Source organism: Diceros bicornis, chromosome 15, assembly GCF_020826845.1.
Source record: "Diceros bicornis minor isolate mBicDic1 chromosome 15, mDicBic1.mat.cur, whole genome shotgun sequence".
Taxonomy (NCBI): domain Eukaryota; kingdom Metazoa; phylum Chordata; class Mammalia; order Perissodactyla; family Rhinocerotidae; genus Diceros; species Diceros bicornis.
This window is the reverse complement of record NC_080754.1, coordinates 61711563-61855741: the sequence shown is the minus strand read 5'-3', so window position 1 is coordinate 61855741 and position 144179 is coordinate 61711563. Positions and strand designations below refer to the sequence as shown.

Genomic DNA, 144179 nt, shown 5'->3' with positions numbered 1-144179 from the left:
TTCGTTTGTCTTGTAGAAGCTCTTTAATCTGATAAAGTCCCACTTGTTTATTTTTTCTTTAGTTTCCCCAGTCTGGGTAGGCATGTCATCCGAAAAGATTCCTTTATGACCAGTGTCAAATAGTGTGTTGCCTATATTTTCTTCTATGAGTTTTATAGTTTCAAGTCTCACCTTCAGGTCTTTGATCCATTTTTGTTAATTTTTGTGAATGGGGACAGCAGATGGTCCACTTTCAATCTTTTGCAAGTGGCTGTCCAGTTTTCCCAACACCATTTATTGAAGAGACTTTCTCCATTGTATGTTCTGAGCTGCTTTGTTGAAAATTAGCAGTCCGTATACGTGTGGTTTTATTTTTGGGCTTTCAATTCTGTTCCATTGATCTGTGTGTCTGTTTTTGTACAGTACCATGTTGTTGTGATTACTATTGCTTTGTAGTATGTTTTGAAGTCCGGGATTGTGATGCCTCCTGCTTTGTTCTTTTTTCTTAGGATTGCTTTAGCTATTCGGGTGTTTTGTTGCCCCATATGAATTTTAATATTCTTTTTCTATTTCCATGAAGAATGTCATTGGGATTCTGATTGGGATTGCATTGAATCTGTAGATTGCTTTAGGTAATATAGACATTTTAATTATGTTTATTCTTCCAATCCACGTGCATGGGATATCTTTCCATTTCTTTGTGTCATCATGGATTTCTTTCAATAATGTCTTGTAGGTCTCATTGTATATGTCTTTCACCTCCTTGGTAAGATTTATTCCTGGGTATTTTATTCTTTTTGATGCAATTGTAAATGGTATTATCTTTTTGAGCTCTCTTTCTGTTAGTTTGTTATTAGCATACAGAAATGCAACTGATTTTTGTAGATTCATTTTGTACCCTGCAACTTTGCTGTAGTTGTTGATTATTTCTAATAGTTTTCCAACAGCTTCTTTATGGTATTCTTTAGGGTTTTCTATATATAAAATCATGTCATCTGCAAATAGTGAGAGTTTCACTTCTTCGTTACCTATTTGGATTCCTTTTATTCCTTTTTCTTGCCTAATTGCTCTGGCCAAAACCTCCAGTACTATGTTGAACAGGAGTGGTGAGAGTGGGCAGACCTGCCTCGCTCCTGTTCTCAGAGGAATGGATTTCAGTCTTTCCCCGTTGAGTATGATGTTGACTGTGGGTTTGTCATAAATAGCCTTTATTATGTTGAGGTACTTTCCTTCTATTCCCATTTTGTTGAGAGTTTTTATCACAAATGGATGTTGTATCTTGACAAATGCCTTCTCTGCATCTATTGAGATGACCATGTGGTTTTTATTCTTGGTTTTGTTGACATGATGTATGACGTTGATTGATTTGCGGATGTTGAACCATCCCTGCGTCCCTGGTATAAATCCCCCTTGAACATGGTTTATGGTCTTTTTAATGTATTGCTGTATTCGGTTTGCCAATATTTTGTTGAGGATTTTTGCATCTATGTTCATCAGCAGTATCGGCCTGTAACTTTCCTTCTTTGTATTGTCTTTATCTGGCTTTGGTATCAGTGTGATGTTGGCCTCGTAGAATGATTTAGGAAGTGTTCCATCTTCCTCTATTTTTTGGAATAGTTTGAGAAGGATGGGTATTAAATCTTCTTTGAATGTTTGGTAAAATTCACCAGAGAAGCCATCTGGTCCTGGACTTTTATTTTTTGGGAGGTTTTTGATTACTATTTCAATCTCTTTACTTGTGATTGGTCTATTCAGATTCTCCATTTCTTCTTGGTTCAGTTTTGGGAGGTTGTATGAGTCTAAGAATTTATCCATTTCTTCTAGATTGTCCAATTTGTTGGCATATAATTTCTCATAGTATTCTCTTATTTTCCTCTGTATTTCCGTGGTATCCATTGTAATTTCTCCTGTTTCATTTCTAATTTTATTTACTTGAGCCTTTTGTCTTTTTTTCTTAGTAAGCCTGGCTAAGGGTTTGTTGATTTTGTTGATCTTCTCAAAGAACCAACTCTTTGTTTCATTAATCCTGTCTACTGTTTTTTTTGGTCTTAATTTCATTTATCTCTGCTCTGATTTTTATTATTTCTCTCCTTCTGCTGACTTTGGGCTTTGTTTGTTCTTCTTTTTCTAGTTCTGTTAGGTGTAATTTAAGGTTGCTTATTTGGGCTTTTTCTTGTTAGTTAAGGTGGGCTTGTATCACTATGAGTTTCCCTCTCAGGACCGCTTTTGCTGCATCCCATATGGTTTGGTATGGCATATTTTCATTTTCATTTGTTTCCAGATAGTTTTTGATTTCTCCTTTAATTTCATCAATGATCCATTGGTTGTTCAGCAGCATGTTGTTTAATCTCCACATTTTTGTCACTTTCCCAGTTTTTTTTGTGGTTCATTTCCAGTTTCATAGCATTATGGTCTGAAAAGATGCTTGTTATGATTTCAATCTTCTTAAATTTATTGAGGCTTGCTTTGTTTCCCAACATATGGTCTATCCTTGAGAATGTTCCATGCATGCTTGAGAAGAATGTATAGTCAGCTGTTTTTGGATGCAGTGCTCTGTATATGTCTACTAGGTCCATCTCTTCCAGTTTTTCATTTAAGTCCACTGTTTCTTTATTGACTTTTTGTCTGGATGATCTATCCATTGATGTAAGTGGGGTATTAAGATCCCCTACTATTATTGTGTTGTTGTTAATGTCTCCTTTTAGGTTTGTTAATAGTTGCTTTATGTACATTGGTGCTCCTATGTTGGGTGCATGTATATTTATAAGTGATATGTCTTCTTGGTGGAATGTCCCTTTTATCCTTATATATTCCCCTTCTTTGTCTCTCTTAACTTGTTTTATCTTGAAGTCTACTTTGTCTGATATGAGTATGGCAACACCTGCTTTCTTTTGTTTGCCATTAGCTTGGAGTATTGTCTTCCATCCTTTCACTCTGAGCCTGTGCTTGTCTTGAGAGCTGAGATGTGTTTCCTGGAGGCAGCATATTGTTGGGTCTTGCTTTTTAATCCATCCTGCCACTCTGTATCTTTTGATTGGAGAGTTCAATCCATTTACATTTAGGGTAATTATTGATATATGAGGGGTTAATGTTGCTGTTTTGTCACTTATTTTCCGGTTCTTTTGCATTTCCTTTGTTTCTTGTCCCATTTGTTTCGGACTGCCAATTCAGTTTGGTTGTTCTGTCTTATGACTCTTCTAGTTTTCTCTTTGTTTATCATATGTGATTTTTGTTTTGATTATTTGTTTAGTTAGTACCTTGAGGTTTGTGTAAAAAATCTTGTGTATGAGATAGTCCATTATCTGATGGCCTCTTATTTCCTTATACTAAGTCAATTCAATCACTTTCCTCTTCCCCTTCGAAGTCGTTCTTGTTATACCTTATTCTATCTTGTGTTGTGTGTGTGTGTGTGTGTGTTTACAGTGATGAGGTTAAATTTATTTTTGGTGAATTCCTTCCTTTGATCTTTGATTTTGGTATTTAAGTGGTTGCTAACCTATTCCGGTAAAGATCTATTTTTCTGAGTTTGTCTACCTATTTTTCTCCTTGCTCCAAGCTTTGTATTCCCTTTCTTTTCTTTTTTTTCAGGCCTGAGGGCCTTCTTGTCTATTTCTTGTAGTGGGGGTCTCGTGGCCATGAACTCCCTTAGCTTTTGTTTATGTAACTTTCCCAAGTTACTATTTCTCCATAATATTTGAAGGATATTTTTGCTGGATAGAGGATTCTTGGCTGAAAGTTTTTGTCTTTCAGTATTTTGAATATATCTTTCCAGTCTCTCCTAGCCTGTAAAGTTTCTGTTGAGAAATCCACGGAGAGCCTGATGGGAGTTCCTTTGTACGTTATTTTTTGTTTTAGTCTAGCTGCCTTTAATATTGTTTCTTTGTCATTGACTTTGGCCAGCCTTACCAGTACACGTCGTGGAGTGGGACTTTGCCTGTTGACGTATTTAGGTGACCTATTGGCTTCACTTACTGGTATTTCCTGCTCCTTCCCCAGATTTGGGAAGTTCTCAGCTATTATTTCCTTGAATAGGCTCTCTGTTCCTCTCTCCTTCTCTTCTCCCTCAGGAACGCCTATAATTCTTATGTTACATTTCCTAATAGAGTCAGATATTTCTCAGAGACTTTCTTCATTTCTTTTTAGTCTTAGTTCTCTCTCCTCTTCCATCCTGAGCATATCTGTATTCCCATCCTCTATAATGCTAATTCTTTCCTCCATGTTGTCAGCTCTGTTCTTTAAAGATTCCAGATTCTCCTTTATCTCCTCCATTGTGTTCTTCATCTCCATCAGTACTGATTGGTTTTTCTTTATGATTTCAATCTCTTTTATGAAGAAACTCCTAATCTCATTGAATTGTTTGTCTGTGTTGTCTCGTATTTCGTTGAGTGTTTTTATGATAGCTATTTTGAAATCTCTGTTGTTTAGGTTATGGATTTCTGTGTCTTCAGGGTTGGTTTCTGGGTGCTTGTCATTTTCCTTCTGGTCTGGTGATTTCATGTACCTTTGCATTGTGGTTCCTGTATTGGCTTTGTTTTTCCTCATCCTGGAAATATCTGGTTGCAATTTCCACCCACCGCCACCGTGTCGGGGTAAAGAGCTGTGTAATCTGAGCCCCCTGCGCTCTGACTCGGCTGTTTGCTGCAATCCACCGGTCGCTTGGTCTGGTCTGCTCGGCTGAGCTGCAGGATCCGGTTTGCTGCGGGGGGGGAGGCTCTCTTTTTTGCCCACTGGGTCCCTGGTGTGGGACGCTTCTCATTCACCCCTCATTATCTGCTCTCTGGGGTGCTCAGATGTTGATGGTACCCCGTAGCAGTTCTGAGTCCTCTGTGTGGGAGTTTCCCACTGGCTGAGAAAGCTCAAAGAGCTGCAGTTTCCCCGCAGAGGGCGGCCCCTCCCCCCTCTCTGGGAGCCACACGGACTGGGATCGCTGATCTGATGGGGAGGGAGAGGAGTTCTCCTTACCTCTCCCCACTTCTTCCAGGGGCCCAGCATGTTCCACTCTCAGATGTGCAGCAGTCTGGATCTTTCCGATCTTGCTTTTCACTGTCTAGGATTTCGTTGGTGGTCTGTGACTGTTCCTTTTGTTGTATCTTATCCTGGGAAGAGTTTATGGGAAGGCTCACTCTGCCATGATGCTGACGTCACTCTAATTCATGGATTTTTTTGTTCTGATAATAGAAGTAATACATGGTCCTTGATAGAAAACTTTGAAAATAGAGGGTAATAGCTGTAGAAACCTTGGACAATGCGGAGTTTTATGGTAGACCAGGTGAGAGATGATAAAGACCCTGTTGTGGGCTGAATCTTGACTCCCTAAAATTCCTATGATGAGATCCTAAGCCCCTGTACCTCAAAATGTGACTGTATCTGGACCTAAGGTTTTAAACAGGTAATCAAGTTAAAATGAGGTCATTAGGGCAGGCCCTAATCCAGTATGACGGGTGTCCTTATAGGAAGAAGAGAATAGCACACAGATACACAGAAGGAAGACCTTGTGGAGACATAGTGAGAGGGCAGCTGCCTACAGCCAAGAAGGCTTCAGAAGAAAGCAACCCTGCCAACACCTTGATCTTGGCCTCCCAGCCTCCAGAACTGGGAGAAATGACTTTCTGTCGTTGAAGCCCCTAGTCTGTGGTACTTTGTAATGGCAGCCCTAGCAAACAATGTAGAAGCCAACCTTGGACAGCGGCAGGGATATGGAGAAGAAGAGACAGATGGAAAATATTCTTAGGAGGTAAATCAGCACGCCTTGGTGACCAACTCCACGTGGACACTAGGGGTGTGGAGTAGTCTAGGATCATGTTAGTTTCTCAGCTTGGCTGGCTTGATGGATGGGGTGTCTCCACAACTAATCAGCCGAGATGGAGAGTCGAAGGGGAAGAGTCAGTGTTTGGACGTGTTGAGTTGGAGATGTGTGAGGGATGCTCAGTGGAGAGTCCAGCGGCCAGTGGCAGTACTGTCCAGATCGAGCCAGAGGGCTGCAGGAGAGCACAACAGCACGTTGGCGTGAGTGGAGGTCATTCTGCAAGGAGACGAGGTAGCCTGGGCGCAGAGCCACTGGGGGAGGACAGACCCTGTTCAGGCCGACATCCCTTCGCATCCACGAGGAAGGGCCCGTTGTTCGTTGTGCTGATTGTCTGCATCGCAGCTGCTGACATTTATTAGGTTGATTCCAAAATATTGTCTGTCTCCTCTAATTTCTCTTTCAACCCATTGTTTAAAAAATTCCCAAGAGAGGCACAGACAGACTACTCCTCAAATGCTAAATTGGTCAAATCAGGGGGAAGGCTGTCTCCTGAACCTACCCCCGTGATGATCTGGTACATATGGTGCTTAGTGGGCTGACTTCCAGGCTCTACCACGAGTGCAGGTAAGTGTGGAGCTGGGTGGGCAAGCAGTGGGCCGTTTGGCTTTTAGCCATAAATTATTCTTACCTCTTTGTACCCTGCTGGCCTCCATACTATAAAAATCTTTCAGTTTGAAAAATGCATACCAACATGTGTTGGAAATGTGTGCCAATGCAAATCTCTCTTCTATGAATAATGATATTATTGTATTAATGGTGCTATCTAGCATATATTACAGGATTACTGTGCATCGGACACTACACTGTATGGTTTCTCTTAAAATAAATAGCTTTCCACTAAGATGTGTGGTTCTTAAACTGTGGAGGATACAACATTTTACAATAGTTTTATGTTTAAAAGTGCAGGCTCTGCATTCAGGTTGCCTGGGTTAGAGTTCTAATTTCCTCAGTTATTAAACTAGAGGCATCCTGGGCAAGCTACTTAACCTTTCTATGTGTCAGTTTCTCCATCTGCGATAGATCTTCCTCCCAAGTTTATTGTGAAGGTCAAGTTTAATACATGCGGAAAGCACTTAGAACAGGGCCTGAATGTAGGAAAAACTCAGTAAACATTAGCTGTAAGCAATCTCCATATATGAGTATTCCAAGATTTTTTATGCCTCAAATTTTTGTTGGGAAATAAAAAATAATATCTCTATAATTAAAAGCCAACATCTTTGGGCCTCAGTTGTTCATTTAAACCCAAAGTTTTCATATTTGTCTAATATTCTACAAAACATCTGCACCAACTCTTTTGTGCTTTTCCACGTGCATCGCTCAGTCACCACTCTGCATGAACACCAGACCAACTACCTGCACGTTTCTGTTGGAGAAATGGTTTCCTTCTCTGAAAAAAGAACATGCCTGTGTCATCTCCTTAGTATGACATGTTTGGGGTTCCAGCAAATTTCTTTATGGCATTTTAATCACAGAGGTTTTCACTGGAAGCCTTCATCAGGATTCTCATCATCTTACTTGTTAGTGTAACAAACAGTAACAAATGCCAAGGTGCTGAATTAAGGCAGCAGTATTCTGACTTTAAAAGAGGAATGTGGAGATATTGTCACATGTTAGCATTACTTATTGAAACATAAACTGTCTGGGATTTCAAATGTCTTACTTATCATAAGCATAGGGAACCAGGCAACCCAAAGAGAGTAAGTCTGTCTTTCTACTGAGCACAACAAGCATAGGCCTTCCATAGATCCCTCCTGACTCTTCTGAAATAACTGGATGGTCATAATTTACTATTGTTCAAATTGGAGAAATTTATTACATAATGTCATTTATTTTATGGTTAGTGGTAACTATGTGTGAACCCAAACACATATGAAACTTCCTAATTCTCATTATCTTTCAATTTTGTACTGTTAGTTGGCAAGTTGGTAGGAAAAACTGCCTTTTTGTTTCTAGTAAGCAATATCACGGCCATGTGCTTGAGAATAAACTCCCCTTTCTGAAACTAGTGTACTCTAAGCATCGGGACACAATCGATGACCGTCCCGACTTTGCTCAGGCCCAGAATTGAATGTGACCGTGTCAGTTCTGGGGAAACTCCCTCCTTCAGTTATCCGTTGCTGTGTGACAAACTACCCCCAGACTCAGTGACTTAAAACAATATCAGTGCATTATTTCTCATGCTTCTGAGGGCTTACCAGGTAGTTCTTCTGCTTAACTTGGTGCTGGATGAGATGCTGAGATGGCTAGAAGGTCCACAATTGATGTTCCGCTGGGGCTGTCTGGCCAGGTCTCAGTTCTCTCTTGAGACATTTCCACATGGCCCTCTTGGCTTCCTCACAGCATGGCGGCTTGGTTCAAGAAGAAGCATTCCAAGAGGCAAAAGCAGAAGCTGCAGATCCCTTAAAGCTCAGCCCCACAGGTTGCACTATGTCACTTGCCCTGCATTCTGCTGGTCAACGAGAGTCACAGGCCAGCCCAGGTTCAGTATGAGAGGGGACTACACAAGGGCATGAACCCTGGGAGGCATGGTTCATGGGGAGCCATCTTTGGAGACTAGCTTCCACACTCCCACAGGAGGGCTATCCTGGCAGGCTTCCCCATCGCTCTGTCTTCTGTTCAACTCTTTCTCGTCTACATGTGGGAGCAAAAAGAGGGGAAGCTTTCTCCTCAGAGACTGTGTGCCAGGGAACGACTTTCTTTTCTTCCTCTCCCCTGGGGTCCAGCTCACAGTCACCTCACAGACACAGCTGTCCTTCACAGGAGTGCTGTAAGAGAATTCCCCCCAACCCCCCACCAGCCATCCCAGCTGCAGACAATTAGTTATAATCTCAAATGACTCAGGTGGTTTGTCCCAGATGTAACGACAAAATGGTGCTCCTGTCATTCCCTATCCTATCCTGTGGGACATGCCTCTGGTCTAGGCTGCATCCCTCAGAGCCATGTTTCTTAAACTGGTACATGGACCGGTCACCTGTACCAGGACTGCCGAGGAGCTTGTCAAAAAGTGGAGGTTCCTGGGACCCCCTCCAGACCGACTGAATCCGAGCCTCTGCGGGCGGGTCCTGAGATCCTCTCCTTTCCAAGCTCCCCTGCTGATTCTGCTGCCCACTAACGTTTGAGCGCTAATGTTCCAGGCAGACCTTTCTCTGGCTCCTGTACCCTCGGGCCAGGCCTCTAGATCCTTGGAGAGTTGAGATCTTTCTGGTCTGGGCCATGAGTTCACCCACTTTGACCTTCAGGTTCAAAATGGTGCCCAGGAACCACCTGACCATTTGGTCTGTGCTGCTGCCCAGGGCTCCTGCAGCAGCTCCCCCGCTAGATGCACTCCCCCCGGCCGACTCAACGTCTTTACTGGCTTTCCCCTGTGTCCTCCCCCAGCCGGCCAGCCGACCTCAGCTCCACACCTGCAGTGTCTGCTGCTGGGTGTGCTGGCCGCTCAGGGGGTTGGCGTCGCGCAGTGTGTGTAGTCAGCTCTGTCTTCACCGCCTCATCGCGTCGGGGCTAGAAGAGCATGAGAAATCGGCTAGTCCCCAGTTGTCCACCTTACAGATCAGAAGCTGATGTTATGAGAGGTGAAGGGTCTGCCCTGAGGGCACACAGCAAGCTAGTGGCCGAGCTGGGACCTATCCTGCATTTCTAGGCCCTTCCTCCCAGCTCCCTTACTCCGTCACCTCCTATTCCAGCCAACTGCACAAGCCCCCACCTCCTGACGGTTCTGCCCACCCCTGCATCCCCGGCCTGCCCTCCTGGTCTTGTTAAGTTCAAGGGCCACTGAATTCCCTTCTCAAGAATTCAGAATCCAAAGCGATACTTACCTTGTTCTAGGGTTTTTCTATTATCATTCTTTAAATATTATTGTCCCATTAATATAGTTTTTAAGATCTTACAGTGTTCACACACACCTCTGGGGGAGTGGTCGTGACTTTTAGGATAGTCATAAGTAGCCCTTGTTTTGCTAATTTTCTATCTGAAAAGTAAGAATAGAAAAAAAATGTAAACTCTTTCTTATGGAAAACTTCAAACCTACAAAAGTTGAGAGACTCGTATAATGAAGCCTCATATGCCCGCACCCAGTCTCAGCAATTATCAACTCGTGGCCGGTCCACACCCACCCCCATTCCCCCCACCTCAGATTTTTTTGAAGCGAATTCAAGACGTGAGATCAGGGTTAGGGTTCTGAGGATGCGAGGTGAATAAAATACTCAGGTTCATCACTCTTCTGGGCTATTCCTCGTTTATTATTCTCCTGAGGAATCCTTGGTTCACCCTCCAGCAGGGAACCGATTCCCCAATTCTCAGAGGTCTCTCTGCCCCATTGGTGCTGGAAGAGGCTGGCCTGCCTTGGAGAGCCAGTCCAGGGCGTCTTTTCCCCACTCCGCATTCAGTGACGTCACGTGGGTAACTTGAAATTAGTCAGGTTGGGAGCATCTCCACCAGGGAGGTTGTCAGGACCTTTCCCGTGGAGAGCCTGTTCTTAAACATTTCCCTGGAGCCGGCGAGCAGGGAGTGCACTTGAGCACTTGAAGGGCTTTTCCCATTCCTCGTGGACCTGGCCCTGGCCAGAGGTGAGCAGGGATGGTGGGGCGGCTGTGCCCTCATGGGTGACATGGGAATGGCCCTTGTGAACTGGGCGGGGGCGGTGGGGGGAGACGGGGGCTTGCCTCCATTTCTGTGTCACAGTCTGGGGAAAAGTCAATAGCATTGGTCCTTTCTGTGTGTAAGCTTTCGATATGTTGTTCCTCATAGATTTTTGCATCAATTTTGATTTTTAGAAAGATATTGCATTAAAATATTATTTATCAGGGGCCGGCCCGGTTGTGTAGCGGTTAAGTTCATGCGCTCCCCTTCGACAGCCTGGGGTTCATCGGTTTGGATCCTGGGCGGGGACCTACTCACCGCTCATCAGGCCATGCTGAGGCGGCATCCCACCAAGAGCAACTGGACAGATGTAGAACTATGACACACAATTTTCTACTGGGGCTTGGGCGAGAAAAAAGGGAAAAAAAGGAGGAAGATTGGCAATAGATGTTAGCTCAGGGCCACTATTCCTAAAAAAAATAAATTTATTGATTGTGATAAATGTGTGTTTGGTGCCCCCTTAAATTTTGTGCCCAAACAAAGTGCTCGCTGGCCTCACCCTCATCCTGGCCCTGCTGGCTTCTCCATACCCTATCTTCTTCTAAGACCAAGCGGCAAAAAGCAGGTCTAATTTATTTTCTTTTACTTTGCAAGACAAGTTTAGGGATAAGAATACGTCTTCTGACCGTGCTCTGTTGACCAGTTTAAGATGGTCATTTAAAGAACACTGGCAGTGACGGCATGACCAGGAACACATGATGTCTTGAAGGTGCAGGCTGTGTGAGGTCGGCCTCTGTCCCCACCAAAAACCCTTATATCTCACTAACGTTCTTCCTTACGTCAGCCACCTCTAGACCTGAAAATGTTGCAAATAAAATTAAAAAGTAGAACAACTGAAATCTCATTACTATTTAAAATTTGAATATTAATTAAGCCTGCCTGCCTTCCTTCCTTCCTTCCCTTTTCTTGTTAACACGGGTTTCTGTTGAGGGAAATTCCTGAACACAGGCTGAAATTTGCTTTGGGCACCCTCCGTCGGGCTTAAATGACACAGACACTGTTTGGAAAAATGATCACTGTGCTGGCACCTAGCAGGTGGGCACTCAATAAGCATTTGTTGACAGAGGAATGACACTTGAGTCCCACACCGGCGCCGTGGCAGGGAGGCGCCCCAGCGCCTTGCCGGGAGCCTCTGTGGGCTGCATGCGTGCTCTTCAGCCTCCCCGTGCAGAGCATGACTCGGCCAGTGATTTCACTCAGCCAGCCTGGTGTTTACACCACTGTCTGGATGCTGTTTGGAGCTGTCCTGAGCTGCCGCTCCACTGGGGGAGAATGACGTCCAGTCAGCTTATGGCCATTGTGGCCAAAACAGCTGGCGTGTGTGGCTTCCGAAGAACCCCTCACCTGCTAGTCAATCGGAGAGGAGAAGGAAAATCCTGGTGCCCTCCCTGCTCTACCTTGGAGAAGCATTTTGGCTTCCACGTGGGCGCAGTACAATAGCAGTGGGTCCTGGCTGGGCTCTGAGAGTCAGCTTGGAAGGGCGGAGCCCCGCCTAGAGCTCCCTAGGAGAAGCCCCGCAAAAGACATCGTCAGGCGCAGGTTAGTGCCACAAGGAGGCAGCTTTGCTCACTCTGAATGGACTTTTACTTGGCCCCATCCAATGCTGTCATGGGCCCTCTTCAGGAATTGCGAGAGAAGATGGGAATGATGGAGTGCACACCATTGCTTTCTTAAGCAATCATCAGAGTATGCATAATCACGTAAATAATGGTTTTCTAGCCAACGGAAAAAACTCTGAGTGGCAACAAGAACAACAACCACAATTACAATAGACACTGTGCTGACACTTTGCACACATTGTCTCATGTAACCCCCAGCGAGATGGGTCCGATTATTAGATCTTAGGGATGAAGAGACCAGAGCACCAAGAGTTCGAGGAGCCTGTCCAAGGTCATGCGGCCAGGGAGTGGCGGCTGATCACGAGGGACACCCAATGGGCAACGCAGAGCTAAGACTTGGCAGGGAAGAGAAGACTAGGAGGGCAGAAAGGAGGACGGGAGAGGAGACTGGTATGTGGCTGCGCTTGAGCACGGCCCGGGGGAGTGGAGGGTGTGAGGGGAAGACGAAGTGTCTCTCGCCCTTCTCCTGTCCTTCTCGTGGGCGTGCGTCTGCAGTGGAAGCCAGCTTGGGCACGGCTCTCCCTCACGCTCCCCAGGGAGATTTACATCTCGGGGAGTAAACTGAGATGGGGGACAACGCTCCATCTGAGTGACTGTGGGTCTGTGTGCATCTAAAACGCCAAGGGCATCGTCTGACGCTCTCACACCCCGAGAACCATGGATTCCACGGTCAGGAGTGAATTCAAGTTGTGTATTAAATGGGGCGCGGTGGTGTCTGGTTTTATTTTTTGCCTCCACTGGTGATGGGTGTAGCGAGAGAGTTGTTGGGTTTACCTCCTGACCCTGACTGTCTCCGATCAAGCAAAAGGCTGTGAAGAACCAGGACTGCAGAGGGAGGGACGTGACTGAACCTGCCAGAGGCAAGCAGACAAACCAAACAGTCACAGTCACAACAAGATACTCGCCCTGACTGGTCAGCTGGGTCGATATAACGTTATCAAATCATCTTCAAAGTTTTCTTTGCTGATTCTTCACCTGCTTGACTCTGCTTTTGAAGATTTGAATTGGGTGATACCTAATGATCGCTATCCTAAAAGCTTTTCCTTTCTTTTCTGTTGTTTTACCCTGACACTGGCAGTGACGGCAGGACCAGGGACACACGATGTCTTGAAGGTGCCAGCTGCGTGAGGTCGGCCTCTGTCCTCGCCGAAATCCCTCATATCCCACTACCGTCCTTCCTTACATCAGCCACCTTAGACCTGAAAATGTTGCAAACAAAAATAAAAAGTAGAACAACTGAAATTTTAAAAAAAGCTAAAAGTGCAATGACCGCAAATGCCCGCTGCTGACCTCGGGGCATTTCACTCCAGCAAGAGGAGGAAGTAGCTGGAGAGTCTCCCCATTGTCGCCGGGACACACTGGAACCTCACTATCGCGTTGACGGGACGTGTTCTGAGAGCATCAGCCACCTCCGTACCTGGGGGTGGGGAAAGGGGGCAGGCGGGGTGTCACAACCCACGGAGCTGCCCAGGGGGAAGAGCGTAGGGAGGACAGCCCTCAGGGGCTCTCCCTCCCCCAGACGAAGCCTCATTTCTTGCAGTGTCTGGCTTCCACGACTTCCCTTAACCGGCCTCAGCTTCCTGGGTCTCTACCTCTTCATGCTTCTGTTTTCTCATCTGTAAAATGGGGTGATAATAGTGCCAACAAAATGAAGTCATGCGTGTAAAATGCTTAGAACACTACTTGGCCCCCCATAAACACAAGGGTCCCACTTGTCAATGCCAGGATCATTTCTATTCCCGAGAGAGCTACTCTACCATTTCGACTACGGCTGTTCCATTTTCCCCCTGCCTGCCTCCAGGTGAGTTGGCTTTTCTTTCTCTTTCTTTCCTTCTCTCTCTCTTTCTCTTTTCCCCCACAGATGAGTGTTGCCATCTGCTCTTGCTATTCTGAAGCCTCCTGGCGGTACGAGTTCGGCATTCTCTAAGGAGTTATCCACATTACTTACAAGCTTCTGGGCCACCATAGCCCTTCTTGATCCCAGTGTGGGGGCCACGGCGAGCCTTTGTCCTGAGCCCCATCGCCTCCCTCTGGCTGGTGGTCTGCATACAGGGCCCACTGTCAGGGATGCCTGTGCTCCATCCCGGAGTTTGGAGGCAGCCAGCACTTAGAGCTTCTTGCAGAATCACTCACATCCATGAAAAACCCTCGGGCAAAAGACGCCCACTGTTGAGAAAATCCGGGTCCATCAGCCTCAGCGCACTGAGTGTCTGCGTGGAAACTCTGAAAGGCAGCCACAGGAGAGAAGGCCCCTAAGACGCTGCTTTCCCCTGGCCCTGCTGCCCTTGTCTGTCGGCTGCCTGCTCCCTCACCTTCTGCGAGTTCCTCTCTGAAACCCTAGTGACAAACGCGTACCCATCAGAGGATGTGTCGAAGCATTAGGTTAGGTAGTGTGGATCTGTTTTGAAAAGCCCACCTCTTCCCCTCGAGCCAGCGTATCACCCCGATCAGAGAAAACAGCATGCATACACTCTTCAACTTTTGACCCCTGCCAGGACCAGCAGTCCCCTCCGTGTGGAGGCTTCAGAGGAGGCAAGTGCTGTGCCTGCCCTGGCCCGTCTCTGAGTCCAGGGATTCCCAGCAGTGGCCTCGTGGTCCAGATGCACCAGCAGGAGGAGAATGATCACGGAGATGCAGTGTCGGTCTCCCCTAATAGACGTGCCCACACAAAGGTTGCCATTTGTATAATGGGGATCGAGAATTCACTGCTACGTTAGAATTACCTGAGTGTCTGTGTAGACAATTGTGACTACCAGCCATTAAACTGAAAAGCTCATCTTTCAGGCAAATATTGGACTTTCATTGAATTTCCGCAAAACGATTCCACCAGTGGACTGACTTCTGTGACTTTGGTTGTGAGCTTTGTATGAGCGTTTCCATATGCAGAGAGTGTTGCAGAATGAAAGAAAATCAAAGCCACAAGTGTCGACCAAAACAGAGCTCTGAGAAACAGACTGCGGAAACCGGGATGAACGTCATTCCTGTGTCTCTGGTGTTTCTTCAGGTCACACCACCTGGAGGGGGAAAGAGGCTGAATCCTTTGCTGCATCTATCTGGGTACCTACTGCATTTTCTATACTGGCTCCTGAGGGCACAAGACTCAGCCCTTTACTTCCAGGTTGCCCCTAGGACTGTCACATGTGCGATCTGAGCAAATGCCCTGGCCTCCGTGTCCCCCACTCCGCCGTCTCCCTGAAGCAGGGAACGAGGAAACACCGGGAGGGCCTGGTGCCCAGTGAGGGCTCCAGCAGCGTGCACTGGACACGTGACCCCAGTCAGCCGGCCTGGTCTCCAAACGTCTCCCGAGGATTTGAGTGAAGATAACTTGTCAGTTCAGGCTGAAAAATCTGTTGTGGAGGGAGCATTCTCATAGTTACTTCCCCTGCTCCCGCACGGAAAGAAAATCCAGTATGGAGGCCCCTGTCTCTCCAGTCTGCTGGGATAGTTTACTACCACCAGGCTGAGTCCTGGCTTCGTATTACAGGAGGAGAGGATGCACAGAGGAGCGCGGGAGAAAGGCCAGCAAGAGAGGTGAACGCTTCTCCCTGAAGTCCACCAACATGAGTTGGAGTCCCAAAAAGAAATATTGGACTCCCTGTGGGTCTGTTTGTGGCTTTGAACCATGCTTCTCGAAAGTGGCCCCAGCTGTGGCCTGAGTAGGTCACATTCAAGTCCCCTCTCCTCCTAGGACTCAGATGTGCACAAATCTAAAACCGAGGCAGCCCGCTATACTCAGAACAGCCCACCCTCTTAGGTAACCCCGGCCCCCGAGTAGACCTGCCACCTGAAGGGCTGTCTCTTCCCCAGGATGAGTACCGTGCAGGCAGCTGCCCACCTGCCTGCCCACCTGCCTGCCCGCCTGGGTCTCTGTCCCCCAGTGAGCAAGCCTGGGGGTTAAGCGGTCCAGGAGTAATCGTCCAAGAAGGGTTTCCTCCAGCAGCTCCTCCTGTCCCCCCCCGGCTGGGTCCTGCAGCAAGGAGGAGGGGACACATCCCGGGAAGGGCAGGGTCACAAGAACTGTGTCCTGTCTCTAAGACGAATGTGATCAATCGAAGCTCAAGCCCTAGTCAATTATTCAGATCAACTTCAATTAGTGAACTACTCCAACACCAGACGGCCAACAGAGGTGTGTTTCTTTCATTTTATCGCAATTAGGCTGAATATTTCTGGCGCTTGGATTCATAGGCACACACATCGATAAAGGAACTGGTATACATGACTGACTAGGAGGGAAACTGTGGTGTTTGAAAGATGTTTCCAAGTCAATGAATGTCCTACTTTCCAGAAACAGTTAAGGACGTGAAACAACGCTAATCAGTGGTGATAGGGAAAAAGCAAGATTTAAATTACATAACATCATATAAGCTCTGCATGTGTTCCTGTCATCTTTGTCACTTTCTTTCTCTTGCTCTCTCCCTCACTCTCTAGCTACATAACTATCTAAATATAAAAACCTATAGAAAACACACCACAATATTCACACTGGTTATTTTGTGTTGTTGGAATTGTGGGTGACTTTTGTTTCCTTATTAAAATCTTTTGCAATTTCAAATGTTTGTTAAATTGTATTTAGTTAGCCTTCACTATGTAACAAACTACTCCAACACTTAGTTGCTTAAAACAAGAAAGAAGAAGTACTATTTCTCATGAGTCTGTGGGTCAGTGGGGCTGTTCATTGGGTCCAGGCCAGCTTGTTGGGTCTCTGTGGTCAGCTGACACTAAGCATTAATTTTAATATATTTCATCCTAAAGGATTAAGTGCAATGCAATGGTGGGCATTTTAAAAATCACCTTTGTGGGGCGAGCCCGGTGGCTTAGTGGTTAAGTTCACATGCTCTGCTTCGGTGGCCCAAGGTTCACAGGTTCGGATCCCAGGCATGGACCTATGTACCACTCATCAAGCCATGCTGTGGCAGGCGTCCCACATATAAAGTAGCGGAAGATGGGCACGGAGGTTAGCCCAGGGCCAATCTTCCTCAGCAAAAAGAGGAGGATTGGCAACAGATGATAGCTCAGGCAGGGATAATCATCCTTATAAAGAAAAAAAAGTGACCATTGTGTTTGGATCATCTAAAAGTGATTCATGATATATTCTTATTACATTCTTACAAAACATTTGGTAGTGGCCTGGATTTATTCTTATTTTTTAACGATACTAGTCACATTGGAATCCCGCAAAAGATGTTTCAATGAGCTAATATTTAAAAATATTTAAGACTGTCACTGTGATATGAGAAAATGTCAAACATGGCAATATTCTCATTTGATGACAAGGTAAGCTAAGAAGGGTATATATAATTGTTTTTAACAGTTTTATTTATTTATTTATTTATTTATTTTGTGAGGAAGATCAGCCCTAAGCTAACATCCATGCTAATCCTCCTCTTTTTACTGGGGAAGAGCGGCTCTGAGCTAACATCTATTGCCAATCGTCCTCCTTTTTTTTCCTTCCCCAAAGCCCCAGTGGATAGTCGTATGCCATAGTTACACATCCTTCTAGTTGCTGTATGTGGGACACGGCCTCAGCATGGCTGGAGAAGCGGTGCGTAGGTGCGCGCCTGGGATCCCAGCCCGGACCGCCAGTAGCAGAGCGCGCGCACTTAACCACTAAGCCACGAGGCCGGCCCTAAGAAATATATTTTAAATAGATTATAGATAATGTGTCTTCCTTTAAACCAGGAAAGTAAAATCATAATGAATTCTGACTTTGATATACTGAAAATATTGAAACTTAATGTGTTTTAATACATCTCCTCTTTTTCAATATTTTTACAACTGCTTTCACATTATATGAAAAGTTAGCCATTAACAATTAATCAGTGTATATACAATTGCACACTTTTTCCCTTTCTCCCAGGGATTCTATAGTCTCCTCCAGGCATGTCCTGTGTCCCCAGCTCCTTCCACGGGAAGGCCTGGATATCTCGTACATTCCTTTCACGAGTGCGCCTGTGTGTCCCTATCTCTGAACCTCTGCAGGGACTCCTCCCACAAACGCCCCTGAGTCTGTACCACACACAGTGGGCTGTGATTTCCCCATCAGCCCCTTGAAGGCTGATCCTGCTGTAAAATAAGCCTTGTGAAAACCTGCCCTGAGAAAGTAGAGAATAAACCATGTGGGAACAGTCCAGAACATGAAGGCTCTGTGCTCACAATTTAAGGAAAACGTCTGGTGAAGTCACCCCAAAGCCCCCTCCTGAGCCAGAGGGGTGGGCAGGGGGCGTTTTCCCCCCACGGAAGCACTCCCCCATCCCATCGGGTCCTGAGGACACAAAGCTCTTGTCTCACTGAGGCTGGGCACATGGGTCCATGGGTAGAACACCCAGCGCTTCACCCCAGTCTCAGAGGCCCTGGGTCAGGAAAAGGCGAGTTTGGGCGCCCTCTGCCCCAGATCAGGGAGCAGCACAGTCTACTGTTGAGCACTGACTCTAAAGCTGAATCACAGCAATTCATAGTCAGATTTGTCAGTCCCTTAATTTTTGAAGTTCAAACGGGCATAGTATGAACTATGTATTCCAGGCCTTGATGAGAGTGCACTATGGTTACAGGAAGTAGGAGGTCAATCTACAAGAGTCAGTTAACATCCTTTGTGCTGGCAATGAATGAGTGGAAATTAAAATAAAAGAAAATATCATTTACAAAATGGTACAAAATCAAAATAAATAAAATCCTTAGGTAAAAATCTACTAAGGACAAAGCTGTATCCAGAAAACCATCAAAGACTGTGGCAAGCTAGCAAAGAAAACCTACCTAATTGGAGATATATTTCACTTTCATGATCAGTAGACTCATTGTTAAGATATCTGCTCTTCCCAACTTGACCTATAGAGTCCACACAATCTCAGTCAATAGCCCAATAAGATATTTTGTAGATATCTACAAAATGTTTCTAACCTTAGAATATTCTACACAACAGTGAAGAACAAAGTTGAATAAGTCATACTTCTCCATTCTCAGATTTATAAAGGTACAGAGATTGTGATCTTGGGATAAGAATATGCAAACAGATAAAGGGAAAAGGATACAGAGTCCATGGACTCAGAAACATATAGTCAACTGATGTTTGTCAAAGATCAAAGGCAAGTTGGGGCCAGCCCCGTGGCTTAGCGGTGAGGCGCTCGTGCTCTGATACTGGCAGACCGGGATTCAGATCCCGGGTGCGCACCGATGCACCGCTTCTCCGGCCATGCTGTGGCCGCGTCCCACATACAGCAACTAGAAGGATGTGCAACTATGACATACAACTATCTACTGGGGCTTTGGGGAGAAAAAGGGAGGAAAAGAAAAGGAGGAGGATTGGCAATAGATCTTAGCTCAGGGCTGATCTTCCTCACAAAAAAATAAAAAATAAAGATCAAAGGCAAGTTGAGGGAGAAAGGATAGTCTTTTAAACAAATGGTGATGGCACAACCGGGTGACCATAAGGAAAAAAGTTAACAAAGACGCAAACATTCCACATGACTCAAAAATTCACCGAGAATGGTTCATAGATGTAAGTATAAACTGCAAAACTATCAAAATTCTAGAAAAAGAAAAGGAAAAATCTACATGACTTTGGGTTTCATGATGAGCTTTTACATACAACACTGAAAGAATGAGTCTTCAAAGAAAAAGCAAGATAAGGTGGACTTGCCTAGAGTTAAAATTTTCCACTCTTGATTATCACCATTAAGAGAAGGAAAGGACCAACCCAAGACTACGAGAAATATTTGCATGACGCATATCTAAGAAAGGACTTGTATTAAAATGTACCAAGCATCATAAATTCAACAATAAGAAAACAAACAACCCAATTAAAAAATGGGTAAAGATCCGAACAGACACTCACCAGTGAAGGTATACACATGAAATAAGCATGCAAGAAGACGCTCAACATCATTTATCATTAGAGAGAAGCAAATGCAAACAAAAATGAGAGACCATTCCAGACAGATAGACAATATCAATTCACAGCCAGGGGGCAGAACAGCATAGACTCTCTTTCATTGCTGTGGCCTATGCCTAGTGGTACAGCCACTTTGGAAGACACTTGGGCACTTTCTTACAAAGTTAAACATAATCTTAACACATGATCCATCAATCACATTCCTCGGTATTGACACAACTGTTTTGAAATATAATGTCAACAAAAAAGCCAGCACACCTATATATTGCACCTTATTTATAATGGCTAGAAACCTAAATGAACAAAGATAATCTTCAATAAATAAAAGGATACCCAAATGTGGTACATGCAATGTAATGCTTCCCAGTGGTAAAAGTGAAAGAGCTATCAAGATATACAAAGCCATGGTGGCCGGCCCGGTGGCGTACCGGTTAAGTTCTCGGGCTCCACTTCGGCGGCCCAGGGTTCGCAGGTTCGGATCATACTGCTCGTCAAGCCACGCTGTGGCAGCGTCCCATATAAAGCAGAGGAAGATGGACACGGATGTTAGCCCAGGGCCAGTCTTCCTCAGTGGAAAGAGGAGGATTGGCAACGGATGTTAGCTCAGGGCTAATCTCCCTCACACACACACAAAAAGATATAAGCCATGGATGAATCTCAAATTCATATTTCTAATGGAAAGAAGCCAGTCTATAAAGGCTGGGTAGAGTATGATCTCATTTCTATGGCATGCTGCAAAGACAAAGCTATCAATCTGGTACACAGTTTACCAGAGTTGTCCAGGGATGGTATGGGTGGAAAGGGATGAACAGGTGAAGAATTCTGTGTGATGCTTTACTGGTGGATGCTTGCCTCTCTGCATTTGACAAAATCCCCAGATTTTTACAGTATAAAGAGTAAATCTTGACTTATACAAATTACGAAAAGTATTTAGGTCTGTGGATCCTTGGATGGAATGCAAATGTGACTAAAGAATCTAACTGTATTGCAAAAGTACGAAGCAAACTCACTGCAAGTGGTAGGGGAAATGGTGTTGACCTAAGTAACTTCGGAAATGAAGGGGATCTGTAAGACTGAAGGAAAAGGAACTGAGTAAGCAGAGGACTCAACTTGATAAAGTTCTTTCTCAAGGGATACTGGTTAACAACTGTGAGACCCCTGTGTATGGAGACTGGGATTGAGGAAATGATTAAATAGTTGTCAGATGGCAGGAGACAGTTTTGTCACTATCGGAGTGGGAGGTTTCAGGTAAGTCAGGGGGGAAGACTAGAATGCTCCAGGTGGTAATGCATTAGAGGTGGAAGCAGTGCTTTGAGCTGATGTTTAGCTGAATATAATAATGAAACTTTCCAATGGAAATATTTATAGTAGGCAGTTGTATACACAGGGTAAGGTCACTATACCAACACACATTTCAGCATACTGTGACTGGGAGGGCCAGGAAGCAAGGGCACCCCAGCAGCAACCAGCACACTTAGCTTGCAGATCCACATTTTGTTTTTTTCTGTGAGGAAGATCAGCCCTGAGCTAACATCTGTGCCAATCCTCCTCTTTTTGCTGAGGAAGACTGGCCCTGAGCTAACATCTATTGCCAATCCTCCTCCTTTTTTTCCTTTTTCTCCCCAAAGCCCCAGTAGATATTCGTATGCCATAGTTGCACATCCTTCCAGTTGCTGTATGTGGGACGCGGCCTCAGCATGGCTACAGAAGTGGTGCATCGGTGCGCGCCCATTGGTGCGTGCCTGGGAGCCCAACCCGGGCCGCCAGTAGCGGACCGCCCCCACTTAACTGCTAAGCCACGGGGACCGGCCCCGCAGACCCATGTTTTTAATGTCATTCTCTCATAAAAGGAACCAGTGCTCCTTGGAGTAAAAGGCTGATTCTAGATCTGAGGCTGAAAATCTACAAGAGAATCCTGGAGAATCCTGTAGTGCTGAAAAGCGAGGAAGTGTTAATTCCACAACTAAAACACACCTGCAGGCTAGGTCTCACACTTTCATGTCATAAGAAAAATTAAGCATTACAAAGTGAACAATACATGTATCTAGTTGCAGCCATTTCCCCTTTCACCCAGGGATGCCATTTTGCCAGTCCCCATCAGTCTTGATTGGAAAGTTCCAATATTTTGCATATTTATTTCGCAATTGTATGTTTCTCCTCTCTCTCAACTTGTATCGGCATTCTCCCCCAGAAACAATCCCGAATACGTCACAAATAACACAGCATGCTATGATTTTGAGGCTTCCAATACCTCAGTGAAAAGATTCTTTTGTAAAATAAGTCTTCTTAAAATATGACCTGAAAAAGTAGAGCATAAACCATGTGGGAATGGCCCAGAAAATAAAGGTTCTGTGCTGAGCATTTAAGAAAAACGTTCTGGAGACCCCGCACACAGCCCCCTCCTCAGCCATCAGGGTGCAGACAGGGGCCTTGTCCTTCTGTGCAGGAGGCACCAATATGGCTACAGCGGCGCCTCCTCCATCTTCCTGAGGAAAAGAAGTTCATTCTCCACTGAGGACTCACCTCCCCTGTCCTCTGGTGAAATGCGCATGCGCCTCACTCTGCTCAGAGGGGCCAGGTTCTAGTTCCTGGTCATTGGAGGCAGCGCGGGATGTTCAGAACCCACAGTTTGGGGGTGGCCGGGCGCCCCCTTCTGGCAATGGTGCTAAATCACTCAAAACCTCAGTGCCCCAGCCTTTCTGCTGGTGGCACTGGTGATGTTCTGCTGCAGTCATGTCTCTGTGCCCAGGACATGCCTCCCTCCTTGGAGCCATGGCCTGCAAGAGAAGGGAGTCATCAGGCTTTGGAGTCCTTGGGAAAATGCCACCTCCGTGCCGTGGCACAATGAACGTACTGATTTCAAGTCCCTAGAAAAGAGCCACCCGTTTCCACCATAGGATTCTCCCTTGGATCTTCTATCTGTTAGAACCACAGGACTGCAGCTCGGCTTGTGATCAGAGTCTCCTTGATAAACTACCAGGTGGACTTGATCACAGTCACAGACAAGTGAAACCCAAGATGAAAGTGGAATATCTCTTGGCTCATCCTCATTTGGGAATTGTGGTCCCGAAGTCCTTCTGAGAAATCAGTAGCTCTCTGAAGCAGTGGACTACAGCTGGCATGCCTTGGAGCTTGTCAGGGAGGGAATCCCACTGTGCTTCTCTCTCATTTAGGAAGTCATCTCAAAAGCTAGTGAAATAAGGAAGAACATTGGGCTATGACTCTCTCTTTTGGATTATGTTTTTACGTACAAGAAAGTAATCTGCACTCATACCAGCTGTAAGTATCTGAAAACAAAATAATGGTAATATATTTACAATATGATACATCTTTAATATCAACAAATTACTTACAGAGAACATGATCTTTGATTCTTAAATAAATAAACTATGTACAGGTGTCAAATTATAATGCTGTACACCTGAAACCCCTAGTAGGAAAAATAAACAAACTTATGAATCACATTTTTTATTTATCCTTTCATGTCGTCAAGGGCTATTTGCTGTTTTTGCAGATTGTGAAATATAATTTTTCATGGAAAACTTGCTTCGGAATATTTTTTTGTTACAGACTTCTTTAAGTTGACATTAACTGCTGTGACAGATATACATGAAAATATCAGTTGTTTGAACATTAAACAAATGTATGTTTCCTTCATATAACACCTCAACACAGGCTTTCAAAGAGCAAGTGACTCTGCTTGTTGGTTTTTCTCCAATCAGAGATTCAGGGACCCAGCCACCTTCAATTTGTGGCTTTGCTGTCATCAACACTTGGCTTCAACTCTGGGTGTGTCCCGGGGTTTATTCCCCTCCGTTGTCAAGGGGAATGTATGGCACATCCTGGGGCGTGTTTTCGTGGTCTGAACCTATACATGCAAATAGCCCTTCCTCCCCCATTTCCTTGCTGAGCACTTCTTCAAAGGGCCACACAGCAAAGAGCAAAGAGGCAGGGAAAGGAAATCTTATTGTGGTGCCACAGGAAAGGAGAGGATTTGGTGAATAAGACCTCTTTTGGCTTTTAAATATGTGCACAAATGCTATTTTTAGAACAAACAACCAATTTTCTTGATTGCACACATTTCTTCACTGAAAAGTGGGACTCAAAGTCTGATTGCACAAATTAATCCCAGGGGACAAACGTACGGAAAAGGACAAGGATGTCACTCATTAAGGTTCACAGCATCATAGGCTCTTTGAAAAGTTGATTCACATTGATTGTCAAAGGGCCCTTGTTTTCTGGGATATAAGGAAGAACACGATTAACAGTTGGGGTAGCAGGTGCGGGTTGATGAGCATCCATCACTCAGTCACGACCAGATTTCTCAGGCATCCAGGACGGTCAGTGTCGCCATCACTCAGCAGGCAGAGGGGTGGCGGGGAACCCGCTCCATGTGCTTTGAGCACTTCATACCGCCCTGCAGGTAATATGTCGTCCCTGACTGGTACACACAGGTGACGTTCTCTACTTTCAAATAGATTAATCTTTGCAAAATGTACAAGTGGCTGACAAATATTCCTGAGAAGAAAAGGTTAATCAGGTTATTTCCAGGCATAAAACCACCAGGTGAAAGAGAAAATGTCTGAACTGATCCTTTGATGTAAGAGGAATTCTTCTGACAGTCCCCAGTGCCTGATGAAGCAACACGTATCTGATCGGGGCTAATGAGAAGTTAGCCAAAAGTCCTGTTGTGCAGATATTTGAAATGTGAATATATGGATTTTTCTGACCTTACCTTTAATTTAAATGTGGAATCTAAGAAGCAAAACACATAGAAACAGAATAGAATGGTGGTTGCCAGGACTGGGAGGTGGGGATAATGGGGAGATGTTGGACAAAGGGGACAAACTTTCCCTTAGAAGATGAATAAATTCTGGGATCTAATGTACGGAATGATCACGAAAGTTAACAATAGTGTGTGATATGCTTGAAAGTTGCTAAGAGAGTAGATCTGAAATGTTCTCACCAAAAAGAATGGTTATTATGTGAGGTGATGGAAGTGTTCACTAATCTTCGATGGTAATCACTTCACAGTATATGTGTCTATCAAACTGTCACCTCCTAATCCTTAAACTTACACAATGTTATATGTCAATTATAACATGATAAAGCTGGGGGAGAAAAGAACTTCAAGATGGCACCAGAAGAGCATGAAACCAAGCACAGGGCTGTTCTCAGCAAGGGCCCTTGTGTGACAGCACAGTCACATGCCTATGAAGCCAGCTGTGGTTCTCCCTGCAAAAACCCATCTAAACCCTGAGCTCTTGTCACCGTCTCCACTGCTGACGCCCTGGCCTGAGCTCCACCGGATGACCATTGTTGTCTCCTAACAGGCCCCTGCTTCTGCCTTTGTGCCTTCAGTTGACTCCCACACAACAGCCAGGGTCAGTCAGATGACATCCCTCCCACTCTTACAACCCTTCACTGGCCCTTCATTTCAGGAGAGTAAAACCAATGTCCTTGCAGTGGCTGACAAGTCTGTTCACATCCCCCAGGAGTCTCCCCCTCGCTCACTTGGCTTCAGCAGCACTGAGTCTCAAACAGGCCACAAACAAGCCAGGCACGTTCTTCCTGTGGCATTTTACCTGGCTCTGCCCCCGCCTGGAGTCTCGCTGGAAATGTGTGCCCACATTGGATGCTCTCTCTCCTGTCTATCTTTTAGGTCATTTTCAGTCATATGTATTTATTAGGCCCCAGACACTATTATAGGCACAGATGGTGGGATCCAGCATCTCTGTGATCAATATGAGGTAGAATATCATTTCATAAGTGTATTGACTATTTTGTAGATATTTTGCTGGATAAATAAATAAATAAATAGAGAATAATAGGGAAAGAAAAAATTTCTTATACTCCCAAACAATTGATAGAAATAGTTAGATATCAAGGATATGGAGCTTAATTGGCCCTTCCTTAACTTTGGGACTAGGGTTAGGGGTAGGGTCACAGATAGGCTTAGCCATTATTCAGAATTACTATGAGGGTGCAGACATGGGTGGGTGGCCAATCCCTGAGGGCCACGCATCTGGGGAGGGCGGTCCTGCACTTGGTAGAAGCTGCCTGGAAGTCAGGGCTCAGAGGCCCAGAGGCCACGCTCTTCACTTATGCTCAGAGATCGTCTTTCCATGGAGGCGACGAAGTTGAGAAGGAAGAACACGTGCAGCCCAGTGGTCAGGAGGGGATTCAAGGCTATAAAATACCTGCCCACTGGACCGACGTTTGAGGAGCAGCACTGGAGGGCAGTGAGAGGTAGTGGAATTCTGTTGGAACAGCTGGAAGTTTCATTTATGATACCATAACTCTACAAATTTTGAAAAAGAACACATCTCAGAATTAATGGTGGTGGTAGCTAGAAACTTATTTAGTTAAGAAAATGGTCTGTTCAGCTGAAATACTTCAAAATCAAAGCCATTTCTTGGAGCAGAGTTAGTTTTGTTCAATTCCCAGCCCCTGTCCATTTGTGCACTCATCCATTCACTATGTAACTGAGCCTTCCCCAGATTAGCCACAGTGGCTCCTGGCCATCTGACCTTCAGATCCCATGCAGTGGGCAGATTAGCATGTGATCTCTGTGCACCCCTCCGGTTCTTTCTACTTCATTTTCTAGATTCACATAGAGACACAGATAACTTTTAGAAACTAAGTGTAGCTGTATTTATGTCATAAAAAGCACACTGGGCCATCCTGAGATGTACTGCCTGGCCTCACTGCCTTATGGATTTCAGGGTGCACACGGAGCCGATGGAGGGAGATTGAGGGTGGCAGGTCCTGCCTGCCCTTGGTCCATTTGCCAATGGCCTTCCCCTCGCCTTGTCCTCTCCACACGCACAGTTCCATCTTGTTACATGTTTCCCACTCTTAGAGCTGACGCCTTTCCAGAGATTGAACTAGAAAACTACAAGTTCCAAATATTTGGTCCCAAGAAACCTCAGCAAGAGAAGCAGAAAATGTTTCCTCTTCCTCCAGAGTGTAGAAAGGCAGCCACTCTCCTGGGCACACAGTGGTCCTGGCAAGTGGTATTTTAAAGACAGCGACGTTTCTGTGGCTGCTGCTCTGCCTGGGAGTGGACCTCCAACCTGAAGTCTCAGGGGTCTGCTGGGCCATCTCTGCTCCTGGCCCAGCGTCAAGACACTGAAATGAACCTGCCCTCTGAGGAGGGGGTCTTGGGGGTCTCCTTCAGTAGCCAGGGAGGGGAGCTGGCCCCTCTCCCTTCTCCCACATACAATAATCTGATGACTGTACAATCTCTTAATTCAAGGAGGAACCTGACAGTCAGTACAGCATTTAAATTGGCATAGGAAGTAGAAGAACCAAACCACAACTCCCAGGCTGTAAATCAAATAGGAATTTAATGTAACAATATTCAAATCTAGTGTTAACTATTTACAATGAAATATCGCCGCTACAAAGAGAGAAAGCGGCCTTGGGGAAGAGGTGGCAGGGAGATGGGGCCAGTGCTCCCCGAGTACCCTGGCTGTGTCCCCACTGCAGGGGGTGAGGTCGTACTAGCACTGGGCACTCCTTCAGTGCTCGGCTTGATGGTGGCTGTGTCCTCTTGGCCTTGAGAGTTCTCTGGCCAACTAGGAGCGGGGCTCCAGCAGGCACGACAGCATGTAGCTACAGGACAGGGTGACACCTGTGACCTACCAGAGTCCACAGTCCAGGTGTCCCTCCCAGCATCCGCCCAGCAGCTGGAGCCCAGGTGCCCCGGCCGTCACCACGCAACAGGGTCGGGGCTGAGGAGGGAGCCATGGACACGGGCTGCCTGGACTGGCCAGCAGGGAGAGGCCACCTCCACCCTCCCCATCTCTGGTCCGGCCTCACCTCTCATTCTCACTGAGCCGCTCCATGTTGGAGAACCAGGCCCCAAATCGCTCCTCGGGCTCTAGGTTGTAATCCTCGGCTGCCTCCTGGAGCTGCACGATCTCCATCATTACTTTGTGCTCCTGGGACCAGAGGGAAGGACGGATGCACACAGAGCCTGCTGGCGGATGCTGCAGGGCCCTGAGGCAGTGAGGAGTGGGGCAGTGGACTGGTCCTGGCGCTTTGCTCACGTGGGAACCTCTTTCCCTCCAACTCCATCCAGGCCTTACCTGTACTCAGAGATGGGGATAAACAGCCCCTCCTCCAGGAAGTTTCCCCTGATGCCATCCCTCCTACCGCCACCCACCAGCTGCGTGGCTCTCCCACTTCTCCGTTATCCAACTCTCTCGATACACGATACACGGAGGATGCAGGGGATGGAGCTGAGGAGTGATCTGCCCAGGGGCACCTCTGATTTCCACTCCTCCTCCCTCCCCCACAGGGACTGCCACAGCTGCTCACCTTTTTCTTTTTCTGGTGGTTGACCTCATTCCCCTGGAAGGCAGACAGCCAAAGTCCATCAGAGAGAGCCCCCTAGCCATGACTAGCCCCCTATGCCCACCCCTTCTCATGCTGCACTACTGCCAGGTCCCAGGAGGGGGCCGGGCATGCACAGACAACAGGACTTGGACCTAGGCCAGGCTCTGGGCTCCAGGGAAGGGAGGACATGGGGGCTGAGGTTCAGGGACCCTGTAGCCCAAGCCTCGCTGATGACAGACAGGGAGGCTGAGGCCTCAGGCAGGGAGGGGCCGCTCCATCCTTGATGTGTTACTTGTTTTGGAGGGGCCCAACTTCTCTCACGTCCCTCAAACAAGTCCTCCTGCAGCTCTGCAGTCAGGCAGCTCTGCTGCGTCATCAGCCTGGGGAACTGGGGTGCGGGTGTCATGGGCAGACTTTGTTCCCTCATCCCTAAGATGTGCATGATGTCCCAGCTCACAGGGGTGGCGGTGAGGCTCTCATGAGAGGAAGTTACCGTGTTCTGACCACTCAGGGCTCAGTAGTGGGGCTCTCTCTTCCCGAGCCCCAATCCTGGTCACCCCCGCCCTGCCCCAGGCTCACCCACCTCCAGATAATCCTCCATCGCAGCGTCCAGCATCACCAGCTCAGTTAGGATGGCACCAAGGAAGGGGACGACAGCCTGTGCCATTGGGGTTGGATGGGATGAGCCCCTGGACTCAGGTGTCCCCAAGGTCCCTCCCCTGAAACCTCTCATCCTCAACCTCCTGGCCCACGCCAAGGTTCCCACGTGGAGCATCCTCAACCCTTAATAGCCTCCCCTCATTCCCCACCCCTCACACTTCAAGAACATCCGACTCCTCCTCATCACCTCCCAGGGCCTGCTTTTGGCCAATCACAGGGTATTTGATCCTTGTGATCCCTCTACACTCCTAAGTCCATCCTGCACCAGCTCTCCAGGCCCTCCTCCTGGTCACTTCTAAGGGAGGATTCCAGGCACTGTGACAAAGGAGGCAGGGCTGCAGGAGGAAGGCCCCTCCTCTCTGGATTGGAGGCCTCCAGCTGGGAGGGCAGAGCCCCTCTCCTCTGACCCTGGAGCCCTTCCCCCACAGGCACACTCACCTTCTTCTGCAGCCTCTTCTGGCCTCTCTGGAGGTTCGTCAGCAGGGTGGCAAACTTGGAGGGCCGCTTCTGCCAGGATGGAGGACAGGGTCAACCAGGCCATACTCCCCTCACCCCCTTTCTCCTCAGCACCACTGGCCTCAGACCCTGGACATCTGAACCAAGTCAGCTGGTACCAATGCTACTCCATCCTCCATTAAGTTCTGATTCTAGAACAATCCCAGCTCCAACAGTCACTCAGTGTGTGACCTTGGGGCTGCGGCCTGTCCTCCTTGAGGCTGTTTCCTCATCTGGAAAGTGTGAGAACTCACCTACCTCACGGGTTCTCCTGAGGACTCGTGATCGTGTGACCATCATCACGGTTCTCGCCCTCACCCCTCCAGGTGGAGCAGGGCAGAAAGCACCACACATCCCTTTCCTCCCTTTTCCCTCATCCGTGCTCTGTGAGGCCTGCACCACATGATCCTCATCCCTCCATTTCCCAGGTGTGGACAGAGGCCCAAAGAGGGATAGTGAGTTGCTCAGGGGCCCACAGAACAGAGACCACTTGCCCAGCACAGCCAGAGATGCTGTTCCCGCTGCACTCCCCTAACCCCCAGCCCCACCGCTGACCAGAGTCCTGTCCTCTGGGCTCTCAAGTGGTGCCCTGACCCCCATCTGGGCCGAGCCACGGATGGGGAAGGACAGGGTGTCTCGGGAACCTGGTTGAGTGGCTCCTGCTGCCCCAGCCCACGGGAGTCTCTGCCCTGCAGACTGGAACTGAGGCCAAGCCAAAGCCTTCAGGTCCCCAAGGAACCCCTCAGGATGGTGCCCTGCTCTGCAGTATTTCTTCTTCCACACAGTAATGGGAACCCCCGAGGTGCCACCACTGATTGATGGTGTAGAGTGTAACAGGATGCTTTTCTTCCTCTTTTACGTGAAGCATATGAGGTCTATTCATGAAGGATCCAAGAAGAATCCATCAGTTCCCCAGACACCTCTCATAAGCCACCTGGGCACGATTTAGTTCTGACTAGGCACCAGGTGAGATTCCTGACTGTGACAGACAAGCAGTGAGAACTCTAGGGGCCCAGTGCGGAGTCACAGAGGCACACACATCCGTCTCTGCCCCAGCCATTTGGACCCAAGGCTGGGCAGCCTTTGCACACCTGGCCCAAGGGAAACCCCCTGCAGTGCCCTTCCCTGTGGCTGGCAGGGTGCCCTCCACTTGGAGGCGTGGTGAAGACAGAGGAGCAGCAGGGGCCTGGCTTCCTGAGGACAGACTGCACTGGCTTAGGGAAGAAAGGTACCCCACCCACCCCGTCCACCCCACAGCCTGGAAGAAGCTAAGTGCCAGCAGCGTGGACCAGCACGGAAAGCAGCACCTGCTAAACTGGCCAGCTCAGCATCCCCTCCTGGAAATCCCAGCCACCACCACTTCATGCCATGACCAGGGCCTCCCACCCTTCACACCCCTCCCCCACCTGCCCATGCAACAAACAGATCCCAACTTCCTGTTCATCCAGGAGAGATCAGAACTTTTCACAGAAACTTTGAGAAACTAAAACACCACATACTGCCCAGTCCCCCCTACCCCCTCCCCCCTCCCCCCTCCTCTCTATCCAGACCTCCAGCCTCCACTCTACCTTGATGAGCAGTTCCCAGCCCACTGCGTTGTCTTCATTACAGAGCTTTTTAAATTTTCGGCAGCTCTTCCTGAGGGGAGGGGAAAGAAGGAAGGGGAAGTTGGGGAATAATGTGGGGGCTGGGGAGTATGAGTGCAGATTCCTTCTATATGAGCACCTCAAAGCTCCAAACTGCCCGGATGAGGGTTGTCACTGGGTTCCTCTGAGCACTAAGGTCTCCATGGACCACGGAGCGGGCTCTCATGTTGGTCACCTGGGGTCTCCATTTGCATGTCTCCTGAGAAGCTCTGTGTCGACCAGTTTGTTTTCAGTTGGGCATAGAGATCTGGGCTATATTGGGAAGACTTGAAAATCTCCAGTGTGGCTCAAGCCACTCTCTGCCATTAAGGAAACTGAGTCCTGAAGCAGAACTGCTGGCCTAAGGTCCCGGGGAGGATCAGAGACCCTGCCCACCAGCCCAGTCCGGTCCCCAGGTTTGCTGCCTCCCAGGAGGCCCCAGCTGATTCGGGGCCATGGCAGCCATGTGGGAGATGCCTCCTCCCCCTGGTCCTCCTGTGGAGAGACACCACCCACCTGGAGACTTTCCCCCAGGTCTTCTTGAGACGGTGTATGGACACGCTCTGCAGGGCGGAGAGGATGGCCTGCAGGGAGGAGAAGTTCCTCAAGGCCTGGCACTCCTGAGGAATGGGAGAGAGTGAGCTGTGAGAGGGAGCAGGAGCCCGATTGGCTCTAGCTGCAGTCCCCCTCCGTTCCAGTCTCCCCTCCCGGGTGGGACAGATGCCCAGGGAGCCAGGCAGGGCACAGTCAGCCCCAAAGACTCACACTTCCAGGGAGGAGGATTGTAGATCAACCCAAGGAAGGAGCCAGGTGGGAAGTGAGCACCCCACCACTGGGACATGTGAGTCAGGGTCAGGAGGCCCCTGGCAGGAAGGGCCTAGGGACCGTGCAGGGGCTTAGCCCACAGACTTCAATCCTGAGAGCTGATAAAGGAGAAGAGGCAGTTCCGAAGGCTCTGGAGAGGGCCTCCCACAGCGTACCCTGGCCACCTGAATCCAGTGCTCCACCACCCTGGCTCTGTCCCGGGCCGTCATGCTTGGGTCCCCGAGGCAGGAGGTGACAACACAGTTGGCCACACTGTTGAACTGCACGACTGTGGCACGAACGGTGGGCGCCAGGTGCTCATTGCCAGGCTTGTTCCTCTTGCTCCAGGTGGAGCCCAGGCACTGAGAGGGCACCACGTTCTTGAACAGTTCCTGGGGAGCAGGGGAATGTCACTCGGCCGTGCCACAGCCCAGCTTTGTGTCCCTGGCAGGGGTCACCAGTCAGAGCTGGAGCTCAAGAAGCTGGGGCTGTGTTCTGAGCCCTGTGGGGGCCCTGGGTTTCATCCTCCATTCACTGAGGCATCCCAACACAGGATGACCCAGGACCCCATACTGGGGGCGAAGACAGGGGAGCACTGCACCCAGCCCAGCCCCACTAACTGCAGGCTCCAGAGGGCTGCTCAACTTGGCTCATCCCAAGGGGGCATTGTCCACCCATCCTGATCGTCCTCTGGTCCCACTCTCCACTCAGATGCGCCTGCATGTGGGGCCGCTACAGACACCAGCTCTGTTCGTGTGTCTCTCTTTTAGTGAAGTCCACATCTGGTGCCTAGTAAGTGATGAGGCTGTGGAGCCTCCTGGGCAGATGAGTGGGTTGCCCCTGGACCTGGCTGCACTCAGTGAGTTCTCCTCCCCCTCTCTTGGGCCAGGCCCCACCAGCTTTCTATCTGTCCTACCGCATTTACTCTGCACAGCGACTCTGTGCAGCAGGTCCTGGTACTTCCTGTCTCTATGATTTGAAGGTGCACAGAGAAGCCTTGGGAATTGCCCAGCCCACATGGCTGGGAAGTGGGGCAGCTGGGATTTGGACCCAGATCATAGGAACCCAAAAGGGGAAAGCAGGTGGGGGACAGCTGATGGCAGAGGGAAGGCTTGCCCCTCCCCACCCTCAGAGCCAGATGCTCACTGCGTCCATGACAGTCAACTGTTCTGCCACCGCCCTTGGAGAGAAGGCCATGAGGCTAGGTGTCGCCTCATGTGTCTGCTTCTTACTGGCCGCACGCCAGGGACAGGAAGGCTCTGGAGCTGGAGGTGACTCTGCCTCTGTGATCAGAGCTGCAGATGGAAATCCCAGCAGACCTGCTGGCCCCGTTGGCTCCAGTTCAGGACCCGGCACTTGAGCTGGAGCTGATGACGGCACCCGCTCCGCTTCTGGAGCAGCTGATGGAGGTGCTGCTGGCTCCAGTGCGGGAAGTGACGGGAGAAATAGAACTGGAGCCACATCTGGCTCCAGATGTGGCCCTTGCTCTGGCTGTACAGCTGGCAGAAGCGAGGGAGCTGGTGATGGAGCAGAAGGAAGACAAAGGGTCACCTACAAAACTGACTTTCCATGTGCCCTTCCCCAAAGAGGAAGGATCCCACGGCCTTTAAGGGAATACCCAGTCATGACCCACCTCCTGGGGTAGTCTTCCCAACCTGCAGCCCCCCTTACCCGCTGACTCGGCCTCAGTGGCCTGGAAAAGCTCCAACTGGATGAGGAAAGGGGTGGCATGGTGCTTCTGGCCCAAGCCAGGAAGGATGTCCTGCATACATGCCAACTTTAGGTTGAACCCGGAACGGTGCAGGTGCTGCCAGATATCCTGGGGAGACGGCTCAGGCCAGGTGCCCAAGATGGGAGAGAGGGCGCTGGGGAGAGTCCCGTGGGGGGCAGAGTCAGAGGCCCGGCCTTGCATTCCACACTGTGTTCCCAGAGCACCCTCTCTGTGTCTGGGCCCAGAGGACGGCTCAGCCTAGTCCAACCCCTCTGTGGCTGTCCTTGCAGTGGAAGGCCTGCTCATCAAACAGGTCTAACAGAGAGCCTGTGTAAGGCTGCTCTTCCAACTGACACTCTTCTCCTGAAGGGCCTGGGCAGGGCCTACTCCATCCTCCACGCACTTGAGCATCAGGACTGAGGTTTGAGCAGACTTGTGAGCAGGCTGCTCACCACACCTACTATTCTGAGCCCCGATGGTGGTGGTTAGGAGATGTGCATGTGGAGAGGGCAGGCAGAGGGAGAGGGAACCGTGGAAGCGATGGTCTCTCAGTGGCCAACTCAGCCCAGCCTCTCCTCTGCTTCCCAGGGCTGCTGGGACCCCATCCACAGCTCTCTCTGACTCATTTCCTCCCTCAGGGGAAGCCCCCAGACCTCAGCCCTCCCACAGAAATCCAAACATCTGTGAGATCCAGCCTTCTGCCAGTCGCTCCCCACGCACAGTCTCCATAGTTCCCCAACCCCTTCTGTGGAGACGGGAGGCCCTCCTTCTGGACCCAAAGACCACTCATGATTTTAATTGATCCTGAAGTCCACCATTGTGGTCAGACTATGAGAGGATGCATCCATATCTAGAGGCAGCCAGGGGGTGTCACATCTAATGGACTGTGGACATGACTACTTATGACATCTAGAAGTGACTGTGAGGCTCTCAGCCTAGAAGTGAGCCCCAGGGATTGTATCTGCTTCATTCATTGGATTATCTCAGTGTCTAGAAAAGTGCCTGCCGTAGTAGGTGCTTAATACACATAGTTGACTGAATGAACCCCAACCAGATCCTTCCCAGTTATCTGAGTGAGCCTGGGCTCCTCTGCTGCCCCCAGAGATCACGAATCTGGACTCGCCAAGGACAAGAACCAGGATCAGCTGGAGGAAATCTCAACATTCTCTGCCAAACGGGGAAACAGTTCTCTTTCCAGGTGTTTTCCAAACTCAGTAAGGCCACAGGCCAGTGAGGGGTAAGGCAGAGAGCTTCTTCACTGGGGACAGGGAAACAATAAATGTGAGGACACACAGGATGACCAGCAGCCCTTTCTCTAGAGCCAGGCAGCAGGTAAGCACCTGCCATGGCTTCTGCCATGATTTCCTACAATGACCCTATGAGCTTCATCCTCTTACCACCCTACCATTCAGATGAGCAAAGTGAAGCTCAGCGAGGTGTGGTGACATTCCCAGGACACACAGCTAGTAGGCGGGAGACTCACCACTGTGCTGTGGAGGGGGTGGGCACTCACCGATGGAACAGCTGGCCCAGGACCTGTGGGCTGGCGGTGAAGGCCAGGTACACGCACGAGAAGGTGGTGACGGAGATGTTTCCACCCTGGAAGGATGGTAGCAGGGAGTCTGCCACCTTCTCCACTGTGCCGGCCTTGAGGGTCAGCATCGTGCGGGCCTCATCCACGGACAGGGTGGATTCCTTTTCATAACACAGGGACAAAGAGGGAAATATAGTCAGTGGTGTCACCATGAACCACCAGGAGGATCGAGGTCTGGAGCTCAGACCTGAAACTCCCCGCACCTCAGGAACCTGTGCGAGAGGGACATGAGTGTCCGCCTTGAAAAAGGATTTGGGTTTCAAGCACATTTGAGTTTTAGGGGAATGATAAACGCGTGGCACCTTGAGGGACTTCTGTCACCTGAGGAACACTAGCACCTCCCTGGATTCAGAGCCTGTATTAAGAGCATTGTCCCAGTGAGTCATCAATAAACACCCCACTGTAGATATGGGAAAACAGAAGGTTGGGATTTCACATAGCTGCTCAAGACCATGCAGGTCAGAACTGAGAGCCACCCAGGGCTTGGGCTGCATGACGCTCCCTTTAAGCTCCTGAGGCTTGGTCCGCTCCTGACGTGGAGGAGAAGGGTCAGGGGACACCACACTCCTTGGAGGACCCTGCAGAGTCACCTGACTCAAGTGTGGGTTCTGGGCCCGCCCTGACCATCTCTGGTCCTGGGATGGAGACCCATCTCTGCGTGCTCTCACCCCAGACCAGCACTGGATGCTGTGTTGGCCTGATGCACCTGCTCCGTGTCCACACATATGGAGTAATTAAACGTGTCAGCCAGCTCCTCAACGATGTCCTGGGAGGCATTCTGCAAAGTCAGAGCCCGGGACCAGGCGAGCCCGGGTCCTTCTACCCGATTTGTGGTTCTATGTTATGGTAGGCCTAGCAAACTAACACAGTCTATTAGGACACACTTAAGCTGTTCCCTGCAGCACTGCTGAAATGGCAACAGAATTGAGTCATGTCAAGGTCCAACAGCATTGAAAGGCTGAATTGCTGTGGCAAATGCCCTCCTTTAGGGAACATTATGAAGTCACCTAAGGCCACAGCTCCTGACCTGACAGGCCCACAGTGAGGTGTGTTCTGTGAGACGACAAGATGTAGAGAAACGTACAGAATCATGTAATCTCACGCCATCCCCGTTGTGTATAAATCCCCCCAGCAAGTGTGATGGTTTGGGAGGCTTGGAGAAGGTCTACAACGATAGTGTTGCTGACAGACAACAGGATCCAGCTGGGAAGTGAAAACAACCAAAACAGGGCGAACTGCTAAGGTATCCGTGACCTCATGAAAAGTGAAAACAACATTAAATATCTTCTCAACGATTCCAACAAATATGTGAAGAGTGTCTTTCTACCCTACCACATAGCGGGTTGGGGAAGTGGAGGTCCAGATTCCTTTGGGAGTGGGCCTGCAGGACGCCCAGTTGGGAAAGCCATGGGAGGTCCCAGGGGAGTCCTCAGATTTGTGCCTGGGTTGTCGGCTCGCCCTGATCATCTTGGGGTCCTGGGTGTGGAGACCCACTGCTCATGCTCTCACCTCTGACCAGCCCTGGATGGTGGTGGGCTGTTGCACCTGCCCCTTTTCCAGGGGCCTTGAGTTGTTGATACCATCGGATAGCTCCTCAAAGATCTCCTGGGGAGAGGTCTGGAAAGATAGTGCCCGGTAGTCGGGCCAGGAGGCATCAGGGACCTGCCTGGATATTGCCACCGGGGGACACCCCCATGAGAAATTCGGTTCCCTACTTCAGGCACAGAGGGGCATCTGCAAAGACATCCAGCCAGGGAGGGAAGCAGATCAAACCTCTAGGTCTCGGGATTAACACAGGGCAGAGGAGCTTGCTCCCCAGCACTCGCCTTCACAGCCTGCCAGCCATGACCTGGGGTATGAAAACACCAGACTGGCCAGCATCACAACACATATCAACCTGCTCCTGCTCTGGAAGGACTCATTCCTCACCCCCTGCCTCCCCCAACCCAAAACACACACACACACACACACACACACACACACACACACACACACAAATAAGGGGCAAGGGGTGTGGGGCTGCTCAGGTGGGATCACAGTTGTGGCCTGCCCTGCACTGGGCTGTACTGGGCTGCCCCATGTTACCTCTGGGCCCCTCCTGCCAAATGGCCAGCAGTATTGGTGATGAAGCTTGAGCCAACCTCGATAGGAGCACAGAAGTCTCTGTCTCTGGGCTTTCCTGAGCCTAGAGCTTCTGAAGGCTGGGAGACAGCAGCAGAACATCCTGGGGTCTGAAGTGTCTCCAGCCAAATGAGCTGGATAACTGGCTGTCTCTAGAATGTTGGTGCATGGTTACCAGATTTCAAAGTCTGTTGGGGTCTATCACCGAGGAAGTGAGGTCACTACTTCAAGATTCCATGACCTGGGCTGCTTCTTGCAATCAGACCTACCCAAAGTCCCCCATGTCATCTCCTCAGCTGTACACATGGAGCTAACACAGCCCTGCCCACAGGTACCCGGAAATGTACCGAGGGTCCTGGCTTTGAGCAAGCAGAGTTGAATTTAGACCTCCTTTATCTGACAAGTTCACTGTCCAGGAAAGCTCATTGTGCCTCTCAGGTCCTCCCCAGTCTCCAGACCTGCACTATGGGGATCAGGCTAGAATCTGCTTCCTAGGGACATCATCAGGTGTATAGGAGATCACATCTATACCACCTGTGAGCTGGTGTCGAGTGTATCTAAGGCAAAAACTCGGAAATGGAAGAATGACTAGAAGGGAAGTAGCAGGAATACCACTCAAAACAGGCCTGGGTTCCAGCAATCTGATATTGGAACAGGCACTTCAGTCCCTCTTGGCCTCATTTTAATGTCAGCACAACAAGAGGGTCGATGAATGAAACTCAGACACTGTCGTCCTCTGGATTAAAGCTCAATTGTTTCCTGTTCTACGTAGAATGAAACTCAAGTGCCTCATCCCGAACCACGGGGTGGGCAGCCTTCACACTGGTTCCCAGTGATCCCCACCCGTGGGAGACACACCCCTTACGGATTCCTGTGTGACCACTGAGTGCTCAGTGACTGGCTCTCACCAATAGAACACAGCCCGTGTGATGGGATGCCATGTCTAAGTCTTCAACACAAAAAGTCTCTCACTTCCTTCTTCCCCTCTCTCTTGAGTTCCATCTCTCTCTCTCTCTCTCTCCTATCCCTGAGCTGGAGAATGAAACCAGATGTTTTGAGCTGTCATGTATAGAGGCCCACATAGGAGAGAACCCAGGCAGTTCCCAGGCCAACAGACAGAAAGAACTCATGCTCTGAGTCCAAACTGCATCCTGAACCCTTTGCATGAGCTTGGGAGCAAATTCTCCGCCAGTCGAGCATCAGTGGAGGCTGCAGCCCCAGCCTGGAGACACCTGTGTGGAGGAACTGAGCTAATCCGGGTCTGGATTCCTCATCCACAAAAGTTGTGAGAGGGGAAATATTCGTAGTTTTCAGCTGTGAGGGATTGGAACAAGGGTTTCAGGCCCCAGGATCTGGCCCTGCCCTCTCGCCTCCCCTCCTCTCTCCCGGCTGCCTCCAGCCGCACTGGCCACCTTTCTGACATCCTCTGGCCAAACCCCTCTTGCCCTTGCGTGTCAGCAGCAGTGGTGTCTCCTCCCTGACACACTGCTCCCAGACTTGTGCAGGGCTGGCTCCCTCTTATTCTGTCCCAGCAGATGTCACCCCAGTGAGGCCTTTCAGACCCTCCCACCACCGACGCCCAGCCCGCCCTCACAGCCCCGTGCTTTGTTTCCCTCCAGCATCGCCTCTTTCCTTTCTCACATCTTTGCTTTCACACTTTTGTTCTAGTCCGTCCAGACTGGTAGCTCCTGGCAGGCAGGGACCACTCAGTCATTGTCAGCCCTGCATGGAGGCCCACCCGGGCACCCGGCACAGGGTGAGTGTCAGTGCACAGTCGCTGAATGAATGGGAAAAGTGTGTCCCCTCCTCCTGCCTTTGACCAGCTCAGACTGTGGAGATGAACGCTGGTAATAGGAGGTGCAAGTTGTTCTGAGGCAGGGGACAGCCAGAAAGATCTCTGCACGACTCTTCACTGCTCCAGGAGCTGAGGCAGAGCTGAGTGGCAGTGTGTAAATTTAAGGTGTACAGCACTGTGACTTGTACATACACTGTGTAATGACACCAAAGTTCCGTGTATATCCATCATCAAGAAGAAAAAACTTTTATTTTGTGATGAAAGTTTCAGGTTCTTCAGTCTTAGCACCTTTCAAATAAAGCACACAGCAGTGTTAACTTACACAGTGCTGTATGTCAATTAGATCTCAATAAAACTGAAAAACAAAACACAAAATCCTCAGTGGGCACCACTGACACGGGAGGCTGCCTGCCCCCTGGTAGCCAACACCAGCACTGCAGCCCAGGCAGGAACTCCACTACACAGGAAGGAACCTTTCCTTGGGTGTCCTCAAGGCAGAGGCTCTCCAGTGTCCCAGGGGGAAAGGAGAAGGACCTGCAGGCTTCCGGGGCATGGGAGGAACCTCAGGAGACCACCTTCCTCCCCTTTATCTGTCCCCCACTCCGGGGTCTCCTCTTTACTCATGACGTCTCCTAACCTGAGCCAGGACAATGATTCCCCCCTACTTCCAAATGAGGACCCTCAGGGTCCAACAAGGACTGGTCTTGTCCCTGGACTCGGCACTCAGTGTGCAGTGCTCTGGCATGTTCTTCTCTATCCCAAGTTCTCATCCCCCCAAGCCGCCAAGCCGCTCTCTGTTCTGAAGGCTCTCCAGGGGGTGGGAAAGGGTTTTCTCAGGCTCTCAGAGCACAGTGAGTCATCCATGGAGAACCAGTGCAGCAGACACTTTCTGAGCACATGGGACGCATGGAGTCTCCCACAGGACGCACTCCACTCTACACAGGAGGACACCGAGGCCTTCTCTCCTGCACCCAGTGTCTACACGAGGGGAGGATGGGCTCACCAGAGTTCCAGGTGCCCACAGATGCGGAATGCAGCACCCCAGTCCTGTGCTCTCCAGGCCTGGCCAGGGACGTCCCCGGAGCAGGTAGAAACCTAGGAACCTTAGGGATTCTTCTGTCCACGTCTGAGCGCCTGGGCGTGTCGCTAGGACAATGGATGCTACTGCCCCATGGCAGAGGTGCCTCCAACCTTTCCCCTCTGCCCCTTGTCACTTCTCTGGTTTCTACTATTTCTTGACTGCACCTCCATGGTCCCCACAGCAGAAGTCAGTGTGAGGGTGCCTGTGCACATGAGAGGATGGGAAGAGGAAAATGACCCCATATGCAGAGGGGTGGGCAGGGTTACCCTTGGATCTTCAGGTTTCTCATTTCTAAAAGAAAACCTGAAGGGAAGGGGTTGAGCCTTGGCCAAGGAAGCTGGAGCCCTCCCTAATCTTCTGGATTCTGACCCCCTCCTGTGGTCTGGGTCAGTACCTGCCTCTCTTGGGCCACAGTTTCCCAATTGTACAGTGGAGGGTCAGGTGTGGAACAGCATGAGCATGTGCTCAGCCAGGAGAAGGTGTCACGCTCCATCAATACTGGGGGTGTCGGGGTGGTAAGCTGCTCAGATGAGCAGAGGCACACAGTGCTCGCTATCACAGGGAGACATTAGGGAACAACCTGGCAGTCAGCCAGGCCTCCTGTCCAAGACGTGCAGACTAAAGGGGCATGTGCCAGGCCGAGCCCAGCCTTGCCAGGCACACACAGACAAGACACCTACGGCTCTGCTCATGTGACAGGTCTCCGTGCCCTTGCCCCCACCCCACGCCCTGCCGCTCTCTCTATTCCCAAAAGAAGGGGACATTGGTGCTGGCCAGGCAAATGCATGAGATACCAGCATCCTACAGTCTGCCTCCACGCCTGCCTCTGCCACTGTGCATAAGGGGATCTCTCTCAGAGGACAGTCCTGTCTGTCGAATGTCACACGGGGCTTCCACAGCTAAACACACACATTGGTTAGGAATAGATTCTGCCACACAGTCTTGAAGACCCTAAATAATAGTGGCACAAACATGAAAGAGTTGTGTCTTTCTCACGTAAATACCCATGGAGGTAGGCAGCCAAACTACTGCTGGAAATGTCACAACTCATCTGCCTTTCTGCTCCAGAATCTTAGGATGTGGTCTCCGTCATCAAGGTTGTCCATGGCCCAAGATGGCTGCTGGAGAGCCAGCCTTGACAAGCAGCCCTGTCTGCACGTCCCACCACCGGCAGGAGAACAGGAGGAGGGAAACCTGGCCCTCCCAGCTCTGTCAGGTCCCTCTGGCAGCCTCCCCACAGTCCCACACCAGACTTCCGGTCACACATCATTGGCCTGCACTTCATCTGGTCACTCTTAGCCGCAAGACAGGTCAGGAACTTCATCTTTCAGTTTGTTGAATTGCTGCCTGAAAGAAAATGGATTCTCTGTTCTACAGGTTAAGAGAGGGTGGAAACGGTGGAAACCACCAGTGCTCTCTCCCTACACTAACCTTCCAGTTGAAGAGGAGAAGATGAGGGGATTATCAGACAAATTGGGCGTTCCTTCATCTACCACAGCCTCTCTTTTCAGGTTGTTTATTCATTCTCACACAGCACAAAAAGTCTTGCTTCCAAATCGGTAAATATGAATGGGGTGCCTGCCTCTGTTCCCAGCAGGATGATCGGAAGCACTGCGTGGCTTTCATCTGCCTGTACCTTCTACGTAGATCTGAGCAAATCCTCCTATTTCGTAAATGGAGTGGGGCGGGTCTGAGGATGCAGAGCCTTTTAGGCAAATAGCATGTTTTTCAAGAGCAGAGTCAATTCTGAATCCTGCAAATCCAACAAGTACAGCGCCTTGACCCGGCCCCTCCATTTCTACTCCAAGGAGACTTAGAACCTTCACGGTGAATATTACTAGTTAAAAGAATCCACACTAAAGAAAACTGATAATGGTTAAAATGGCACGTGGTAAAATTTATCAGTGACTAAATAGTGATAGAAGAAGAAATACATCTGAACACATTTTGATATGAATAATAAGATTCAGGAAAGTTGACTTGGTAGAAATAATGAGACCTAAACAAAACTCAGAATAGCAGAATCTGTAGTCAGTACATTATGATGGGGATTAAGAAAAATCTGTCCATTTGCATAAAAAATAATTGATTCTGAGAAAAAATAGTATCAGAGAATTAAAAATCAAACGGATACACTAGAATTGTTTTCCTGTGCTACATTCTAAAGAAATCAATCAAGGAATTAATAATACTGTATTGCATATTTGAAAGTTGCTAATAGAGTAAATCATAGAGGTTCTCATCACAAGGAAAACAATATAAATCTTAATGATGATAGATGTTAACTAGACTTCTTGTAGTGATCATGTCCCAATAGATACAAAAAAATCATTACGTTGCAGACCTGAACCTAATATAAAAACATTTAAATTTAAATTTAAAATGTTTTCTTATGTTTTCTCTGAAAAATATATTGCAACTAAAATTTTTTAGTGTATTCTATAATTCTGATTTCAAGGTTCTATTAGGCACAGAAGGAAAACATTTAGTCTTTGAGACAACAATCAAAGTTGTCTCAGGTAAAAGAAATGAGATAAAATACCAGGGTCAAAATGGAAAAGTACAAATGACAAGTCTAAGTTGTCCTCTGCTCATTTCTTTGTATTTGCACTTTTTTAGTCAAATATTTTTATTGAGGTAAAATACGCATAACAAAAGATTTACCATCTTAACCATTGTTATGTGTACATGTCATTAAGTTCATTAAGTTCATTTTCAGTGGATTACCTACAATAATATTGCTGTGCAACCATCACCACAATCCTTCTTCAGAACTCTTTTCATCTTGCAGCACAGAAACTCTATGCCCATTCATCAATAACTCCCCATTCCTCTCCTCCCAACCTCTGGCCAACACCATTCTGCTTTCTGTCTCTCTGAATCTGGCCATTTCAGGTACCTCATATAAGTGGAATCACACAGGGTTTGTATTTTGGGGATTGGCTTATTTCATTGAGCATAATATCCTGAAGGTTCATCCATGTTATATCATATCTCAGAATTACCTCCCCTTCCAAGGATGAATAATATGCTACCGTATGTATATACGTCATTTTGTTTATCCATTCATCCCTGGACAGATACTTGGGTTACTTCCATGTTTTAGCTATTACGAACAATTTGAACATGGGTGTTCAAATATGTCTTTCAGACCATACTGTCAATTCTTTTGCATATATATCCAGAAGACGAATTGCTGGGTCATATGGTAATTCTATTTTTAATATTTTTAAGGAACTGCCATACTGATTTCCACAGCAACTATACCATTTTACATTCCCACCACAGTGCACAAGGGGTCCAATTTCTCCACATCTTTGCCAACACTTGTTCTTTTCTTTTCTTCACCTATTTTTTTTATATAGTAGCCATCTTAACAGAAGGGAGGTGTAATCTCACTGTGTTTTTGATTTGCATTTCCCTAATGATTAGTGATGTTCAGCATCTTGTCATATGCTTGTTGACCATCTGCATAAATTACTTTGCTCATTTTTGATTTGGGTTGTTTTCTGTTCTTGAGTTTAGGAGTTCACTATCTCTTCCGGATATTAAGAACTTCTCAGATACACGGGTTGCAAATATCGTCTCCCATCCTGTGGGCTGTGTTTTCACTCTGTTGATAATGTCTTCGAGGCACAAAAGCTTTTAATATTCATGAAGTCCAGTATGTTTATGTTTTATTTTATTGTCTGTGCCTTGGGTGTCATATCCACGAAATCATTGCCAAATCCTATTGTGTAAAGTTTTCTCCTATGTTTTCCTCTAAGAGTATGACAGTTTCAGCTCTTACATTCAGGTCTTTAATCCATTAGGAATTAAGCTTTATATGTGGCCTTAGGGAAGAGTCCAAGTTCATTCTTTTGCACATATATGTCCACTGCGTTCACCACCACTTGCTGAAAAAACTGTCATTTCCCCATAGAATAATCCTGGCAACCTTATTTCTGGGCTCTCTCTTCTGTTCCCTTGGTCTATATGTTTGTCTTTACGCCATTACAACGCTGTTTGGATATTGTAGATTTGTAGTAAGTTTTAAATCAGGAAGAATGAGTCCTCCAACTTAGTACTTCCTTTTGAAACTGTTGAGATATCTGGGCTTGCCTGAGATTCCACATGAATTTTAGGATGGGCTTTTTTCTATTTTGGTACAAAATATCATCGGGATTTGGATAAGGACTGTAGTGAACTTGTTGATCTCTTTCGATAACGTCGACATCTTAACAGCAAGGAGTCCTCCAATCCATGATCACGGGATGCCTCTCATTTCTAGTAGTGCGGGGTGGTTGTTCAGGTTGAGGTGACAGCGCTCTTCCATGCAGTCATGCGGGATCCCAGAATTCCTCCATACTGTGCCTTCACCATTGCCTTAGAACTCATCGACACCTGCATCCAGTCAACAGAGAGAAAAATGCATGTAAAACTCATGTGAGAAGTTTTCAAAGACTGAGTGTGGATGTAGCACACACTTCTTCCACTCCTGTCCATTGGCAAGAAGTACGGACTGAATCAGCAGACCCTAAGAAGTCAGGACTGCAGGCAGACCCAGCAGACTCCAACAAATTTGTGACTGTGGACTAACCAAGGGCTAGAGACTCAGGTTCCCAGTGGAACCATCTGCTAGTTCAAGCTTCCTGCTAAGACTTTCACTGCCACTGTGGACTAAGCACGGCCGGAGACAGATGCTCTATTAGAGCATCATGTTAAAGTAGACTGACCATTCACCCTGGACTGGAAAGCAGGTTAGACCAGGAGCTCAATGCAAAGAGACCGGATCTCAGATACAAGAGGAACTTACCCACAGCTCTCGGAAACAGTGAAAAAGACAGAGAATTCAAAGGTTTTGCGGGTACCGATCGTAGTATTTCTCATCCCCGAAGCCATCAGAAGTCTCATTCAAATCCCACTGCTGCCACCAAACTGTTAACAAACAAAATACAACTGAAAATCTTCAATACCTTATTGGCTTTATTCAACAATTCATGAATCGGGCAGCATCCAATTTAGCAGATAGAAGGGATGTCCAAGGAGCTGTGCAAAATGAAAGACTTTTACAGGCAGAAGGGAGCAAATACAAGGAAGTCATACTAGGCACAAAGCAGGTTGGCTACTGCAAGGTTATTTCCTTTGGGGGACAGCAGGGGTCTATCTGGCACAATACCTACCTAGTGCCGATCAGGCGATTCCTGACTGACTGATTAAGATTCCACTTATGGGAGAGCCAGGAATGTAATGAAGTCAAGTCCTGGTTTGTTGACATGGGGCTCAGCCTAAGCGGCTCCATTCTGGGCCTGTTATCTTGGTTCTAACACATGACTTCTGCTGGTCCCTGCTGTCCCCAGTTACACCTCGGGTGTCCCTTCACTGACCATTGCTTGTCACACACCCACGGCACCTGCCTCCAGTCCTTCCCCCTCAACACGGTAATCCCGCACCACAACCACCCAGACACTATCGTGACTTCTTCCACCACACGTCCCCTGTACTTCCCACAAGGCAGCAAGACGCTTCATAAACACCACCAGCGTTTACGTCCAATGGGATGAGAGGGCTGCCCCTGTACAGGGAGTCAGAACTTGCTGGGCCTGTCACATGGCCTCCAATCACCTGTACCCCAGCGTAAGTGCTCACCCTGCTGACAGACTCAGTCTTAGCCAGCTCCATCTAACAACAGCCTTGCCCCAAACTTCCCTTCAAATTGCTCCACCCGTTTTTGGCCCCAACTGTTTTTTGAGGAGTCATTGTGGCGTAGCCTTCAAGGCCCCGTGGTGATTCCGTGCCCAGGCACAAACGGCTCTTGGTCCACACACCCTTTGCTTGTACCACCTGGAATCACAGAGCACAGGGAGCCGGGGAATGGGCACAGGTTACAGGTTTTACCACCAAGAGCCCCAAGGAACATTTTACAGCAGGAACACCCACTTGTCGGTTTCCTGTGGGCCCACATCACAAGGCTCTCACCTGGTACACCACTCTCTTCCACAACCCTCTGGTCAGCTTTCCCAGGCTATGTTCTGCAATCCATCATTGTCTCTCTCGACCTGCATGTAGTGGCGTACCCCTCAGGCCACAAGTCCCCTGAGATTCCTGCCCTACCACCAAAACAAAGAGACACTGTCATTCCTTTAGTACTGGTCACTTCCGTTCTACTAGGCTTGACTGGACTAGGCACAGGTGCTTGGCCATAGCCACAGAAAATCGGGTAATCGAGGCCACCAACAAGTACTGATAACCATAACCCAACACAGACAACAACTACAAAAGACTCTATCCTATTCCTTGTGCAACAGTCTCCTAAGTCTCTTGCCAAATGGTTTTAGGAAACTGCCTGGCCCCAGACTATACTGGCCAAGGAAGGAGGGGTCTGTGCCCTTCCAGGGTCCACTTGCTGCAGGTACATCAACCCTCAGGTTCAAATCTACCTACACCAGGTGGCCCAAGAGGTAAGAATACTGCGTAATTTTACCCAGATCTTTGAACAGATTCCCAGGGCTCCCAACAACACTGACCTATGTTCATGGCTGGTCTCTTCAAGTTGGGGACCATGGCTATGGACTGGTTGTCAGATTGTTGCTTGTATGATTATAGGATATGTTACTATAGCCCCAGTCAGGTGTTTACTATCTGGCCTACAATGTGCCTTACCCCTAACAGCTCCATTAATTACCCTAATTTCACATTTTTATCGAAGAAAATCTGCTTAACATAAAATACACCATTTTAGCTACTTTAAAGTATATTATTCAGTGACTTCTAGTACAATGATAATGTTGTGTGGCTATCACCACTATCTAATTCCAGAACATTTTTAATACTCTCAAAAGAAACCCATACTCATTCATTCTGCATTTTCCCCGAAACTAAGTGCATGAAAACACCTCATCTGTCTTCTCTCCCTGAGGATTTGCCTATTTGGGACATTTCATTCAAATGGAATCATATAATCTGTGGCTTTGTGTATGGCTTCAATTAGCACACATTTTTAAGGATCATCCACGGCCTACCATGCAGCAGTATTTTCTTCCTTTTTATGGCTGTATAATATCCCACAGTATTTGTATGCCATGTTTGCTTTATGTATTGGTAACTTCGTATAAATTTGGGTTTATTCCATTTTTGGACTATTGTGAATAATGCTGCTTTGAATGTCCAGGGACAAGTTTTTCTTTGAACATATGTTTTCAATGTTCTTTGGGAGATACCTCACATCAGACTATCCTGGTCAACGGTCATTCTAGGTTGAAGACTTTAAGAAATGCAAGGCTATTTTCTATAGTGCTGCATCGTTTTACATTTCTACCAGGAATGAATGAGGGCTCCCCTTTCTCCACATCTTTACCAACACTTGTTATTTTCCATTATGTTGAATACAGCGTTCATAGTGAGTGTAAAAGACTATCAAACTGTGGTTTGAATTTCCATTTCCCTAATAATTCAGGATATTGAGCATCTCTCTGGTGCTTATTGGCCATTGGCAAACCTTCTGGAGAAATGTCTATTCCAATTGTTTGCCTATTTTACTTGATGTATTTGTCTTTTATTATTGAGTTCTAAGAGATATTTATATATTCTGAATCCTAGATCCAGATCAGATAACAAGTTGCAAATAGTAGGAGCATTCAATACTTCACTTTCAACAATGAATAGAACACCCAGACAGAAAATAAGGAAACAGCAGACATAAACAACATTAAATACTAAGTGAACAGTAGCAGAATACACATTCTTCTCAAGAGTACACAGAAGATTTTCTGGAAGAGATCACATGTGAGGTCACAAAACAAATCTTAACAAAATTAAGAAGAATGAAATCATACTAAGTATCTATTCTGAACACAATGGCATGAAACGAGAAATCAATAACAGAAGGAAAACTGCATCATTCATAATAGGTGGAAATTAAAGAACAACCTCTTAAACAGACATTAGATCCAAGAAGAAATCAAAAGGGAAATTAGAAATAGCTCAAAACAAACACGAAAATTAAAAACACACCACAACTTACGAGATGCAGCAAAAATAATACTAAGAGGGGCGTGGCCCCGTGGCGCAGCGGTTAAGTATGCGCACTCCACTGCTGGCGGCCCGGGTTTGGATCTCGGGTGCGCACTGATGCACCGCCTGTCAGGCCATGCTGTGGCGGGGTCCCATATAAAGTGGAGGAAGATGGGCACGGATGTTCACCCAGGGCCAATCGTCCTCAGCAAAAAGAGTAGTATTGGCATGGATGTTAGCTCAGGGCTGATCTTCCTGACAAAAAATAAATAAAAAAATACTAAGAGGGAAGTTTACAGGGATTAATTTGTACATTGTTAAGAAGAAAGATGTCAAATAAACAACCTAACTGACAACACACAGAACTAGAAAAACAAAAAACTAGACCCAAAGTTAGCAGAAAGTTGGAAGTCACAAAAATGAGAACAGAAAAAAAGGAAATAGAGTACAGAAAGACAATTAAGAGATGAATAAAAATGAGTTAATGTTTTGGAAAGAGAAAATTGACAAACCCTTAGTAGACAGAATATCTAAAAAAAGAGAGAGAGAAGAATCCAATAAAGTAAATCAGAAAAGAAAGAGGAGGCATTACGACTGATGCTTCAGAAACAAAACGATCATAAGGGACAGAGCCAGCCCAGTGGCGTAGGGGTTAAGTTCTCGCACTCCGCTGCAGCACTGGCCACAGGTTCGGATCTCGGGTGCGGACCGACGCACCGCTTGTCAAGCTGTGCTGTGGCGGCGTCTCGTATAAAGTACAGGAAGATGGGACAGATGTTAGCCCAGGGCTAATCTTCCTCACCAAAAACAAACAAAAAAGATCATAAGAGGCAATTCTGAACTCTTGTACACTAACAAATTGGATAACGAAGACAAAATGAATCAATTCCTAGAAACAACCTACCACGTCTAACCCATAAAGAAACAGAAAACTTGAACAGACCAATAAGAAATAAGGAGACTGAATCGGTAATCAAAAACCTCCCAACAGGAAGGAGAGTAAAGTGAGTGTCCGACTTCATCACAGACCCAGAGTGAGCCTGCCCCAGCACTAGGCTGACTCCTATAGACCTAGGTGGCTCCCTGAGTCCTCCTGCAAACCCAGGCCCTGGCTCGCCCTGGAGCATGCCAGCTCTAGTGGCCCCAAGCAGCGTCCTTGGCACCAGGCACTCAGCAGGCTCCTGGGAACCCAGTCCCCCATCTCAGCCTAGTGCCCACCATATTCAGCAGGCCGAGGTGGTGCCTGTCACCCCAAGTTTTGTCCCTGGCACCAGGCTCCTGGTGGGCTCGGCTGAATCCAGACTCTGGCTCACTCGGTGCCTGCCTATTCGCATGGCCCAAGGCAGCAAACTCAGACACAGGTACCTTCCATGGCAGGGCTCCCAGTGGGTTCCGACAAACCCAGGACCCCAGCTCACTCCAGCACTTAGTGGCTCCAGCAACCCCAGGCAGATGCCACAGCACCAGGCTTCCTGTGGGCTACTGGGAACTCAGGCCCATATCTTACCATGGCATCTGCCAGTTCCAGCAGCCACAGGAAGCTCCCCCAGAAACAGGCGCCTGGCAAGCTCCTACAAAACCAGGCCCCTAACTCACCCAGATGCTTGGTGACTCAGGTGGCCCCAGGCAGCTCCCATGGCACCAGGCACCGGCAGGTTCCCAGGAACCCAGGCTTCCATCTTGACCCAGCACCTGCTGGCTCCTGCTACCCCAGGCTGCTCCTGTGGCCCCAGGCTCCCAGCACGCTCCCAAGATCCCAGACTTCTGGCCCACCCCAGAACAAGCTATCTCTCGTGACACCTGGCTCTGCCAGACTCCTGTGAATAAACACTCCCAGCTAACCCCAGGACCAGCCAACTCTCATGGCCCTGGATGACTCCTGTGGCCCCAGGTTCTCAATCGCCACCTGCAAACGCAGGCTCCAGTGGTGGTACTCGTGAACTCAGGATCCCAGCTGTGCCCAGGTCCAGACAGAATCACATGGACCGAAGCTTTCCATTCACCCCAGCACCGGGCTGCCCAAGGACTCCAGCAGCAAGCCTGCCCCTGGACACCGCCAGATGGCTCACACAGACTCCTGAGAATGGCTGACTGTGAAGGGTTTTGTTTGCTAAAGCCAGTGTGTAAAGCCCGGAAGAGGTGGCTACTTCCTCTAATTTGCAGACACCAATGCAAGGCCACAAAGATCATGAATAATCAAAGACACATAACACCACCAAAGGAAAATTATAAATCTCCAATGTCTGACCAAGAAATGGGGATATAGGAACCATCTGATGAAGAATATTCTGATTATTCAGAATAATCCTCTTTAAAAATTCAGTGAACTATTGAATTCAGATGCCAACTAAATGAAATTAGGAAAATAGTACAAGAACAAATGAGAAGTTCACCAGAGAAACAGAAATCATTAAGGAAAAGCAAACAGCAATTCTACAGTTAAAGGACACAATCACTGCATTGAACAATTCAATAAAGACCTTGAAAATCAGATTCAACAAAGCAGAAGATATAAGTAGTGGAAGTAGAAAACATGATATTTGAAATCATCCAGTCAGAGGAGCAAAAAGAAAAAAAGAATGAATGGGGTGAAAAAAACTGATGTAAATTATGGGATACCATAACAAAAATTAGCTATGCATTATTGGTGTACCGGAACAAAAAGAGAGGGAGACAGGAAAAGAAAGTTTATCTTCAAAAAAATAATGGCTGACCACTTCCCAAATCTGGGGAGAGATTTAGACATCCAAGTTCATGAAGCTAATATGTCACCCCAACATTTCAAACTCAAATGACCCAAGACACATTATAATGCAACTATCTAAACTCAAGAAAGGATCATACACCATGATCAAGTTCAACATATGCAAATCAATGAATGTCATATACCACATTAATAGAATGAAAGATAAAAATCATAAAATTATCTCAATAGATGCAGGAAAGCCTTTGACACAATTCAACAGCCTTCATGATAAAAACTCAAAAGTTGATTATAAAAGGAACATACCTTAACGTAATAAAACACACAGCTAACAGCATATTGAGTGGTGAAAGGTTGAAAGCTTTCTTGCCAAGATCAAGAACAAGACAAGGGTGCCCACTCTCAACACTACTCTTCAACACAGGACAGGAAGTCTTAACCAGAGAAATTTGGCAAGAAAAAGAAAGAAAATGCATCCAAACCGGAAAGGAAGAAATAAAATGGCCTCTGTTTGCAGATGATATGATCTTATACGGAGAAAACACTAAAGACTTCCCCCCAAAACTCTTAGAACTAATAAATGAATTTAGTAAAGTTGCAGGATACAAAATCAACGTACAGAATCAGTCGCATTTCTGTACACTAATAATAACTATCTAAAAAGTTACGAAGAAAACAATCCTATCTACAATAGCATCAAAAACAATAAAATACTTAGGAATAAATTTAACCAAGAAGGTGAAAGATCTATACACTGAGAACTACAAGACACTGATGAAAGAAATTGAAAGGCACAAAGAAATGGAAAGATACCCTAGGTTCATGGATCAGAGGAATTAATATTGTTAAAATTACTACCAATGCTACCCAAATCCATCTCAAGATTCAATGCAATGCCTATTAAAATTCCCAGTACATTATTCACAGAAATAGGAAAAATAAGCCTAACATTCATATGGATCCACAAAAGACCTCCAATAAGCAAAGCAATGCTGAGAAAGCAATACGAAGCTGGAGACATCACAATTCCTGATTTCAAACTTTATTACAAAGTTATGGTAATAAAAATGGTATGGTACAGGCATAAAAATAAACACGCAGGCGAACAGAACAGAATCAAGAGCCCATAAATAAAACCACACACATACACTCAGCAAACAGTTGACAAGTGAGCTAAGAAGACTCAATGGAGAAAGGAAAGTCTCTACAATAATTGGTGGTGGGACAACTGGGTAACCACATGCAGAAATGATTGGACCCCTATTTTACACCACTCTAAAAAATTATCTCAAAAGCAATCAGAGTTAAATGTAAGACCCAAAACTGTAAAAGTACTAGAAGAAAACTAGAGGAAAGTCCCCTAAAATTGGTCGTGGCAATGATTTCTTTGGCTAGAACACCAAAAGTGCAAGCAACCAAAGCAAAACTCAACAAGTGGGACTCCATCAATCCATAAAGCTTCTGCACGGCAAAAGAAACAATCAGAAGAATAAAGGGGTTAATAACCACAATATATAAGGAATTCTTACAGCTCAATAGTAAAGAAACCAAAAATATGATTTAAAAATGGTCAAAGGACTTGAATAGTTATTTTTCCAAAGACAACGTAAAAATGGCCAACAGGTACATGAAAATGTGCCCCTAATCACTAGTCATCAGGGAAATGCAATCAAAACTACAATGAGATAGCACTTCACTCCTACCAAATTGGTTATCATCAAAAAGACAACAGAAAAAAAGTGTTGGCAAGGCTGTGTAGAAAAGGGAACCCTGTGCACTGTTGGTATGAATGTAAAGTGGTACAGCCACCATCAAAAAAGTATGGAATTTTCTCAAAGAAATAAAAATAGAACTACTGTACGATCAAACAATTCCACCTATCAGTGTATATCCAAAGGAATTGAAATCACCAACTTGAAGAGATATCTGCACCCCCATGTTCATTTCAGCCTTATTCACAAAGCCAGGACATGGAAACAATCCAACTGGACACCAATGGATAAATAGGTAAAGAAAATGTGATATATATACACATATATATGTGTGTGTGTGTATATATATATATATATATATATATATATATGTAGATGTCTGTGTGTGTGTGTATATATACACACATATATATATGTAGAATGGAATATTATTCAGCCATAAAAGAGAATGAAATCCTGCATTTTGCAACAACACGGACAGACGTTGAGGGCATTATGCTAAGTGAAGTCAGTCAGATAGAGAAAGACAAATAGTATAATCACTCATATGCATAATCTAAAAAAGCTGAAATCAATGAAATAGAGAGGAGAATGGTGTTTGCTAGGGTCTCAAGGATGGGGGACATGAGGAGATTTGGGTCAAAGTATACAAACTTTCAGCTATAAAATGAATAAGTTCTGGGGATCTAATGTGCAGCATAGTGACCATAATTAACACAGTTAAGACAGTAAATCTTAAAAGTTATCACTAGAAAAGAAAAGTTAATTATGTGAGGGAATGGAGGTGCTAACTCACCTTATTGTGGTAATCATTTCATAATAGATACATGTATCAAATCATCATCTTGTACACCTTAAACATATATGTTTTATGTCACTAATTACTCAACAAATCTGAAAAAAAAAAATCTCCCAACAAATGAAAACTCAGGTCTAGATAACTTTACTGCTGAATTCTACTAAACACAGAAAGAAGTATCAACAACAAGCCTTCTTACACTCTTCCAAAAATTGAAAAGAGAGAATACTTCCAAACTCATTTTATGAGGCCAGCATTACCCTGATACCAACACCAGACAGGGATACTAAGAGAAAATAAAATTACAGACCATTATCCCCGATAAACATAGTTGCAAAATCCTCAACAAAATACTAGCAAACAAAATTCACCAGCATGTTAAAAGGAGCATACAACATACCAAGACGGATTTGTTCCTGGAATGCAAGGATGGTTCAACATACAAATTCAATCAATGTAATAGACCACATCAAAAAAACGAAGGGAAAAAAACATATTATCATCTCAATTGATGCAGAAAAAGCATTTGACAAAATATAACACTCTTTCATGATAAAAACATTCAAAAAATATAAATAGAAGGAATTGACCTCCACATAATAAAAGCCATATACAAAAAACCCACAGTGAACATAATACCTAATCATGAAAGACTGAAAGCTTTTCCTCTAAGATCAGGAATAAGGCAAGGATGTGCGATCTCACTACTTCTATTCAACATAGTACTGGAAGTTCTAACCAGAGCAATTAAGAAAGAAAAAGAAATGAAAGGCATACAAATTGGAAAGGAAAAAGTAAAATTATATTGCTAATCTTATATAAAGAAAATTCTCAAGACATCACAAAGAACCAATTGATCTAATAAATGAATTCAGCAAAGTAGCAGGATACAGACAGCACACAAAAATCAATGGCATTTCTACACACAAATAATGAACAATCTGAAAAGGAAATTACAAAAAAGACTGATTCTGGGCTGGCCCCATTTCTTAGTGGTTAAGTGCGCGTGCTCCGCTGCTGTCGGCCCGGGTTCAGATCCTGGGTGCGCACCAACGCACTGCTTCTCCGGCCATGCTGAGGCCGCATCCCACATACAGCAATTGGAAGAACGTGCACCTATGACATACAACTATCTACTGGGGCTTTGGGGGGAAAACAAACAAACAAACAAACAAATAAATAAATAAATAAATAAATCTTAAAAAAAAATAGACTGTTCCTAAGGTCCCTGCCCATGAATTCATGAATGAATACTAGGGATAACAGACACAAGGAAATCAACCAAGAACTTCATGTTTATTTATTAAAAAGAACAAATCTCTATAAGGAGTTTGAATTAAAAAAACATAACGAGTCAATAAACCCCATGTAAAACAGCCTTTACATCGAACGCAATTGATGGTCCTTTTTTTTTAAGTCTATTTTCCCTCATATCAATACTGTAACATAAAAAATTTTGGCCCAGGGAGATTTTACTCCAAAGACCACCCAAATAGTGCTTCCCTTAAGACTCTTCATACGCTCTTCAAGCCTCACTTTTGTTGGCATCTCCTGGACTCGAAAGAAGAGATGGGGAAAAATTTGTCAACTTTCATTTTCATTCCATGGAGGAGTAAGGGTATTGTTTAGATTTATTGATCTCAAGTCACAGGGCAACAGGTATGGACCAAAAGGGACATCTCAAAAGGTATGGAGGAAAAACATCCAAGAACTATGGAAAGGAAACCACAGGTGGCACCACTCAAGTTGTAGAGGGCCATATGCTGCCTTTCCTTGAAAAGAAGAGCAGAGCAGGTCATGACAGCAGTAGGGAGAATGAAAGATGACACGGGAATGACAGCAGAGGGACTGAGAACGTCCAAGGCCTTGTGCAGATCGCTCACTTGACTCAAGCTCACACAAGTCACAGACAAATCCAGGGGATCCAGCCCACGGCTGGTTTTGTGATTGGCTTCCCTAAACCAGCTGCTTCAAGTCAATGCCCAAACTTGATACCTGACACAGAAAGTGAGAAACAGAAGAGCAGATGAGAATAGACACCAGGAGGTTACTGTGGCACCTTGAGTTCCCACTATGAAGACAAGCAAGTGGGACTGATCACTACACACAGGGCCAAAAAGATGAACCCTGCAATAAAAGAATTGAATTCCTACTGTTAGTACTTTTATTAAAAATGCTACAGCAATTTGACAATTAAATCATTACAATCTGTAACTCCTTAACAAGTGAGCAGCATCTGAGCAATCAGCCATTTAACATATGAACAAATAAAATTCGTGTTGTGTATCTAAAGCTATATCTTGCAAAACTCACTCTCAGAAAGGCAAAGCCTATACAATATAATTATGGTACTTTCTGTTGCACAGGAATACACAGAAGGGACAATTAGGATATAGCAAACCAGGATTCAGATGGACCGATCAGGAACTCTAGATGAAGAAAAGGGTCAAGAGAATTCTGAGATGAGTCTGCAATATAGTGATGATAACAGCTATGCTTTATTGAGGGTATGTATATTATTTGCCACACGTTGTTCTAAGTATTTTATATGGATCATCTTTTTACAAATTACAAGTCTAGGAGAGAGGAACTATTATTACCACACCATTTTACAGATGGAGAGGCTGAGGCTCAGAGAAATTAACTTATTCAAGGTTACACAACTATCAGGTCTTAGGGACAGAATTTGAACCCGAGCAGTTTGAGCTCATGGTCTGAACTACTACAGTAAACTGCCTAAGGTATTTACAGATAGGAAGTAATGCTTCTCTAAAAGGCAGGACCAGAATGACTGGAACACTCCATTCTAGAGAGCATGGTATAGTGGGAAGAGCATAAGTTTTAGAGTTAGGCAGAACTGGGTTCAAATCCTGACTCTGACAATACCTGTGTGACCTTAGAGAAGTCACTTAATCTCTCTGATCCTCAGTTTCTCTATTGAAAAACTGAGATGGTTATGCCTACCTTACAGGGTTGAAAAATGAGATCCCATGGAAAGCACTGGGCACTCTGTAGATGCTTTCATGGGAGCTATTACTTATTGTGATTAATCAGAACAGAGCATCTCTGAGAACCCTGGCAGAGTCACTGTCTGGGAGAACAAGAGAAGAGCAAGAAGCCACTTCATGAAGCTGACAAACTGATGAAGTGGCAGAGCTAATGGAGCATATAATATTAAGAGTTTGCAGTTTCATCCTGCAATCAATGGAAAGTTATTGAAGGATTTTAAACATTATAGTAATATAATATTTGTACTTTTGAATGATAAAAGCACTACATGCATGTTTTAAAACTTGCAAACAATACAGAGTTGCTTCAAATAAAGTCCTCCCCTCACCCTCCCATGTGCACTTAGAAACATCGCCTTAGCAGCGATACGGCAGTTGGATTAAGCAGACAACAGTCATTCAGGTACTTCACTAGTTCAGGCAGAAGACTGTGGAGGACTGAATTCAGATCATGGAAGTGGGGATGGACAGGAGGGGACACAGGAGGATGTGGGGGAGCTGGGAGAGAGAAGTCTGGAAGGAAGCCGAAAGGGAGTAAACCAGATGCTAGGAAAGGAGGCCGGGTGTAGAGTCACGTGCCAACGAGAGGACGCCTTTGGATTCAAAGGGCAGCACAAGTGACTAGGAAGAGAGGATAGTGACAGAACTGCTCATGTTGAACGGGCTACAGAGAGGAAGTGACACAAATGGCCAACCCAAGTCCAGAGCTCCAGGGCCTGGGTAACCCAGGGAACTGTTTATTGCCACCTTCCAATTTAAGGAACATAAGCACACCCCCACAGTCAGAAATACTTAAAAGATTACTCACACATGCAGCGTGTTACCGACTTTTAACTGAAAATTTAGAAACAAGCCACCAGAAAAAAGATAAAATATCATTTGACGTTGAACACTGTACTTTGATAGGGAAAGAAGGAAGGAGTAGAAAGACAAGAAGGAAAAAGAAGGAAGGCCTGGGGAGTCAGGGACTCAGCAGCATGTGCTACACTGGGATTCAGACCTTTAGCCCACTCCTTCAGGCTCAGGCCCTTTGCTGCATGACATGACTGTGTCCTCCACCAGGGACATTCAAATTAAACATCTAATGCACTCATGATACAGCTAGAGGTACCTTGTCACCACCAAGGAGCCGTGATGACCACTGCCTGGTTCTTGTTCTAAGCAGCTATCCTTCACTACCACTATGTGCCAGGAGATACCCGCAGGGGGAAAGTGCTGATCCCCAGTTTTCAAGCACTTTCTTCTTTTTCCTACCCGCAGGCAGGTCCCGGGGCTGCTTTCTTTTCTTAAAGTTGCTAACATGTTGGGATTCTTCTTCCCATCCAATGAACTATTATTCTTAATTTACTCCATTCTCCCTATTCAAGACAAGCACGTGGGCCCTTAGCATGTTAAGGGTTCTGCTTTGAATCACTGTAGGGAAATAGACAGAAGACAACACAAAGAATAAATATGGGGAAATTGCAGAGGTTACGGAATTTTAAGGATATAAAGAGACAGTTCAAGGAGATGGAAATACAATTGGCTCTTGAACATGTTAAAAGGTGTTTCTATCGAAGAGAAATTTAAAACCCCACACTGCGATTAACACCCTAATCTCTCACCTATTAGACTGGCAAAGCAAAAGCCTGACCACATTCTATTGTGTGTGCATGTAAGGAAACAGGGACCCACTTCTATTCCTGGTGGGAGTGTAAACTGCTATCACCTCCATGGACAGCAGTTTAGCAATATCTATCAAACTGCAAATGTAAAAACCTTCCATTCCAGAAATCTGACTTCTAGGCATTCACCCTACAGATATACTCACCTGTGCAAAATGACATATAAACAAGGTTATTCACTGCAGCACTGTTTCTCATAGAAAGGGACTGGAAACAACTTAAGTGTCTCTCAATAAGATATTGGTTAAATAATGTGCCTATGAGATACTTACATTAAGCAGCTATAAAAAGAATGAGGTTCAACATAGTACTGGAGGTTTTGGCCAGAGCAATTAGGCAAGAAAAAGGAATAAAAGGAATCCAAATAGGTAACGAAGAAGTGAGACTCTCACTATTTGCAGATGACATGATTTTATATATAGAAAACCCAAAAGAATCTGTTGGAAAACTATTAGAAATAATCAACAACTATAGCAAAGTGGCAGGGTACAAAATCAATCTACAAAAATCAGTTGCATTTCTGTATGCTACTAACGAACTAACACAAAGAGAGCTCAAAAAGATAATACCATTTACAATTGCATCAAAAAGAATAAAATACCCAGGAATAAATCTTACCAAGGAGGTGAAAGACATATACAATGAGACCTACAAGACATTATTGAAAGAAATCCATGATGACACAAAGAAATGGAAAGATATCCCATGCACGTGGATTGGAAGAATAAACATAGTTAAAATGTCTATATTACCTAAAGCAATCTACAGATTCAATGCAATCCCAATCAGAATCCCAATGACATTCTTCACGGAAATAGAAAAGAGAATACTAAAATTCATGTGGGGCAACAAAAGACCCCGAATAGCTAAAGCAATCCTAAGAAAAAAGAACAAAACAGGAGGCATCACAATCCCTGACTTCAAAACATACTACAAAGCAATAGTAATCACAACAACATGGTACTGATACAAAAACAGACACACAGATCAATGGAACAGAATTGAAAGCCCAAAAATAAAACCACACATATACGGACAGCTAATTTTCGACAAAGGAGCTAAGAACATACAATGGAGAAAGGAAAGTCTCTTCAATAAATGGTGTTGGGAAAACTGGACAGCCACTTGCAAAAGAATGAAAGTGGACCATCTGCTATCGCCATTCACAAAAATTAACTCAAAATGGATCAAAGACCTGAAGGTGAGACCTGAAACTATAAAACTCATAGAAGAAAACATAGGCAACACACTATTTGACACTGGTCATAAAGGAATCTTTTCGGATGACATGCCTACCCAGACTAGGGAAACTAAAGAAAAAATAAACAAGTGGGACTTTATCAGATTAAAGAGCTTCTACAAGACAAACGAAACCAGAATCAAGATGAACAGACAACCCACCAGCTGGGAGAGAATATTTGCAAAACATACATCTGACAAGGGGTTGATTTCCCTAATATATAAAGAACTCACACAACTGAACAACAAAACAACAAACAACCTGATCAAAAAATGGGCAGAGGAAATGAACAGACACTTCTCCAAAGAAGATATACAGATGGCCAATAAGCACATGAAAAGATGTTCAACATCATTAATCATCAGGGAAATGCAAATCAAAACAACCCTAAGATATCACCTCACGCTCGTTACAATGGCTATAATCACCAAGACAAAAAACAACAAATGTTGGAGAGGATGTGGAGAAACAGGAACCCTCATACAGAGCTAGTGGGAATGCAAACTGGTGCAGCCTCTATGAAAAACAGTATGGAGATTCCTCACAGAATTAAAAATAGAGATGCCCTATGATCTAGCTATCCCACTACTGGGAATCTATCCAACGAACCTGATATCAACAATCCAAAGAGGTTTATGCACCCCTATGTTCATTGCAGCATTATTCACTATAGCCAAGAAGTGGAAGCAACCTAAGTGTCCCTCGACTGACGACTGGATCAAGAAAATGTGGTATATATATACAATGGAATACTACTCAGCCATAAAAAAGACAAAACTGTCCCATTTGTAACAACATGGATGGGCCTGGAGGCTATTCTGTTAAGCGAAATAAGCCAGAAAGAGAAATAAAAACACTGTATGATCACACTCATATGTGGAATATAAACCAACACATGGACAGAGAAAATAGTATTGTGGTTACCAAGGGCAATGGGAGGTGGGGGACAAGGGGTGAAGGGAGACATATATATATATATATATATATATATATATGTATATATATATAGTGATGGACAAACAAAAACGTACAACCCAAAATTTCACAATGTTAAAAACTAATAAAACATCAATAAAAAAAAAAAGAATGAGGAACATCTTTATATACTGATATGGAATGAGCTCCAATACATATTGTTAAGTTATAACAGCAAGATTCAAGACAAATTACGATACCATTTGCGCAAAAAGCGGGGATTAAAATATGTGCACACATTTGCTTGAATAAGCATAAATTATCTCTTCAAGGATATTGTTAACAACTGTTGCCGCTGGGAAGAGGGACTGGGTGGTTAGAGGGTAGGGGCGGAAGGGAAAGTTTTTACTATACATCTTTTCTCGATGCCTTTTGAATTTTGAATCAGGTGAATGTATTACAGATTTTAAAAATATTTTTAAAATATTAAAATAACAAAAAATTCTCCCCACTTCAGAATTCTGAACGCTACTACAAAATGGAGAGGTGTGATGGAAACCACTTCCAGGAATAAAAGCCCTATATTTCAACTACAATACTTTCAGATACCCACTAGCCTCAAATGGATAATTTACGTAACTAAAGACCTCAAGCAGGGCTGGGGTCAGGGTGGGGTGAATAAGGTACTCGCCTCATGTGCCAAACTGATGGGGTTCAAAAGACTCCATAATCAAGATAAATTAATATTTCAATGCAATATTTTAAACATAAAAATTAACGCAAAAAATCCACGATGAACAAAATAACAAAATTTTAAAGACAGGATCAACAACAGTGCCATACAGAGCCATAAGGGAGCCGGAGGCAAAAAGAAAAATGTGAGCCTCCAATACACATTTTTATGTATTCTTGAATGGTTAATTTTTTCCAGAACATGAAAGCAGTTGATAAAATGATGAATAATTGAAAACTAAATATATTAAAACTCATAGCATTAAATTTAAATATTTTATTTACATCAAAACCAGAATTTATTAAATTTTACTTTCCTGGCTTTAATGGAAGCAAATTCATCAATAACACTCACATTAAAACCAGAAGCTTGTCGGGCCGGCCCGGTGGCTTAGCGCTTAAGTACGCACGCTCCGCTACCGGAGGCCCGGGTTGGGATCCCAGGCGCGCACCAACGCACCACTTCTCCGGCCATGCTGAGGCTGCGTCCCACATACAGCAACTAGAAAGATGTGCAACTATGATATACAACTATCTACTGTGGCTTTGGGGAAAAAAAAAGGGAGGATTGGCAATAGCTGTTAGCTCAGAGCTGGTCTTCCTCAGCAAAAAGAGCAGGATTAGCACGGATGTTAGCTCAGGGCTGATCTTCCTCACAAATAAAAAAAAAAAAAACAGAAGCTTGTCATAAGACTATGTAGACTTTGGAGGAAGTGCTAGTAATCTGGTGCAACTTCAACGCAAGGTAGATACTGGAGAATCTCTGGAGATGAGAGTCACAAGGTAGACATGGACTATCGAGTGATGCTGTGCTAGGGAGTCTGGATTTTATTTTGAAGGTCATGGGGACGCTCTAAAGAATTTGAAGTTATGTCCTTTAGGAAGACTGCACTCATGCCAGTGCTGAGGACTGAAAAGGACAAAACGCAAGTAGAGATCTGACTGATGTGTAACGCAGAATGTAATTCCAAGGTAGACAAGGCTAGCGTTTGATGACTAAAGAAGAGAAGAGGAAAACATGAGGACGACCAACCACCCAAGATTCACCCTTTTAGAACCTGTTCTGTGTCCGAATTATCTTATGCGATTGTTTCTGAAACGTATGAAAGGAAATAAATTATGATCTCCTTTCTAAGAAACATGCCAAGCAGCTTTTACTTTTCTAGCAGAGCTCACCAAAAGACTTGAGAATCATTAATCCGGTCAATTTCCTCTTACTAAAAATGACCCATTCATAGTATATATATAAGCACATATGTGAGATGTATCCTTCTCCTCACCCTCACTAGAGTCCTTTGCAAGAAACTGGCAAGAAATCTGGTATCCTGCCAAATGTGCCAAGATTAGGATAAAAAATAAAATAAAAGACGCAGCAGAGCTCAGGTAATGGAAGGCTGACAGTTCTGTTTTCTTTTTTAGCCAAGCCAAAAGAATTTAAAGATGAAGAAATAGGGCAGGAAAAAAATCCACCTCCATTCTTCTATGAAAGAAACAAGGATGGCCTTCCAGTAAGAAAATAATGTGTAAGCCAACATTGTCTGACACCTAAGATTATTTTCCTTTTAAAAATAATCTTTGAGGGGCCAGCCCGGTGGCATAGCAGTTAAGTTCATGCCCTCTGCTTCGGCAGCCTGGGATTCCCCCATGTTTGCATCTCAGGCGTGGACCAACGCACTGCTTGTCAAGCCATGCTGTGGCAGCGTCCCATATAAAGTAGAGGAAGGTGGGCATGGATCTTAGCTCAGGGCCAATCTTCCTCAGCAAAAAAACAAGAGGAGGATTGGCATTGGATGTCCGCTCTGGGCTGATCTTCCTCACACATAAAATAATAATAATAATATTCTTTGAGGGCCATTTCCAGTAATATGGCGGCCAAAATCACCTGAAAGTCCTCCCACAGTGCACGTTACTTAGAAATAAGGAATAACATATGACAGCCTTTTAAACGGACAGCTGAGTTCCCGAGGAAGGGAAAGAAATCACTAGGGGTCCAAACACAAAGCGGAAACTGACAACCAGAGCATTTAGCGGGAGGGGAATTTTAGCTGCTCTGAGAGTGGGATGCAGGTGGCTTGGTTATGTCACTGAGTGAAGGGCTTAGGTTTTGATGGCCATGTAGAGGCAGGAGACAGAGCCTTGGACCTAAGTAAGGCAGGGGGTTGGAATTGAGACACCCGTAGAAAGCTGGAACCTGCAAAGGACTACACCTTCAATAAGGGTGACCTGGACAAAAAGCCATTCACTAGCAAAGGGAGACAACTTGGGATCGGGGAAGGCAGAAAGAAAGGTCTCCCTATGAGGACTGGTAACCTCAAGCCTGCTTTCACATGGGTTTGGGATGCAAAATGTTTATCTCCGGCAAGGTCCAGGAATCTTCCAGGTCAAAACATTAGCATGAAGTGGTTCCTAGCTGTCGGTATCGCTCGAACTACCTGGCAGAAGCAACATAAAACAGCTCTAGAGGGACAAAGCCTCCACAGGACGCCCTCAGGTAAAGCCGCACTGAACACGACTAACAACGAAAAATCACAAAACACACAAAGAGACAACCACCATAGCCACTGTCAGAACACAACAGCAGGATTAAACCCCAAATCTTCAGATAACAGAATCATCTAATACATAGTCTAAAATACCTATGTTTAAAATGATTAAAGGCATAATTGGAAACAGGAGAAAAGAACAAGACACTATTTTTTAAATAAAAAAGACCAAGTAGTTTTGAAAGAGTATTCTAGAAATGAAAAAAAGAGAGTTTTAAAATTAAAAACTCAATGGACAGATTAAATCACAGATTGAGCACAGCTAAAGAGAAAAGTGGTACAATGGAATCTAGATATACAGAATACAGCACAGAGAGATAAGGAAATAAAAATGTGAAAGAGAGGTAGACATAGAGAACTAATGGGGAAAAAAGTAACACTCAAAGAAGTAATGGCTGAGAATGTTCCAGAGTGATGAATTAAAGGTGAGAATTCTCAGATTCAGAAATATGAGTCCTGGGCAGGATAAATACGACGACATTCACACTTAGACCATTTAGGTGAATCATCAGAACATCAAAACACATGATCATAATGATCATACTTCGCATTTTCTATGACCCAGGACTGATCTAAACACTTTACTCAAAAGACAATCATTTTAATATATGGGCCTAATTTCTTCCAGTCTTGTATCTATGCATGTTTATGTACATATATGAAAATTTCAAGGAAAAATCAGAATACAATACAGATAATTTTGTATTCTACTTCTTTTACTCACCTTTTTGCATAAGCATTGTCCCATGTCATTAAGCAGCAGCAGAAGTGCATAAATAACAGCTTACAATTGGGTACTGTGGTTATGAACATGGGATTTGAAGTCAAACATTCTGTGTTTGAAGCCCAGCTCACCACTTAAGATCGTGTGACCTTGGGTAAATGACTTGTCCTCTCTCTGCTCCCATTTTCTCATCTGTAAAAAGCTACGTCCTAGAGTAATTGTGAGTTGCTATTTACTAAGCTATCTGCCAGGCACTGTGCTCAAGACATGAATAATCTCATTTAATTCTCACAAAACCCCTATGGATTATGTCTGTTATTGCCCTTATTTTAGAGATGAGAGAGGTGGGGCTTAGAAAGACTGTAAAGTGATTTGCCCCAAATCACATAGCCAATGGTGGTGTTTCCACTTGAATTCAGATCTGTCTCCAAAATGAATGCTCTTGATGCTACACTCTTCTTCGATACATTTGAATGGCTTCAGAGTGTGTACAGATCATATAGCTGACCACAATAGTCCCCAGATGTTGCACATTTCCTCTTATTTCCTATTACACATAACCCAGCGAAGAACATCTTTGCCCATCAGACATTGTGTGTACTTCAGGTAATCCCTTCAGGGTAATTACACTGAAATGGACTTACTAAGTCAACAAGTATAAACAACTTAAGGCTGTTAATCTATGTTGGCAAACTGCTTTCCAGAATCATTAAAAGCATTTGCAAACATGCTGGCAGTTTATGAGAGTAAGGTTGATTTTTCTTTCCATGTATTAACCACCTATTTATATGCTTTGCCCATGTTTCTTTAGATATGTTCATTTTTCTAATTTGTTTCTATGTTATATAGCTATATATTATGTTGTTATACATATTATATATGTGCATATATGTTATATATAATATATATATTAACATAGTAATCTACTATATATAATATACAATACAATATATGTTATCTATTGTTTTATATATATAGTTATATAGTATAGATATTAGCCAGTTTTATCATGTATATTAATAAACTTTTAATTTTAGAATAGCTTTGGAGTTACAGAAAAGTTGTGAAGACAGTACAGAGAGCATTCATATACCCCACACCCAGTTTCCCCTACTGTTAACACCTTACATTAGGATGGTACATTTGCCAGTATTAATGAACCACTTTTTTTTTTTCTTTTTGCAGGGAAAGGTTCACCCTGAGCTAACATCTGTTGTCAATCTTCCTCTTTATTTTCCTCCCCCGAAGCCTAGTACACACTTGCATATTCTAGTTCTAAGTCATTCTAGTTCTTCTATGTGAGCCACTGCCAAAGCACGGCAACTGACAAATGGGTGGTGTGGTTCCACGACTGGGAGGCGACCCTGGGCTGCTGAAGCTGGGAGCGCCCAACTTGAACCACTAGGCCATGAGGGCTGGCGCATTAATGAATCAATATTGATAGGCTATGGTTAGCTAAAGTCCACGCTTTCTTCAGATTTCCTTATTTTTTTACCTAGTGTCCTTTATCTGTTCCAGGGTCCCATCCGGGATTCCACAGCACATTTAGTCGCCACGTCTCCTTGGGCTCCTTTGGCTGCGGCTGTTTTTGCCTATCGTATATTTTCGCAAGTCTTTTCCTCCAATTTATAATTTCCATTTCTCATTTATGTGTTGTTTTCTGATGTATATAAAACTTAAATTCTATATTTAAATATATCAGTATTTTCCTCAGTGATATCTTCTGCTGTATTTATACTTAGTTCTTCCCTACATCACAATGACTAAAATGTTTACCTATGTAACTTCTTACTGTTTCATGTTTTCACTTTTCATATTTATACCTAATTCACCAACCCATATGAAATTTATTTTGGACTATGGCATAAGGTGGGGGTCTCATTTACTCTTTTCTGAATAGTTGCCATTTCTCTGACACCATCTCTTACAAAATCATTCCTTTTCCCCTTGATTGGTGATTCTCTATTACCCATGAAGGTTTGTTTCTGGGCCACCTATTCTTTTCCGCTGCTGGGACAACCAGTCATCCCAGTTTGCTCAGGACTGTCTCAGTTTTAGCACTGAAAGCCCCGTGTCCTGGGCACCCTCAATCCCGGGTAAACTGGGACAGTTGGTCAGCCACCCATGGCCTGGCCTTGCGCCACTGCCATGCTGTCCTACTTACTGTTGCCCTACAGACATCTTAACACCGAGTAGAGCAAGTACCCCTCACTGCGCTCCCCCAAAATGCGCTGTTTCTTTTCCATGAAATTCAGAATATTTTACCAAATTCCAACATGAAAATCCTATTGGAATTGCAATACAATTACAAATAATCTGAGAACAGACATTTTTGCAATATTGAGCCTGCCCCTTGCAATATGGAACACCTCTTTCAAGTCTTCTTTTATGTTTCTCATTAAAGATTCAAAGTTCTCTTCATACATCCATTTAACTCCTAGGCAATCTAAAATTTTACACTGCCATATTAAATGGGATCTTTCCCCCACTGTATTTGCTAAATAATTTTAAAAATATTTTCATGTATATTCACACAATTTTATCTAAATGCATCAATGTGAATATATACGTGCTTTATTTATTAACCACAGCCTTTTTTTCCTTGGTCTTTTTTCTTGGCTACCCCAACCCTTCTCCAATCATACCCCCGTCACACCTATTAACAACCTAATATGTTTCTTTTTATTTTCTCCCTAGTTAGATAAGCCTAGATAGATAGATAGATAGAGATAGATAAGTAAACATGTTCTTTTTTTATAATTGATTGTTTTGAAAAATGGGATGATACTATATACATCTTTAACATTTTCAATAGATATTGCCGGATTGCATACCACGGCTATAATACTAAACATTTCTACCATCAATGTGGAAGAATACCTGTATGGGAAAACACACTCTTCCTCCTGTGTTTCTCCTTTCCTCTCACACTACTACCACACAGTACTTCTGACACCAGGTGTGTGGGTTTTCCACACATCCAGCAATTCTCCGACACCAGCTGGGTGTCCTACAATTCAACTCAGTTCTAACCTCACTACCGGAGTTAGAATCAGATATCACAAGCTAAGGGCTCAGTCCCACATGCCCGCCCCCACTTCAGACATCAGTTGACAGTCCCACTTCTGACTGACCAGCTATACATCAGGGTACCCATGCCCTGCTCCTTGGGCTTGACAATTTGCTAGAATGGCTCACAGAACTCAGGGAACACTTTATATGTACTGGTTTATTATAAAGGACATAATAAAGGATATGAACGAACAGCCAGATGAAGAGATATACAAGGTGAGGTCAGGAAGGGTCCTGAGCACAGGAGCTTGTGACCCGTGGAGCTGGGCTGCACCACCCCCCGATATGTGAATGTGTTCACCAACCCAGAAGCTCTCTCCAAACCCTGTACTACTGGGAATTTTTTTTTTTCCCTGAGGAAGATTCGCCCTGAGCTAACATCTCTTGCCAATCTTCTTCTATTTTATAGGTGGGTCACTGCCACAGCATGGCTGATGAGTGGTGTAGGTCTGCACTGGGATCTGAACCCACAAACCCAGGCTGCTGAAGCGGAGTATGTAGAACTTAACTACTACGCCACGAGGCCAACTCCCTGTTGGGATTTTTACGGAGGCTTCATCACGTAGGCATGATGGATTATTAATTCCACTTCCAGCCCCTTTCCCCTTCCTGGAGGTTGGGGGCAGGGCTGAAAGTTCCAAACTTCTAATCACGGCTTGGTATTTCTGGAGATGAGCTCCTACCCTGAAGTTATTCAGGAGCCCATTAAGAGTCACCTTGTTAGAACAAATGATACTCCTATCATCCAGCAATTTACAAGGGATTTAGGAGCTCTGTGTCAGGAACCAGGGTCAAAGGCCAAATACTAGAACAAAGATGCTACTGGTACTTTTATCGTTTATGAAACTACAAGGGTTTTAGGAGCTCTGTGCCACGAACTGGCAGCAGAGACCAAAATATATATTTTCTATCATTTTTCATTACTTTTTTCACACACACCCACCAGCAATAAACTTTTGCCAGTCTTTAACTACCCAAATGTCCATCATAGGAGATTCCCTGGATAAAATATGGTACATTGGAACAATGGAATACCATGCAGCTGTCAAAAGAACTGAGAAAGGTTTCTATATATTGCTGTGGAGTGATCGCCAGTATACACCACTACGTGAAAAGACAAGGTACAGAACGGTATTATAGTATGTCCTTTTTTAAAGAAAAGGGGAAATAAGGCCAGATATAACCTTTTGTTTAGGTATTCAAAAATAAACAATGGAAGTAGAAAATAAGAGCTAATAAAAATGGCTACCTCTAAGAAGAAGGAACAGGCTGCTGGGGGTCAGGATGGAAAGCTAGACTTCTCCGAAGGTGTCTTTTATCATTTTCACTTGGGAATCACGTACCTTTTTTTCATAATTATAAAAATTACACCCAAAAGTCCCTAAAACTTGAAAACAAAATAAATGCAACAAATGACTCAAATATATAGCAGTTTTTGGCAGAGCGACACAGAGAACTATTCTTTAAAGCACAGTAATTTCACTAAACGGGCAGGATATACCCCAAAGACAAGAAGAAACACAAAGAAATTTTAAATTACATTCAATAATCATATTTGTTAGTAATAATACTGGAATTGTTATTTTAAAACTATAAGATATTCATGGTAGAATAAAGTAAATAATTATGTTAACGTTATTAGCAACTGAGATTTCAGCAAAAGTCAAAAGAGATACAAACACAAAACTAAAGTTGAGTACAAATTCTATAATCTTAATGTTGAATTGGAAATATCAGAATAAACTGATTTCTTCTTCTCTATCCAAAAATATACTTTTAATGTTTATATAGTTGAGTAAGTCTCTCTCTTCCTTTATAGAGCTTCTGGGTATGCAGTCTTTATTAGAAAGATTTCCTCTACCCCTGCACTGTACCCACCGTCCACCAGACTTTCCATGTTTACCCTTTTATTTTTATTTTAGTGTTAAGCCAGCTGGAATTTAGTTTTCAAAATTGTGTAAGAATCCATTTTTATTTTCTTCCAAATGGATAGTCCATTGTGCCAGGATCAATGATTAAATAGTGTACCCTCTTCCCACTGAACTGAACTACTGCCTTGGTCATACATGAACTTTTCACACATCCTAGGATCTCAGTCTGGATTTGCTACTCCGTTACACTGATCTAGCTGTCTAAACTTAGATTACTATTATGTCAATTTGATCATACTGGCTCAATAGCATTTCCTCATACCTAGGCAAGGCAATGTATTCATCAGTGTTCTTATTTTTCAGACTTTTCTTGGCTACTCATTTTATCCAATTCCCCCTAAAAAATCTCACTGGGATTCTAACGGGAATTGCATTACATTTATATATTAATTCTGGGAGAACTGATATTTTTATGATATTAAGTCTCCCCATTCTAGAACACTGCAGGTTCCTTTTCTTGAGCTCATGAAGTTGTTACTTACAAAATATTTATAATGAGGTTTTATAGTTTTCTTCATATAGGTCTTGTGTCTTTCTGGTTAGATTTATTCAAAGTATTCTATAAATTATTTTTAAAAAAATGTTGTTGTTCCAGCTTTACTGAGGTATACTTGACAAAAAATATTGTGTGTATATATATACACACAATATACACGTGTACAATGTGATGTTTTGATATACATACACATTGTGAAGTTATTACCACAATGAAGCTAATTAACATATCCATCACCTCACATAGTTATGATTTTTTTGTGGTGAGAACACTTAAGATTAACTCTCTTAGCAAATTTCAAGTACACAATTCAGTATTACAAACTGTGTCACCATGCTGGGCATTAGATCTCCAGAACGAGTTCATCCTACATCAATGAACCTTTGTACCCTTTGACCAACATCTCTGCATTTCCCTCCCACCCCCCCTAGACCCAGGGAACCACCATTCTACTCTGCTTTAATGAGTTTGACTTTTTCTGATTCCACAAACAAACGAAATCATGCAGTATGTATATTTCCTTGTCTGGTTTATGAGTTCTCTTTTCTGCTATTGCAAATATAAAGTTTATCTCATTTCCCTTTCTAGGTGTATACAGCTATAATAAATAAAATTATTTATTGTTGTGTATTTATCTTGAATCCAAATTCTCTTATTAATTATAGTTGTTACTAAAGTCTCTTGGGTCTTCTACATAGATAAACATACATTAGCAAAAAGAGATAGATCATTTAATCTCATCTTTCATACTGTATATACAGACTTTCTTCTCTTACTTCATTTCCTAGAACAGCATTGCCCCACAGAATTTTCTGTGATGATGGAAATGTGCTAATTTCCACCACAGTAGCTAAGGCTACTGTGCTAATACAGTAGCCACTAGACACACACGGCTATTGAGCACTTTAAATGTGCCTAGTGAAGACAGTAATTACACTTTTCAAAAAAAGGTAAGAAGATAAGATGGAAGGAGGGGAAACCAGATGAAAGGTACATAAACCTAGAGTTCCTTCTCTAGACCTAGGCTAGGACAGTCTTGTAAAAATGGTTAGAATGACCAAGTTCATTACAATTTCCACACGCCACAGACATTTTTTTCTAGTGTTTCAATAGGAATAAAAATTGCCAATTAGTTTAATTCTACTGGGTAACTCCTAGGAACAAAGTAAGAAGCAGCAAAGGGCATGTAGGACCTATAAATGAAACTAAAGAAAAATTATGGCAGAAGTAACAATTTAAGCAATGGTAGCTGGTGGACTTTATATATGGGCAAATATTTATTGAAATATATAGTATCTTCCAAATACTCTAAAAACTAAAATTTCTCCTAAAGAAAGAGGTAAGGGAAATAAAAGATCACCCTCGGTAGAAGTAAAATACAATCAGCCAGAACTAATTTGGGAGTATCAGAACTAAAAATAAGAGTGAGAAAGACAGAATAAAAATTATGACGATACTAACAGGAGTCCCAGGTAAGGCATCTTTATTCTGCATACCTGGCTCACACACTCAGTGCACCCAGGGGTTGCGAAGACAAAGGCACAGGCTCCAAAACTGGCAGCTTCTCCACTTCCTGCTGCAAAGAGATGCAAACTCCATGGTTAAGTGAGGGATGTGACTATAGACAAAACTTGGTGTGTCTGTACTACTCTTCACATAGAGTACACTTCTGAAAGCTAAGTCCAGCCCATGTGACGAAACAGAGCTCTTCCATATACACTTGTGCTATATAAACTCTGAACCTCTACCTAACTCCAGTTTTAGTGCTACCTGTTTTCCTGAAGGAATAAATCTCACAGCAGCCATAAAACAGGATAGTTCTTACTGATGCCCTGGTAGTTTTTACCACTATTCCAGTGAGCCAAGAGTGAGGTTGTTTTTTCAGATTGATAGTTTCTAATATGTTATGATCCACTAATCAAAGCAGAAAAGCCCAAAGGTACAGGCCCTATAAAAACATTTCATAGGGAAACCCAAAGACAAAAGAAGAGACAAAAAATAAGGACATTAGAGAAATTTGAAGCCCCTGGCATCTACAGCTACAGCTACAGTAGAGGTTAGACACAGTCAAAATGCTAGGTGGCCAGGTTAACACGATACCTCAAGCTAAAGGCATATTTACGTCAGCTTCTACTATCTGATACATCATGTCCACCTTTAAAAAAAGTTACAAGGCATGCACAAAGGCAAGAAAGAACACAGTCTGAAGAGACAGAGCAAGCATGAGAACCCTGCTCAGATATGGCAGAGATTTTGGAATTATCAGTCTTAGAGTTTAAAGTTACTGTGATTAATATGCTAAGGAGTATAACGGAAAAAATGGACAACGTGCAAGAACCGATGAGCAATGTAAGAAGAGAGGTAACAGTAAGAAAGAATCGAAAGTAAACCCCACAAATCAGAAACACTGTAAGGAGGGCCGGCCCAGTGGCTTAGCGGTTAAGTGCGCACGCTCTGCTCCTGGCGGCCCGGGTTCTGATCCTGGGCGCGCACCGACACACTGCTTCTCCGGCCATGCTGAGGCCGCGTCCCATCTACAGCAACAAGAAGGATGTGCAACTATGACACACAACTATCTACTGGGGCTTTGCGGGGCGGGGAAGAAACTGTAAGAGAAATGAAGAATGCTTTTGATGGACAAGGCTGAGGAAAGAAGCAGTGAATTTGAAGATACAACAGTAGAAACTTCCCAAACTGAAATGCAGAAACAAAGAATGGGTTGGGGGGAGAACAGAGTATCAGAGAATTGTTGGCAATTACAAAACTGATACATATGCATAATGGAAATAACAGATGGAAAAGAAAGAGAGAAAGGAGAAGAAAAGATATGTGAAGTAATAATAGCTGACATTTTTCCAAATTAAGGATAGATGCCAAATCACAGATCCAGGAAGCTCAGAGAACACCAAATACAATCAATACAAAAAAATCTGCATTTAGGCATATCGTACTCAAACTGCAGAAAACCAAAGACAAAGAAAATCTTGAAAGAACCCAGAGGAAAAGAAGCCTTACCTTCAGCATAAGAAGGAAAATTACAGTGCCCTTCTCATTAGAAGACATGCAAGAAAAGAGGAGAATTCCATCTCCAGTGCAACTATCCTTCAAAGGTAAAGAACAAATGAAGACTTTTTCATACATAACCTGAGAGAATTCATTGCCAGTAGACATTCTCTATGTGAAATACTAGAAGTTCTTCAGAGAGAAGAAAAATGATATAGGTCAGAAACCCGAAGTGAGATAAAGAAGAGCATCACAAAAGCAATAATTGAAGGTAAATAAAATATTTTCTTTTTCTTATTCTTAATTGACCTAACAGATAAATATTTGTTCAAATTTACAACAATAATGATGAGATCACAGCATATGTATAAGTGAAATGAATGACAGCAATTTTATAAGGAAGGCAGGGGAGGAATTGGGAATACTCTCTTATATAGGACTTGCACTATCTGTGAAGCAGTGTAGTGTTATTTGAAAGTGGACTTAGATTAGTTGTGACGGTATAGTGCAAACTCGAGGAGAGCCACTAAAAAGTTTTAGAAAGAACTATAAATGATATTCTAAGAAAGGAGACAAAGTGAAATAAAATTAAACACTCAGTTTAAATCAGAGAAGGAGAAAAGAAGAGGAACCAAAAAAGCAAATAGAAAGCAGTTACAACCATGATAGATATTAATTCAACTGTAGCAATAATCAGTTTAAACATGAATCCTCTAAGTACACCAATTAAAAGATGGAGACTATCAGAGTACGGAAAAGAAAACTATATGTGGTCTATAAGAAAGCCACGTGCAATATAAAGACACAAATTAAAAGTAAAGGGATAGAGAAAGATATATCCTGCTAACACAAATTGAAAGAAACCTGGAATAGCTATATTATTTCAGACAAAGCAGACATTAGGACAAGAAAAATCATCAGGGATAAAGAGGGGTATTACATACTACCAAAGGTGTCAATTATCCAGGACATAATAATCCTTAATATCTATGTACCTACCAACAGAGCACCAAAATACATGAGATAAAAACTGATAGAACTGCAAGGAGGAATAGCCAAATCCACTATCATAGCTGGAGACTTCAGCATCACTCTATTAGTAATGAACAGATCTAGCAGGCAGAAAACCAGTAAGGGCATCGTTGAACTCAGCACCATCAATCAACTGATATAACTTATATCTATAGACTACTCTGATGGTCAATATTCTGCGTCAACTTGACTGGGCTACGAGGATGCCCAGATTCCTGGAAAAACATCATTTCTGGGTGTGTCTGTGAGGGTGTTTCCAGAAGAGATCAGCATTGGAATTGCTGAACTGAGTAAAGCAGATGCCCTCCCCTAAGTGGGTGGGCATTGAAGGACTGAATGGAACAAAAAGATGAAGGAAGGGCAAATTTGCTCTCTGTTTGAGTTGGAACATCTGTCTTCTGTTCTGGCACATCAATGTTCCTGGTCCTTGGGCCTTCAGATACAGACGGGAACTTACACCATCGCCCCTATCCCCTGACCCCACCACCCCCTGCCAAGTCTCAGGCCTTTGGACAGTGACTGAATTACTCCACCAGCTTTCCTCATTCTCCAGCTTGCAATCCATAATTCTGGGGGGCCATATCTATAATAGTATCCTCTTATATATGTATATGTATACATCCTATTGGTTCTGTTTCTCTGAAGAAGCTCGACTAACAACTACTTCATCCAACAACAGCAGAACACACATTCTTCTCAAGCTCACATGGAACATTCACCAAGATAGATCACATGCTGAGCCATAAAACATATCTTAACAAATTTAACAAAATAGAGACCGTACAAAATATGCTCTTAGAACACAATGGAATTAAACTAGAAATCAGTAACAGCAAGACAACTGGAAAATCCTCAAATACTTGTAGATTAAAGACACTTCTAAATATCAAGTGGGAAGAGGAGGAAGCATCAAGAGAAATAAAGAAAATATTTGAAGTAAATGGAAATGAAAAATACAACTCGTCAAAACTTGTGGGATGCAGGAAAGGCAAGGTTTAGAGGGAAATTTACAGCACTGAATGCATATACCAGAAAAGAAGAAATATCTAAAATTAAAATTCTAAGTTTTCACCTTAGGAAAGTAGAAAAAGAAGAGTGATTAAGTTGAAGGCAAGCAGAAGAAAAGAAAAAAAAAGCAGTGCAGAAACCAATGAAATTGAAAATAGGAAAACAATAAAGAAAATCAACAAAACCAAACGTTGCTTTTTTGGAAAAGTTCAATAACACTGATAAATCCTAGCCAGTTAACTAAGAAAAAATAAAGAGACAAGACACAAATTACCAATACCATATGTAAAAAAGAGTCGTCACTACTAATCCCATCAGCATTAAAATGTTAATAAAGGGATACTATGAAGGACTCTATTCCCACAAATCGGATAACTTAGGTGAAATGGACAAATTCATTAAAAGACACAGACTATCAAAATTCACACAAGAAGAAACAGATAATATGAATAGGCTTATATCTATTAAAGAAATTGAATCAATAATTAATAACCTTCCAAAACAGAAAGTACCATGACTAGGTGTGTTTATTGGTGAATTCTACCAAACATTTAAGGAAGAGAGTTTACCTATTCTCTACAGTCTCTTTTACAAGGTAGAAGCAGGGGGAATACTTCCTAATTAATGCTATGAGGCCATCATTACCCTAAGACCAAAGCCAGACAAAGACATTACAAGAAAGGAAGACTACAGACAAATATCTCTCATGAACATAGATGCAAAAATCCTCAACAAGCATTAGCAAATTGAATCCAACAATGTAAAAAAAGAATTATATACCATGACCAAGTGGGTTTATCACAGGTATGCAAGGCTGATTCAGTACTCTAAAATCAATTAATGTAATCCATCGCACCAACAGACTAAAGAAGAAACATCACATGATCATATCAATAGATGCAGAAAACATATTTGACAAAATCTAACACCCATTCATGATAACAACTTTCAAAAACTAGGAATAAAGGGGAACATCCTCAACTTGATAAAGAACATCTATTTAAAAAACCCTACAGCTAACATCATACTTAATGGTGAGAAACTCAAAGTTTTCCTCCTGAGAGCAGGAACTAGGATGCAAGGATGCCCCTCTCACCACTCATATCAAACACTGTACTGGAAGTCCTAGTTGATGCAAGAAGAGGAAAAAAAGGGAAAAAATTATAAGATTGAAAGAGGAAGAAAAACTGTCTTGGTTTGCAGATGATGTGACTTTCTATGCAGAAAATCCCAGAGAATCCACAAACAACCTCATGGAATTAATAAGCAATTACAGCAAAGTTGCAGGATACAAGGTTAACATACAAATATCAATTGTTTTCCTATATACCAGAAATAAACAATTGGAATTTGAAATTAAAGACACAATAACATTCAAACTTGCACCAAAAAAAGAGAGAAATATTTAAATAATATTTATTTACTGTAAAATATTAAATATATTAATAACTATAACAAAATATATAAACGATTTTGATGAAAAAAACGATAAAACTCTGATGAAAGAAATAAAAGGTCTAAATAAATGGATGGAAATACTCCATGTTCATGGACTGTAAGACTTAATATTGTTAAGATGTCAATTCTTCCCAACTTGATCTATAGGTTCAACACAATACCAACCACAATCACAGTAAGTCATTTTGCGCATGTCCACAAACTGATTCTAAAGTTTGTATGGAGAGGAAAAAGACCCAGAACAGTCACCATAATATTCATGGAAAAGAACAAAGATGGAGAACCCACAGTATCCTAGTTAGACTTACTAAAAAGCTACAATAATCAATACAGCTTGGTATTGACAAAAGAATAAATACATAGATCAATGGAAAACAACAGAGAGTCCAGAAATAGACCCACACAAATAAGGAAACTAATTTTTGACAAAGGAGCAAAGGCAATACAATAGAGAAAGAATAGTCCATTCAACAAACGGTGCTGGAACAACTGGATGACTATACAACAACAACAACAAAAAGGAATCTAGACACAGACCTTACATCTTTCACAAAAACTGACTCAAAATCAACCACAGACCTAATATAAAGTGCAGAAGTACAAAACACCTTAGAAAAACATAGGGTAAAATCTCTATGACCCTGGATTTGGCAATGAGATTTTAGATACAACACCAAAAGTCAATCCATGTAGGAAACAATTGGTAAGTTGGACTTAATTAAACTTTAAAATTTCTGTTCTGCTAAAGACACTCTTAAGAGAATAAAAAGACAGGCCAGGAAGAAAGACTCAGAGAAAATTTTTACAAAAAAAAAAAAGGCTGTACCCGTCATCCTCCCCAGCTCCTCCTTGGGCCCAGCAGGCAACACATCTTCTTTGGTCCCTAGTTTTGGAAAAATCCATGTTGCTGACCCCTGTTTAATTTTTTCCTACCATTTCTATTTCATACATTATCATACATTTAACAGGTAAAATGGACTGTGATGTTATTATAGGTAGTGAATTAATGCAAGAAAGGACTTATACCCAAAAAACACAAAGAACTCATAACACTCAACAAGAAAATCAACAACCCAATTAAAAAATAGGCCAAACATCTTTGAAAAGATGAAACCACTGACAAACATTAAGCTAGATGGACTAAGAAAAGAAGAATCAAATGACTAAAAACAGAAATAAAAGTGGAGACATTACTACCAATTCTACAGAACCAAAAAAGATTATAAAAGAGTACTATGAACAATCGTACACCCAAAAATTGGATAACCTAGATGAAATGGACAAGTTCCTAGAAACACAAATCTACCAAGACTAAATCACAAAGGAATAGAAAATCTGAATAAACCTATAACTAGTAAGGAGACTGAATCAGTAATCAAAAATCTCCTGGCAAAGAAAAGGCCAGGACCTGATGGCTTCACTGGTGAATTCTACCAAACATACCTAATATCAGTTATTCTCCAACCTTTCCAAAAACATGAAGAGGAGGAAACACTTCCTAACTCATTCTATGAGGCCAACATAACCCTGAGACCAAAGCCAGAAAAAAAACACCGCAAGAAAAGAAAACTACAGGCCAATATTCCTTATGAACATTGATGCAAAAATCCTCGACAAAATACTAGCAAACTTAATTCAGCAGAGTATTAAAAGGATTACACACCTTGACCAAGTGGGTTTCATTCCTGGAATGCAAGGATTGTTCAACATACAAAAATCAATCAATGTGATATGCCACTTCAACAAAAGGAAGCAAAAAAAACCGCTTGACAAAATTATACATCCTCTCGTGATAACACACTCGATTAAGGAGGAATAGGAGTAAACTACCTCACCATGAAAAAAAGTCACATGAAACACCCACAACAAATATAATACTTGATACTGGAAGACTGAAAGCCCTTCCTCTAAGACCACAAACTAGGAAAGATGCCCGCTTTCACCACTTCTGTTCCACACAGTACTGGAAGTTCCAGCCAGAGCCATTAGGCAAGCAAAGGAAAGAAAAGGCTTCCAAACTGGAGAGGAAGAAGCAAAATTATCTCTGTTTGCAGATGATATGATTTCATATGTAGAAAATCCTAAACACTCCACAAAAAAGGTTAGAGCTAATACATGAATTCAGCAAAGTAGCAAGATACAAAGTCAACACTCAAAATAAGTTGCATTTCTATACACAACACAATCTCTATGAACTATCTGAAAAGGAAATTACAAAAACAACTCTTTACGATAGCATAAAAAAATACTTATGAATTAACTTAACCAAGAAGGTGAAAGATTTGCACAATAAAAGCCCCAAAATATTTCAGAAAGAAATTAAAGATTTACACAAATGGAAATACATTGTGTGCTCGTGGATTGGAAAGATTGTTAAAGTGGCAATATTACCCAGAGCAATCTGCAGATTCAATTTAAGCCCTATCAAAATCCCAATGATTTTTCTGCAGAAATAGAAAAACCCATCCTAAAATTCATATGGAACCACAAGGGACCTGGAATAGCCAAAACAATCCTGAAAACGAACAAAACTGAAAGACTCGCACTTCCTCATTTCAAAACTTACTGCAAAGCTACAGTAATCAAAACCGTGTGGTCTTGGCATAAAGACAGATATATACACCAATAGAGAGCCCAGAAATAAACCCCCACATACATGGTCAAATGATTTTTGACAAGGGTACCAAGACCATTCAATGGAGAAAGGACAGTCTTTTCAACAAATGGTGCTGGGAAGACTGGATATAAATCTGCAAAAGAGTGAAGTTGGACCCTCAGCCAACACCATATACAAAAATTAACTCAAAATGGATCAATGACCTAAATGTAAGGCCTAAAACAATAAAACGCTTAGAAGCAAACACTGGACAAAACTGTTACGACACTGGACTTGGCAATGATTTCTTGGATATGACAATAAAAGCACAGGTAGCAAAAGAAAAAACACAAAAATGGGACTTTATGAACATTTTTAAAATTTGTACATCGAAAGGCACTATCCACAGAGTAAAAAGGCATCCCAAAGAATGGCGAAAAGTATTTGAAAATCAAATTTTTGATAAGAGATTGATATCCAGAATATAAAGAGAACTCCTAAACCTAAACAACAACAACAAAAAAGCCGATTCAAAAATCAGCAAAGGACTTGAATAGACGTTTCTCCAAAATAGATGTACACATGGCCAATAAGCACATGAAAACATGCTCAATATCACTAATCATTAGGGAAATGCAAATCAAAATTACAATAAGATAACACCTCCCAGCCATTAAGATAGCCGTTATGCAAAAAAAAAAGAAAACAACAAGTGCTGGGAGGAGGCAGAGAAATCGGAACCCTTGTACATCATTAATGTAAAATGTAAAATGGTGCAGGCACTATGGAAAACAGAATGAAAGTTCCTCAAAAAATTAAACATTGAATGACCATATGACCCAGCAATTCCACTTCTGAGTACATATCCAAAAGAAAAGCAGGGTCTCAAAGAGATATCTGGACACCCATGTTCAAAGCAGCATTATTTACAACAGCTAAAACATGGAAGCAACCCAAGTGTCCATCAACGGATGAAGGGATAAACAAAATGTGGTATATATATATACAAAGGAATACTATTCAGCCTTAAAAAGGAATCAAATTCTGCAATATGCTACAACATGGATCAAACTCGAGGACATTGTGCTAAGTGAAATAAGCAAGTCACAAAAAGACAAATACTGTATGATTCCACTTATATGAGGTTCTTAGAGGAGTCAGAATCATAAAGTAAGAAAGCAGAATGGTGGCTGCCAAGGTCTGGGAGCAGGGGTGAAGGGAGAGTTATTGTTTAATAGGTAGAGAGTTTCAGATCTACAAGGGTGATGGGGATGGATGGTGGTGATGGCTGCACAACAATGTGAATGTATTGAATACCACTGAAGTTTATACTTAAAAACTGATTACAAGGTACATTTTTTGCTATGTGTATTTTAAGTCAATATTAAAAAAAAAGAAAAGAAATGAGTTATCAAGCCACAAAAAGACATAGAGGAAGCTTAAATAGATATTGCTACGTGAAAGAAGCCAACCTGAAAAGGCTACATACTCTATTCTATAGTATCCACATATTCCAAATATATGCCATTCTAGACAAGGCAAAACTATAGAAACAATATAACGATGAGTGGTTGCCTGGGGTTGGGAAGGAAGAAAAGAACAGACAGAGCACAGGGATTTTTAGGGCCATCCAACTATTCCGTAGGATACTGTAATGGTGAATCCAGGAGATCATGCATTTGTCAAAATCCAAGTACAGACAGTGAACCGTACTGTAAACTATGGACTTCGATAATAGCAACGTATCGATGTTGGTTCACCGCTTGTGATGCATGAACCATGCTAACACAAGTGGTAATGCAAGATGTTAATAACAGGGGCGACTGTGTGGGGAGGAGGAAGAAATTCTCTGTACTATCTGCTGCATTTTTCTGTCAATGTAAACCTTTCCTTAAAAATCACTCTATTAATTAACAAATAATCAATGGAAGGTAGGGATTGGGTAGAAATATAGAAGAAACAAGAATCTCAGAATACTGATAAATGTTGAAGCGGGAGGATAGGGACATGCGCTTATTATACTTTTCTACTCAATTGAGTATGTTCAAGATTTTCCACAATAAAACGTTTTTAAAACTCCAGATTAACTCAAGAATCGTATGTACAATGAAGAAACGAGAAGAAAACAGATGCTTGAAGCAAGTATTCGCTGAGTCCACTGAGAGAATATGGATTCACACTGGATAGAGTGAACGTCCTGGTTACATCAGGAAGGTTCAGAGCTCGGGAAGCAAGGTGGGGGGCGGCGTGGTGGGGAAGCGACAAGGAGATACTGAACCCGGAAAAATGTTCATCCTCACTGGTCCACAGGAATGCCAACAATGGACCCTGCTAGAAATGGCCCGTGTTTAAAACAACATGACACCTGGAGTCACAGCGGGCTCAGGGAGAGAACACCGTGTCCTGTGAGAATGCCCATCAGCACCGGCTTTCCGGAGGGCAAACCTCCCAAACCCTAGAACCCGCAGGCGCACTGGCCCCGCAGCTCTGTGGTAGGGAATCTGTCCAAAAGTAAAGCGATTGATTAAAGGTAACGGACTGAAGAAATATGTGTATAGCCTGTTCAACATAAAATCCCTAAAAATGTCCAGAAGATTCCTTGACTGATGAATGAATTCATAACAGCACTGGGAACCATCAAGAGAGCAGACACCTTGAGGAAGACATCAAAGAGAGCCAACAGGTGGAGACCACAGAGCCCAGTGGGGGCTCTGGGTGAGCCTTGTAGACCAAGCCAGGGTGTCCTCTCTCCCTCCTACTGCTCCCACTGCTGCTCTCCTAACACCTGCTGCATCGCCCCTCCACTCCCAGCCAGTGACCAGCCTCACACTCCGGGGAACACAGGAGCAGAGGCACAGGTACGCCTTTCCACCAGCTCAGCATCTGTCCCTTTGCTCTCTGCCCGCTCCCTAGGGGGGAAAACCCAGCCCTGCACCTCCCCAGGGCTCAGCACCCTCCTCCCTGGCCCTCACAGCTCCTCCTCTCCATCCTGGCCCACCCACAGCTCAGACACCTGCTCCCTTGTCTCCACCATTCACATGAAACTCTCCCTTGAAGCCATGTTCCCTTTTGGCTACTGTCCAATTTTCCAACTCCCTTTCAGGGCTAAATCTCCTAAACAAAGTGCCTTATCTCCAGCACCACCCCCTAAAGCCCCCGTTCACCCACTCTAGACCCAGCACCACTGCCACCACTCCAAGGGGACTGCAGTCACCAGTGACTCCATGTGGCCAAGTCCAGCCATCTTTTCTCCATTCTGATCAGAGATGTATCCAGCTCAGCTGAGGATCTCCTTTCTGCAATACCCTTTTCCCCTCCTGGCTCCCATGACCCCATGCTCTGTCTTTTCAGTCTCCTTTCCTGGACCCTCTTCAGCTGCACCTCTACGAACACTGCCTGCCCCTAGGCTAGGCCCCAGCACTTCTCCAGACACACAGTTTCTCCAGGAAACCTCATTCAGTTCCATGGCTGTAAACACCACTCAGCATCCCGCACTCTGTAGACACACAGAGGCAACTTGAAGAGCTTGGGAGCTGGCTCTCTGGCATCAGCACCTAAGGAGTATCTCAAACTCGATTCCTCTCAAAATTTTACTGTCATTCGAGTTCCAAAAAGGTCATTAAGTATTTATGAAAAAGAGGAAACACTGGATACAATAAATAGAGGGTATTATGCAAAGTGAAATAAGTCAGAGGGAGAAGGTCAAATACCGTATGATTTCCTTCATTAAGTAGTAGATAATAACAACAATAAACAAACACATAGAGACAGAGATTGGATTGGTGGTTACCAGAGGGGAAGCGGGGAGGGAGGAGGGTGAAAGGGATAATTCAGTACATGTGTGTGGTGATGGGTTGTAATTAGTATTTGGGTGGTGAACATGATGTAATCTATGCAGATTTAGAATTATAATGATGTACACCTGAAATTTTTACAATGTTATAAACCAATGTTAACTGCAATAAACAAAAAATTTAAAAAAAAATAGTGGTGAATAAAGTAACCAATAGAATGCATATTTACATCTAATTGTGGCTGATTGAGGGGGAAAAGAAGAATATAGAACTAAGATCACAGACAGTCTCCACCTGGGGAGTGAGGGTGAGGGGCTGGCAGTGTACAACACAGGAACTGATCAACACTAAGCATTTACAGAAAGACAGGCTTAAATGGTTATTTTTAAAAGCTGAAAGACATCCACTAGGAGAACAGAAAAAGAAACAATGAGAAAGCCTAACAAATTAAAAATAAAATAAACTGGAAGGCCAAAATACCAACGTATCAACAATCATAATTGCAAACGGATTAAATTACTCTATAAAAAGACAGAAGCTCTCAGATCGAGTTCAAATATAGCTATAAGATAAAGGGATTTTGTTGAAAATAAGGAGATAAAGAAAAGAGTGTCAATGGGACAAAAAGGGGTTTTCTGTGTTGATAATAGTCAGGAACACTTATGCATCCAACAACATGGTCTTGAAACATAAAGCAAAACTAGACACACAAACAGGAAGACACAGGCACCTCCAGAATCACAGGGAGACCTACCTTTCCTCTCTTAGAAATCAACAGAGGGAGTGATACAGTGAGTTAGGAGACAGATCTGCTCACTCACACAAATAAGCCAGATCCAGCCTCAGCCTGAGGGAGAGCAGTGTAAGGAACTGCTGGAGAGGATACATTCTTCTCAACCACAATGAAACAGTCACCAGAATGGATGGTGTATTAAGCCACAACGAAATATCAAAAGATTCTAAAAAGCAGATATCTTTAAGTGACCATGTTATAGGAGCTTAAAGCAATAAAATTAAAGAACAATTACAAAACAATTAGCTCCCCTCCCCCAATCTATCAAACTTGAAAATTTCTCCACATTCTTCTAAATAACTCAGGTGAAAGAGGGAGTCGACTGAAATTACAAACTATTTAGAAATGAACAGAAATGAGGGCAGCACACGGCACATCCATGGTGTGAGGCGAAAGGGACAGGAGAAGGGACACAGCCTTGACTGCAGGGATCAGGAAATAGAAACTGCACACGAAGAAGCTAAGCACTTCCCTCCAGGAGAAAAAAGCAGAAAGAAGTGAGGATTCATGAGGTAGAAACAACAGTGAAGACCTGATCAATGGAGTAAAGGGCTGGCTGTCGGGAAGGACCTGTAATAGTGACAAACGTTGGGAAGTCTGACCAATAGGAACAGAGGAAGGTACCCAGAAGTAACGTCAGGTATGAGAAACCGCAAAAAAGCTGTAACACGATGGGGGAATATAGTGGACAATTGACCAGGACATCAGTGGTCCTCACCTGGAGCTGTTCTTCCCTCAGGGTGCATTTGGAAACACACAGGATGGGTTTTGGTTTTTGTTTCTATTTTGGGCTGTGCTAATGGTTGACCTGGAGGCCCAGAAGGTCCTGAGCAGCCTGTCACACAAGAGCCTTTTCCACCTGAAGTGTTACTTACATCCTACAAGACAAACATTGACCCAGATCCAATGAACAACGTGGTAGGGAAATGTTTTCCATGTATAGATAACAGGCAAAAGATACTATCCTCAATATGTAAAGAAGATCTAGAAACCAATTTTTGCAAGCACTAAACAGTAAAATATGAAGAAAAGCAGAAACATAGCCATAAAAAAATATGTAAGCGCATAGAAAATGATCTAAGAGATAACACGCCAAATTTTACTAGCAACAAGGAATAAAAGTTGGAATAAAAGTGGGGGGATTTTCCCCACTTCTGTAATGGGGAAACATATTTCTGCAGCGTTTTAATTTTTACAAAAGAGAATGTATTCTACTTGAACACATTTAAAATTTGAAAGAAATTATTATTAATGTTCAAAAAGACTTAACTTTGAGGATGTTCATTAAAACACGAATGGAAAGAACCTCCTCATGACTTTAAGACTCTCCTGAAACTTTTCTAATAGTTTACTGTGTCTATTTTATTTGACATTTAGATCCTAACTCATTTGGAGTTTATGTTGTGTGCGGTATGCGATAGAGCTGACTTTCCCCCGATCAAGTGGAAAACCAACTGTCCAGGCACCACTCACTGGGTAGTTCTGGCTTTCCCAGCTGACCTGAAATGCCTCCTTTCCCACCAGCTAGACCGCGACAGCTACAGATGCCTCTCGAGTGCCCTGGAACGAGGGAGGTAAGCTCTCCAGCCTGGGCTCCCTGTCTACAAGGCACGGCTACTATCAGAGCCTTCTCCCAAGAGAGCAGGGAGGATGTGACACACAGAAGTGCTCAGGGGCCCTCAGCCACATAGCAAGAAACCCCTCATAGTGACCGGGCGGGGCGAGCCGCCAGGCTCTGGTACTGACCCTGGCAGGGGGACAGCAGGCTGCTCAGGGAGGGGAAGCTCACTGTCTTCAGCTCGTCCAGCTTCTCCTGTAGCTTGGACGCCTGCTGTCTGAGCACTGACCCTCTGCCGCAGGGTCTTCGGCTCTCCATTCTTTGCCACCTGCCCCTGCAGGCAGCACCCCTGGCTCTTGTTCTGCCCAGAGCAGAAGCAGTAGGAGTGCGGCGAGTCAGGAGTCTGCAGGTCCCCGACGCTGACAGGATGACCGTGGTGATGGACATGGGGCTGCATCACTGGGCTCACTCTGCAGATTCCACAGCTGGCGTCGGGCTGACGTGTCAGAGGGACAGAGGGGCTCTAGGGGGCTTCTGAGGCATCAGTCTGAGTGATAAAGTCTGGCGGCTCTGGGCCAAGCCCTTGTCTGGCCCCAGGCTGGTCCCCCTGCAACCAGGCTCCACGTATCTCTCCAACCTCTTTCTTTCGACAGGCTCTTGGGGATGCACCTCTCCGGATTGTGTTTGGAGAAGAAAATTCTGTTAGGAAGGAAGCAAGCCGATAAATTTGCATGCCCCAGATCCTGGGGGTGGGAGAGAAAGTCATCTGAGGAAACCCCACTCTTATCTAGCTGGCCCCATAGGGGGAGGTGGTGAGCTCATCGCCAAGATCCACAGTAGAGGTGTTTGCTTCTCCCTGGCTGCCTGAGGCTGTGATGGCCACACCATCTCCTGAGTTCCTTCCAGAGAGTGCTGTGCCCTCTCCTGACCGGCGCCTCCTGGGTGGCCCTCGGTGCAGTTTCACCCTGCAGAGCGGCTCGCTTCAACTTGTAGCACTCTGGCTTGTCCATCAGGTTTTCACCTGAGGACGACGATGAACCTGCAGCTCCCTTCTCTTCTGCTTCACTCGAATGTCCCCTCAGGCCCCCCAAGGCCCCCCAAGGCCTTTCTGGTGTCCTTTCTCCTGGTGTGGCATCAGGTAAAAGATGGAGGGCACGGCCATGGACTTGAGCAGGCAGTGCTGATCCTCCAGCCTTTTGGAGAAGCTGTCTTTGGCAAAATGTTCACTACAGAGGAAAGAATACTTAGTGGGGGTCCAGTTATCCCTCTGAACAGCTTTTACCCACTGGATGAGCCGTTTTGAGGTCTTTGGGGGGAACCTGCAGGACAAATGACACAGTAATTAGAAAGACATAATTAAACGTCTTTTCCTAAAATGATCTACTATAAAAGCAAAACAAGTGTTTTTGCAAATATCCAGACCTGTATTGACTTCCACATTTAAAACCCGAGTAACGATTGAAGGAACACCTTCTAATTGCAAGTTATTACTGGAATGGAAAGATGCAGGACCCATTGCCTACCCTTAAGGAGCTTACAGTCTGCAGGGCAGATAAGGAAGGTGAGGAACTCCTCCTACATATGCTCAAGGCATACAGATGCTCAGACACATGGCACAGGATGGCATCAAGACCACAGGACAGGCTTCAGAAAGCCCCAGAAACAGCTCCTAGAAGCTCACAGCTGACCAACCGTCCTGCTGTGCTGGGGATGCAGGATTTTGGTGCTAAAAATGGGATGGTTGGTCCCCCATTTACAAGCCAGGCCAGGTGTCAGCCAGCAGAGCTTCCCAGACACTCAGCATGGCGTCTGGCGCCAGCTGTGGCTCAAGCAGCTGAGGATGGGTGACCAGCTCTAAGAGGGGGTCAGACTCAAAAGCTGTAGGTCTGTGTTCCTACTGTACTTCCACTATCAGGGGTAAAACGGCTCCCTTTAAGACACAACCAGCCCCTGGAAGATACTGAGCAACATACTGAATATTCCTTTCTTCTCATTAAGGTAAGATTTCTATTGAGATGGAACTGAGCACATGGGGGTGGGGGTGGTCACTCCACAGGGCTCTCTGCTCCATCTGCGGTCATCTAACCCACCTGAGGCTGCTGTGGACCAGGACCTGGGTGAATACTAGCTCCTCAGGAACTTCTAAGTAACATGACCTTCTAAACTTTCTCCATGCTTTCTGAGCCCATCTCCCAAACACCTCCCCCCCAATTCCCACCTCCTTGGCCCCCTACCACGTTAGACCATTATGAATGCCAAGAGCAGCCTGCCTCATTTTCAGACACAGTAACCAAATTTTGGGGACACAAGCTCTAAAAGAAACTGTCCAGAAAGCTCAGTGGCTGACCTCTGGAAATACTCCAATATTACCAGTTCTTTTGATAGACGGGAACAACATGAGACTCAGAACAAACCACTGTAAACTTCCAATAAGACTATAAATGACAAGCGTCATTCAGGTCTTTAAAACTTAACACCCTGCAACATCAAACAGAAGTATCTGCGAGGGGGTCTTTCACGTCAAGTCCCTTCAGTTCACTGTCCTGGCACCTTCAGTGTAGAAGTCCACAGAAAGGGACTCGCTGAAATAGCTGAATTCCAGAAGCCCTCAGGAAGGCGCCAGGCCAGAGGGAAGCCAAACCCCTTGCCCTGTCCGGGGCCAACTTCCTCGGGGGCCCAGGAGGAAGTGGGAAAGGCGCCCCTCCCGCGAGTCCGCAGGGTCAGCCTCTCCAGGAGGCGTGGGCCGTGCCCTGCTCCCCGCAGGATGCTGTCAGGATCCGCTCCAGGCCTCACCTCTATGGGCAGAGCTACCTTTCCCCGGAACCGCCAGATCCTTCTAGTCACAGAGCATCTGGGAGCCCGTGGTAACCCAGGTACAAGTTGCATTTGCTCAGCCACAGTCCTGATGGCAGAGATCAAGGCGGGCTCCCAGGATCAAAGGAGCGGAGAAGTCAGAGCAAACGCAGGAGGACAGCTGACCAAAAGAGGAGCGTTTCCGGAACACACTGTTTCTGGAAATTGTCAGCACCAACTTGAGTGAGGGGAGCTTAAGGTGGCCGCGGGGTGGTGGTGAGAGGGTGGTGGAGGCCCTAAGGTGGAAGCCGGGCGGCCTCCAGGTGGGCTCAGGGTGCGCGCGGGAGTGACCGCCGGTGGCCACGGCGACGCGAGGAGCCCGGGCCAGAGACGCCAGCCAGGGCCAAGGTCACACAGCGCCCGGGCGCTGGCTCATTCGCGGGACCGGCCCCGAGGCCCGGCGCCCCAAGTGAGGCCGCCTCGGGCCGGCCGCGCGGCGTCAGTTTCCCCGCGGGGCCCAGCGGGCAGGGCCGTGGCCGGCGGGCAGCCCGGCGCCCGGCGGAGGGAGGGGCGGCTTGTCCCCCTGCCCTGCCGGTCGGCTCAGTTCGCGGCCCGCAGCCCGTCACCACCTCGGGGTTTGGGCCCCTAGCGGGACCCCCCAGGGGTGCGTCGGCGGCGACTGGGCGGCGGGACGTGGGGGCCGCCGTCCGGCAAGATGGCGGCGCCCAGCCGCGTCGGCGCGGGAAGACGGGGCGCGGAGGGAGCCGGGAGGGGCGGCCGCGGGGGGCGCTCGCCCGGCGCCGCGGCCCGGGACGTCCCGGGGGCTTGGGCGCAGGGCGGCGGCCGGGGCGGGGCCCTCGGGCGGGGCGAGGCCGGCGCGGGGCTCACGGTCGGGATCGGCGGGTCCCGGCGCTTTTCCAGGCCGCCCGCAGCGCCCGGCGACCCCCGCCAGGCCCAGGCCGCGGCGACGAGAAGGGACAGCGCGGCGGCGGGACGCGCTCGGGCGGAGCGCGTCTTGAAAGGGCTTCTGCCTCCCCCGCCGGGAGGGAAGACGGGCAAGCTCTCTTGGTTCTGTTGGGGGCTGAGGGGAGACGCTCCAACACTCACAGCACACGCAGTTGTGTTGTTTCATTCACTGACCAACAGATCATCCAGGCGCTTTTCGGGGGGCGGGGGTGGGGTGTTGGCCCATCCTCTTATGCTGCTCCTCCAGAGGGGACAGTTCCGGAATTTTTGATGCAAGATGTTGTGGCTCTTGGTCCAGTAGCCTTGAAAGCGTTGTTACACGCGCTCTCTTTTTCATCCCACAACAGTTTTGGTTCTTTCATTCCTTGTAGGGAGTGATTTCCTTCAAGAACCCCTCCTCCGTCCAGGAAGTCTTTCCCCTGATTTAATTCCACCTGTCATCCTGGGTGGCAGTGTTCTTCCTTCGGTTTTCTCTTCCTGGCAGCTGCAACATCAATTGACTGAAATCCCAGTTTGTAAACTGTAACGTAGGCATGTTCGCCCAAGATTTCAACGGTCTGTGGCATCTCTTCACTTAAATGTGTTAGGTGGCTGGAGGAAACAGTAGCCCTGACTCCCAAAGGAGCGTGTTAACCAGACGGATTTTCTGTGAAGTTTGTTTTAAAACAAGAAAGTATCAGGGGCTGTTGTACTGTTCGCAGGGGCATAGGGTGGGAGAAGGAACACAATTATTTACTTATCCACTTTCTTTGAAGTTCTTACTGCTTGCATACCTATGACCATTCTTCGGAGAGACTTGGTTAAGGTGAAAAGCACAGTTTAATGTTGGTCATACTACCTTCAGTGTGAAAATCTCATGTTCAAGTTAGGATGATCCCCTATGGGACACGGAAGGCTGCTTCAAAGTAGAAAAGGTGGAAGACCTCTGTTGATGCTGATAAGAATACATATGATATCTGTAGGGTGTGCTGGGGAATTTCTTTTCTGATGTGATGCTGTACATATGTCCTTTTAGGGACGATTAATGGACCAGCCTCCACTGATCCCTGGAGTCCTTACAGATTCAGCCTTCCTTGACCAAGTGTTAGGCAGTTCCTGGTTGTTTTTATACTCATCTGTTCAAGGAACTGCATGTATTTTGGAGTGCAAAGTTTGCCTCAGGCATTGTTCTAGACCCTGGGGCTAGAGAAGTGAAGAGACAACAGCTGTGCCCCGGCTGACATGACATGACACCGTGTGGAAGATTGGGATGTGGGAGAGTGATGTGGGCCGAGCAAGAGGAGGCTGGAGTTGTGGCCAGGATGGCCAGGAAAGGTCTCACTGCGGAGGAGCGTTTTATGTAAGACACGAAAGCAGTGCAGGAGGAAGGGCGAGTGGCATGCTCTGGGAGCAGCAATAGGCCAGTGTGACCAGGGTACAGCAGGTGGGGTGAGGGAACCAGGAGCTGAAGACAGAGGGGTGAGTTGGGCCCAGTCCTGGGGCCTCGTTGGGTCATAGTGCGGAGTGGGTGTCTATTCTCAATGGGATGGTGACCCTTTGGAAGGTTTTGAGAGCAGGAGTAACGTGACTGAACGTATGTTTAGCAGACTCGCTCTGGCTGCTCTTGAGAACATACCACAGAGCATGGCAGAAGCAAGGAGACCAATTAGGAGGCTGTTGCAATAAGCCAGGCAAGAGGCCTTGAGGCTCAGGTCAGGGTGGGGAGGGTGAATTCCGGGTGTGTTTGAAGGTCCGGACCTTAGGACTGTGTACAGGTTGGAAGTGTGAGGGCGGGGTTGCAGAGGGAAGAGTTGAAGCTGGAGGGAGGTTTAGGGCCTGAGCTCAGAAACTCAGGTGGGGAAGACTTGGGGAGATCCTGCTTAGTGGGAGCTGATGGAGTTTGGTTTTGTAGGCGCTGACTGTGAGGTGCCTGTTAGACACCTGTGTTGTGATGTCCAGGGAGCCTTTGGGTCTCCGGGCCTGGAGCTCAGGGAGTAGGCCTGGACTAGAGGTAGGAGTGTGCGGGAGGCCACTTTGGATGAGGGTCTGAGTGTGGGAGGAAAGAGAAGGACCAGGGAGGGGGGCCCAGGGCTGCCGGCATGTGGAGGTCTGGAAGGTGGCAGTCAGACCACGGGCTGGTTGTCTTCTTCACGGGGCCACGAGCGCTGTGTCAAAACACACTCTCAGTTCAAGGAACTGGCTGGTGCCAGCACTTAAATAGCCGCACTGTCCATTCCTTGAGGACAGAGCCAGTATCTTATGCCTGCATCTCCAGTGCTTCACATCATGTCTGGCACTTGGTAATCAGAAGAGCAGAAACTGAATTAATAGTCACTTGCATATCCCTGTACTGTAGGAACTTCAGTTTGTAGAGCTTGTGCATAATGCAAATCCAGTGTGTGAGTGTGAGCGTGAGTGGATGAGAGGGCTGCTCACTACAGGGCGGTGGGTTTAATGTGGACCTTCTGTCCAGTGTGTTCACTAAAGTAGGTTTCCAGTTTTCTGATGTAGCTCAAGTTCTGGGTTCTTTTCTTCTCCTTCTATCTTTCTTTTCTTTCTTCCATTCAGAACTGAACCACCAGCATCTTTATATAAACTATTAGGGATTTTAAAACATAACTACTTGCAAACCTGTTATCTTAAATATAAGTGTTTTCTAAAGAAAGGGAGAGAGCCCTTCCTTTGATTTTATTTATAAAGTATAGGATCTCAGAAAATATAAGAAGTGCTTTGGGGAAGTGTCTTGAAACGTGATGCAGTACGGTAAGCTCTAAAAGAATCTAATGGTTCACGTTTCTGTGGTTCCCCCTGGTTGAATTACAGTGTGATTGGTACCAAGTGGAGAGAAGTTGGTTACATTCATTGAGCACAATCCCCTACTTTTCCAGGTATCAGATCAATAATGTTAAGTCCAACCATTGTCTTCTAATGGAATTACGTACTATTTCCACTTCCTCTTCAGGTGTGCTCAGGGACATCCCAGGGAAGAAGATGTGGGAAATCAAGCGACTGGGACCCAGGTGACCAAAGGGGGAAAACGCTTCTAAAAGGGCCTCTTTCTTCAGGTGGACGGTGCCTGTCCATCTTGCTTCTCCTGCGTGTCGTCATATTTCCAATTTAACTCATTGCCTGGAGACTGGCGTTCTTTCCAAGGTTTGAGTCCTTTTAACTCAGGAGGTATGTGAACTGCTTCATAAGTGATAAGATATCGCGTGTAGAGATGCTGAAACTACAATGAGGGCAGTCCACAGAGGGGTGCCCTCTCTGGGAGATATACGCAGGCTCTGGCATCAAGCCGCAGTGGAGCTGGTCAGTCTGAGAGCAGAGAGTCGATACAGGGACCTTGGAGAGTGGACTCGCGTGCTGGTCAATCTGTGCACATGTTAGTGACTGAGAACTTTCGTTTCAAAGCAGACACGTATTGGTTTTTCTCTTTAATATTTTCTGAACTGTTGTTCCGTAATGTTTTCTGTTCTGCAGAGGTATTAGTACATATTTTGGAGAAATTGATTCTGATGATAAAACAAAAGTGGTTTTTTGTTTGGGGGAGGGTGATTCAGTTTCATCTTATAAGTCTCGAGGCCTGAACGCATATGACAGAGAGGAGGAGGAGGTGCTCAAAACCAGGGTCGGGTGCTGCACACGTTGCTGGAGCCTGGCCCCTGTCCCGTCTTCCCACTCCACCGGGCAGAGCCGGCAGCTTTGCCCATTTCATGGGTGAGGAGACTGAGGCTTAGAGAAGTTAAGTCACGTGTCCTACAGCTAGCAAGTGGGCCCTCTGTCTCCAAAAACAAATCTTAATAGAAATTAGGAAGTTGAACGTTAGAAGTGAGTGTATTTAGAAGCATGTCTCCTTCCTCCTTTAGAAGGTAAGATCCGGACGGTCAGGGAGCCTGGCGGTCTGGTCCAGGCACCTCAGCCTGCGTTGAGTGTGCAGTGCCTCCGTCCGAGGGAGCTGTGAGGGGGCCTCGGCCTGTGGCATTTCAGGCTCCGGGAAGGACAGGTCGGTCCTGTCCTGCAGTGCAGGTGGGACGGTGCAGAGCCACCGACGGCCAGTCAAGACTGTGATGGCGGCACAGGGGTGAGGGGTCCTGCGCTTGCGCTTCTGGTCGGAATTGCTGCTGGTCCGTGGGACTCTTCGTGCTCAGTTTCCAGGGTAAGAGTTTAAGGACACTGATCCGGCCTGTGACGTGGCGCGGATGGCTGGCTCCTGCTCTCTAAACGCAGTCCTGTCTCTTGTGAGGAATGGCCTTGGATTCAGTTTTAGTGAAGTAACTCACATGTTGTGTCAGTTTCCTGTTCATGTTGCACGAGGTGCTGCACCTCAGTGTGGTGACAGAATGTGGAGACTGTATCTCCTTCGACACTGCGCCATCATCGTGTCACTCATTTCAGTGACTCCCAGAGGGAAGACGCGGAAACGTGTTGCCTTCAAGAACACCCTGGTGAGGAGCATCACTGTGTCGATGAGGGTCAAGTGACAGATGGTCAGTTCAGTGAGCTCATTCGGCCTGTGATCCAGAAGGGCTGTGAAGATGTGGAAGAGAAGGAGGAATATGTTGGCAGTGAGTCCGATGGCAGCTTGGGAGAAAATGGCATTTCTTAATGGTAACATAAATGGAAAGTGATGGTCTTAATGGAAAAGAAGAAACATGTTTTATAGTCAGAAAAAATAAACAAAAGATCTCCCCTCTTCCGTGTTATTCATTCCATAATCAAAATAATCACTTCCCCCATCATTTTAATTTCACCAATTTATTCTTGATTGACCCTATCTCATTTAAATTCTTAAAAATACAGTCTCAATATTAGTTTATACACTAAATAATTAACATATCACATACCAACACATCCACAATCATATATGTATAGGGTGCACATTATCTATACTACTAGGGTATTGGGACTCACTGTTCTGAGTGTGAATATTAAATGAAAGAATGCAGAAAGTAAACAAATGCTTTCTAAACAGTGATGTTCATATAAAATGAAATCAGTAGCTCGAAGAGACATCTGTGCTTCCAAATTCATGGCAATATTATTCACAATACCTAAGATATGGAAACAACCTAAACATCTGTTGACAGATGAATGGATAAAGAAATTGTAGTGTGTCTATATACATTGGAATATTATTCAACCTTTAAAAAGAAAATCCTGCGATTTCCAACGACATGCATAAACCTGGAGGATATTATGCTAAGTGAAATAAGCCAGACACAGAAGACAAATACTGCATGATCCCACTTCTATGTGGAATCTAAAAAAGTTGAATACATGAGAGCAGAGAGTAGAGTGGTGGTTACCTGGGGGGTGGGGGGGGGGAGGCGTGGAAAATGGGGAGATGTTGGTTAAGGGGAACAAGGTTGCAGTTATGTATGATAAATAAGTCTAAAATAATACTGTGTTATACACTGGAAATTTGCTAAGAGTGTAGATTTCAGGTGTTCTCACCATACAAAAAAAGTGGTAACAATGTAAGGAGAAATGTTAATATATGTTAATTAGCTTGATTGTAGTAGTCATTTCACTATGTGTATGTATGTCAAAACATCATGCTGTAAACCTTAAATATACACAATTTTTATTAAAAAACAAATCATGAGTGTTTGTACAAATGAACATTTTATGCTAATGGGGAAAAAATTACCAAAAAACTTTGGAAAAAAAATATTCCTTTGAGCCTATCCCACATCAAATCACTCTGATGCTTTTTCTTTTCGGTCCTTCTTCCACATTTGAGTACTCTGTGATTACATGGGGTGGGGCCTGCCCTATCCTAAAGTCAGCTGATTATCGACCTTCACTGCATCTGCACCTTAACTCCTTTGTGTCATATTACCTAAGACTGTATTCCCACAGTGTGGGATTGAGATGCGGACATCTTTATAAGAAGTGTATCTCCTCGAAATGATCCTAGCTCTCTCCCAGTAGAGTTTCCATACAGAGACCCCTTATGGAAACTCTCTTCATCTCAGCAGAGGATCGCTAAAATCTTGATCTCAATTTTCAAGAGAACAAACAAAAAAATGTTTCTGGACTTTATGACATTCAGGAGGTTGCATCACAGTGTTCACATGGCACTTCATGTCTTGAGACTTCACTTAATACAGGGATACCCTGCCAGGCCTTGTAAAGATACTTAGGTCTCCATTACTAAAGATGCCTCCGCTCATGCCTTAATCACGAAATCTCTGTAACAGAATCCTTTGTGAAATATCACTGAATGGTTTTGAAATTACTTTCTCATGTTATTTGCCCTGGATGCAGGCATCATAATTTGATCAAATTAATTCAATCCAGGGCTTAGAAAAATTCAGCTGTATCATGCTGTGCAAAGGAAATCCCCACAATTCCTCTCTTCCTCTTCTGAGATGAAAGAGTATTCAGTTATGTTTTTAAGATCATTTATAAACACAGTGGCCCATAAATATAAATGTGAAAAACAATGCAGATAATTTAATAGTATTATTGGCTCAAACTCAGAAAATCACAGCTGAGGCAGAACATTGATCTAAGACCACCTGATAGAAACGAATTTATAAAGGAGACATTTCATAGTTGAGTAAATGCTTTTTACTCTTTCTCCCAAAGCTTAATCTAGTAAAGGGACATATTTGCGTCATTGCCATAACCAAACAACCAGCGGTTCTCACAGGCAAACGTCTGCGCCCACACACACTTTGGTTCTGCTGCCGCGTCACACTCAGGAGAAGCACCAGGGTAATACTGACTCGGAGGCACAATGGTCTCTACATCTAAGGATCACGTTAATCCCAGGACAAGTAATCAAATATTTGGGAATCACCAACAATATATGGGGAATTATTTAATAACTGTGTCTGAAACATTTTATTAATATTCTACATACAGTTTAAGCCATTACCTAAACATATAGGGAAAATATTGGGTAAAGTAACATGGATAATTTTAATATTTTCTTCTCTCACCCCATGGAATGTCTGTCTCACTGCTTCTAATTCATGCCTGCACTCTGAAATTGACTGTCGCACTGAGAAGGAGTGTATCTGCTGGATCACCATGGGCATCCTTCTCCATGAGGCTCTTGAGGGCCCTAGTGCTGAGCCTGACGTGAGAGGACTATGGTTCTCAAGGACTGGGGTTAACAGATCAAGTACAGTCAGTTAAATATGAATTTCAGGCAAATAGTTACTATACATAGTAATATACTACAAATAATATCTTTAATACCCCCAGGTAGTGCATACAAATATTACAGGCAAACGTTACACAGTTATACTAAAATGTTATTTGTTGTCTTTCCAAATTTTAAACTTAACTGTGTGCGCTGTATTTTCATTTGGTTTATCTGGCAACCTCAACATGAAATATTCATGGGATCTGAAAACGTGGTGCAGACCTTGGAGAAGTGGAATAGAAGAAAAATTCATAGAGGCCATGTAGTTTGGTCTGAGTGTAAAGGAGACTTGGGTCCTAACTGATACCTTAGAAACTTAGCAGTTTGAATGCACATCTCAGCGTTCACTGTGAGAAGTGATGACCAGCTTGTCCTGGGGCTGAGAGTGAAGCCCCTGAGCACTCTCAGAAGACAGAAAATGCAGCTCAAGTTCACCCTCATCAGACTGCCTTCACTTTTGGCTATTCGCACTATTATTGGCCCCAAAGTATAAGCCTAATCATGGACAATGGTGGGGGAAATAACACCATTAAAGGCACAGGGAACAGAAGACTGGTCATGAAGTCTAAGAGCTTAGACCAGATGTCTGAAGAAGAGAAGGACTGTAATCAAAGGAAGAAGCCATTAATAAAACCCAAGTGCTATTTTGCATTAGACAATATACTATTTTTGAGAAAAAAAGTTTGATGAAGCCTATTTCTTCATCTATATAATAATATCTAATGTTTAGTGTTGTGTTATTTTATGATGGATATCTTTTTAATGTAGTTCTTTGCCTAGCATATAGTTAAGTGAAATCTAGATCACAAAATAATATCCTGTGGGTTTTTTATTATTGTATGAATAAAAAGTTATTTTCCTTATAGGTTTTACCATATTCTATGAAAAGCATGGTAAAACCCATGACTGGTCAATGACAGCATACAGCTCTTGTGAGAATTGCAGGTGACCTGGTTGGGGAACCGGGGGTTGGTTGGGTCAGAGGCAATAGTTCGCAACTTTAGAAACACACCTGGCAATATCAGAAAGGAAATTACCTTTCCCAGCTAGATCAGTGCCATGAAAAGCCTTTGTGAAATGTACAAATGTAAACAGAATCATGATGGTAAGTTCCAGATACCATTGAAAACCTGAAATGCACCCACTGTTCTTTGGCAATTGAACTTCATGTAGGGTGCAGCTGGAAGCAAAGTGCTTGCTACTGAGGGTATTCATAATCCCAGGACATTTAATTCTTGGCTTAAACGGGGAAAACATGGGCAGGGGACATGTTGCTGCAGAAGTAGGAGTCAGGAAAACACTGGACGGGCTCAAACACAAATCCTGTGTTATCTATTTCTGGAAACTTTAAAATCCTGTCTGCAGTGTGTTTTTCTGACCACGGAAACCAAAAAGATCTGAGCAAAAATGTGACACTTTTTCTCATAAAGGATTGCAAGATCTTTTACCACCGTGACCCTGTGCATCACAGTCATGAGGAGATCACAACTTGTTGTTTCAAATGTTGTTTCAGGAAGGAAATGGAAAGCATGTTTTCTGTGCTCCAAGAACTCTCTTCAGGTTAGTCAAGGCCCATTGTCTCTGACATCTTCCCTCCTTTACATGAGATGCAGGGGCTTAACATGAGTTATTTTAAGAAAAACTTAAAATTCTCCAGTGTTCAGGAACATACAAGTTTTCTACTGATCAAGTTTCTTGAGGTTTTGATGCAGTTGAGAGCCACAGACAGACAATCCCTGTCATCATCATTTTGTTCATTTCTGTTTTCAACAGCATCTTGGTTCCATCCTCGCTGTCTTCCATTTTAAAGACACACAGACACTAGAAGACTCGATGCAGACAATGTTAACTTGTTAATTTAAATGACTAAATTGAAATTTACTTATCAGTTTTGTGAATATGTGTCTTATTGAGCTAATAACAATTTAAAACTTTCAGAGGAAACAGCAGAGATAGTAAATTTTGAGCATAGTTTTTTATATTATAAGTTTTTTTATACTTAGAAATTATATTTAGAAATTTTTATAATTATAAGTGAATGCTATGTCATTCAAGTTTGCAAATTATGATTCTCTCATCACTAAGCAATCTCACTCAAGCTAATATACAGAGCATTTTATAAGTTGTAGTCCATTTAAATAACACAAAATATTAAACAACTTATTTTAAGGAAATATTTGATATCATGCTGAGTGCTACCATGCTTCCATTTCTGTAAGTTAGTCATTAACCGTACAGAGATTAGACATGCAACAGAAAGTGACGTTTCCAGATAGTTTTGTAGTAACAACAACAACAAAAGGAATCCCTCTGTTAACAATTACTATAATGGAATAAACATACTATTCTTTATCGTCATCTGCTAAACTCTCACTATTGTGAAACGTAGAAAATCTCGTGTTTAATTACATTATTGTAAACAACCAAAGTTTTAGAAATATGCTAAAGTGTCGTCCAAGTTTAAAAAAAGGAAGTAAGACTAAATCATCCTGGATTACCTCAGACTCGCTGTGTCTTAAAAGGTTAAATTTTCCATAAATGCATAAAATAATTTGTTTCTGAACTAATTTATTAAAATGATAAATATTCAAATAAAATTGCAATTCAAAATAACATCATAAAATTACAAACTTCCTTCCACAAATTATAAATTATTGTGATCTTAATATTAATGAAATTTATGTTTCATCTGGAAATACTTACTGATTAGTTATGATTCAGTGAGATGTAAAACCAAAATTATGAGAAGAGAATTATCCTAACACATCACTGAGAAAATCCTACCTCGCCCCACCACCCGCCTAGGGTCTTGAGCACTCGCTGTTCATGAAGCTGAGACATAGACACTCACCCAGCTGAGCCTTTGGAATTATCCTGGGCGTGAACTGTGGACCCAAGACATAGTCATAAGAACGGGATGCTGTCAGCTCATCTCTCTCCAGGCCCATGATTGTCGTGTCACCTGTAGGATCAGGTGATCTGGCCTTGAGATTGATGGAAAGGAGAGCCACCAAAGAGAAAACTGAACCAAACTAATTCCTTGAAAACAGCAGACAAGGAACAGCTGGCTTTCAAACTTTTCCACATGTGAGCTCATTTTCCTAGGTCATCTTGGCCTGGTGGGTTGTATGGTCTCAGTCCTTGTCTACATAACAGAAGTCAAACAATAATCCTACCTTCAAAAGGACTTTTTTTCATATTTATTTCCATGTCAGATTATCCAATGTATCTTCACTGATACAAAAGATTCCTGGTGGCCTTCACATATGTCCCTGGATTTCAGGGCCACATCTGCACTATCCACCACTTTTGTGGGAATGAGGAAAGTGCCCCTCCCCCAGACCTATGCAGGTGAAGGGCTTTTTCTCCAGAGGACACAGCCTGAGTGAGGGCACCTGGCGTGGAAGCAGATGCAGGCTCCTTTGCACCCCTACACCTCCACCTGTTGGGCAGGTGCATTTTGGGAGGACAGAAAGGACACCTTCCTTCAAGCAGCACTGAGGGTTGGCATATGCACTATCCTTCTCCGGGTGACTTATTTCTACATGGACATCCAGGCTCCCAGGTTATATGTTCTCCCACACCCATCCCCCAATCTCCTCTGCTGTTTCTACTCATAGGGCTGTTTTATTTCACACTCAGAATTAGAGAACCCAATCCTCAGCAACTGCCAGATTTTATTAGTTTTTGTGACACCCATCCACCTGTCATCTGTTATAATGAACTGTAACTTTAACCTTAACCTTAATCATGACTACCATGTCTGTGGCACTATCTTAATCAAATACCACCTGATGTCAAAGTAGTGACTTTTCTCCCCACTCAACCTATGGATCTAGCCCAAGGCACCAGATTTAATCATGTTTGGATTCAGCCTGGTGTACCGCTCATGTCCCATCTTTGATTGTCTAACAAATAAATTGTCCATTTGGCTGCAGTCAGGGTCACCTACTCCCCAGGCTTCTACTGCATTCTGTTAGAATTCTCCCTGCTATCTCCAGCCCAGTCCAATATACCATCACCTGCCATCACTACAAAATCGTGGCTCAGTTCAGTCACTTTCCTAGGTCTTGATTTGTGTGTCTTCTTGGAAGCTTTTCAGCTCCTTGTTTATCATCTTTTTGTCCAATGCTCAAAGAAAAAAACTGTTGACCAAGGATTCTATAACTAGAAAAGCTATCTATTAAAAATAAAGGTGAGATGAAGACATTCCAGATAAATAAAAACTGAGATAATTTTTTGCTAGCACATCCACCATACAAGAAATAGTAAAAGTTATTCAGACTGAAGGAGACTGGGCTCAGATAATAATATGAACGCACATAAAAAGACAAACGGCACTAATAAATGTAATTATAAGACACTATCAATGAATATTTGTTTTCTTAACTGATTTGAAAAGCAATTTGAGGGGCCGGCCAATGGCGCAAGCAGTTAAGTGCGCGCGCTCCACTTCAGCGGCCTGGGGTTCACTGGTTCGGATCCCGGGTGTGCACCAATGCACTGCTTGTTAAGCCATGCTGTGGCGGCATCCCATATAAAAAAATAGTAGAGGAAGATGGGCATGGATGTTAGCCCAGGGCCAATCTTCCTCAAGGAAAAAAGGGGAGGATTGGCATCAGATGTTACCTCAGGGCTAGTCCTCCTCACAAAAAAAAGAAAAGCAATTTTATCAAAACATGTCAGTAAGTGTACACTGGGGGGCACAGGCATTTAAGAAATCTGTGCAAATCACTAGTTGACCACTAAGCTCATGGAATGTAGACTTCAATGGACATACATGACAAAGCATACAGTGTTTACAAAAAGAAGTTAGAAAACAAACAAACAACTTCAACCCACAATAAGTAGCAAGAAAACCCCAAGGAAGGGAGATAATCTGATTTCCAAAGTTACTACATTATAATATTCAAAATGTCCAATTTCCAAAATATCTACAAACTATGCAAATAAGTAAGAAAGTATGGTCCATTTATAAAAGAAATAAAGGTAACAGTTGCTTGTGAAGTCCAAACATTCAGCTTTAAAATTTTTATATGAATTGCCATCAATATTCTCAAACAGCTAAAGGAAATCGTGGACAACAAATCAGGAGAATGTATTCTCATCAAATAGAGAATACCCATAGAGATAGAAATTATAAAAAAGGAACCAAAAAAATGCTGAAGCTGAAAAATACATTAACTGAAATGAAAACTTCACCAAAGGGTTCAACAGCAGATTTGAGCAGACAGAAGAAAGAATCAGCAAACTTGAAGGTAGGTCAACTTTAAATATCCCATCTGACTAGTAGAGAGGAAAACGACTGAAGAAAAAGGAGCATGGCCTAACATACCTCTGGCTGCCCATCAGGTGTACCAACACAGGCATTATGGGAGTCTCAGACGAAGAGGAAAGAGGGAAAATTTCAGAAGGACAATTTGAACAAGTAACGGCTGAAAGCTTCTCATGTTTGAAAGTCATGAATCTGCACATCCAAGAATCTCAACAAGCTGCAAGTAGCATAAACCAAAGAGATCCACACTGAGACACATTATAATCAAACTGTCAAGAGCCAAGACAAACAGAAAATTTTGAAAAAAGTAAGAGGGAAGCAATTCATCATGTGCAAGGCATCCACAGAAGATTATATCAGCCAATTTCTCATCAGAAACCATGTAGTCCAACACATAGAGACAGAGATTGGATTGATGGTTACCAGAGGGGAAGGGGGGAGGGAGGAGGGCGAAAGGGATAATTCGGCACATGTGTGTGGTGATGGGTTGTAACTAGTATTTGGGTGGTGAACATGACGTAATCTATGCAGAAATAGACATATAATGATGTACACCTGAAATTTATACAATGTTATAAACCACTGTCACTGCAATAAACAAAAAGTTAAAAAAAAAGAAACCATGTAGTCCAGGAGACAGCAGGGTGACAATCTGTTGAAAGGAAACATTATCAACCAGGAGTTCTATGAGGGAAAACCGTCCTTCAAAAATAAGGAGAAATTAAGATATTTCCAGATAAAATCTTCAAGAGTTTTTCACTAACAGACCTGTGCTACCAGAAGTGCTAAAGGGTTTCCTTTGGGTTGAAATGAAGGGACACTAGACAGTTACTCAAAGTCATGTTTAAAAAATAACATCAGTAAAGGTAACCACATAGGAAATATCAAAAACAGTAGTAAAGGCTTTCTGCTTTGGAACTCCCATTTTTTTCCATTTTCGTATATGACAAAGTCCTAATGCATAAACAATCATTATAAATCCATGTTAATGAATACACCATGTATAGAGAAGGAATAAGTGACAAAAGCAACATAAAGGGCGAGTAAGAGCTCCATATAGGAGCAGTTTTTGTACAAAAATGCATCTGTTTGTATTAAATCAAACTAACTGTCATAAATTGATGAGATTAATTGAAATTCTCAGGGTGACCACTAAGACAATAACTAAAAAATATACAGAAAGGGAAATTAGAAGAAAACTGTACACTAGAAAAAATCAATAAAACTCAAAATGGAAATGAATTAAAATCTACAATTAAAAAGCAAAGATTGGGGAAGCTCTGTACTCTTTTCCAATTTACATGTCCAGCAGAAAAAGTGTGATGGATTAAAAAACAACATGATTCAACCTTATGCTGTCCACAAGACACTCTCTAGTTCCAAAGTCACAAATTGTTGGAAAGTTAAGTGATGGATAAAGATATTTCATGCAAATGATAACCAAAACAAAGCTGTGGTGGCTATACTAATATCAGTTAAGAGATTTTAAGTCACAAATACTAAAGTTACAAAGAAGGACATTGTGTATTGATAAATGGGAAAATTCATCAAGAATATATGACAATTATAAATATGTGTGTGTGTAACAATGCAGTCCAAAATATATGAGGAAAAATGATAGAATTAATAGACAGCTCCATAATAATATTTAGAAACTTTAATATCCTACTTTCAGTAATGGATGGAAAAACTAGAACAAAGATCAGTGAGGAAATATAGGACTCCCTAATAAAGTGGGAATTCACACTTTCACACTGGTATATATAATACAGTATGTTATTATAAGTTTTGAGCTTGAGAATACATAACTAGACTCCCCTTATTATCAATTTAAATAAATCACAGACTCATCACAAAGCAAGCAATATCCATGGTCTGCGACATATAACTGATTATGGGTAAACATTTCCCCTATATGAACCTTACATTTCTCCTCTGCAAAATGGTTTAAAAATCCGTGATGGATGTTGACAGATCCAGTGAGCTAATTTGCAAAGTACCGCCTTTATAACAAACACTCAATAACCATACGTAATAAGTATATTAGTACTAAAAGGGTGGAGAATGGTGAAGCGATGCCCACCATTATGCAGAACTGATCAGGCTGAATAGAGCAGATTGGTCAGCAGGTGCAGCCTCTTTCTCCTGCCTCTACACATCTCCTATATTCATTTTCAAGTCTAAGCTAAGGACAGCTCGTCCAGAAACACAACCCGGGGACCCTGATGCTTCTGTGCAGAAGGATGGCCCTAGCCTGACCCATCCTAGAGTGAGGTTTCCACCGTGTTTTCTCTGGGACCTCCAAGCATCAGTTTCCATGGTCTCTCTTCTATCTTAATCCCATCTACCTGCCAAAGGGAAACAGAAGCCTCTCAATTGTATGTGATCACTGCAGTCTCCCCCAAAGTGCTGTAGAATCCAAAATTTTATCCTATCTACTATATTCCTTCTCCTCAACACACTGCCAAAATCAAAAAAATACTTGCTATGTATTGTGTTCAGTTTTCAAATTTGATCAAAAGCTAATTACAGACACACTGGGTTTTGGGAAAGGGAGTAAGGAGAATTTTAGTTATCTTCTTTTACTCATCAAAATGTTCAATTACATTTTACAAAACTTTAATAAATTGAAAGTTGGTGAAAATGAATAGATGAACTCTCATTGTTGTCTCTGGCCCACTCCTCCATTCACCCCACCACCTCAGTGCTGCACAGCATCGCCTCCAGCCCCTGTGACAGAGGGTTGAGTGAGCTCCCTTGAAATATCTCTTCCCCCACTGGAATACCACCTTCTGCTCATACTCATCTCTACACCTGTGTTAACCACATGCCTAAAGCCACTGTAGCCACTGACATGGGTCTGAGTGAGTTACTTCTCCACCAAGGCTGTGGTCTGGTAGAGAAAAAGTAAATGAAACAACCATTCACATCTCTTCACTGCAAGGACATCCTTAATGGAGAATTGACTAAATTAGTGTAAATGTAGGATGGAGATCATTTATTTTTCACTCCTAGACCTGCCATAAGCCTCCCAGAATCCTAGTGAAACTTCTCTCCCACTAATATTTCCTGGGTGCCCTTAGAAGATCCAGGCCAAGAGGAGGGACCTGCCCGTCTGTCTGCTGTAACAGAAGAGTCCATGCAGGCGAGAGAGCAAGTCTCGACTCACCCAGGCATGCATTGACAACACTCAGCTGCCCCTCTCTTCCTCAGTATTCTCCCTGTGGGACAGTCTGATAACTAAGAAGACAGATCTGAGGGAAGAAAAAGAATCCAGGAGACTCCAGTCTTTTCCACCATTTGTACATACACCAGTCATCAATTCCTAAACCTTCACATGGCAGGGAATCCCCTGGCTCAAACTGAAACTGAACACAAACTCAAGTTCATTTCCCTGATAAGCAGCAAACCAAATCACCAAAATATCCAGATTGTAGCAATGGAGGAGGTTTATTATGGAAAGGCAGCCAGATGAGGAGATGGGAGTAAAATAGCTCAACTCCATCTCCTTGAAAGGAAAAAGGTAGAGGTCTTTATCAGGAGTTTTAGGTAGGGGAGGGGGAGCATGTGGCCTTGCTGGTTGGCACCTTCACCCTGCGTTTAGTCTTGTGAGACTGAATCTCTTTTTTCCTTGACCATCTGGACTTTTCTGGTTAGTTTTCACCTTCACCCTGCATTTGGCCTTGTGAGACTGAATCTCCTTTCTTCTTGACCATCTAGACCTTGACTTCCTGAGAAACACAACTCATCATATACTAAAAAGGGACAGAAACATCTGAATAGTTTTAAAAAACAGTTGATTACGTGTAGTTGAGTATTCACAGCTGCAGTTAACAAAGCTTATCTCAATTTTTTCTCTCTCTCTCTTCTAACCTATGGAAAATTTTACGCATTCGTTCTTGGTCTCAAAACACACTTGCAGGGGCCGGCCCCATGGCTTATTGGTTAAGTGCACGCGCTCCGCTACTGGTGGCCTGAGTTTGGATCCCGAGCGTGCACCGACGCACCGCTTCTCCGGCCATGCTGAGGCCGTGACCCATATACAGCAACTAGAAGGATGAGCAACTATGACATACAACTATCTACTGGGGCTTTGGGGAAGAAAAAAAAAAAGAAAGGAGGAGGATTGGCAGTAGATGTTAGCTCAGAGCCGGTCTTCCTCAGCAAAAAGAGGAGGATTAGCACCGATGTTAGCTCAGGGCTGATCTCCCTCACCAAAAAAAAAAAAAAAAAAAGCTGAAAAAAAAAAAAAACGCACTTGCAGGCAGCACGGTGGCGTAGCAGTTAAGTGCACGCACTCCGCTTCACCGGCCCAGCGGTTTGCAGGTTCCAATCCTGGGCACGCACGGACGCACCACTTGTCAAGCCATGCTGTGGTGGCGTCCCATACAAAGTAGAGGAAGAGGGGCACAGATGTTATCCCAGGGCCAATCTTCCTCAGCAAAAAGAGGAGGATTGGCATCGGATGTTAGCTCAGGGCTGGTCTTCCTCCCAAAAATGAAAGCACACTTGCATGAAGAGTGATCTAAGACAAACAGGGGGAGCAGTCTCTTTCCTAGGGTCACAGGGAGAAGGCTTTAGCTACCGATGAACATAAGGAAGATGTTAATATCCTCATTTTACAGCTAACAAAATGAAAGCCATAGGGTTTTATACTTTAATTAGACCTGGTGCTCAGAGATATTATTTAATTCCTTCCTGATTCTAAATCCTAGGAAAACATCATTTCTGTTACATGGAGACTACTGTATCCACAACCAAGGGCACCATTATAGGATTTCTGATTTAATAATTCTTGGTTAGGTGCATCCCCATGTGTCCTTCAATACCTACATAAGCCCCCAGTGGCCCACAGCCTCCACGGTACTCTGTCCTCCCCACCCTCTGCATGTACTGGCCCTCAATCATCGTGGCTCCTCCACATGGGGATTCAGGCAATATCAGTGCGACATCCGCTCTATCCCCCACATCCTTGATTAGGTGACTGGGCTCGTTTGGAGTCTATTTAATGGTAATGTGCAACAATTCAGAGCTTCATCTCCTGTTGGAGGGATCAATGACTCTCATCATGTAAAGATAGCACAAAAAGTCCCTTGTACAGGCATGAAGCAAGAGTGCATACATGATAATGCTACTGTTGTGTCCCACATTCCCCACAGGACAGGAAGGCTCAGATATTATAGCGTGAAGGAAATCTAGTTGAGTCTTTCAGATGTTGTAGTGAAACGGTAGCTGGAGTTCTGTCCTAGTAATTACCGTCAACAAGAACATCCCTTCATGTCATAATTTATATAGAGAGAAACAACTTTCAACTGTAAATACCACCAAAAACATTACTAATGAAATGTACTGCATGGACAAATAATGATAATGTGTCATGAACAAGGTTAGGATTACAACCCTTTGAGCCTGAGGTCTGGAGAAGAGAAAAAATTATCTGATAAATAGATTGAGAGCCTGCACCTGGAATTACATATATTTGCTTATTTCATCCCCAAATAACACTACTGTTTATGAGTTAGTTACCCATTTAACAAATGACATAAACTGGTTCAGAAAGCCTTATGAATATGACAAAATCACATGGCTACAAAATGACAGAGCTAGAATTTAAACTCAGCTCTGCCTGTCTCTGGATCTCAGATAACTAGACATGCCCCCCTTGAGGGCTTTCACCTAGACCCAGACCCAGGTTTTCCGTGGATATGTCACCTCTCAGCTCAATGACCAGAGACCTCTCCCTCTTCCCACAACTCTTCTCCTTTCACCCTGTTCACAACATTACTCCCCTTGCCCAGGTCCTCTTACTGTGGGAACCTCCAGTACACTGACCTCCTTCCCAAACATCAACTTCCACTTTTCCTCAGTTTCACTGACCCCATTTAACCCCTACCTACTCAATCCAACATATATGTACCAAAACACATAGATCTCATGACCCTCGACCTTTCACCACATCTTTGGATCAAGACCCCAATCCCAGGTGACTCCACAATCTCCCTTTCCCATGGCTGCATCTGTCTCAGCACAGGATTAGGATACTGACCTGGTCTAATTACAGGGCCACAAATCTCCCAGTGGCATTTTATAAATACCTCCTATCCTACTATAACTTGATTTTTAAGTCATTCTTCCATGATGCATAAATGTTCAGACCTCTCCCGTGCCTTATGAGTCTCACAAATGCTCACCTTTCTCTTCAGCTTCTACAAATGGGACCACCTCTTACTACACAGATGAATAGATAATTTGAAGTCATGTTTCAGCTTGCTGCTGTGAAATCCACAAATATCCCTGAATTTCTATCCACCAGTGACCCCTCACCTCGTAAAATTGGAAGTTCATCTCTATCCCGGGCTAAGCTGATTTCTGCAAATGTATCCCTTCCTCTCCTGCTCTCTCAAAGACTTTTTATTACTAATTATAAACTGGATCTCTTTTACCAGCAACCTCTCCATCACTTCCCCATCCATCCCCTTAAACTCATTCAATCTCTTAATTCGTGAAACAAAAGCCTCCTCTGAACCAATTTATCTCTAGTTTATGCCAGGGTCTTTCTTCTCCTTGATAATGAAACTGAAAGAGAAGTATACACTTTCTTACAGTCTCCTCACACCCGGCTCACCCCTTGAGTTACTATGAATGAGCTGCACTTTAATGATGATATTCCAATGAATAGATCTTTTTTCAGCTTTGTTGAAGTATAATTGACAATAAATGCATATATTTAAGGTGTATAACATGATAGTTTGATATACATATACATTGTGAAATGATTACCATAATCAAGCCAAGTAACATTTTTTATCTCACAAAGTTACCTTTTTTTTTTCTGGTGAGAACACTTAAAATCTACTCTCTTAGCAAATTTAAAGTATACAATACAGTTTGATTAACTGCAGTCATCACGCTTTAAATTAGATTCCCCAGAACTTATTCATCTTATAACTCAAAGTTTGTACCCAATGACCAACTTCTCCCCCATTCACCCAACCCCCAGCTCCTGGCAACCTCCATTCTCTTCTCAGCTTTTCTGAATTCTAATTTTTATGATTCCACATATAAGTAAGATCATACAATATTTGTCTTTCTATGTCTGGCTTATTTCACTTAGAATAATGTCCTCCAGATTCATCCATGTTGCCAAAATGGCAGGAAATCCTTCTTTTTTATGGCTGAATACTATACTATTATAGACAGATAGAGAAATAGGGAGAGAGATAGATCACACTTTCTTTATGCATTCATTCATTGACAGACAGGTAGGTTGTTACCATATCTTGGCTACTGTGCATAATGCTGCAATGAACATGTGCATGCAGATGTCTCTTAGATACTGATTTCATTTCCTTTGGATATATACCCAGAAGTAGGATTGCGGGAGCATATGGGAGATCTATTTTTAATTTTTTGAGGAAACTCCATACTCTTTTTTTTTTCTTTTAGAGTAAGAGTTTATTTTTTTGTTGTTGAGGTAACATTGGTTTATAACACTATACAAATTTCAGGTGTACATCATTGTATTTTGATTTTGTGAAGACTACCTTATGTTCACCACCCAAAGATAATTAGCATCCATCACTATATAAATGTGCCCTTTCACTCCTTTCATCCTCCCCTTCCCTTCCCCTCTGGAAATCACCAGTCTAATCTCCCTATCTCTGTGTTTGGTTTGTTGTTGTTGTTGTTTTTATCTTCCACATATGAGTGAAATCATACGGTATTTGGCTTTCTCTGTCTGACTTAATTCACTTAGCCTAATACCCTCAAGGGCATTATGCCCATGATCTATTTTATAATGGCTGTACCAATTTACATTCCCACCAACAGTGCAGAAGGTTTCTCTTTTCTCCGTATCCTTGCCAACACTTGTTATCTCTTGTCTTTTCAATTGTAACCGTTCTAACAGGTGTGAATTGATAGCTCATTGTGGTTTTCATTTGCATTTCCCTGTTGATTAATGATGTTGTGCACCTTTTCATACACCTGTTGGCCATTTGTATGTCTTTGGGAAAATGTCTGTTCAGGTCCTTTGTCCATGTTTTAAATCGGTTGTTTGTTTTCTGGTTGTGTTGTGTGAAATCCTTATATATTTTGGATACTAATCCCTTATCTGATATACAGTTTGCAATACTTTCTCCCATTCTGTAGGTTGTCTTTACAATTTTTTGCTAGTTTCCGTTGATGTGCACCAGCTTATTGGCTTGATGTAGTCCCATTTGTTTATTTTTGCTTTTGTGCCTGTTCTATTGAGGTCATATCCAGAATATCATTGTCAAGACCGATATCAAGTGGCTTTTGGTGTCGTATCCAAAAAATCTTTGCCAAGACCAATGTCAAGGAGTTTTTTCCTATGTTTTCGCTAGGAGTTTTATGGTTCCAGGGCTTATATTTAAGTTTTTAATCCAATCTGAGTTAATTTTTGTGTATGGTCTAAGATACAGGTCCAATTTCATTCTTTTGCACGTGGATATCCAGTTTTCCCAACACCATTTATTGAAGAGACTGTCCTTTCACCATTGTGTATTCTTGGCACTATTATGAAACATTAGTTGACCGTGTACGTGTGGCCTTAGTTATGGGCTCTCTATTTTGTTCAACTTGTCTAAATGTCTGTTTTTATGCCAGTGCCATACTGTTTTTATTACTGTAGCTTTATAGTATAGTTTGAAATCAGGAATTGTGGTGTCTTCAGCTTTGTTTTTCTTCCTCAAGATTGCTTTGGCTATTTGGGGTGTTTTATAGTTCCATACGAATTTTAGGATTTTGATTACTAGTTGAACCTCTTACTCATTATTAGTCTGTTTAGATTTTCTATTTCTTCATGATTCACTCTTAGTAGGTTGTGTGTCTCTAGGGACTTCTCCATTTCTTCTAGGTTATCCAGTTTGTTGGCATACAATTATTCATAGTAGTCTTATTCGTTTGCATGTTTCAGCTTTGGGGGCTTTCCTCCCCTACCCCTAGAATGGTTGACAGAGTCTACAGAATAAGCAGGAAGGGAACCTACATTAGGCGAGCACCTACTGTGTGCAGGCACTTATATGTGCAGCTGACCCAACGTCACACAGTTCATAAACCAGAAGAGCTGAGATTTGAAGTCTGGAGTGGTTAACTCCAAAGCCCATTCTCTTTCCACTACACATGAAGTAATACCCTTCAAAACGGAGGAAATAGAAAAGGCAGGTGAACAAGGTCCTTAACACAGCCATGGTCTTTGGGGGGCGGTGGAAGTCAAGATAAAGGAGTGAGAACACGAAAGTTATGTTTATGAGAAGTCAAAGTCAAAAGCCACGCTGGGGAGGAACCAGGAGAACCTGGGCTCTCTTCCCTAAAAATCCCCAGCAATGCTTAAAGGAGGATGTTTTCAATAAGGATACTTAGTAAGTGCCTTGAAAGAAGAATAGACCAAGTGCTGCGGGAATTTGGAGAAAGGAGGGCTGCTTCAAGTTGGGGGTCGGGGGGTGATGGAGGGACGTGTCAGGGGGAGGTGGCAGAACACAGCAAGTTCCCCGTAATTCAAAGCCTGAGCTGGTTCCTGGGGCCATTTATCAATTTAAGTGTACTCTTCTCTCCTCAAATTCTGACCCGGGAACAACAATCTCCTAAGTCCTATTTCTTACTAGCGTGTGATCCACTGGCACATACGCTTCCCAAGAGCCCACCTCCGTGAGCGGGACTGGGCGTCCTCGAGGTCGCAGAGCCTTGCACTCCGAGGCATATTGCACTCTCAATCCGTGGAGAGTATGGGATCTGCAGGGGCGCCTCGGAAACCAGGCTGGGGAGTGACTGCCCTCCTCAAGCAGGTGGGCTCGGGGCTCCCAACTTCACCTGGGACATCTTTGTTTTCACCTGTTTGAAGAAAGTATTTCTCTGCATCATAACTGTTTGAGGAATGCTGTCCTAGAACAGATCTTTGTCTGAACACGGGCACACAACCCAAGATGTGTAATGATATTGAAACCAGGGCTTTTGAGAGGAAGAGGCAGCCCTCTGAAGGTTTACACGAGAGGCATGGTAATATCTCTCATCCTGTGACAAAGATGCGAAGACAGATTATTTTTTAAACAATGAACAGCCCAGCCTCACCTGATCTGTATCCCCCATTGCCACCAGTGAGGGTCAAGAAGAGCATGGAGAAGAGAATGAGAGAGCATGCAGAGGCAGAGGAAGGCGGCTCCTTCGTAGGAAGACAGATCCAGGAGAGGTGGGTGAGGAAGCGCATCTCCTCCTCCATCCCGGCGTAAGGAGGCCGGGTTCTCTTGGAAAGGCAGTTAGACTCTTCTTAGGCTGCACTTCTAAAGCACGACGGGGGAGCTGCCCCAGGTTTACATGCCCTATAAACCTAGAGGAGCTCATTCCTCTTACGCATGAGCCCTTTATTGCAAAGAGTCTGTGGGAAATATTTTTTTCTCCAGAGAGGAGCCATCTCATTGCAAATTGTTTTATTAATCGAATTAGCTGATAAACCGGAGCAGTAGCTACTACGCTAACACAGACCTTTAGGTTATAGGAAAATGAAATCGTTGGGGACACCTTGTCCCTGCAAAAGCAATCAGGTTCTGTGAAGTGGAAGCTTTGACTTGAACTAAGACAACTGCTCTTCACCAACGCTAAGTTGTTCTGTCAGTTTTCAGCGCCCCTGTCCTTCTCAACGGCTTTTGATCAGCTTTCCAGATGTTTAAGACCCAGGCGTGTGTCAGGGAAGCACGTGTGGGGGTACTGCGGGTGATTCAGCCACGCACAGGCACATCTTACAGACGTTTGAATGGTGACTGCTCTGGAGAAGAACGATACTTCCCATCTCAGAGCAATTTATAAAGATTACATATCCAACCCTATGGCAGGAGAAAATTTCTCCCTTCCCTTAATCTTTCACTGAATAATGATGGTGTTGGAAGGTTAAAGAACAACCAGTAATTTATCTAGGGCTACACTGATAAAAAGTGCTGTCATTTTGAGAAGAACTTGCTGAGTTTCATGAACTACTTTATTAGCCATTAGCACAGACCACATGATTCAGGCTTAGAAGAAAATACCAGGCTTGAAGCCCAGGCAGCACTTTAAAAGTCCTTCTCTTAATTTATGAACTCCCATAAGAAGAATAGAGGCCCCATTCTTCACTATAACCCACAAAATCACCGCCCCACTCAGAATCAAAGATATTTCTACTGGCAGCACACGGTTAGGAGCCTCCACAGGTGAGCTTGACTATCTTTTACGTAACCTGTTGAGCAAAGAGAAAGCAGATAATTTAAGGCTTGAAAAAATAAGGCAGCCCAAGAAGAGGGCTACTGAATTCATTTTTCTTTTCCTTTTCCTATATACTGTTTCTTTTGCTATTTCAATTCTTATTCCTCTAATAACAACAAGCTTTGACTTCAGAGCAGTGCCCTGGCTGGAAAACATTGCAACCAGCAAGTACCTGTAAGGCATGCCCGTCTCTGCCCTCGTGGTTTCCTGCAATGAATTTCCATGGACACGTAAAAACTTCTCCAGGTGTTTCCGTTCCGCTGCTCCACTGGGCCTAACGGGCCAGCAGGCTGCCTGAGGCGGAGGCTTGCTCACCACTGCGTGCCGTCTGCATTTCAGAGCCGACTCACTGGACCTGGGCAGCCCCAGCTTGGGGCTAGGGATGTCTGCACAGGCAGGTTTATAAAGATGCATGTTTCAGAAACTCAAAGAAGCAAAGCTAATTTCCCAGTACTCAGCTCTAAGACTGGCTGTGTCTTGCTATGATTAACTTGGGTTATCTGGCTTTGGTGTGTTCCTGAAAGGGATCATCTTGTTTTCCTTAGATGTCCCTTATCATTTTTGAATGCGAGCAGGCTCCTAAATCCCTGGCAGAGCTGCTGGTTACACGTCTCTGCCTAAGCTAGTGTAAAAAGAAGCCTGACAAAGGCCAGTCACTTTTCTCGTCCCTGTAAACTTAGCAAAGTCAGGCTTAAGAAACTATGTATTGGTCCTGGGAAAAAAATATGGGCACTCTTTCCCATGTCTGTCTATTTAGGTAAAAGGAAGTATTTTGGTGGGATATGGGCCAAATGTTCTGTTCTCATAAGGACCGTAAGGCCTTGGGGATGATTCATGAGTGTGTAATGAGACCTTTATAAGTTATCAAATATATTACAATCAAATAATTTATACACATGATTCATTTGGGTGAAAGGTCCATTAACCTTTTTCTTCAGATGTTGCTGTCAAATGACAGGAAATATCAATCAGGTGGTTGTAAAAAGCAAAGAACCCACACAAATATGCCCGACTGTTTTCTGACAAAAGCGCAAGAGCCATTCAGTGGAAGAAGGACAGGCTCTTCAACAAATGATGCTGCAGCAGCTGGACGTCTGTAAGCAAAAGCAAACAAAAACAGACGGACCCTGAACTTAAACCTCCTATTTCTACAAAAATTCACTCAAAATGGATCACAGACTTAAATGTAAAATGTAAAATTATAAAACTTCTAGGTAAAACTTAGGAGAAAATCTTCAGGACCTAGGACTAAGTGAAGAGTTCTTAGACTTGACACCAAAAACACAATCCACAAAAGGAAAAATTAATAAATTGGATCTCATCAACATTTAAAACTTTCGCTCTGTGAAAGACTTGGTAAAGAGGATGAAAAAACAAATTACAGACTGAGAGAAAATATTTGCAAACCACATATCTAACTAATAACTTAAATCTAGAATAAGTTCTTTATAATATACAAAGAACTCTTAGAACTCAACAATAAAAACGTAGACAATCCAATTAGCAAATGGACAAAAGATATGAACAGACATTTCACTGAAGAGGATTTACAGATGGCAAATAAGTGCATGAAAAGATGTTCAACATCGTTAGCCATGAGGAAAAATGCAAACTAAATATACACGAGATATCACTGCATACGTTTCGGAACAGCTAAAATAAAAATGGCAATAACAGCAAATGCTGGCAAGGATTCAGAGAAACTAGATCCCTCATAAATTGCTGGAAGGAATCTAAAATGGTACCACCCCTCCCAAAAAGAGTACGACAGTTTCTTATAAAACTAAACATAACAACCTTACCATGTGACACAGCAATTGTACTCTTGAGTATTTATCCCAGAGAAATGAAATCTACGTTCACACAAAAACCTGTACACAAATGTTCATAGCAGGTTTATTTGTAACAGCCAAAAACTGGAAACAACCCAAATTTTCTACAGTGGGTGAATGGTTCAACTGTGGAACATCCGTACCGTGGAATATTACTCAGCAATAAAAAGGAATGAACTATTGATACAAGCAACAAGTTGGATGGATCTTAAGGGAATTATGCTGAGTGAAAAAAAGCCAATACCAAAAGGTTACATGCTGTATGTCTGCATTTATATCACATTCTTGGGTTGACAGAATTATGGAGATGGATAACTGATTAGTGGTTGCTGGGGGTTAGGGAGGAGGAAAGGGAGGGAGAGGCTGTGTCTATAAAAGGATAGACAAGGGATTCTTGTTTTGGAGCTGTCATGTGTCTTGACTATTGTGACGGTCACACCAATCTACACTTTTGATAAAATTATGTAACACACACACACACACACACACACACACACACACACACGAGTGCATGTAAAGCCAATGAACCCTGAGGAAGCTCAGCGACTTGTATCATCGTAAATTTCCTGATCGAGTTATTGAACTATCGTTATGCAAAATGTCATCACGAGGGGAAGCTGAGTGAAGGGTATATGGGATCTCTCTGTATTGTTTCTTACAACTGCACGTGAATCAATAATTATGAGAAAAAAGGAAAAAGTTAAAACAAAAAGGTAAAAAATTAAATAAAAGTAAAAAGTTTAAAAAAAAAGCAAAGAGACTCCTCATGTAAAGGTCCTTCCACCTTGTGATTCCAGCTGTGGCTCTCCTCCGTCCTTGACTCCCGGACATGAATGATTCATCCAGTCCAACCAGCTTCCCACTCCCACCCCACCTGTCACCACATCTTCGCTCTCATGGCTTCTCCCGCACCCCCTCAGATATGCCCTCACAGCTCACCTCCTCCGGGAATTCTTCCCTGATCACCCAGCCCTGGTCTACAATCATTCCTTGACATGCCTCTTGCAATTCACTTCTAAAGCACTCACTTGACACTTGTAAAGTGTTTCCCAGACATTTGCACCCCCTGATGATTTCTGCCATATTTTTGTACCATTTGTACCATTATTTATTTACTATTTGGAATTAACTTGCTTTTTTCCTAGCTAAATGAATTTATTTAGTGTTATGAACTGCATGTTTTTTGTCCCCTCTGAAATTCATATGTTGAAATCTAGTTTCCAATGCTTTGGTATTTGGAGGTGGAGCCTTTGGGAGGTGATAGGTCATAAGGGTGGAGCACTTATAAGAGGCCAGAGAGCTAGGTCGCTCTCTTTCCACCATGTGAGGACACAGCAAGAAGATGATCGTATGTAACCCAGGAAGAAGGCTGTCACCAGAACACAACCATGCAGACACCCTGACCTTGAAATTCTCAGCCTGCAGAACCAGGAGAATAAATGTTTGTTGCTTAAATCACACAGTCTATAGTGATTTGTTATAGCAGACTGAACTAAGACATTTAGTGAGGAAACATTATATTACTAGCACAAGTAGAAAAATGTTATCACTTGTAGTAAAATAGAGTGTAACCTGTAAAAAATAAATACAATGCAAATGAAGACTATTATTAGATTGCACTGGACACTACTGGTGTCCAAAGGCTCTAAACCAGAGTCCTACCACTTTTTGGTGTTTATTGAGGAGGGTAAAAGGTATTAGATAGGTGTTTGACATATTTTAGTACAAATCTGAGACTTTCTTTTTTTCTTTTTTTAGGTAATCAGAAGAATTGAAAGGAAGTTGAAACAGGACTATGCCACCTTTACAATGTGAATCAAAGTTATTTAATGCCCCATCCGTGTACCCACTAAAATCATCGTGTCCACCAGGGGTACTGTACCTACTTTGGGAAACACAGACTGATAACACATTGTCCCACGGTATTAAATACCTCCGCCTCCTGCAGGCGCACGTCTAACTCCCCGTCTAGACTCTACGCTCTTTGAGGGGAGGGATGAACTGTATCTGGTGTAAGCTTGTAACCTCCATAATAATCGGCATGGTGTTTTGTGCACAATCAATATTTCAAAGATATTAATAGTTTGCTTGCTTGAATTTTAAACTCCCAAAACCTACCTTTCCTCTTGTCAATCTATGTCCATTTTCACCCCAGCAGCCAAAGCTCTGAGCCTCAAGGGAGGAATAAGAGCTTGTAGAGACAAGGCCAGAAAAGCTAGAAGAAGAAGCGAGCAGCGGATGGAGTTGTGGAGAACCCCGCATTCCCGAGTCAAGCTGTACCTACCGCTCCGTCACGTACACCAGCCACTAGTGGAATCTGACTGTGTGAGCCATGGAAGCGGTTCCTCCAGTGGGAGTTCCCGCCAAGAGAACAGAGGTGAAGTGGAAAAGCAGTCGTGAAATCTGAGACACGAGCCCTCTTCGACCCATCACTCGCTTTTTCTGCCCTCTGGACGTGGAGCCAAGCCCAGGAAGGGAGAGAGGGATGAGAAAGCCAATATTCGGCTAAACTGAAGTTTCTTTTCATAAAGTTTTAAAAGTTGATCACTGTCATAAAAGGTCCCAACTTGAAGCTGGGGAGTAGAAACTATATTTATAAGGGACGTATTAGCCCCTTTGGCTGTCAATGCAAATTAGGATCAGTTTTAAACTAAATGTAAAGAGTATAAGAAATGCCTCTGAGTAGCTGACGGGCAGTTAATGTCTGTCTTGCTGCCTTTCTGTGTCTCGGGAATGATAATTATCGTATACTGTTCAGAATCTTTGAGTATTATGCAATCCCAGGGTCAGCAGAGCATGGGAAAAAGTGACAAGGCCATCCAATGAGAGAGGTGCTTCCAGCCGCGTTCTGCTGATGGGGCACCAGAGGCCATGGGACCCAGAAGTCACAAATAGAAGTTCCCATGGCTCTGGGCGGTGGCCAGGCTTCACCACACCTGTTCAGCTTTCATAAATAATTGTGGGACCTTGGGCAGGTCTTCACCTCTCCGTCCCTGGGTTTCTTTATTGGCTCAGACTTAAGTAATGTTTAAGATTCTTCTAAGTCTGATGTTCTGTGAGTCTTGAAAACTACTTGGGTAGACAGTCTATAGAGTGAGGGCCCTTCCTGTGTTGACGGGTGAGGCGTGGATTCAATAACTTACCAGCCAGTTCTCTAAGATACCAAGCCCATGAGATGGCTACTATCATTCTTGGAATATACCAATCACATTTATAGCCTGGTTTTAAATTTTTCTTGGCTAAAGAAGTGACTGTTATACACCACATCCTGGATTTATGGACATATCACAGTCATCTAAGACTTGTCTTGGCCTCCAATTGAAAACTGAGGTGGGAGCTGGTGGGGCTAGGAGGATGGGGCTGTGTTTCCACGGCTGGGGGAAGGAGTGCTGCTTCTGCCCAAATGCGTTTGGACAAGAGACACCAGTCCACGGGTCAGAGCCTGTCTTTCTATTCCAATTATTTATGGGAACTTCGTCCTCTTGCTCCCGCTCAGGTGTCTGCTCACCAGCATTCTGCAGGTGACACAGTGACAGGCAAGTCCCCTGACTGAGACGTCTGCCTCCGTCCCCCTGGGGACCAACAAAGGGGTTTCTCCCCTTGTCATTGCCATCTTCTCTCACCTTTGCCAGAGCTACCTCAGGATCTAGTTGTGTGTGGCGAGACCACAGTTAAATATGTGTGTGTTGTGTCAACACAACGCAATGAAGAAAACGTCACCTTTGTCCTTGAGGAGCTCACAGAAGAAGGGAGGGGAGAGAGAGTAAAGGTTACGTGGCAGGGCACTCTGAGCTTCGTTGGAGGCGAGCAGGGAGAAGACACACAGTCCAGTCCTGGGGTGGAGTGGAGGAAGTGACATCAGCAGTAAAAGAAAGGGGTGGGAGGTGGGGGGAGTTCTTTCAGAAGTTTGCAATCAAGCAAGAAGCCCAGTCTTGAAAGTCTCTCTGTTTATTATTTATTGGCCCTTTTCTAGACAATTACCTCCTTTTAGGCCAAATTTCTCTAGGAATAGACTAAAACAGTCCCAGGGGAATAAGGGAGGGGACCCATGTTACAGTGCGTGGGTATAGCCTGGGACTAACGGAGAGCCCCCGTCAAGCCAGCCTCAGCTCCCGAAGGCAGCGCCTCCACCTCGGTCTGTCTCATTTACCTCTTTTCCTCTCCCTGCTGCTTGAATATTAAATATTCTCGCACTGCAACATAAAAACAACCCCTCCACAGTGTATAATTGTTATATTTCTAATATACGCATAGATATATACATTACAGTCTTGCTTTAGAAAAAACAAAGCATACTTAAGGGTGGCCAGGTCTGTGGGTCTCTTCCTTGGCCTGTAAAGGGCTTGTGGGGAGGGCTGGCCCTTGGGATTTCACTGGCAACTGCATTTACCCCCACACCGACCCACATCCACCAGCAGAAAGCATCTTGAGTAGAGTTTTGGCATTTGCAGCAAAGGCTCCCCTCACTACTTTGGGTGTGACTCTCTTGCTCTTTCTGCAAAAGGCCCCAAAAGATGCCAAGATGTGTGCTTTAGCCTAAGGCTAATGCAAAGGAAATGGCCCATGGGACCTCGATGTGCAGAAGTGCATTCTGTGGCCAGAAATGCCTTGAAAGATGGTTGTTGGGGGCACAGAGTGCCTTGGTGAAGAGGTTGGTGAGGAGCAAGGAAGGTGGGAGATGGGGCCGTGGTCCTATTATCTAGGCATTGCACTCTTTTTTTAAACAATATTGAGCATGGATGTTTCGAGATCAGGATAGGATTGTAGTCACATGCTGTCGAGTCATCACTGAAGTAATGCTTCCAGGATGCTGAGAACATGTGCCCACCTTATTCCAGTCTGTATTGGCCTGGCTTAGAAGAGTTTCCATGGAGAGGGGGTGGAGTGTGGTGGAAAGAGCATGGCTGTGAATCAGGAAGACTTGGGTTTGAATCCTACCCCTACAGCACACTAGAAGATTGACAGTGGGCGCTTGCTGAGTCTCAATTTCTTCCTCTGGAAAATACACCTCACCACATTACCTCATAGAGTTGTTGTGAAGATTAAAGAAAATAGGGTGTTTGATGTACCTGGCACAGAAGAAATGGCTCAATAAACGGTGGTTATTGTTATAGCATCTGCTGCATCGCCCAACTCCAAGGACTGCCGCTGACACTGCAGTCTGTGTGGCTGGCGCCCCCTAGTGTTGCAGTGCACGGCAGGCACAGCTGTCTGTGGCCAACCTGGACAGATGTAGCAAGCCACAATTTTCAGGGGACTTCAGTGCTGTGAGTGCATTGACTGCAAAATGGATGGGATGGCTTTAAAAATGACTTTCTCGTTCTAAAGAGAACTGACAGGTTCTTTGGATAAAGTTGATTTGTTTTTCATCCGGCAAGAAATCCCTCTCTCACTCCTTAAACGTCAGCTCAGAAAGCAGATTTGAAAGCTGTAGAGAATCCCACACCCCACAGTCACCACTCCATGCTCTGCCAGGGGGCTCATCCGTCTTCTTCCACACATTATTCCTTTGGGGTCTGGAACCTGTCAGAGACAAGGCTGGGAGGCTGGGACGCAAAGTGGCATCATCAGAAGTAAATCTCAGCTACAAAAACAAGGCCTGAAAATTTATAGTTTCGGTTTTGTGATACAATGCCCTGCTGAGGGGTCTCATTGGGACCATTCCATCTGAACCAATTTACCTCGTTTTCTTCTTCTAGGCACTGAAGATCAATCTGAAAAATCTAGGATTCTAACCAGAGCTGTGAGAAATCTGAGAAGTCAACTGGTTCATTTCTCTGATTTTACAAACAAGGAGAGAAACAGGCAGGTAAATTGGTGACATTAGGAGTCAGCTATTGTAAGGTCCGGAATAAAGTGCACGTTTCCAGGAGCCTGGGCTTGGAGGTCAGATGGACAGGGGTTGAATCTTTATCCGTCAACATCCTACTGTGTGGTTTCTTCCTCAGAAAAATGGAGAAAACAAAATAAGCTAAATCAGTTGATATACTTTAAATCCCCAGATATACCACCCTGCCTCTTGAAATGTCATTTCACTGTGTAGTCTTGTAAATGTTTAATTAGTGACCAAAGCTCCAAAGTTCCAAGGCAAAACTGTTGAAAAAGTGACCCCCTGAAAAGGCCTCAGTGTGCTTCTGCTGAAAGGCAAATGAAGAGCTCACTTTGCTGACTGTGTTTGTGATGTAATGTTCTTTTTGACTGGGACATTTATAAAATCCTGAGTCCAAGTGTCCCGTCAACATTTTGAAAAGTTGTGTTCTGCATGGTTTGCTTTTCTAAAATCTCTAAGGATTATTCCAAGATCAACTTCAACTTGAAGCAATTGCAGCCTTTGGCATTTTCCCAAACAGACTCAAATGTTAGTTCAAATAAAGTGAACTGAATATTTTAGAGGTCGCCTTTTCAGCAACCTTGCTAGGCAGAGCACAACAGAGAATCACAAATGAACAAGTAAAGTCCATCACCGAGCCCGTGCTTCAGACCTTAAGTCAGAATGATTTGTTCTTTCTTGGTCATAATTCAAGCAGGACAGATTTTCTTACTTCCCATTCCTTGCAGAGTAAAGAGAACAAATTAGACGAAAAGAGCCATTAGAGGCAGGCATACTGACAGCAGCAAGAAAAATGTACAGCAAGGTGAGGATACAGAAAAAAATAACAGAGGAGGGAAAAATACAGAAGCCAAAATTTAAAAATAAAACAGCAAACTGAGGCCTCTAATTTTTAAGGCAAGTAGTTCTGTACGCCTCAATAGTCCCTGAGGACACCTTACCGTAGCACAATCCTTGACGTTTATTAAGATAAACTAGAGTTGTCAAGTTGTTTCTTTGGGTTTAAAAGGTTAAAATAAAGCCTTGACACTTAAATGAGAAAGCTGCAGGTATTGGGGAAAACTGCTTGAATGAAAATTTTTGTTCTCTGACAATGTCAGACAAATAAGGCCTAATTGTGAATATTTTCTGCATTTAGAAATCTTCTCCTGCCCGTCCTCATGACTGTTTTTCCCATTACTAGAACGTGGTGGTTTAGCTGGTTCCTAGCCTGAGGAAAAGGCAACTCTGTTCTTAACCTACCGCACACTACACATTTCTTCTCCTGCCCGCTGCCTCCCCACCTCCCCACTGGTTCACTTTCCCACAAACGCCTGCATGTCCCTGGACAACTCCAGTTGAAATGGGGCATTTTCTGTGTATCTTTTCCTGGTACTTCTCTTCTCTGTCTCCCCGCCTCCTGGCAGAAGAATTACTCTTTATCTATATTTCCACAGCACTTGATTCACACTTCTGATATCACACCAATAAATCTATATTATAGTCTTGTCTTCCCTGAAAAGACTCCCAAGTTATTCAGGGCAGAAAGCCTGTCTTAACCTCATCCCCATAACCTCAGAACCGGAACATAACAGATGATCAAACCTCTTGAATGAATTTCTGTTTTATTTTCTGGTTTGATTGTTAGAAATTCTTCTAATATTACATATATAGTAATAAAAGAGTGTCCTTGAATTCTGAATATTGACTTCATTGGAAATTCATTTAACTGAAAATACTTTAAAAATGCATTTAAACTAAATGCTTCTTTGCCATTTCTTTTGGATGAATGACCATCTGGAACCTAAAATATTATAAACAGATTTAAGCATTTAATATTTTGTTCAACAAGCAACTGGTGTTTTAGATAGTCACATCATTCAAATTACTAAGCTTGGAAACAGAAAGAGCTGATCTTTCTAACGCATTCATCCGCTTGTGCAACTGTTTGTGCTCTCCCCTCCTTAGTCCCAGAGGTAATCAAATAATTCAACAGCCCTTTTGGACAGCTTGTTTTATACTTAATGTTCATTGCTGTAATCAAATTAAATATGAAGATTCAGCTACAAAATGCACTCTGGGTTCTGATTATTTTTAAGTGAACGATGTCAAATGGGAGATATTTATAATAAAAAAGGTCTCTTGAATATAAACCCAAATTTTCTTAACCAGTTTTTCCCCAAATTCCTCACCATTCCACATAAAAACCTGCATGTATCTTGTGTGAGGATAATGAGCCAGAGAAGGAATGCCAGAACATCATTGATGATATGCAGTTTTATTTAATGATGTTACATTCAAAACCATGCTGTATCCTGCGGCTGGGAACAGAGTGACTGGCTTATCTGTTTTCAAGAATCCTGTAGGCACAGCATAGAAAAACATAATTACATTGTTTGAATGAACATACTGTCATAGAAACTCTTTAAAAACACACACCTGGGGGCTGGCCCGGTGGCATAGTTGTTAAGTGCACGCACTCCACTTTGGCAGCCCAGGGTTCACAGGTTCTACTTGCACTTGTCAAGCCATGCTGTGGCAGCATCCTATATAATGTAGAGGAAGAGGAGCAGGGATGTTAGCCCAGCGCCAGTCTTCCTCAGCAAAAAAGAGGAGGATTGGCAACAGATGTTAGCTCAGGCCTGATCGTCCTCAAAAAAAAAAAAAAAAAAACCACGCAGCACACCTGGCCGGTTCTGAAATAACAGAGTGAATTAGCAAGCTCTCTTGGCTCTCAACAAGGGCTCTCTGACCTTTGTTTCCACGTGTCTGATCCTGCCTCATGCGATGTCAGCCCGTGTCTGTGGTGCCAGAGCCTGTGGCTGCTCCCCTGGGAAGGGCTGACCTGCTGCACTGCGGCAGCTCCATCTCACACTTGGACGAAGGAGGAGTGAAACACGAGCTGCAGAGAGGTTCAGGCTCATCCATCCATAGTGATCCTTAGGGCAACAGGAAAACTCCGCGAGGTTCAAAATGAGAGCTGAGCACTCATGGGTTGACATAAGGAAGGCTGTGTTCCAAGTCCCTGCCAAGCTGATATCAGATCACCATCTACAGGTTTCTGAAGGGCCACAGCCTTCTCAGAGAAACAGGGAAGTGAGTTCCAAGTAGAGAAGCCAAAAGAGACGTACCCACCATGTGGCTAAGGCTGGGCTTTGAATGAGGAGAATAACGTTGATGGTTAAGTGGTGCCTTGGCCTCTCCCTGTTATAGGAAACAGCCAAACTCTACCTCAGCACCTCCTTCACTCTGCTCTGACCAAGGCTCTGCGGCAGAGACTGGCCAGCTCTTTCCCATACCTATTTCTCTCTCTTCCTAGGCACACATTTGGACTGCAGTTCCCAGCCTCCCTTGCAGTTCAGTATGGTCATGTGACTGTGTTCCAGCCAAAGTCACTTCTGCCCATTGGTGCCACTTACATGCCTGGCCTATGAAGTACCCTCCACTTGATCCTCCATGCTCTCTTCTGCTGTCTGCTCGATCGATGTCAATACTCAGCCACCGGACAGCGTAGAAAACAAAAGTTGAAGGTGACCAAACTTTCATCAGCCTGGCTCCCACCTGATTGGACCTCCTCCCCCTGCTTGGACTTACATGATTAAGAAATAAACTGTTTTATGTCAAGTCACCGAGGTTGCAGGATTTAGCAGCTAGGGTTACCTTTAATAAAATTGATGGACTTTATTTTGTAGAGGATATTTACCTACAGCCTGACCATAATAAGCATTCAGAAGCCCTTCCCGGACTGGGAACCAGAGCCAGATATCTAGTCTGGAGCCCAGGTTAATTTCCTGGTGACTGAAGAAATATTTGGCAAGTTTTTGTTTGCCACTAGGTTGCAATATGTGTACCAATGCACACAAAACTCCCAATTTCTCTTGCCTTGGAATGGAGATTTTTCTCCAAAACTGTAAAATTGACACCGATGACATTTCATATAGCTAGAAAGGCTGCCGGGAAAAGGAGCATTGTTTCAACTGTCATCTCCAGAGAAACGTGAGCAAGTGCTCCTCAAAGCTATGCTGTTTCCTCCTCCCACAGAGCAAAAGCACAGAATACAACAGTGAAAATTTCTGGCAGGACATTAGCACATGCCATCTAGTGACAACCACAAGCTAAAATTGGAAAGGCCGGGGCAGCTGTTGTTGTCTAACGTTTGTATCCTCTGAGAGCTCGTATGAGAGGGAGATGGCCAAAGACTCTGATTTAAACCTAAGAGCTGAAATTGAGTTAAATTCATCTAACAGAGGGTGCCACTTGGGGGCCTCCAGGGCCTCTGTTCTTACACAGCTTTTTTGATGGAAATAACCTCCTTGGGAGAGAAGCCTGAAGAAATATTGAAATTCACAGTCCACTCTATTACACAGCCCTTCACTCTCCATCTGCGTGACTTCATCCCCATCAGAGCTGCTCCCCAAACACCCCCAGCCCTTGGCTACACATGAGCAGGACAAAAGTCAAGGACCGCAGACAGGGAGGGGAAGCCGTGACTCCCACATCCCACTGAAGGAACCTTACACTGTGAGGGAAAGTGAAAGGTGAAATTACCTAAGTGACATTTCAGTAGCAATCAATAATCAATCCAAACTAGGGGAGGGAGGGTTCTTTGGGATTAAGAGGTGACAGTTGCATCCCGACTACCCAAGGTCAAGTACTGCTTCTGTCGCTTACTTGAGTCTAAGCTTGGGCAGCATCTTCTCTAAGCCTCAGCTTCCTCCGGTAAAGTGGAGGTAATAAAAATGGCCACCTCATGGCTTATTGGAAAGGATTAAATTGAATAATCTAGGGAAAGTGCTGGTGTATAATAAATATTCAATAAGCAGTTGTTGATTTTCAGGAAAGAAGACAAATGTCACAGTCTTTGTCAACACACCCAGGAAACCCCGTGCAGGGTCTGGGAAAGCAGTGTGACTGCATTTACCCCTATGTTTACCAGAAAAGCAGATTGGAGGTCACCGTGCTCTCAAGCCACGTTCTAGACTGAACTAGAGCCAACGTCTCGGGATAGAAGGTAATAAAAATAATATCATAGCAAATATGTAGATGGTGGTTTATAACATACTGAGTGTTTTCACATATACGCTTGTATCTAATCTTTAAAAACCTAGAAGATAGATAACATAGATGTTTTATTTCCACCATTTAGACAGAGAAATTGAAGTTCGGAGAGGGGACATGATTGGCTAAAATTCACACAGCTAGCCAGCTATTTCAAACCCAGGCCCCTCTAGTCCAGAGACAAGGACCAGCCCAGACCACTGCACACGGAGGGAGGATGCGTCAGACAGATGTGTGACGCAGAAAGGATTTTAAATGAGGGTGTGAATGAAAATCTCATTAAGCAGAAAGGATTTTAAATGAGGGTGTAAATGAAAATCTTAGAAGAATGAGGTTCTAGGTGAAGCGAGGAGGAAGCAGCATGTCAAGACCATTCTGGAGGGTTGGGGGCTTTCCCAGGCTAGGGAGCTTGTGGAAGGAATCCAGCGACAGGAGAGTGGAGGCAAAACAACAGATGAAGGCTGATGGCTCTCCACAGGGGACGGTAACGGTGGCATTTGCTGAAGGGCCCTTTCTGTGCACTCACCGCCGTGCTAAAACTTCTAGATATGATCCCGTTTAATCCTCCCAACTCTGTGAATGTATAATGCTGTCACTCCCATTTTATAAGTGAGGAGACTGAGGTCAAGGTCACATAGATAGTGTATGGCGGAATCAGGATGCAGACCTAGGCTGGCCTGACATCAGTGCTCATGTTAGTCTGCCCCAGGTTTATGTAGCCCCTGAGGCTTACAGAAAAGGCAAGATGCACACTGTCTCTCATTGGCTAAGACCAGAAGCACACGATAAGCTGCAGGGCAAATATAAAAAATTAATAAACTAAGCTGTATGCAATACAATTAAGCTGTATAAAATGAAACAAAGGTGTATAACTATGGCTAAATTTTAAAATCACAGCACAATGTTACCTCCCCAAAGGAGAAGCAGAATATTCAGTATCTAGAGACAGAACAGAAAGGCTGCCCTGGACAGGGAGTAAAACAGCAATGGCTCAAATAAGTCAGCTGGAATATACTTGAGCATATACAGCAGAGAGGCAGCCTAGGGAATATTTTATCCTCTTAATGGGAAAAGGAGAAAGAAATAATCAACAATAGAAAGTGAATCAGCAGAGCCATACTCTTCATCACTGGAGGATGTGTGTTGTAACAAGTCCGTGGGCTGTTCTATGTGTTGGGAAGAAAGAACTATTCCTCTACCCTTCTACGTTCTCCTGGCTGGTCTAAGAATTAAATTGACATGAAACAGAATAACAAGAGAAAATCAAACAAAGTTTAATAACATGTAGACAGGGGGTAAACCCAGGAAAACTGAGTAACTCACCAAAATGGCTGATACCACCACCTTAAATATCATCTTCAGCTAAAGGCAAAGGAAGATGTTGGGGGTAGTGTTTGGGACTTCAAAGGGGAGGAAGGCAATTCACTGGGAGATGGAACAGCAAGTGTTTGGTAAACAAGTGTTTGCTGTGACTTACAAAGACAATGGGACATGGAGAGGACTTTGATCAAATGGGCCTTTCTAGGTTCCTCCCTGTCCACCACGCCTAGTTCGTATCATACGATAGTTATCATAGCAATAGCTTCTTCCTGGAACAGGCCTTCTGTCTTAAATTATATTAGGCAGTTAGGGGGAAGGTCAAAGTTTCTTCCTGAGTCTTTTGCTCTTAAAAATAATCAAGCCAAAGAGACACATTTTGGGGTGGCAAATTCTGATTCCCCACATACAGATTAAATGAAATGAATACAGAAAGCCCTGGGCAGAGGGCCTGATGCTTTATAGGGGCTTGACAAATGTGCAGGAGATGAAATAAACAGTCCTTTGTGTACCACCTTCAGGATTTTTGTTAGGTCTGAGTTCCACCTCTACTCATATTTAGTGAATGTTTTCCTATAAATTGACTCACTTATTTTTAAACTTAGCCTTGTCCTCTGTCATAATAGCCATGAATTCATAGATTTGAGGTGTAAGTTATACATTTCTTCCTAATATTCATGAAAATAAATTTAAAACCATTGAGAGATTTAATGTCCACACGCCCCCCAAAGCCATCTCAGGCACAGCTAGTGTGCCACAGTTTGGGAAACACTGGAAGCGTGTAAAGGGCCCTGGATGTGGGACAGGGAGACCTGGTCTAGGCTGCAAGAGCAGGCAGGCCACCATCATGAGGCATGTTCTCCCAAAGGAAAGTGGGAGAGAAGAGCTCATGCTTTATGTCGCACGAAGGCACGTGAGATAATGAAGGTGACAACATTTCATAAACGGACATTACAAACTGAAGATGTTGTGTGACTCTGTCTCCTTCTATTAAAGAAAACTTTTTTAAAAAGTCAAACATATCTGACAATGGTCAACCAATTACTAAAATAATACACTCTAAAAGTCAGAGAATTTTTTACTGCTTTTACAACTTCAAAACAAAGCATCAGCTTGTTTCCTGTTTCTTGCAGAGGTAACACAATTGCACAATCTCTATAAAGGTCAGTGAGCGCAATTCAAATTCTGCCCTTTGCCCTGGCTTATGATATTATTATTATACCACATGGGCTCTGAGTTGGAAAGAGCCCAAGAGAACATCTTGTCTAGTCTTCTCATTATACAGAGGAGGCACTGAGTTCTAGAGCATTTTAAAAACCTTACTATGGAGCAAAATGGGATTCAAATCATGCTCCAAGCCCCTCAGCCAATGCTCCTGCCATTACGTGAGCCTGTTCCCTGCAAAGGCAGAGGACCTCAGGAGAAGAGGAACTGGAGGTGCTGTGCTCTATATAATCCACTAACTTCCAGTTAGGAAAGAACCCTGTGGGCAAGTCAGAGGATCAAGACATAGACACTGCCTTCAAGGTGTCCACAGTCCATAAGGAACTGGGAACACAACAAACATGGCCCAACTAACAGGAATATAAAAGGAGAAACCGCCTCAATTTTCCCAAGATAATCCAAAAAGCAGTCACAGGGATGGAAACTGAAGAAGCCCCTGTGTATTTGGCTACTATCGTGGGAGTGCGTGTGCCTGCCCAGGAATGTCTACTTCCAACTCACCATCCTGGGGGTACAGCTGCACAAGGCAGCCACAGCCTCATGGTCCTTCAGTCAAAGGGCACCATCATCACCATTAGGGACCATGGCAACCCCACCCCACCCCAGACACTGCTGCTCAGATGCTGGCAACTTTCTCGGGCTACCTAACTCCTGTCCTGTTGAGGTTCACTCTCTCGCTCTTCACCCAGTCATTCGATAGTCTAAGATTTGCACTAACACTCAGAACAACAGAACAGCGGGCTAGGAAGCAATTTTTCTAGCGTTTGTCTAAAATCATAGTAAACTACAGAAAAATGTCCTCACATTCTAACATCTCTGGAAAGATACTTTCATGTGACTTCTTAGATAAACATTCCAAGAGTTATAATCTTAAAGAAAGTGTGCCTGCTCTAAGAAATAGGTAGCATCTTTTAGAAAAGGAAGAGCTTTCTCTTTAATAAGAAAAGAAACTAATCAATAGTATTTTCTAAGAAAAAAAAATTGGTTTAAAAATTTAGAGTTATTCCATTGAAGCTCATTTCCATCTCTCCATACTCTGCCCTGATACCATTTTACTGATGCTATCCACCGTGTTCTAGGTCACTAAAGGAGGGGAAAGCTAGGAGGGGACCAAGATTGGTGGAGCGTCCCATCCACACCAAATGTTTTACATCCTTCCATGGAATCCTCATAACAGTCTCTGAGCTAGTTATTCCTGCACCCATTTACAGAATCAGAGTAGAGTCAGTATGCTCTAGAAAGGGGAGGCATCCCTAATTTTGGTAGATCCAATAATAATCTCAAGATAATAAGAGGGGCCTGGACCCTGTGTCAGGAACTATGAATAACACACTGTGTGCCTGGCCCTGGTCCACGTGCTTTACTTATTAAGTCATTTGACCCTCATAAAAACTCTATGGCTTTGGTACTCTCATTACTCACCTTTAATAGCTGAAGAAACGAAGTCACGTGGCTGGTCAGTGGCAGAGCCAAGGCTTGAACCCAGCAGCCTGGCTCCAGGGTCTATGGCTTTAACCCCCAAGCCAACTGCCTCTGTCAGGCAAGGGGCCTGCCCAGAGCCCCCAGCTGGGACGTGGTGCTGCTGGGATGCAGCCTGCAGACAACAGGCCTCCAGAGGCATGTTCTTCATCACCAGCGCCTCCACCCACACTGCCCTTTGCCAAAGCTAGCACCCGCATTTGCTGCCCTGGACTCCGTCTTCTTCCTCTGTGGGGACTTTGCTTCACTATTTGTGTTGCCCACTTCCTCTACCCATTAACTCCTCCCTTCTGCCCCAAAACATCTACAGATCTGCTTTCTCCCACAAACTTCTCCCCAGACCCTGCTGCCGACTTCAACTACCATCCTCTCCCCCTCCATTGCCTCTTCTTGCAAGTCGGCTACACACTCTGCCTCTCCTCCATGCCTGGTCCCTGCCCAACTCCCATGTGTCTGAAGTGGTCCCCTCTCCTCCCATTCTCCTGGCCACACCCCCAGCCTGCTTTCCAGGACGCTTGCAGGAGCCTCATGAATGGAAGCAGCCCTCCCTTTCCATTCCTGCTTTCATACATCCACGCCTTTGCTCACGCTCCTCCCTCCACACAGATTGCCTTCCCCAGCCCCCATCTCCTCTTGCTCAAGTCCTGCACATCTTCCAAGTCCAGGGCTCATCACTCCAGCAGGGAGCATGCACTCCTCCTCCAAGCTCTGTATGACCTTCTTTTGTACAGCACTTCTTATTTAAGTACACGTCTTATCTCCCCTAGTCTGTACTTAACCTGAGGGCAGTGATCTTATCTAACTCCTCTTTGTGTGTCACCTACAGGTAGGTGTAGAAAGAGGATGCTCAATCAACACTGAACAGTGCGCGTTCCCTGAGCGCAGGCTTGGTTCTCAACAACCAGATCTTCCTGCGTAAACTCAGCCAGAGGTTGCTAAGCTCGTGGACCAACCTGCTGTCCTGTTAGCAGGAGCTGAGTCTACCAAAACTCACCCTGGAGAGCTGCCTGTCCTCACGTAGAACCACATCTGATCCTCTGGAAGTGGGCAGGAGTAAATGACTTCCAGGAAGTCAGGGAGTCTTGATAGCAGAAAGAGGAAATATTAGAAATGTGGCTCCGGTTAAGAAGAAACGTTTATTAAGATGGTAGAAATCACTATGAAAATGCTATAGCTAAATGTTCATTCATGTGTTGACTTGTCCTCCTAAATGTCCCCAGTCATTTCAATTTAATAGGTTCAGTCGGCTATGGTTTGGAATGTTAATACTGATGGTATTTCAAAGCTCTTTATATTCTATCCCCAAGTCACTTTTCCCCAGGAGGATGGTGATTGTATGAATCCCAAAAGTGCCTCTGTCAGAACACACGGTGCTCTGTCATAAAGGAGCACAACAGGATCCTCAGTTGTTAGGTGCCAGGTGAAGTGCACATTTTTGCAGATATTTTAAGAGTCACCTCATCCTTAATTATCTTCACAAGCTTAAACACAACAATGCATACTATGGGGTCATATCTCAACTGTTATTTCCGAGAGTTTGAAAACAAAGCACATTACTCTATTCAAATCACTTGTACATTATCTCATTTAATTTTTACAACAGGCCTTTATAATGCTATTAGTCCTCTTTTGCAGTCAAAAAACCTGAAACTCAGAAAAGTTAATTAACTTACCCAACAATTTGTTTAACTACATAACTCAGTGCTATAGATTCCATATAAACACTGCGTATATAGAGAAAGCAATGAGATAGGTGCTCTCAAATATTGCCGTGGGAAGGTACACTGAGACAGCGGTCGCATTAAGAATAAACATGTATGTGTGTTTATATATGTACATGTAATATTATATACGTAATAGTCACCATTAATTCCACTTCTAGAAATAGAGCCTAAGAAAATAACCAGAGAGGGGCCTGCGTGGTGGCGCAGGCGGTTAAGTGCACACACTCCGCTGCAGGGGCCCGGGGTTCGCCATTTGGGATCCTGGGCGCGCAGTAATCTCAGTAACTGAGGTAGGTAGTTCCAACATAAAGGTGTAAAAACGAAAGGAGCTGGTGACAGGAACAATTTCCTTTTTCTGAAATGTGCACACCTAGAGCTCTGCAGTAAATCTAATTCATAAATGAACTTAGCTCCAACTGCACACACTAGTTTCCTCCTGGAAACAATCATGTTGCAAAAATAAAGGAGGAGGAGACATTTTTAATTTTTGATGACATAAGAGAGACGTGACTTTCACTGTTCTTTAACACACTCACTAAACCAGGGACACAGAAGGCTACTGGAAAGGGATGACTCATAACATCGCCTCACAGATTAGCATGGAAACCGTTAATTCTGCATCATCTCTTCTGATGACAGGACAAGTTGTTTTTGTTTGAGTAAAGCAGAAAAGAGGGGAGATCTTTCTTCCCCCAAAGTTGCTGGCTAAACCTGGCTACCTTAATTAACATTCCCCTTTGACCTGATGTTATTCTAATGTCAGGTAACAGAGCAGGAATTTTGTGGTGCTGCGTTAGACTCCTTTAAGGAAAGTTTTTGATCTAGAGTAAGTGAAAGCATATATCATGGAAGGAAACCATTATCAAGGCTTTCCTTTACCACTCAACTCTTTTTCCAGGAGCTCTTTAATAACAGCTTTAAGATTTATAGATACGAGGTGCATTCCCTTCCCAACACTGGGAAGCTCATTGAAGCCTCCTTAGACTGAGACCATTCTCCACAGTCTTTCCTCCAGAACCCAAACTTAGCCATAACAGCTCACAGGAGCTTCAAACAGATCACTCGGGCCATAAACAGAAAATGTATTTCACAGAACATTTCCAGAAGCTTTATTTTGTTCTACCTGTTAAATGTTGATTGTTAAATAGTGGCTTAGATTTGGAAATATCTATTTTATTCCCGCCTTGGAAAGGGGAAAACAGAAGTTCAGGCATTTTGAAGTTTGTAATCCAACAAGTTTTTAGTCTATATGTATCAGTAATTCAATTACTAAATAAGTTTTCATGTAGTGTCTTTTTGGAATTAGAAATATAAAAAGAGGCAGCTCAGAGCATACTGGGATGCTCTGATAAACAGACCGCATTCCAGAATTTCTAAGCTACCACACAGTATCTACAGAAGTTTTCCATACTTTGACCAATTCAGTGGCATCATTTTTCATTTCTAATGGATTTTTATTACTATTTAATGAAAGTAGTTATTTTAGGCTTTATTTTCACAATAATTTTCCTTGCAAAATTATCTTTAATTCCTAAGAGGTTTTTTGTAGCAATTATAGAGAATAAGCATTCTTAAATTTCAAGACTCCAGACACTTTTACTGAGTCTAGTTTTCCTTATAGCAATGAGATTTGTGACATTATTCCTCCTCTGCATTATTTGAGGCCAAGGCAAGGAAAGAACAGGGAGAAAATCTACAGAGATTTGTTTTACATTTACCTCATTTTTACAAAGTGGCTTTTTCTCCTGACGCTGTCTGTCTTAGGCAGGGGCCCAGACGCTGTTTTGGCCATCAGTGCCGTCTGCTCTGCACCCCCACTGCCAGGGCTAGACTCGCAGTCAACTGGTTCACACTACACTGCTGCACTGGTCAGATGGGCAGCACATGAGTCCCTCCCTCCTCCCCAAGTTCTCAAGGGAAGTGCAGTCTTGTTGTTGTTTTGGAAGGGGGCCGTTTTCCTGCAATCTGTGACCTCCTCTGATTGTTACTTAAGACAGATCTTAAGGCCTCACTCCTTCTTCCTGTCAGCTCTTGAGTGTCTACTGCCTGTTTACGAGGGGCCTTTTCTGAATAACAATCCAAGGAGCACCATTTGCCATTTTCACCAGGTTCCTGATCTTTGTGGTTACACATTCTGAAGTGTCAATCATCCTTCAGGCAATTAGAACCCTTAAGCTCTCCAGCAGCACCGGGAAAGAAACCAAGCATCCCCTCTGGAGAGCACTGGCACGTGGTGTCTCCTGAAGCGCGCAGGGAGGGGCGGCGGCTTACCTGTGAGGCATGCCGGTGCTGGAGGCGGTGCTGTGCTCGCTGGACAGGTCCCAGAGCTTGAGGTACCAGTTCTTCTCTGCTTCACGCGCCAGAGCCAGCTGCCAGGCCCTGAGCTGGGTTTGCCCCGAGGGCCCGAGGCTGCCGTCTTTCCCCTTTTCTGAGGCTTTCTTGGGAGATCTGTCTTTGCTCCCTACGGAAAGCCCAGACTGTCTCCTTAACTTGCTGTTCTCTTCCGAGATCTGACTCCCCGCGGCCCCAGTCCGGGCTGACAGCATCGCGGAGGTTCGTGTCTGTCTGTCACAGAAGACTCTAAGTCACTGTCATCAAAGTAATTTGAATTGATTTCTCTGCTTCTGCCTCCCTCCGCTTGCCTGTCCTCCCTCGTCCCCTTAACCTTATCCTGCCGCAAAGCTGTAATTGAGCCGCGTCCCCGGCTGGGGAGGAAAGGGCATCTCTCACTTTCCTGAGGAGGAACTAAGGCGGCCACTATCTGTGACGTCTCAGAGCACGGAAATTGTAAAAACAACCCCCAACAACTTTGTAATGCTGAAGTTTTGCAGTGCTATTCTTCTGCAAAGTATGGACTTCTGCCTCATTTAATGATGACTCTGAACCTTAGATCATTAGGGTTTGGTAAATTATATTTGATCATCATGTTAGAGTTATAAAAAAAGACATCTAGAGGCTCATTAGCCACTTAATTAGAGTCCCTTTAGAGTTTTAAAGTGAATTTCCTCAAATAAATTTAACAACATCAATGCGAAAGAAGGATTATTTCTTTTGTGTAAACCTAAAAATAATATTTTCAATTTATTTTATGATCCTTCAGGAAAGGGAGGCTTTTTGAATGTCAGCGAACACATACATGTCAAACATTCTCTCATTCCTAAAGCCCACCATAAGTGATTCAGTAATTGGCCCTTTTGATACTTCCAAAGGATGGAAGCATGAGGAATATAATTGGAGACTGAGGTTGAAGTTGGAGTTAAAAAATAGTAGAATGAGAGGAAGCGGTAAGAGCCTGTGTGTGCGTGGGTGTGGATGTGGGGGGTGTGCCCACTGCACATGAAAACTAGCTCTGAAGATGGAAAGAAAGTGCAGGTAATAGCCTTCGTGGTTACGATGCATGAGACCGACCCACACATGCCCACCAATCTGACCTCTGTCCTAGCTCAGGGACAATGATATCAGTGCCACTTAGGTGTCTACCACAAAATTGTTTGGTGACTCACCAAGCCCCACCCATCCCCTAATCAACCTCCGGCCCTCCTGTATCAACTGCCTCAGTGTCGGCTGCATGTAAAGAACTCAGGGAGATTTGTGAATTTCTCTGTCCAGGCAAGACCGTAAATTAAAAATCATAGAGGTATAGCGAGGTCTTATAGTCTCTGGGAATGGCAGGAGAGAAAGGAGAAAGAAGAGGCTCTTCTTAAGGAGTTAGCTCTTCTGGAAAGCATGTTGATGTCTAACCCCTGTGGCTGTTAATCAATCAAAGCCAAGGATTGAGGGGACAGCAGATCACACCACGGGGACTCTCCCATACTCAGGTGAAAGCTGTTTAATCTTAGAATCCAGGGTAGTCTAGGATTAGAACCCTGACAACCAAGCAACCAGCCACCTGGAACATCCATCCAAGGGCGAGGAGGCAGCTGCTACCCGGCACCAAGTCTGTCCCACCTGAGGCTGGGGCACTTAGGGACTTTTAGCACCAGTGGCTGCAGCCTCTCCAACTCCTCTTCCTGCCCTCCATCCCTTGAGTCATTGAAGGGCTCTGGCAACACGGTATCCATAGCAACAGGCTCCCCAAAGTGTAGTCTCTGGGGACAGTCTCCCCAGTTTGATATAGTTGGGGATGTGTCAATAGGGGGCTCTGCAGTGGAACTGGGGAGGGGGGTCTATGCCTATTCAGCCAAGGGGGCTGCGTACCTCCTGGCTTGCCTCTCTCAGGAGGCAGTGCTGCTGTGTTTAAGAGCTCTGCTCTGGAGTCAGACTGCTTCCGTTTGAATCCTAACTCCGTCACTCACCTGCTCTACAAATTACTTAACCCCACTATGCTTTGGTTTCCTCATCTCTAAAAACGGGGATAATTATCTACTTGTGGCAGTTTTAAAATACAGCCCTCAAATTTTTTGACACTCGTTTCATTGAAAGATGTGGTCTGTTTCCCTTCCCCTGAAGCTGGGTGGGCTCCTGACTGCTTTAATCAGTAAAATAGGATGGAAGCGATGCTATATGACTTCCACAGCTACATCAGAAAGGCCGTGCAGCTGTCACTCATCACTCTTGGGACGTTCATTCTGGAGGAAGCCAGCTGCCATGTAAGGAGTCTGACTACCTGGAGATTGCCATGGTGGAGAGTCACATGTAGGTACTCTGATCATTAGCCCAGCTGAGTGCCCAGACAGTAGCCAACATCTGCCCCATCTCTGTGAGCAAGCCAGCGTGGGCGTCAGCACAGTCGACCCCTCCAAGGACTGCAGTCCCAGCCAGCATCTGCCTGCAATTGCATGAGACGCCCCTGTGAGGACGCCCCTGTGAGAAGGCCCGCCCAGCCCTTCCCAGATTCCTAACCCATGACACGGTGAGCTGAAGATGATGGCGGCTTTCTTACCACCAATAAGTTTTGTGCATAAATAGTAACCAGAACATTACTCTTATTATATAAGAACATACCCTTATTATAAACATATAACAAAATATGTTTGAAATAGAACGTTGTCTAGCACATATTAACATTTAATAGGTATTAATATTTATTCTCCAAGTTAGATACTATTGCAACACTAGAATTCAAATTTTCTGCTTACGTTTCCCTTATAAAAATTTGAAAAACTCAGCATCAACTTAAATATTTTGAATATTTATTTAAATTGTATATTTAAATATACATTTGTCATAAATTTAAATAGTTGCAAAGGATGCCGTGTCCAGCGCATTATAAGTCTTGTTATTTTAAAAATGAAGTTGTTACATCCCTATCTTAAATGTATCCAATGGAATTTAAACCCCATAGCTATTTGATATCTATCATCATCCATTTAAAAAATTCATGAACACTGTCTTCTCCAGCAGTTGGAAATTCCACATTCTTCCTTTTTCTTCCTGAACGTGTTTTTCCAGTAATACAGCTGCTCTTCAAGCTATTCTATACTCAGAACATATTTCTCACTCAGAATTTTATTCTGATACAAAATATTTGTATGCCTGAAAATATTTTACACATGTCCCTATGAAATAGTTCTCTGCAACAAAAATGTAAACATAAATTGTTAAATTTTATTTTCTATGTCCATAAGACACTAAGTGTTATAAAATGTCTTAGGGATTGAGTTATTGTGACAATTATTATTGGACATAATTGAACAAAATTATATTTTCTAAATTTTGAAAAATTATTGCTTAATATAAAAAGTAAAATTTTATTGAAAATGTATCTCTTAACGACATGAATGGGGCTGGGATTTTTTTTTCTGAATGAGGTCATGTATCCATAGAGTAATATTTTTCATTGGTAGAATGAAACAAGGTTCAGCATCAATTCTATTCTCTTCCTTTTTTTTAAAGATACACATTCTGAGAAGCCTTGTTCATATAGATAAGTTAATGGAAACAGAAGACTTTTTTATTATAGTAAAATTATTCAGTTCTTTAAAAGTCTTCTCAATGTATAAAAATCACAATGATGTCTCATTTAAAAATGATGTATTACTGATGTATCCAGCGACACCTCTGAGACGGGAAGTTTTAGAAGGTGGTGACAGAGGAGTGACACCATCAAGTTTATGCGGTAAAGGATGCAGCTGCTGTGCTAGAACAGTCTGTAGGGGTCACACGAAGCAGAAGGGAGGGCAGTGTGGAGGCTGCTGCAATGACCTGGGAGAGATGATGGTGGCGTAGACCAGGGGGGTGAACAGCGGAGGTAAAAAAAAAAATTGGTCAGATTCTGTGTACGTGTTCTGAAGGTGGAAAGGACAGAATTTCCTGGCGAATTGGTACCAGGAAAGCAGTATGAAAGAAAGAGAAGAGTCGAGAATGACTGCAGGGATTTTGGCCTGAGCCGCTTGCTGAGACTGGAAGACGCAGGAAGATGAGGTTTGCTGGGTGCAAGCGAGTAGAATAAGAGGGCCACTTTTGTATCGACTCTCATACTCACACTTTGATGCTCTTGATTGCTTCCTGAGGATCCAAGTTTCCATCCATTTTCATTTTGTATAGTCTGAAGAACTTCCCTGAGTATTTCCTACAGATCTGCTAGTAATAAATTCTCTTTTATCTGAAAACACCTTCATTTCACCATCCTTCTTAAAGGGCCTTTTCTCTGGCTTTTTTCTCCATCGCTTTCAAGATGTTGTTTCATTGTCTTCTGGCCTCATACTTCCTGATGAGAAGTCAGTGATCAGTCAAGTCATTTCCCTTGCCAACAAGGTGTTGGGTTTTCCTGGATATTTTCAGTATTTTCTCCGTATCTTTGGTTCTGATCAGTTGGTCTGTGATGTGCCCAGGTTTTCTTTGTATTGATACTGCTTGGGGTTTGCTGAGCTTCTTAAATCTGTACGTTTCTGTCTTTCACCAAATTGGGGGAAATTTTGGCCATTAGTTTCACAGAGTCTCTCTGCTCTGCTCTGGGACTCTAACAGCACATATATTAGATCTTTCGATGTTGTTTCTCATGTCCTTGAGCTCTGTTCATTGTTTTCATTCTTGTTTCTCTCTTCTTTGGGTTGGAGAACTTTGTTGATCTCTCCTCAAGCTCACTTTGTCGTCTCTTTTCTGATAAGTGCATCCAGGAACTTTTTAATTTCGGATAGTGTATTATTCAGTTCTAGAATATTCATTTGGTTATTTTCTATACTTTACTTATTCTGATGAAGTTTTTTATCTTTTCATTCACTGAAAGCGTATTTTCCCTCATTGATCATAGTTTTAATAGCTGGTTCAAAATCCGTATCTGGTCTTTCTCGCTCTAATCATTCCAAAGTTTTATCTCGTCTACATACCTGACAGATTAATTTCTCTAAAACAGAAAACAAACAAACGGAGGGAGGGGAAAGGAGAGAGAAGCCTGCTCTAATTATACCTCTCCCTTGCTCAAAATCCTTCAGTGTTTCCCTTATATCAGAGGATAGTGTTGAAACTCATCAACTTGATTTTAAAGGCCACTCACTATCTGTCTCCAGTCTACCGTCTCAGTTTCCTGTCCAGCTGCCTCTCTGCACACAGGATATGTTTCAACTAGATTGCTTTACTCCTGGTTTGCTCTCGGTCCACTAAAGTGCCTGTGAGTTCCTGCCACCACGTTTTCAGACCCCTTTCCCTTTCTCCCATATCATGCTCTCCACCTGTTTCTCAATTCTCTCACTGAAATTCCCGGCTGTCAGAAGGCCTCCCTTGACCACTTTAGCCTAAGGGAGCATTTCCTCACTGATCTTCTCCTCCCTGGTGTCTGAAGCAATTAGGGTACATTGTTCACACATGGCTTCTTCACTGCTGACTTGGACTATCTGCTCCTTTCAGTGTAAGTCCTGCCCCCTTCACCTGCCCTTAGTCCCTCTCCTTTGCACCACCTTTTGAGGTACCACCTTTCACACACACCTTCAGCATCCTACCCACTGGAACTTTCCCCTTCACTACCAACATAGGTTCTTGAAGCCCAATGACAGGGCCAGGAATCTGAAAAAGAAACTTTTTGTTTTGCTTTATTTCTAGAAATTTCTATTTAAATAGTAAGAGAGAAAGCTTAGAACGTGAAGCGGGGAAGGATATTTGATTACATAAGTATTATTTGCCTCCTCTCCCTTCCCTCCTTGCCAAAAAGAACCTTGAGGCAGAGTGAGAGGATTGGAGTGGACTTTATTAGGGTTGAGATGCCCCTGGGCCCTATCTACTCTGCATCCAAGAAGGCGTCTGAATGGGAGGGGAGTGGTCGCTGAGGGAAGCCAGGTAGACCTGAGAGGGACCTCCCTGGGTCCTGCATACCAAGGGGACTTAGAACGTATTGTGAAACTGGGACACTTTTGTGAGTGAAGAGAGTGCTGCTAATAGTAATGACATAGAAACAACAGGCGAAAACTGGCAATGTCCTCCGAAACAGGAGGCACAATCATCCTACACATACCCCAGGCACCATGTGGAACAGCATCCAAAACGTTTCTGAAGCAGTGGTCCCTCCCATCAAAAGGCATTTAGAGAGAAGCCAGCAGCTGTGAGAGCCAGGGCTGAGACAAAGGGGCCGTGAAGTGCCCTGAGGGGAGGGAAGGCAGTCTCACCCCAAGAGGATGAGAGCCCTGAAGTGAGGCCTATGAGGAGTAAGGATGGCCCAAGACCAGACACTTCTGCCACAGTCAAGATAATATGTGAGACCCCTAGAGACTTAGATCACCCCAAGGAGAAGGGAGGCACAGACTGCATCTGAAACTGAATTAACATTCACAAGTGACTATTTATCTTGAATTGGCAGAATTTTTGTTCTGCTCTCAGTGGAAATGGTTTTGTGAGCTGGACACTGAGGAATAAGTGATGTTTTTATATCCCTGACTCCCAGGGCTGTGTAACATTTAAAATTGTTTTCAACCCTCATCCTAAGACTATCGATACTTTTATTAGTTTCAGTGTCCCCCTGTGTCCTCTGAACTTGGGAGCACTTAGTAGGACCGTTAGTAGAACCATCAGGCCATTCCTAGGTTAGTGAAACACACACACAGCAGACAGGCAGGGCTGCCTAGACGGGCCATGATGGGCAGAGCTATGAGGAGCTTGCGGATGCTGACCTCCAAGTCTCAGCATGGAGAACTTTGAACCGGAGCCTTTTCCAAGTGAGGGCCACTACTTCCGGTCAGAATAACAATATTTGTCACAATAACTAATACCCATGTAGCTAGAGGTTTCAGTCATTTTCACATGTATTCTCATTTCATTCCCCATTTTTAGATGAGGAAATGTAGGCCCAGAGGGGTTGTGTGACTTGCTCCACTTGAAACATCTTTGAGGGACTCAAAGCCAGATGCTGTGTTTCACCATCCATACCCCTTCCCTGACCCTCAATCGCCAATGCAAGGAACACCATCCAATGACACAGAGAAGGGTCTTTTCCACCACCAATAATCTGGATTCTATCCGGAAACAAACTCTCCACAAGCTGAATATTTCTTAAGAGGTCAATTCCTATCACTCTCACTTTATGACGTTAATAAACAGCACACTGGCTATTTGCTCCACTAAAGCTGTGGATTTTTTTCTTTACCTGCCTACTTCTAGCTTTCCTGTTAACTTGCTGATCATGAACTACTGTGGGTCCTCTTTACTACCTTTTAAATACTTAACGCTGTGTAGTGAGTCACTTTGCATTTCTACAGCATTTCCGCTGCTTTAATGTGCTACGCCTTTCTTTTAGATGGTCGTCATTGAAAGAAAATGCAGTTCTTGATGGATTTTAGAACATTGCTATTTATAAAGCACAGAGCAACCGTCTCTGAAATATTTAAGTGTTTGGCAAATAAAGAAGACACATCGAGGCCAGCAGTGGAATGTGTGCTGAAGGCCAGGCCACCCCTGCAATCATGGCTTTAAGGAAACATCAAGAAAAAACAGTACCTTATATGAGTCTTTAACACCTCTTACAGAATCTAGAGACTTAGAAATCACCTCTGTTTCCTCCATCTCTTATCCTTTGAAGGAGATGAAGTACTGAGCATGATCCCAAAAAGAAAAAGCAGAGGGTGTGCAAAATGGGAGGTAATTGTTTTCTTGTTTTTAAGGTAGACGAGTTCTCCTGATGGTCAGGCAATCAGGGTCAATAGCATTTTGTGATGTTATAGGAAATATTTGGGACGTCAGACCAAAATGTCCCAACCACTGCCCTTTATTGCTATAATTTACTGAAACTTGCTTCTTTAAAATTGGAGAGACGACTAGTCAGTAGACTTAGAGGGCACATCGAGTTCATAAAAGCTATTCTGGGCGTCTGATATCTAAATCCACTCCTCCTTGGTAGACTATTGATGCCGTGATGGTTTTGGTCAAGTTCCTATTTAAGTCCCGTTGCCTTGGTTCCCATCCTCCAGGCTAACCCCAATTCAGTCACTCACAATAAAAATAGCACACCAGGCTCTTAGTGTGTGGGTCGGTATGAACTCAAATACTTCTTTGGCCCCACAATGAAAAGTCAATAATGGCCCACATTTCTGATGTATTATTCTCGCCCTTTGTAGACTGACACTGCCTCGCTACCTGGTAGAAAAGGTGACTCCACTTCCCACCCACTCCTCTTCCTCAGAATATCATTGTGTGTAAGATTAAACCAACTAAATATTTCAAAACAGGCTCTCATTGCTATTTTCCAGTGTGACGATCACATTGTCTCAAGTTAAGGGGAGCCTTGTTAATAAAATCCACAAATAACAGGATTGAGAAAGTAAATGGAAAAAGTAAAACAAGACATTATTTAAGGAAGTGGTTGTCTCATGAAAAGAGAGCCTGAGAGGTCCCGTCAATCTGGAGCTGCAGACGGCGTTGAGCCGGCTTTTACATCCCGCATCCTGGGTGATCCGGGCTCTGCTGCCTACGAGCTGTGTGACTTGGGAAAGGTGCTGAACCTCTCTGAGACCCAGGGTCCCCATTGGCATGAGAGGGAAATGCAGATTACAATGTTTCTGTGAGGGTTACAGATATTGAGTATAAAGCACCACATGCTCAATAAAATTATAGGCATTATTGATGACATCTTGTCATTCATTGTTATTTACATTTTAATACCTAGAGTGGTTTTTAAATGTGTCAAAGCATTTATACATGCTTGATTTGACAGTAATAAATGCACATGGAAGAGTTTGGCCCAATATTTTTTTTGGCCCAATTTTTTTCGGAGTCTAAAAGCTAATTTATACTGTTATTGCCCAGTACTCGTGAAATTTAAGACATGCCTGCAGGGAGCTCTTTATTCCACAATGTCTGGACCAAATTTCAGACACAGTCTGCACAGGCTGATTAATTGAAGGGAGACTGGGAACATACAGATTCCTCTATAAATACCTGAGGTACCTTAACAGGGCTAAGGTGCCGTGGCTAGCTAGGACGTGAATTAGGAGAGGGCAGGAGACAGGACCAGAGGGACAACAGGTCTGACCACACCAGCAATGAGAGGGTAGGAGGAGACCCTGACCCTAAACCTCAGAGCTGTAAGGGATGTTGGAAAAGGCTAGGGGACATCGGGGGGCTTTCAGTTGCTGTAAGGGATGGTGACTCATTTTCTTTTTTCATACTCATATGATCAATGCACAGAGAGGGTTTTGCAACTCAAAGTGTGGTACAAGGACCAGCAGCCTGGGAGGCACCTGGGAGCTCATTAGAAATGCAGAATTACCCCAGGCCTACTGAATCGGGGCCTGCATGTGACTAAGATCCCCCAGGTGATTCACATGTACATTGGATTGGGAAGCACTGGTCTGCACACATCGGGAGACTGTGTGTGGAGGGGTTGAACAGGGTGGAGAACGCATCATTTGTGAGTAGTACAGAAGAAACCGAGACCTAGAGAGGTCTAGTAACTTTCCTAAGTTCACCCAAGCCTGTCTGATTCAAAATCCATGCTCTTCCGTTACTGAGCAGGTGCTCTTTACATGAGCTGGATGCCTGCTGAAGAAGATGTGTGCTTCCTGTATAAAATTCCTCCTGATAAATGCTGGCTAGCAGGGTTACAGATTTTCCCAGGTGGCCTGGGGGTAAAGGGGGGATGGAGGTAACCCTCAAGCTAAGGCAAGTAATCTCCCATAAGCAGCACAGAATGCTCTTTGCCGCAAACCCTCAGCCTCACTCCCTGCCTTGAGCTCCTCTCTTGGCCGTGATGCTGCTTCCTGCCTCACAGAGCCTGAAACGTGCCTCCCTCGTCCTGCCACCCCATGCAGACCACAGCACCCTCTACCAAGCTCTGAGGTACCACTTTTAAATCGTCCAAGGGATGTCTTTTCAGAGTTGTAACTGAAAAGTAAGCGTGGAATGCTGTCATTAACAGTGTTTGACAAATTTTTCAGACTCATGACGCATTTTCTTCCTTAATTATAATATTCCAAGAAAGAAAAGAAATAACCAAATTCCTACTAAAGATAGAAAGCCTGATTTAGCAAAGGGTGGTGTGATCCTCTCAACAGATATGCTGCCCACCCGGGCCTAGAGAGACCATGTGTCGTCCTCGGCAAATGGGCGGTGAGAGGATGAAACGCAGATGATCTTTTTCAGAAGATTGCTGTGATGGGGAAGAGGGAAATAGGATGGTGGCTAAAGAGAAGTAGGTGTTGAGGGGTCATTTTAAGGATGGGAAAGCCTTGAGCAACTTTGACTGCTGGAAGGAAGGAAGAATCCTGGTTGAGGGACAGGTGCAGATTAGAGAGAGAGAAGACGACAGACAGAACAGGTCTCCAGGTAGAGGGGGTCATGGAGTTCAGGGCTCAGGAGACAAACTGGTCTCAGGCAAGGCTGGACAGTGTGTTAGGGCAGCAGGAGAATTGGTGGGAGGAGGACGGAGGCAGACGCAGGAGGGCTTAGGCTTAAGGGAAGAAAGTGAGGAGGTTCCTCTGTTCCCTCTGAGGTAAGAATGAAGGGGTCACTTCACTCCTGGGGATGAAGGAGTCCTTGGAGAGGCCATGTGTTTGAGGAGAATGGATGTGCTCAGTCACTTTCTGGCAGGAAACAGATGGCACACTCAAAAGAGTCTCACTAAAGAAAATTAATGAAGGGGTGGCTCAAATAGAGGTGGCCTGGGTTAAGGGAACAAACAAGGGAGGTGAGGCCCCCAGGAACTGGCAACAGTGAGCAAGAGGAGGGGAGGGAGCCCTTGCGAGCTAGAGCCACACAAGGGAATTGCCCAACAGGGACTTAGAGGGACTCAGCCCTGGCCAGACCCATGGTGAGGCAGGGAGGAAGCAGGGAAATAGGTGAGCCAACCTCTCTGTCCTCTTGCCCTCCGATTCCTCTGCTGCTGCCTCCCTTGACCAAACCCAACAGGAAGCCAGAGGGCAAGAGCCCGAAGATGTTGTCTGTAGAGGTCAGACAATCAGGGCACAGAAAAGACACAGGTGGAGAACCTAGCCACAGGAGGAACAGCCAATAACCAGCATGT

General features: G+C 44.1%; 1 pseudogene; it reads right to left on the bottom strand.

Annotated features, from left to right (window-relative positions):
- Positions 1 to 85034: 85034 nt before the first annotated feature.
- On the bottom strand, positions 85035 to 133344 carry LOC131414627 (peroxynitrite isomerase THAP4-like; annotated as a pseudogene).
- Between the last annotated feature and the right edge of the window lie 10835 nt (positions 133345 to 144179).